This window comes from Hippopotamus amphibius, chromosome 3 (assembly GCF_030028045.1).
Source record: "Hippopotamus amphibius kiboko isolate mHipAmp2 chromosome 3, mHipAmp2.hap2, whole genome shotgun sequence".
Taxonomy (NCBI): domain Eukaryota; kingdom Metazoa; phylum Chordata; class Mammalia; order Artiodactyla; family Hippopotamidae; genus Hippopotamus; species Hippopotamus amphibius.
In genome coordinates this window covers 153,660,640-153,803,866 of record NC_080188.1, presented here as the reverse complement: position 1 = coordinate 153,803,866, position 143,227 = coordinate 153,660,640, and the positions used below count along the sequence as shown (strand labels likewise).

At 49.9% G+C, this 143,227-nt stretch overlaps 1 protein-coding gene across 6 annotated transcripts; it reads left to right on the top strand.

Moving 5' to 3' along the window:
• The first annotated feature begins 34,307 nt into the window (after positions 1-34,307).
• On the top strand, positions 34,308-96,214 carry LRRN2 (leucine rich repeat neuronal 2). Of its 6 annotated transcripts, none has more exons than XM_057729941.1 (3): positions 34,332-34,415; positions 86,347-86,480; positions 93,162-96,214. In XM_057729941.1, exon 3 carries the CDS (start codon positions 93,393-93,395, stop codon positions 95,529-95,531), a length of 2,139 nt encoding a protein of 712 aa, XP_057585924.1. In that variant the 5' UTR covers positions 34,332-34,415; positions 86,347-86,480; positions 93,162-93,392; the 3' UTR covers positions 95,532-96,214. The 6 variants fall into 6 exon arrangements, with proteins under 6 accessions (XP_057585923.1, XP_057585924.1, XP_057585921.1 ...); XM_057729938.1 differs by lacking the exon at positions 86,347-86,480 and adding an exon at positions 91,282-91,488 and having other exon boundaries at positions 34,337-34,415; XM_057729942.1 differs by lacking the exon at positions 86,347-86,480 and adding an exon at positions 89,718-89,790 and having other exon boundaries at positions 34,364-34,415.
• Positions 96,215-143,227: the final 47,013 nt, after the last annotated feature.

The window sequence follows — 143,227 nt, the reverse complement described above, 5'->3', positions numbered from 1 at the left end:
AGATAGATAGATAGATAGATAGATAGATAGATGATAGATGATAGATAGATAGATAGATAGATAGATAGATAGATAGATAGATAGATGATAGATACATAGATAGATGATAGACGATAGATAGATGATAGAGGATAGATAGATAGATAGATAGATAGATAGATAGATATAGATAGATGATAGACAGATACAGATGATAGATAGATAGAATGTGTTCTGATAGCTTTACCTTTCTCTGCACCTTTATATTTGGTTCCAGATCATAACTGATACCATGCACTCATGAGAGAGGCTAGAGCTACATTTTGGAAGCTCTCTCAGAATGGAAAAGACACCTGGGTTGATCACATAACCAAAAGATCTCTGCCCCTATTGAGGCCTGACCCACAGCCCTTGCAAAGAAGCAGAGAGGGGAAAAGGGTAGGGTACATGATATGTTGCACTTTACTAGCCCAAGACAGATGAATGTGTGAAGGGCGGCAAAGTCTCATTGGAACTGACTGGGATTTACAGGGAAGGCCAAGACTTGGGGCCAAAGGCCCACCCCAAGGATTAGCCAGTGACTCTCTAATGGGACCTGTGCAGTTGGAAGAAGGAACGATGTTCTTTGTTCTTGGCATCCCTGTGAGAAAAGGGCAGTTTCCTGCTCTGGGGAACCTGGAGCAAGTGCTCCATTTCAAACAGTTCACTCACCTGAGACTGAGGTGCTCTTGCTACTGGGTGTCTATATGCTCTAATTCTGGTTTTGGATATGTTCTGTAAAGATTTTGACAATGAAAATGTGTTTTTCTTTGTTAAAAAAAATTTATCATTGTGCTAGAAGTGGTATATCTGTAGGTATAGGTCCATCTCTGCCCACAGGTAGGGGTATTTGTCTTCAATTAAGAGATTGACACTGGGGTCTGTTGCCCAGAGCCCCCCAACCCTTAACCATTTCTAGGTGAAGGCAGAAAAATCCACAATTAGTCACTCCTCTAAAGACATTTCAGCTAAAGTAACAAACCATTCGGAATGTTCCCACTACAAAAATAAGTGGTAAATATTTTAATTTAGCAGGTAGAGTCTTAAAGGAAAAAGCAGTCTTTGGCTTGTCTTTGATTTCTCCCCCTTAGATTTGGCCAGAAAATGGATAATATGCATTGATCGGTTTCCAACCCCAATTCGGCAGAGCAGGAGCGCTGGTTCCTTTCCTGATCCCACTTCTCTCTTAGCTTTTTATGGAATTAAATGAGAAGCTATGGTCTGAGAGGTCCTGTGGCCTAAAACAGTTTGCACAAGCACTGCTTAAAAAGGCTGTCACATAGCTACAGATTCCATTGTCCACCAAAGACTGGAACCACACGCAGGTCCCAAAGGAAAGGAAATTCTGGAATGCTGCTGCTTCTCGTGTGCTTCACACCAGTTTCTTCACATTTTGGAACTCTGTTTCCTGCACAGTAGATAGACCAGGACTGCAGTCTTTCCCAGACTTAGCCTTCGGTGCTAACCATCCAGCAGTGAAGTGCCTATGGGGTTGTCCTATCCCAGAAGCCACTCAGGTGCTGAGAGTAACCACCACTGGGATGACTCAAGCTAAAAAAAGCCCGCCCACCACTCAGTGACATCTTTCTGCTTTCCCCTAGACTGGAACATTGATTAGGGAGTGCCTCAGACATGACATTTTTGCACTGTCCTTGAGATTAATTTGGCAGCAGGAGAGAGTAGACTATGTAACCAGATGTAAGAATTAATTTTTATGTTGAGGGAAAACATTTAAAAAGAAAGCATTATATAAAGAATTTTTTTTAAAGCTACATTAATGTTGCTTGAAACTTCTTTCCATTGGGCTTCAGTTCTCACAGCGGCACTTGGCCCCACTGGGCAGCAGGACCAGCCCCAAGCGATCGTGTTCTATTCTCTTTTTGTAATCTTGGAATATTTGTTGCTATAAATACAATCAAAAATGGCAGAAACTTGTTTGTTGGAAAAAAAAGAAAAAATGATAAATTAGATATTATCAAAATTTAAAACTTTTGTCCTACAAATTACACTGTTAGTAGAATACAAGCCACAGAGGGGAAGAAAATATTTGCTAATCACATTTTTGACAAACGACTTGTATTCAGAATATATAGAGAACCCTCAAAACTCAACAATAAGGAAGCAAACACTGGCTGAAAAATGGACATAAGATTACAACAAGCATTTCTCTAAAGAAGATGTAGGGATGACAAATCAGTATATGAAAAGATGTTCAATATCATTAGTCATTAGGGAAATGTTCAATTAAAACGACAATGAGATAGCACTACAAACCTGTTAGAATGCTGGGAAAAAAAATGTGTACCTGACAATATTACCAAGTGCTGATGAGTTTGTAGAACAGTAGGAACTCTCACACACATTGCCAGGGATACAGCCACTCGGGAAAACAGTGTGGCCGTTTCATATAAAGTTAAACATACACCTACCACATGACCCTACAATCCCACTTTTCTTGGCTTAAGAGAAATGGAAATATGTTCACACAAAAATCTGTACATGAATGTTTACAGCAGCTTTATTCAAAATCACCAAAAACTGGAACAACACAAATGTTCTTTAACCGGCAAATGGATAAACAAACTGTAGTACCTCCGTGGAGTGGAATACAACTTGACAATAAAAAAGGAACAAACTACCAGTGGATCAGTCTTAAACGTGCTTTGCTAAGTGCAAGAAGTCAGATTCAGAAGGCTACATATTATATGATTCCATTTAAATTACATTCTGGAAAAGGTATAATTTTAGGGGCAAAAAACAGATCAGTGGTTGCCAGGAGTTAGTGCTGGGGAGAGGGACTGATCATGAAGGGACCAGACCAGGGAATTTTTGGAGTGATGGAGTTGTTCTATCTATATCACGACTGTGGTGGTGGATACACAACTCTGTGCATTTGTCGAGACCTACTGCACTGTACACCACAAAAAGTGAATGCTATTGTATGCAAATTTAAAAAAAATAACCAGAATGTTGGGGGAACTCAAAATGGAATACACTAATAAACCAAACTGTGTATAAATGAACCATATACTTACACTGAAGGGGAGGGGAAAGAAAAGAACTAAACTAAGTAACTTTAGAAAACAGTTTTGGCTGCATATGATAAGAGAACAGAGAAAAAGGACTGTATAGAGTCAGGCAATCTGCTTCTCACAGGGCTCTGCATTAGCCCTTCTGCACCACATGTGTGTGAGTACTGGGGTTCAACAAACTACAGTCACTGCTGGTTATCCACAGCAGTTAGGGTCTATAAATCACTGTGGACACTGAATTAGCAAATCCTGAACCAGTGCTCCTGGGGAAATACAGGGTTAGCTTCCTGTGAGCTCCTGGTTACAACATCTTCGTCAGTCAATCAACACATAACTTTGTTTTATTTGTGTGGTTTTTTTAAATAAATTTATTTATTTATTTATTGGCTGTGTTGGGTCTTCATTGCTGCACACGGGCTTTCTCTAGTTGCGGCGAGCAGAGGCTACTCTTCATTGTGGTGTGTGGGCTCCTCACTGCGGTGGCTTCTCTTGTTGCGGAGCACAGGCTCTAGGCACGCAGGCTTCAGTAGTTGTGGCACACGGGCTCAATAGCTGTGGCTCACAGGCTCTAGAGCACAGGCTCAGTAGTTGTGGCGCACGGGCTTAGTTGCTCCTCGTTGTGTGGTATCTTCCCGGGGCAGGGACCAATCCCATGTCCCCTGCCACCTAAGAAGTCCCTATTTGTGTTTTTGATTAAAGATATCTTATTAGTGTGTATTGTTGATTCACTAACAACGAGCTTGTGGTCAACAGCACTAAGCTCACTCCTGAAGGAAGCTCATCTAACACCCGTGTTTTCCCCATCAGGCACTTCAGCACTGTGCTTGGGAACCATTTCAAACAGCAAAATCATCAACAAAAAGCACAAAAAGATGAGGGAAATGTGGCACTAAATAGACCATGAAAAGGGCACTTGTTTACAATAGGAGAGCTGAAGCAAGTAGGCAGAGGGTCACCTCATTTAACCTCAGCTGGGAACACATGCCTCTGGCAACTCAAATATTTCACCACTCTGCACACGTCTGTGAACGACCAACAAAGCGCTCTGCTGATTTGGGGTTGATGAATAAATGTTAGTAAGAGAATTTGCAAATAGTGAATCTGCAGCAACAGGGATTGACTGTATATTGTAGGTAATGAGAGCCAGATGAGGGGAACAAGATATCAACCCAAAGGTCTCCCTGAGGTTAGTTATGCCCCCAGAGTACCCTAGACTTTCTGGAGTTAAATTCAGAGAGTTCAAGATGGAAGTGAAACAGGAGGGAAGGGGGCAGGGCACAACCTTTGAAAGAATGACACAGTCTGAGGACATGACATAAACCGATTAAACCAAATGGGTCCAAGATGGCAGAGAGGTCGATGTCCACTAGACCTTGGGCCTCAGTATGTGCTCACTGTAACACATCAGCAAGCTAAATGACACACCCTCAGGCAGACCCTAAGGATCAAAAAGTGGGCAGTGGCCCAATTCCTGGAAATCCCCACCCCTTCCCCAAATAGCTGGAATACTCCTCCCACTCATTAGCCTATGAAATTACCCACCCCTGTAAAAACGGACAACCCCATCCCCTGGTGCCTTTCTCACCTTCTAAGATGGCCCACACCCTGTCTGTGGAGTGTGTTTCTCTCTAAATAAATCCACTTCTTACCTATCACTTTGTCTCTCTCACTGAATTCTTTCTGAGATGAGACATCAAGAACCTGAACTTCATTAAATCCTGGAACCAGGTGTGTGATCTCAGTTGGAAGAGTGTGGGTTCGGTTCCCAATCAGGGTTTTGGCCATGTTCAAGTCCTGGCCACGTGGGTTCAAGTCCCAATCTGAGGTGCATGGTTTCAGGAAGGCCCTGAGACCAAGTATCCACCACGCCTTCTATAGAAGAGAAAGCTGAGGTCTGGGGAAGGGACTTGTCCAGGTCACCGTGAGTTCTATCCTGACTCCATTTCCTGCAATGACACTCGGATGCCCCAGTCCCCATCTCTGGGATCTGAGGCCCTGAGAGGTTTGTAGGAGTTGGGGTGGAGGGGAATAGAATGCTTGAAATCTAGGCCTTGGTTTACCCCGACTGATCATGCTCTTTCACCACCAAGCTGCCAGGAAAAACTTCTAAATAGCCAGAGCCTCAGGCTCAGCCTCAGACCTCCCTTCCTTCCTTTCTATCCGCACTCACTCCTTAGGTGCTCTCATCCATTCTTATTACTCTAAGTACCATCTACGCATGCAAATTTATACCTCCAGCCCGGACCTCTTCTCCTGAACTCCAGACTCCAATTTCCCACTGCTTTCGCCACATCTCCACCTGGATGTTTAACAGGCATCTCAAACCTGATATCTATAAAACAGAACTTTTATTCCCTCCTCATTCTTTCCCAACCCAATAAACGGTAGACCCAATTGCTCAGGCTAAAATCTTGGGCATCCTCTTTGAATTCTTTCTCTCTTTTCTACATTCCATCTGACAACCAATTCAGTTGGCTTCAAGCACTTTCTACTCTGTCCTTGGCTACCTACCCTCTAGGCCCTCTGCCTGCTGCATTCACCTCCTGAACTGGGTTCCCTGCTTCTAGCCTTGCCGAGTACACTCTGACAAACAGCAAGTGGAATTGCCCTTATGGAAAATCTTGTCACACCATTGCTCTTCCCAAAACTCTCTCATGGCCTCTCTGTCACTCAGTAAAATCCAGGACCCATAGAGGATGCCCAAGGCCTGCGTGAGCTGCTATCTTCTCTTTGCCCACTCTCCCCTCCCACCCGGCTCCAGCCTCTTAGGCTCTCTGCTGTTCTGAACACCCAGGTGTGCTTCAGCAGGGCCTGTGCTCTTGCCGTCCCCTTTACCTGGGAAACTTCCAGAGAGCAGGTTTTCAGGTCTTCAACACTATCCTCTTGGATACAGACAAGCAGACCTGGGTTGAAAACCTTTGCTGGCTGGCGGGGTCAGGCCTGGAGTTCACTAGTTCTTCAGTCAGCCCTCTTCCTGTCCACGACCCACTAGTGATCCTCAATTCTTTACATGCTTTTTCCACTTAAAAGTTGGATTTTTATCTCCTCTCTCCACATTTGGAATGTGTCCCTAATCACTGGAGAATCTAACTGCCACTCCTTCTAAGTGAGTTCTCTGTCTCTATTATGCAAATGTGGCTATAATTGTGTCAGGCAGGTTTAGCTGCCGTTTTATGTTTCCTCCACCGTGTCTCCCCACCTCTACTCCCAACCCCTTTCAAGCTGGAGTTGCAGTTCCTTTATTTTTTACTGTGAAGGCCCCTGGGGTCCCCAGCTCCCCAACCACGGAAATCGCCTTGATTACCCACTCTGGAACCCAGGAGTCACAGCAGGTCTGCCTCAGGGCAAACAGAAGGAAAAATAAACAGCGTTTAGTGGAATTTATTTTATTTCTTTGGAGATGCAAATCAGAAGTTTCCAGATGAGCTCTGGGAGCGTCCGTGTGGGGCGGGAGGAACAGGCGCCTCTGCAGCCCCAGGGGCTGCACTGATTCTAAGCAGGGAGGGGGATAGGGGATGTGGGGCGTTGGGGGGTGGAGGCGTGGGAAGCAGCGCCAAACCCCAAACGGGTACATTTGCTATTTTGTCTTGTTGAAAGTTTCTGGGCCCTCTTGAGCAGAGGCTCTTGGGAAACTGGCCCATTTCAGCCTGGAAATTATCCATTTGTTCATAGCCTTGGCCATGGAATGTGCACTTCCCGGGTCCCTAGGAGGAGGCGAGTTCACTGCCCCTGGGATGGTCCAGGACCACTTCCGCAGCGGCCATCTCCTGGGGACCCCTGGCTTCCCCAAAGTCAGCAAAGCAGGAGGCAGGGAGGTTGTCTGAGGTTCCGTTTGTTCATGCATTCATGCACCAACAAACACACAGAGTGCCTACTATGTGCCCGGCAATATTCCAGGTGCAGGGAACATAGCAGTGAACGAATTAGACATGAGCTTCCAATCTCATGAAGGGAAATAGAAAACACACAACTGGGTGGCTGTATTATGACATGTGGAGGAATTAGAGCAGGTGGCAATGAGGGTGAAGAAGAAATTCCAGGATGGAGAGGCCAGAGTGAGGGGCCACGCAATTCGGAAAAGGTAGTCAGGAAAGAACTCTGATAAAGGGACATTTGAGCAGCACATGTTGCAAAAAGTGAGGCTAGAGGTCCAGGCCTGACTCCGCCGGCCACCCAGACCTTCTACTTGTCTGGACCCAGGGGTGAAAGTGTTGAAGATCTGCAGGCCTGCCTGTGGGGAGCTGGGGCCCTCTATCTCAACCAGCTGTGTGAACTCTGTGCACAACTGATTCCCAGTCATTCACCTAAGTGGGACCTAAAGGGCTACTTGGTGATTAAATGAGATACTGTGCAAGTGTTTGTGGAGTCTAAACCCACAGGCACTGTGTTAACTTAAAAGCACCTTCTCAGTGTGTGTCTTGCAGAAGCGGTGTTGCTTCCTGTAGGGCATAAGGTTGACCCCCTTCAGGAGGAGATAGCTTTTGAGTTGAGAAGGCAGTTAACCCAGGGGAGGGAGGGAGTTGGCAGCCTTGTGGTGACTGCAGAGGCAGAGCGACAGAGGAGCTGGAAGGGCTGAGGGTGTTTGAGAACGTGGTCTCGCCCTTTCTCTCCCCTGAGCCCCAGTTCTCACCTTCTCTCCTTAAGAAAACATAACCTCATAGGGGTCACCTGGAATGCAGTATGTGTGCATATACATAGAAATCATTCACAAATGTGGGTCCTTTATATTAGTAGTAACAGATAATTTGTGTTATACCACCCATTGCATGGACCATGATGTTCCTTGATGACAGGGACCAGATTTTTATTAGTTTTATTATCACTTTTAATTTCTGGCACTTTGGTGCGTTGTGGGTGATCAGGAAATGTTTCATGAATGACTAACCAATTTTGACACTCCCTTCCCCACTGCTGTGGCATCGGCCAAAGGCAGGGGACTCCTTGAAACCAGACAACTTACGTTTATAACTGGCATGACTCAGCAAAGGATTAAGGGACTTTGGGGATGTAATCCTCCATATGTGACTTCTGGGCAACGTTAAGATGTTGGAACCAATGTCCCAAGTTTCCAAGAAGAGAGTGAATTGCAAGGGACCTCTCTAAAAGAGAAGAGATTCATCTCATCCTCACCTCTTATGGACTCTGCAACATTAGAGCCTAACTGCTGTGATTAGAGAAGAATGAGTCAACAATTATTCTTCTTTCACGTGTGTGTATGTGTGTGTGTGTGTTTATTTAAGTTGTGACTGTGGAAGTATTTCTACAAGTCAAGTATTAGCTGAAGCTAAGAGTTTGTGTTCAGCTGGTTTCCGTGGTAACTCATAAGCTTCCTTTGCTTCCCCCTCTCCTCCTCCTCTGTTATGGGGATACTCCTTTTCTAAACAGGAGAGCCAAGATTAGTAAAAGAGAGGCCCTCATCCACCCGGCCTCAACTGCTCACAGATACCATAGCTGAGACGGTATTGCTGGAAACCCGAGGTGTCTGCCTGAGGGGCTCAGAGCGGGCGGAGGGACAGATGGGCTCCCTACTCCAAGGTTACCACTCCCCAGATTCTTGCTCAGGCCCCGCCCCACCCTGACAACTAGCTGGTGCTGTAGGCACAGCTGTGCCCAGGGACTTAATTACACCCTTGGGATTCTGTTCTCTCCCAGACCAGGTATTAGTTTTTTAAATAGAAGGACAGCAAAGTGTTCAGCGGAAGACCGGTGCTGAGAGAGGTAAGAGAAGGAGAATGACAGACAGACAGACCTTCTGCTATTTTGAACAAACAGTCCCCAGAGATTACTGGTGAAGGAATAGTCAGAAGATGAGGTCTCAGACTCAGAACAAATGTAGCCTTAGCCCAAATATTTCCCAGTTTGCAGGTTACCTATTTTATAATACAAGGCGTATGAACCCATCAAACCTTCCCCTTCCCCCTGAGATATACATATATAAAGAAGGTACCACCCTTTTTTCTTAATATTTTCTAATACAGTTAACTTATTAAAGCAAGGAGACGCATGCAAAGAATCAGACTTGAGGTTCTATTTAGACTAGATGACCATGTGCCAGGTACCACTCTCGCACCATCACATGTGTTAATCAACTCATTTCATCCCTACGAAAAGCCTTTGATATAGATGCCCTCATTTGATTGAGAGTCCTCATTTTACAGAGAAAGGGAGGCACAGAGAGGTTAAGTAAATTGTCCAAGTTCACACAGCAGACAAGTGGCAGAGCCAAGATTCAGATTCCAGGTCTGTGTTTATAACCTCTCTACTAATGTGGCCAAAAAAGAACTTAGAGAACATCGTGTTTAACCATCTCACTGGAGTAAGGAAGTGATTTACCCAAGGTCATACAGCTCGTGAGTAGCAGATGCCAAGGGCAAGTGCTCAGATAATTAAGCTACAGCTGCTCCCTCCCCTTCTGAAAAAAATCGACTGGGGCAAAGATTTCTCCCAGCCACCCCAGTTGCCTCCTACCCCAAGGTTCATAGCCCTTGCTCCTTCCTTTTGAAGTGCCCCCATCAGCCTTGCCTAGGTCTGCCCCTGGGTGAAGGGGAGGAGGCTCTGCCCAGCAGTGCCGCTGAGAGTGACAGCTCCGCCCACCACCCTGTCATCTCTGCCTCGCTCATCCCTGTCAGACGCCTCCCAGCTCCCAGCTGTCTGTCAGCAGCTGCTCGGGGATATAAATAGCCAGCCGTTGGCAGAGGCACCCTGGCAGGGATGGGTGGGGGAGGGGGAGGAGACAACGTGGGGGTGGTGACAGGTGGAAGAAACTCGGGGGTCTCCTTCGGGCTCTGAGCTGCTCGTCAGAAGGGCTGGTTGAGGCCTGACGGAAGAACAGGAACTCAGCAGGAGGCAGCCGAGCAGAGGCCTGGAGCAGCTCTTGTCGTATGTACGCACATCCCCCAGGTGCCTGGTACAAACTGCATGAGCCCGATTCTTCCCTCTGTCGCCTGACTCTTGAGGAAGTAGAAGGGGAACTCCTCTCCCCGCAAGATTTGTGGGGTGTAAGGAAGCTAATTTTGTAAAGAGAAGACAATTCTGGAGAGGAGAGAGCTCCTGAGGTCTGATGAAAGCCCAGAGTAAGGGCAGGAATAAGAAGCAAAAGGGAGATTTTGGCAAAATTGGGAGGACAAGAAAATAACTTAAAATTCAACTAACATTTATCAAGCCGCTACCATATGTTGGATGCTTCTGCACACATCACCTCATTGCATCGTCTCTCTAATCCCAGGAGTGGGCATTCTTTTTATTTTACAGATAAGGACCCTGGGGAGTGACAAGGAGAAGCAAGGAAACACAGGGCTGGCAGATCGTCGGGTGCAGTCCTCCCATTCTGCCGAGAAAACACGGGGAATTTAGTGACAAGCCTAAAGACACACAGCCCGGCTGGGGCAGGGCTGACTAGAAAGAGCTTGACAGCCCCTGGCAGCCAGGGCACCCGGTGCCCTCCTCCCTGGGCCGCACGTGGGGGATACAGAGTCGCGGGAGCTTAGGTAAAGCTAGCGAAGGAGTTCCTCGAGAGGAAGCATTTAACAGACCTATTTTATGGCTTGACAAAGCCTGCCCCTCTCATATCTTTTGATGTAGGATGGTCTCACGCTTCAGTGTACATCAGAATCATCTGCAGGAGGTTGAAACAGGATGCAGGGCCCCACCCCCGGAGTTTCTACATCAGTCAGTGTATGTTTATACCTTTTATTTTCTGTATCTTAAGATGTTTGGAAATCTTAAAAACCTTTCTGGCTGGGGAGAGAGACTGCCTCTCCCGGGCTAATCAATTCTTAGAGGTAGCAAAGGGCCCAGCTGGGAGTACATCTTCCTTTGATATGCAAACTAACCAATCCAGAGCCAAACTTCTTCCGTTTGGCTCGGACACCCCAGGAGGCAATGCTTTCTGCCTTAATCATTCCAAGGCCGGGTACCAGGCAGCTAGAGACACGCTATTGCTTGGAGCCCACCAGAATTATTCAAACGAGCCAGTTTGAAACTGTTTACCCTGCCCTGCCTTGCTTTTCCCACAGAAGCCCCAATAAAGGCCGTGGCCTATGCTCTCCCCTCCCTCCTGCCCCTTCTGCTTCCTGACGATGCTTCTTCATGGGGTGCTATGTGGCATGCTTCCTGTTTCTGGAAGCTGTGAGTATAATAAAACATGTTTTCCTGAACCTCGTCTGTGTCTCTCCTTGTGGCTGCACCTGACTGACCATCACATAAAAGAACACAGTACAATGGGTCTAGGGTGAGCCCAGAGAATGTGAATTTCCAACAAGTTTGCAGGTGATGTTGATGCTGCTGGCCCAGGGGCGCCACTTTGAGAAGGTGGGTGCCGACATAACTGGGGAGGGAAGAGACACATTTGCACAGGGCCCAGGAAGCTTCTTGGAAGGATCAAGTCGCTGATCTCAAATTCAGTAAGTAGTGATGGACTGAGCTGCTGCTGACGAAATGTTGGAGGAATTGGTAGTGGCAGACAGGACACCGAGACCTTATAATGCAGGAAGCAATGTTTATTGTACCGGTACAGGCCCAGTGGATTCACATCCAAAGACTGAGCCCCGAACCAAAGGAAAGCTTCTCCTTTTATAGACCAGTTCCCGCACTTTTGGGAGCCTATAGCTATGTTTATCTATGCAGAAGCAAGGTACAGGAGCCAGAGTGCAGACGTTAGTTTTCCCTTATCTCCTTGACCCAGATGTTTGTGCTGCCCATGGCAGGATCTTGTGAAAGAGGCCATATGTTATTTATTCCCTGGGGCTTTCATTTTCCTATGTTTGCCTTGTCCTTCCCAGTTTTTGTTATTGACCTGCCTCACTTAGACACCACTGGTGAGAATGGACATCCAGGTCTCCAAGGGAGAACTCATCCTGAGGAAAGAAGCGTCTAGACCGGGCTACACAGTATGGTCCTTGTACTGGCATTGGCATCCTGTGGGATGAGGTGCACATTGTCAGGCCCCATTGAAGACCCACTCAACCAGAATCTCTGAGGGTGTGGCCCAAAGTCTGTGCTTGAACAGGCTTTGCAGGAATGCTATTACTGTACAAAATAAAATTTGGGAAGCACTAGTCCAGACTGATCATCTGGCCTTAATGCTGGAGCTCAGGTTATTTTGGTGGCAGAGTGGCTGGTTCTGGCACAGCGTGTGACTGTGGCTAGCAAGTCTCCCCAGTCCAGCTACTTAGCTGGTGATGTTTGGGGACAGTGGCCGAGCACGTGAGTATATACTCATTTGCGATATGTCAGGGGCCCAAGAGTGGAACATCTCTGTGCTGGTCTGTGTGGGAACTTGATCAGCAAGGACATCAAGGCAGCAGTGGAAAAGCGCCACTGGACTGTGGGAGACCACTGTCGGAGCATTGTGTCGTGAGGCAGTGACGGTAGCGTGGACTGGTCAGGCCCTCCAATTATCTGCTCACCCATCCCTTCCCACTTCACAAGCCCTAGGACTTTTCTAACAATTACAAGGGGCAGGAGTTGCGGAGGTAGAAAGTGGCATCAAGAAACAGATACTGGACTTCCTGCTAAATTGGGCAGTTGGATGCTTAGAGGATTAACTTAAATACTAAAAAAATCAGTGGCCTGATTTTTACCCTAAGCCAATGAAGCATGTCACACCGGTTATCTTTTGATAAACTTCATATTTTATTTATGTCTCTAACAGAGACTGGTTACTGGTACTTGCAACTGAGAGTTCTTACTAATGGTAACCCGAGGGCAAGGTAAGGCAGGAAGTCATCTTAAGTGCAGTGTGCAGCCCAGCTTCTTTACCCTGCCCTGAAAGACTGCAGATCCACACAGCTGAAGATGATTCCGTGAGGTTTGCTGCAAGGGAGCGTCCAGGCCAGGAAAAATAAAGATGCCCCTGGGCAGTAGGGCTTTGCTAAGGCTGCTCCCTCAGCCTGGAAAGCCGTCCTTCACCCTACACAGATGACAAGTGCTTATGCCTGTTTCAGGACTTGGTTTGGGGACCTTTTCTCAGATTTTCCAGACCTGCCCTCTGATGGTATGATCATTGCTTCCCAGGCCCCCACTGGACACTATCTGTACTTCTATCAGAGCACAGACAAGCCTTTCTGCCAGACTGTACATCCCCAAAAGGCAAAGGTTACCTTGCCTTTCTCTTTAGGTTCAGCCCCTTGCAGGGCAAATGAGATAGTTACTACCCAGGTGGAGTTTATAATCGGGCACAATTTTTATAAAGTTATCAAATAAGGAATCAAACCCTGAATGATGACCCTTAAATGCCTGATATTTTCCCAATTAAACTGCCAAGACTTTAGCATCTCATCTGCTTAAGAAACACTCCTAACTGGGAAGATCCCAATTAAATGGGGGAATCCCGCTCCGGCCCCAGGGAACACCAATCTGGTAGGGGTAACACATCTCTTGCCCTCAGGAAGTTCCCAGTATGATGGGTAAATATATTAGTCATGACACTGTTGCCTGCCATTTATAGGTTCCTTTTCATGTGGTGGGAAAGGTGACCCCTAGAAGTCCAAGGCTAAATTGTCCTACAGTTCACAGTCTAAAGGAAGAGTCCCATATCTCACTGTTAGGTATCAGAGAAGGCCCTGTGTGGCCTGGCCAGGTGCCCATCCCTTGGTGGGTGAGGCAGGTTGAGGGGGCTGGGCTGGTTAGCCCCACAGAATGGGTTTGCTATAGGAGAGGGCTCTGCTACAGGGAGTGGAGGATGGACAGACAAAAACACTTCGCCTGGCTGCTGAGGAAGCTAGACACCTACTCACACCCAACCCTGAACGTGGAGGTGGACATGTACAGAAGAAGCAAGTGCAGATCAATACTCCAGAGTGTACTTAAATGCTGAGGGGGAGCCTGGCATTTGAGGTCAGATGGAGTTAAACAGGGAATGCTTATAGGAGAAGATGAATCTTGGCTGGGAATCAGAAGAAAGAGGGCAACAGGTCTTTAGGTCAAAGGTGGTAGAGGGGTCGTTTCAGATGCCTGAGGTCTGGAATGGGGTATATTGGGGTGCACTCTGAGGAAGGAGAAGAAAATTTCTCCGAGGATGTTGGAAACATGAGGCCCCAGCATTCCCACAAACCGCGTCCATGTCCTTTGCCCCCTGCTCCCCGTTACAACACAGCACATTCCCCCTCAGGGCTTGGGACCAGCTCTTGGGAATCTACAGTCTTGGAATGAATGAGGAGAAAAATGCATGGCTTTACTCCTTCCACAGGGAGAGATGGGGCAGGCAGGGATTTAAGTCCCATGGAAATTAGGAATAATGGTGGGGGAGGGGGAATTGGGGGAGAGAAACAGAGACAGAGAGGTTTTTAGCTTGTGAAAGGAGCAGAGTATGGGGTGGGAGCGAGAATAGGGGCAAGCCTCACTGTTGTCATGGCAACACAGACACATCCAACTGTGCCGTAAACAGCCCTGTGTGTGAGCCTTTTCCTGAGACAAAGCCCCAGGACAGAAAGGAACGGGAACAGCAGAGCCCAAGTGTGAGGATCACCCCCAAAGAGCCTGCACCTGTCACAGCTGGACACTGCCCGGGGCCAGGGGTGGGGGGCGGGGGGTGGGCAGGATCCTCTGCCTTCCTTTCAGAGGTCTCCTCTCCCCTTGGAACAGACAGAGGGAAGCCCCTCAGGCAAAGTGCCTTCATCTACATAAAGGGATCAAATGGTGTAGTTTGTGCACCTGGAATGGCGGGACTGTGGGGAGCAGAAGGGTCTCCCATCAGATGGGCACAGATGGTGGCACGGCTTGGCCCACACATGTCCCATGAAGCCCAAGGCTCACCACCAGGACCAGGGGTCTGGTGAGGCACGGCCCTGCTCTGTGCTCCCTGGGATGGGGCCTGGGCTCCGGGAGGCAGATCCCTTCGGTTGGTTGGAGGACAGGTGGCCTGGGAGGGATCTCTGCCAAATGCCAGGAAGCTGAGTTTCTCCTTGCTCCCTGGTCTCTCCCTCCCCTTTTATTTTCTTCCTCCCTGTCCTCTGTTTATCTTCTTTCAGCTCTCATTTTCTTTCCTGCTCCCCTCCTCTCTCCCCGCCCACCACGCTGCTGTTCCTCTTCCGCTTCCCCTCTCTGCTTTAGTCTGCCTCTTGTTCCCTTGGTCACACTCTTCTCTCTCCCCACCTGCCTTCTCTCTATTTAAATCGATACGAAGCCAGAGGAGTAGGTGGAAAAATACTGCGCTGGGGACAGCAGGGAGGAATGCTTTAGTGTCGGGCCTTTTTCTTCCTGCCACAGTAGAAACAAAGCAGAGATCCCGGGAGGCATTATCATGGGGATACAGGTCACCCACGCACCCCACCCCAACACCGCCCCTCCTGGGCTAAGTGGCAGGAGACCAAAACTCAGGGGAGGAGAGAGGGACCACATCCAGCTCCCTCTTCTGTGTCGCCATGCTGCAGCTAACTGTGATTCTAGACTCGTGGGGATCACATGAGGGACCCCACAGAAATCCTAGGTATTCTGCATTTGTAGTTTGGCCAAAGCCAAAGCCCCGTGTAGAGAGTTGTGTACTGGTGAACATGAGAGGAGGAGGAGGCCAGGTCTCTGCTGTGGGTGCTCCCACAGTGGCAGGAAACCCCACGCCAGGCCTCTGTGCTGGAAGGCCCTACAGCTGGGCCTGGGAGGGAGGTTGTGGGTCGGTCTGAACATCTGATGGGAACAGGTTGGTTGGGAAGACTTTCTCCAGAATTGAAACTAAAGGCCAGTTATGAGGAAGGTCCTTTGATTCCCATCCTGCTAAAATAGAAATACTTCTTAAGTTGTAAGCCCACCCAGTGAGATGCGGGCTGTTACTAATGGCCCGTAAACACATTTCCTGAAGCTTACAGATCCTTATCTTTGGGGGGCAACTACCCACCAAGGAGCTCCTGCCCCCCGCCTCCCCGACACTAGAGACCTATACTAGAATATACGATAGCCAAACGGTGTCCCAGGGTGTCACCCTGCCCCCCCATAGAAACTGTTGGCCCAAGAGACTCCCCCCCCAGATGGATCCAGACTTATATCCAGAGTCAGCTTTAAGTCTCCAGGGTCCTAGAGCATGCAATAAGGGTGGCGAGGAGTGGGGCTGTCGTGCAGAGAGCCTTTCACTCCTGGGGAATCCTGGGTACCCTGGGCAGCAGGGGTGCTCCAGCATCAGTCAACAGCATCTGGGGCCTGTGTATGTGTGTGTGTGTGTGTGTGTGTGTGTGTATGTGTGTGTGTGTAAAATGACTGGATCACATAAACCACATAGAAAGAGAAAAAGAGAAGGTCAGGATAGCAAGCACAGGTAGTGAGAGCATGGGCTTGGTAAGGCCTCACAGAGCACTTAGCATCTTTCTGGTATTCACCACAGTCTGTACCTGCTGATGATAACAGTTGTGGTTGTTCTAGAATTCTCGACATTCTAGAGAAGTTTGACTTTTCAGAGCTCTTTTTCATCTATTATCTCACTTGATCCTCAAAGCAATTTCACAGGGATCACTTTCCTAACTTACAAGATAAAAGCTGAACTCAGAGAGGTTAACTGACTTGTCTAAGGTCACACAGCTGATTAGATTTGATAAAGTACTTCCCAGATGTTTCCAGTGTGCATGCATGTGTGTGTGTGTTCATTTGTGTGTGTGTGTGAGAGAGAGAAATGTCTTATTTCTCAAAAAGAGAGGGTGCATTGCTTGGTAGCTCACTGCTCTAAAACACATCAGGTCTCACATTGGTCTAATACAGCCCATGAATTTGCCTCTCAGACCTCCTGGGCCAGGGTGGAATGTGTGGACAGCTGTCCTGCAAGAGAATAAGTAAAAAACTAAAATGCTTGGGAAAAAGAACCCCCGTAAGACTTGTGAACTGCATCTCAATGTCAGTTTATTTGCTTATGAGTGCGTGCGCGTGCCCACAAGTGCGCGCGCGCACACACACACGTATCGCCTGGGTGCACTCTCCCAGGGTGTCCTGGGTGTCCTCTCCCTGCCTATTGACTTCCTGCGGCCAGGCCTGCTTGAGAACATAATCCTCGATGCAGAAGAGGGAGCAGCCCTGTTTCTGCTCTCCAGACTCTCCTCATGTGGGCCGGCTCTACACACACAATGACTCGACACCGGCAAAGAAAACACATAAACAAATGCAGAGTTATAACCCAGCTGCAGGAGCTTTACACACCATGTCAGGAGGCGGACAGCATGAGAAAAGCGCAGACCTGCCTAGGGGCTGGGTCCAGGCAGCTGTGTTTGGGGTTCAGGAACTAACTCTAAGGGTGAGCTCTAGTTGGTACGTCAGTCCCGAGGCCCCTCTACAGACAGTCTGCACTGAGCAGTCAGGGGGCTGCTTAGACCGCCCCGCCCCCAGGCTCTGACCCAGGTATCTAGGCTCCCATTAGGTCTAGGGCAGCAAGGTAAAGCCGCAGGAGACCAGATGTCGTCCCTGCCAAGGGGTAGAGAGGAGGTCCTTCCCTAGAGGGCTGGGCCAGTGACCTCCTGCGGCCAGAGCAGCAGTCAGTGGCGGCTGCGTGTCCTGGTGGGGCGAAAAGCTGCACCGAGAGCCCATCCTCAGTTCTGTCGGGGGCTCCCTCTCCGCTAGAGTAACTGGCCTTCTGAACAGGCTGCGGGAGAGGCCACTGTGTGAAGGAGGACACGTAAAGGACACAGCAGGTCATTCTGAACTCCTGGAGGCTGGGCCTCCCTGCCTTCTTCGGGCAGCTTGTCCTCCCCATGGGCTTCATTTGAGATCTTCTGGAGGTTGATTTAAATCAAGCTTTACAAAAAAATTCCTACCTTGTATCCCTTGGTTTATGTTCCCTTGGCTCCAGTTTCCTGCTTGTAATTTGGACCGCAGTGAAAAGATATAAACATCTCTGTGTTTGAAGAGCCTCTGAGGAGCCACGGTGGCTCCCTGGCCCTTCTGTGATCTGGGAAAGCACTGGGGGTGACAGACACCAGCCCCACCTCCCGCCTTGCCCAGGGCCGGGGGTGCTGGGAGAGATGGGGTCCTGCCCTGCTTGGGGAGCGCCAGGAGATAGGAGGAGGAGAGCTCCCTGCTCTCCTGCACCACAGCTGTTTCTGCAGTTTACAGCCGGGCACCTAATTTATAAGCTGTTTTTACTGCTGTTGTCAAACAGCCACAAACCAAAGAAATAAGTAGCCAGAGGAACAATGTCTCCCCTCTGCCTGGGCACTCCCAGTCTCTCTGCTGTGTCAGGGCCTCGGTCTGAAAGGCTGGGGAGCTGAGGTGCTCTGTGACAGACCCTCCAAAATGAACCCCCACTCCAGGCCCCCGTGAGGAGGGAGACTTATTCAAGGGAGCTGGTAGGAAACACATTGAAAGCTGGCTCCCTGGGTTGGACATCTCAGTGGAAAGCTCCCAGCCCCTGCAGACAAATGAGGACGAGCCCAAACCTTGCAGCCTCCTGGCTGAGCATAACTGGACTGCCCTGCAGCCCTTTTCCCCCGGTGCTGCTGGGCAGAGAAGTGCCAAAGATGATGTGTGGCAGAAGGAAGGCAGTGATGACATTGTCACCTGGGGCTCTATGCTGCCTAGGGACAGCCCAGCCATTGTTCTGCCCACCCCCAGCCCTCAGCGTCCATAAGTGACAGCACTCGATTATGGGCACTGTGCCCTCGTGGGGAATGGTGTCTTCTACAAAATGGTACCTTAGACTGCTTTGGTACCACATCTGGGCTGGGACCATAGTGAGCAGGTGACCGGTACATACAGGGATTGAACAGTGTGATTCTGGGAGGGGAAGGGGTGAGAGCACGTGAAAGAGGCAGCAGGCAGACATGAGGATGCTATGTGAGGAGGGACCACCCGGGAAGGAGCCGGGAGCACTCCAGACACTCCCGCTGGACCCTGGGGAGGAGGGCCAGGGAGCTGGCCGTGTCTGATAGCCGCTCTTCTGTGGGGGGTCAAACACAGGATGTGTTTGGTGAGATGTTGAGGCCCCAGCCGGTCTCCCCTGCAAAGAGAAGTGTCCAAGGCCTGGCCTCCTTTCCGTAATCCTGCTGGAGGAGCAGAGAAGGATAGTGTCACCCAGCTGAGTATTGAAAACTGAGGTTCCCGGCTAGAAAAGAGGACACAGCTAGCTATTCAAATCATGTAAATGTGGGTAGGTCGTGGTTACTCCATTGCTGAATGCCGCGTGCTGTGGCTCGGCGCAGCCACAGCTCTGAGTCAAGACCACCCTCCATCTACAGCCACCCAAACCACGAGCTTTCCCTAGACCTGCTGGCCTAAGCAGCTCCCCTGCCCGCATCCTTTGGCCCAGACCCAGACAGAGGTTGGATCGGAGCCCCTCCTCCTTCTCCCTCCCGCCCAGGCCAGGCTCCCTCTGCTGATGGCAGCTGCGCTGGGTTCCGCCGCTGCCCTCACCACAGTCCTTCACTCTTGACCAGCACCGTTCCCCTACCTTCCTTCCCACCTCCCACAGCCCCAGTTGCTCTACTTTCCATTCAGCAACCTGTGTGGGCCTTCTCTGAGTAAGGAGAATGAGAGACTCTGGGGAAGGAACCCAGAGGGCTACCTCATCCCTCTCCTTGAGGGGCTCACAGTAGAGCAGAAAATCCTGGCACGGTAGCAGGAGGGATGTCACAGACCATCTTGCCGGACCGCCTCATTGTGAGGAAACTGGGAATGCTTTAGCGACTTGATCAATGTCGCGTCACAGAGCAAATTGGTGGCAGAGCAAGGGCTACACCTTTGTGCTCTCTTCAGAATTATATCGTAATATGTGTGAATTTAGTATCAGACAGACCTGGGCCTGACTCCTCGTTCTGCCCTTTCCTAGTTGTGTGACCTTTGAAAAGTTATCCGAAGCGCCTGAATCTTAGTTTCTTCCTATTTAAAACGGGGGGACCAATGCCTTGCTTACAGGGTTCTCATAACTATTGGGGTGAGAGGATGCAAAGTGCAGGGCAATAGAATGAACTCAGCAGATGGTAGTGCACGGAAGGGAAGCAGTGGAAGAAGCAGAACAGTCACAGCAGCGAAGGGGACTGTGTCAGGGACTCCTTGTGTACTTTTTCCCATCAAGCCTCCAGAGTAAACACTTTTACTTTTCCAGACAGTTGAAGAAAATGAGACTCCAAGAGAGAAAGTAACCTGCCCAAGGTGAGCCAGCTAGCAGGTAGGGAGAAGCACCACTGGGGTCCAACCTGCAGTCCTGCCTGTGGCTCTCCCGGTCCCTGTGCCTCGTATACAATTCCTCTGACTCCCAACCTATGAACATTTATTCAGCCCCAGAGGTTTACGAAACACTCTGGTGATGCAGAGCAGAATAAGGTGACATCTCTGCCCTCTAAGAACGTATGGTCTGGGGAGAAAGGACATAAATATAAAAAGATAACGGAGAGTCCAAGTCAATGCCAAATAAGTCCCATGTGAATCCTAACCCTGGAGGCATCACAGTGGATTGGAGTAACCATGGAAGGCTTCACGGAGGAGGTAGGGGCTCCAGATGGGCCCCGGAGGAGGGGAACGTTCAAGATAAATGGAAAGGTGGAAAGGTGCAAATGGAATGAGCAAAGGCCCGGAGGCAGGATTCGTCTCAGCATGAAGAGGGGATATTGAGCCCTGAGTCTACCTGTCACCTGTCCACTCATTCATTCATCCCTTTGCTCAGCCATTTGTTCAGCAGATATTTCTTTTTTACTAAAATGTAGTTGATTTACGATGTTGTGTTAATTGCTGCTACATAGCAAAGAGACTCAGTTATGGCTTGTCACAGGATATTGAATGTAGTTCCCTGTGCTGTACCGTCGGACCTTGTTGTTTATGCATTCTGTATATACTAACCCCAAAGTCCCAATCCTTCCCTCCCCTCCCCCTTTCCCCTTGGCAACCACAAGTCTGTTCTCTATGTCTGTGAGTCTGTTTCTGTTTTGTAGATAGGTTCATTTGGGTCATATTTTAGATTTCTCAAATAAGTGGTATCATATGGTATTTGTCTTTCTCTTTCTGACTTACTTCACTTAGTATGATAATTTCTAGGTCCATCCATGTTGCTGCAAATAGCACTATTTCATTCTTTTTAATGGCTCAGTGATATTCCATTGTATATATGTGCCACAACTTCTTTATCCATTCATCTGTCAATGGACAGTTAGGTTGCTTCCATGTCCTGGCTATTGTAAATAGTGCTGCTATGAACATTGGGGTCCATGTATCTTTTTGAATTATAGTTTTGTCTGGATATATGCAGACTCCAATATATGCAGGAGTGGAATTGCTGGGTCATATGGCAACTCTATTTTTAGTTTTTTGAGGAATCTCCATACTGTTTCCCATTGTGGCTGCACCAGCTTACATTCCCACCAACAGCATAGGAGGGTTCCCTTTTCTCCACATCCTCTCCAGTACAACAAATATTTCTTGAGCGCCTACTGTTTGCCAAGCATTGTGCTAAACCTTGGGGGTAGAGAAATGAACAAGGTGTGGATGCTGTTCTCAAATAACCCAGTCTAGTTGGCAAGATCGACATTGCAATGTGAAAATAGTCAGGTATACGAGTTTGAGTGCTAGGCACCCAGAGGAGGGGCCCTCCATCCCTGTTTCTAGAGGAAGTAGTGTCTAAGCTGAAACATGAGGGACACAAATATAGAATGATTTAAAGAACATTCATACGCACTATTAGTATAATCAGCATTGTCAAAATAACTTACATTTATTGAGCCCTCACTAAGTACCAGGGACTAGATTGAGTACTCTACATATATTCTCTTCCAATACTCATGACATCCCTGTGAGATAGATGTGATTCATTACCCCTATTTAGAGATGAAGAAACGCAGGCTAGGAGTTTTTACAAGACTTGCCCAAAGCAACGTGGCCAGGAAGTGGCAGAGTCAGGTTTCAAACTAGGTCCGATGGGCCTTAACCTTTATGTCCCTAACCATGTACCATACTAGAGGTCAGGAAGAAGTATGCTTGGATCCCGTGGCATGCATGTTTGCACACATGTGTGCATATGTGTGTGTGCATGGGTATTGGTTGGGAAGGGTGTTTGTTTAGCCCATTGGAGGATGTTTTCCAGTCTGCCCACAGAACTCCCCAGCATCACTCTGCCTGCCCACACCTCTAAGCTCAGCTTTCCTGCTCCTGGACTGAGCTGACCCTTCAATGTAAACCTGGCGCTCCAAAAGTCCAGATCACCGAAGAGCAAAGCAGCTCTTCCTTTTTCTGAGCTTTCCCCATCCCTTCATCCCCTTCTCAAGAACTGGCCCAGGAAAAGTAGGGGATGGAGACACAGAACCACAGAGCTGACTCTGAGTTTTTGCCAGAGCAGCCCAGGTGAAGTCCCACATCTGTTGTCACCAAACTCCCCCAATTAACAAAGCAGAACTATCAGCCAGAAATAAATTTATGAAACTCATTCTCCAAAAGAGGCAGCATGGAGTCCCACCATGGGCTGTAGACCAGCTCTGCCATTAACTGCTGCAAGGTCTCAGGGTCTTCACCCACAAAATGAGGGGCTTTGTCCAGGCAAGCCTAGGCAGGAGACAGGAAGGGGGTGACATGCACTCCTGGATGATTGTCTACCTTGCTGGGAGCCCCACAAGATCTGGATGCAAAAGATGAGGGTGGGCCTAGATGAGCAGTAAGGAGATGGCATGTGATCGAAGCAGGACAAGCCTGTGTCTTTCCCTCCCAGAGACATAGGGCAGGGAGAGAGAGCAGAGCTCCTTGGTTAAATGAATCAAGTCTTAGGATGGCTCTTTCAGGCCTCCTACCCTGGGCCCGCCCTGGGCAAGCTGCACTCTGTATCCCATGCCAATGGCAGGGTGGAGCCTCAGAAAACCAGGAACAAACCATGGGTTCAGAGAATGCAGACTTGGCCCCAAAATAAAGCAACAGCAGCAGAAGGTCCTCTGGTAATGGAATTCAGGATCCTCCTTAAACTTGAAGGTGAAGCTGATTAGGCTTAGAATAATCAAATAAATAAAATCTGTTTATACTCCTACTTCACAGGAGTACTGTATTCCACTTTGAATACAATAGCCCAATAGGCTGGAAATACATAGACCTCCCAAACCAGATTATGATCATTCCGGGGAAAATGGATTCATTGTAGGTTAGAAAGAGAACTAAAGTATTTAACTACATTCCTAATATTTAAGAATGCCGGGAGAATCTGGTCCTTCCAAACCTGTGCTGCACATCATGCCAGAGATCAAAGGCAGACCAGGGGCTGACAAACAGTGGTAACAAAGGGTAGAGGTTTTTTTTTTAAAACGAAAAACAAAAACATAGGAATTGAACAGACCTTATTTGGATTTCACCAATTTTACATGCACTCGTGTGTGTGTGTGTATGCACGTTTGTATAATTCTATGCAATTTTATCACATGTGTAGATCCACATAACTAGCACCACAGTCAAGATGCGGAATTGCTTCATTCACACAGATTCTTCGTGTTGCCCTTTTTACGGTCACATCATACCCCTCTTCTCCTCTTAAACCACCCCTCCTCCTCATACCCTGGCAACAACTAATCGGTTCTCTACCTGTACAATTTTGTCATTCTGAGAATGTCATATAAACAAAATCATGCAGCATGTGACCTTTTGAAATTGGCTTTTTTCACTCAACACAATGCCCTGAAAGCCATCCACATTGTTGTGTGTATCACTAGTTCATTCCTTTCTGTTGCTGAATCATATTCTGTGATGTGGATGTACCAGATTGTCTAACCATTCACCCATTGAATGACATTTTGGCCATTTCCACTCTGGGGCTATTACAAATAAAACTGCTATGAACATTCATGTACAAGATTTTATGTGAACATAAGTTCTCATTTCTTTGGGACACATGTCTGGGCAGATGACTGCAGGATCATACGGTAAGTATATGCTTCGTTCTTAAGAAATGGCAACTGGAGCAAATAAACAGGCACATCTGGGAAGTGCAAGCACCTTCAGTGCGTGGTCAGAGGTGTCCGCAAGGCCAGGCCGGGCCAAGTTGGGAAAGGAACTGATACTTATCACCTTACAGAGACTGAGACGGCAGCTGACACAGAGGGAAATGTCCAAAAGCAATTGGAAGGAAGAGCTATCTGGACTCCAAAGCTATTCCAAGCAATCTAGAGAGAACTCAGAAACAAATTTTAAACAGCAAAGTAATACTGGCCTTCAACAAACCCCTAAACATGCTAGAAAGATGGAAGTGCCCAGAATAAATTTCAGGCCATAATCGTGTCTTGGTAAATCAGAGCCCTGCTCATAAAGAGCACAATCAGAAGATGAGAAGCTGCATCGTGGTCCAGTCCCAACCATTCTCCTGGCTCTGCCTCCCTTCAGCAGAGGGGCCTGCCAGGTGGAAGGCACCAGACCATTCAGTCCCTCCCTCCACAGACATTCGTTGAGGGCCCACTGTGTGCCCAGCACTGTGCTAGGCTTCTGATTCAACCAAAAGAAACCGGTAGGTGGTCACCATCTGGAGAGAATGTTGAGGGCTGTCCCAAGGTACCTTAAGAAAATTAGCATCTCCACCAGCTAGAACTTCTTAACAGAGGGCAGACTACAGGACATGTGGAGAAGGCAGGGAGTTGGGGGCCTTAGGGACAATGGCTAACTCTTATTGAGTACTTTGTCACCGCCAGGCGCCAGCACTGTGCCAAGCACTTGATAACACAAATAGTCCCTGGCTTATGATGGTTTGACAACGATTTTTTGACTTTACGATGGTGCAAAAGCGATACACATTCAGCAGAAACCGTTATTCAGATTTTGAATTTCGATCTTTTTCTGGGCTAGTGATAAGCAGTGTGGTACTCTCTCATGATGCTGGCTAGCGGCAGTGAGCAGCAGCTCCCAGTCAGGCACCGGATCACAAGGGTAAACTACCCGTACATTTACAACCATTCCTTAGCCAGGCAAGCATCCTGTATTTCACTTCCAGTACAGTTACAATCAATGACATGAACTATTTAACACTTGATTATAAAACAGGCTTTGTGTTAGATGATTTTCCCAACAGTAGGTTAAAGTTAAGTGTTCTGAGCACATTTAAGATAGGCTAGGCTAAGCTGCGCTGTTCGGTAGGTTATGTTAAATGCATTTTTGACTTTAGATATTTTCAACATATGATGGGTTTATGGGGCTGTAACCCCACTGTAAGTCAAGGAAGATCTGGAGTTTAATAGTGTGAGATTCATGCAATATATACTTAATGAATTTCCTACTATGTGCCCAAATGACCGAAGAAGATACTGATTTCATGAGATGGGGGGAGCAATTTGGACAAGAGAAAAAAGTGTCCTTGAATAGTCCTAGCCTGGCATGGCTGATGCTTTTCTGTTTATTCTGTGCTGGATACTAGGCCAATGATTCAGTAATTCTCCAATGGAGAGGGGTGGGGAAGTTTGATCTCCAATTTGGGAGATTGAAAAAGTGTATTCAAAATGATACTATAATTCTGTGTTTTGAAAATTAAAATTATTTTATTTTTATAATGAAATTTAGAGGAAGTAAGGCTTGATAAAACGATCTTAGCTAGTGCAGATCCACAGAAAAACGATAATTCTCAAAGAGGGCAAAGTTCTGAGGCGAGATGCTGCAGAATCTCTGAAGGTGTGTGTGCTATTTTTATGTTCATCACAAAGAGAACTTGAATAAAAAGAAAAAAAATGTATTAGTGGGTTATCATATTCACCCTGCCCCTGCCCACTTTCTCAAATAGACCCTCTTCCAATCAAAGTCAGAAAGCACGAGTTTGGACCACCAACGGGGGCCTTCGATGCCTCCTGTCCCATCTTTCTTTCACTGACACTGTCCCCTTCCTCCAAGAAGCCCTTTGAGGATGTGAAGTTGTTCCCCTTTTCTCTGAAGGTTCTACAAAGAAAAAAGTACCTCACATTTTGGAAACTAACTGGAACTGGCCCTGGCTGAAAAATCCCCTCTATTTGTGAACTTGTCAGAGGGTCCGTCTGGGTGGTAAGGGTCCTGCCGCCTCAGCATTCCCTTTGGCAAATCTGGTAGTAGGAGGACAGGAAGGCTGGGTAGTGGGAGATCATGGGGTCTCCATCCTGAAGCACCCACTAAACAGCATCTGGCAGCCCCTAGAATGTTCTAAACCTCAATCAGTGGAAAAGGAGCAAGATCAGCTTCTTCTCTTTGTCCTTAAGAAAAAAAGATACATTCCAGATAATTTCACCGTGATGAAAGAGGAAGAACCGCTGAAGTAGCAAAGGAAATAAATTAACGCCATCTCAGCTAAAATCACACACAATTAAAACCTGGATCTGAATGTACTTTTCTGTGCAAAGAGAGCATCTTGAAAATGACATGCATTAGTCATCCACTCCAGCCACCCTACTCAGTGTGTGGGGAGATCATCTCTGACACTTCAGGCGGGAAGGGAAGGAGAGGGGCTAGGTGCCCGACTTGGGGCCTCAGTTTTCTGTTCTGCCATCCAGAGTCGGAAAGTTCCACTCCTCTGTGATGGGGACGGGGGCGTCCAGGTGAGCCAGGTGCAATATCTTCCAGAGGCCTTTTCACCCATCTTCCTTTTCAGGGTGGGACTCATCCAGCAGAGACAGGGGCCTGGGGTCTGTGAAGGGATGTCGACCATTAGTCATTCCTGCAGGAGTACACAGAAGTGGCCCCAGGTGATGGGCTCTCTGCTGGGGTCCTGGCCTTCAAGGAATCCAGCATTTTAGTTACCCCCTCAGGTCCTGCCTTCAGGCAGATCAGCCTCCCTCAGCTCAGTAACAGATGGCACGAATTTACATCCTCAGCTCTCTTTTTCCCCAACTTTTCTCCTCTTTCCTCTCCTTATAATTTTTCTTCTCCCAGAAAAGAACCCCCCCAGAAAAGATGAGTTTATCGTGCCTGAAGAAAAGAAGACAGAAAAGACTTCACAAAGCCAAAGACCCCAGCGTTCCCACATACCGAGGCTGGTGACCAGTGACAGGCTGTTCTTCATCCCCCCGAGGTTAAAACAGGAAGAAATGTGGTTTGTGGCAGGAGGAGCAAAAAGGATAAAACATAAGCATGAGGTTTCTGACTGAAGATTTTAATCCCTTTGACAAGTGGCTCTCGGGGACTGTGGGATGTCTTCCACAAGAGGCAGGGGAGTTGTAGGGGGGAAAAAAAGCAAAGAACAACAAAAAAACCCAGTGAACTTCAACCAGAGGACATGGGGCTGAGGTGGGTTTGAGCTTCTTCCCAGCTGGAGACTAGTCACTGTGGAGCTCATAAGGACCAGGTGAGACCACACGCTGACCGCTCCCTACCCAGAATCAAGAGCTTAGAGTCAATTTTATTCAAGTTGCTTATCATGCAGGACAATGCCTTGGGACAGGAGAATGGACCAAGCTGACCTCTGCCTGAAGAAGCATTTCATCTAGGAATAGGACAGTGCCCAGGCCATGCCTTCCTCAGCCCCGTTTGGTTCTGTCCATTTTGAGGCTTAAGTGTCAAGACTTGGGGCCCAGGATGCTTGCCCTAGCCTGCTCAGCAGGGCTGACTAGGGTGAGGAACGCTGCCTAGAGCTGAAATTTAAGGAGGTGTCCACTCTCAGCGTCCTGCAAGTGCAAGGTCAGCACCCGAGAGCGAATGCTGCCTTAAATCTTGCTCCCTAGACAGCTAGCTTGCCGTGTTCTAGTTCTAGCTTTGCTGTTCAGCCCTCTGCCTTTGCAGTTCAATGTGTTTCTGGATGGGGAGCATATAATAGTCTTTGATGAAGCTACAATCCCAGGGGGGTCATCTGGACTCATTAGTTTTTACCGATTCACTTCTCCCTAAACCTGTGGAGGTGAGATGGAAAGGACAAAGTCAGACAGAGCTGAAATCACCCAATCAATAACACTGTTTGATCCAGGGAACAACTCAGACACCTACCCCTGTCTGAGCACTCTAGGGTAGAGACTACCACCCAAGGGACTAGGGGCTGAGAGGGGCAGGGGGATATGTGGGACGATCGTGTCCTATGCACGGAGAGCATATAAGAAGTCTGCCATGAGCAAGGTCCTTTGCTGGGCAATCTGGGAAAATAGTGATGAATGATACAGTTCCTTGGGGGAGCTAATAATTTAAGTAAGAAGGAGGGATACCCAGATAAAATAACTTTTCAAAGTGCAAATGACTGCAAATAAACATAAAGTGGCATAAACAAGACTATTTCTGCAGAAGGGAAACAGTGGAGTGATTAGAATCGGGAGTGAATGGGCGAAAGCTTCCTGGAAGGAGCTGAATTTTCTCCATGGTTTATACATAGTGTTTCTCAAAGTGTGGTCCTCAGAATCACTTAAAGAACTGGCCAAAATTGCAGTTCGGGAGCCCCACTTCAGATCCATGGGTGGGATCCTGAAAAGTGCATTTAAATCAGTTCCGCAGGTGGTTCTTTTGCACGCACAGTTTGAGTTCAGAAAGCAAAAATAGACCCAGGCGCTGACTGCTGGGACAGACCTTAGGAATGATCTCTAGAGAGCCCTGTGAGCACTAAGATCTATGCTGGAATTAATTCAAATATTGGAAGTAAGGCCATAAAGACTTCCTTCTGTGAGAGAAAATAAGAAAGAAAATATAGGGGTCAGAGACAGTGCAAAGAGAAAAGAGCAGGATTAGGATACATGGAGTCCCAGTTTCTTTGCCCTGTCAACCATTTCCGAAATAAAACATTCAGAAATGAGCAGTCTGATTGGAAAAGAAGAAAATCACAGAAGTAATGCCATATAAAAAGGCTGGATTTGAGTAAATACTTTATTCTTAACATGGGTGATACCTCGCAAGTATCTTATTTGAAGACTTTGGGAATAAATAGCCAAGGTTTGATAGAGACCACTGGTAAGAAATACATTGGACCCCACGACATAGTACACACATAAGATTTCATGAAACTGGAGCAAAAGTATTAATGAAATATGTTCTATCCTATTCTACTTCATTTTTTCAAAGTTCTTATTGTAACTCCCTAATGGGTCTCTGCCTGCAGTTCGAAAAACACTGAAGTAGATGGGAGGTGGAAGATGGGTTACAGTGAGGTGGGTCAAGGGTCAAATGAAAAGGTCCTTGAGGGTCCCTGACACTGACCTCTCAGGAAGCCTAACCATTCTCCTCTCCTGCCTTCAAGTGTCTCCTCAAAAATTTCCTCTTCCAGAAAGCCATCCCAGATCACCCTCATCCAACTTCATGTATTCGAAGCCCTCTCAAATGTTCCCTGTTGCTGATGTGCATGTAAGTAGCCCTTCAGGTGTCTTAAGAGCAATGCACTTCAGAGCTGGCCAGGTGTACCCACAAATGATGCTGCCTGGTTGGGCTGTTTTCAGATATGCCATGGGGCACAAAGCACCCGTCCCCCAGCTTCAGACCTCTGAGAGGCTCCCTCTTGCCTAAACAGGTTCTATATGGAGGGAAGGGGGAGTCTCGCTAGTCCTCTCCATGGCCCCCTCCTTCCCCCACAAGAGCATTTCTCTCAGGAATCTGTTGAATACATTAAATTAAACAGAATGGGATTTGGTTACCATGTTGCCCAGTTTACCTGTTTTATATACTTAAATTCAATTTAACAAATACAGAATGCAGGTGTATCATTTACAGTTGATTAAATACGGTGTTTACGGTGTTTATACTTATTCCTATAAAAAGTTGGGCACCGGGACCTTGGTGAGGATTGTAATTTCCATTATCACATTGTTTCTGGGCAAAAACAGATTCAACCTACAGCATTTTACCTGCAGTGCCTTTTCCAGGAACATAACCCAAGACAAATTTGAGGACTCCCTGCAGATCCACACAGCTCTGCTGTCTGCAGTGTCCTCCTGCCTTTCTGGTTCTCTGTGCTCCAGGCATGTTTGTGGATCCTGGGAGCTCCCTGATGGCGGGGGCCAGGGAAGAACCAGGTTTTGTGGGGCCCTCTTAAGAAAAAGAACAAATACAAAATTAGGTCCAATGGTGATATTTCTTTAGAACTAGAGAGATCACAACAATTTATGCAAGCCTTGGAAATTCAGATCACTTTCTTATGACACCTCTTCATTCAGTTCACCAGAAATGCTTGCATGAAAATGCTTCCTGTTTGCAAACCAGCTTTCTCTCCCCTCATCCCCTCGCGTGAACAACCGTAAGTTTAAGCTTCATCAGCATCACCGTGAACCTGCCTCTGGCAGGGACCCTGTGTTCTCCTTTCACTGTTGTTCCCCAATATCCAGAACACAGGGCTCTGTGCTCGCTGAGCCCAGGCGGGAGAGATGAGAGAGTGATGGGCACCTCAGGCCAGTGTGTCTCAAAGCAGGGTGCATCCAGCCACTTGAATCAGAATCACCTAGAGAACTGGTCAAACGGTAGGTTCCAAGAACTAGAGGATCTGACTCTGGGGTAGGACCTGTGAGTCTGCATTGGTACACACGCTCTAGATGGTGCTTAAGCCTGAGGACCACTGCTCTGGGGCCGTTCTCTCTACCTAGTTGGGTCATTGGTGGGACAACAGTCCTCAGTGACTCCAAAGGCCTCATCCAGGACCTCCTGAAATGGGGGCTGGGCAGAGGCTGCATTCAGAAGTGGGGGATGCATTGAAGGAGGTGACACCACACCCCCAGCCTCCCTTCTCCAACTTGGCTTACTGCCAGGCTCCAGGAGAAGCCCTCCTGTCCTCACTGTCCCCTCACCACACAAACAGCGTGCTTCTAGCTCAGTGTCTGACCCCTACATTAAAAAGCCAAGTGGAGTTGAGCCGAGGATCATTTGTAGCGGTGTGTAATCCCAGCATCCTTCTCTCAAGACACTCCTGTGCCACAGAGGCCCAGGCTTCCTGGCAGTAAGTTACACATGGCTAAGCCTAGAGATTAAACTTGGAGGGCAAAAGGTTGGTAACACGGCCATTAAATCCTCTGCGTAATTACCTAAGAGCTTCCAAAGAACTGAACTGAGTACCCATCTTTCCCCAGGAATGTATGTGGCTCAGAATGGCAGCCATGGGAGATGAGTTGAGAGAGAGAGAGACTAGCATTTACTGAGATGTGCTATGTGTCAGACACCATGCTCGTTGCCAGACATGTAACCCCTGTTGCATCTGACAACAATTCTATCGGTCTGAATGACTGCCCTTATTGCCACCCTCATCTTAAAAAGGTGGTGCAGGGTAGCGGTTCATTGCTTGGACTCTACCATCAGATTGCCCTGAGTTCAGATCTCAGCTCTGTTATGTACCAGTTACATAACGTTAAACCTCTTTTGTCCTATCTCCAGAATCCTAGGGTTGGTGGAATTTTCAATGAGCCGATGCTTAAACATGCTTAGCATCATACCTTACATGTAGTAGGTGTTCAAGAAGTATTAACTGCTATTACTTGAATTAATATTTTTTCATAGAAAAGAATTGGGGGACTTCCCTTTTGGTCCAGTGGTTGAGAATCTGCCTTCCAACGTAGGGGACGTGGGTTTGACCCCTGGCCGGGGAGCTAAGATCCCACATGCAACTCAGCCCGTGCACCACAACTAGAGAGAAGCCCGCGCACCACAGAGAAAGATCCTGAGTGCTACAGCTAAGACCCAACGCAGCCAAAAATAAATACATAAATAAATAAATATTATTAAAAAAGAAAAGAACTGGAACATAGAGAAGGTAAGCACTTTTCCTGAGGAAATACAGAGTAAGTGATGCAGACAGTCTCAGACCTCGGGCTCTAAAACCTATGCTCAATCCCATTGGATTGTAAGAAATTTGGAGTCAGCTCAAGAGAAGTTTCCCCCTTCACTGGCTACAAATGATAAAATTCCCTTATCCCTCATCTAGTATGTGTCTTACAGGGTCTGCCACTTAGGAACCAGCCAACTGGCAAATGTTACTCGCTTTTACTCCATTTATTCTTCAGTAATCAGTTACTGAGCATCTGCTGTAAGGCACTAGTCTTGACTCAGTGCTGTGTGGGACAGTCTTAGTCCTCCAGAAGTTTTACCATCTTGGTTGGGAGCTAAGACACACTATGCGGTATGCATAGATGTTGGGGTGCTGGGGCGCTGGAGTATCGCTGAGCTGGTAAAGGACTGGTAACATTTCCTCCTTTTCATGATCAGTCTGAATATACTGACATTGTCCCACAGGAGGGTGAATTGACGAGAGACCCCAACACTCAAGCTCAAAAGCTTAGACTCAGGTTTTGACCCCTTTCACTCAATGAGTCAGTGTCAAGGTTCTACCAAGTCTTCCTTACAAAGGGTTATTGCATTTACCCTCCAGTCTCACCGCTCCCCTCCCCTTCGTTCCTACAACAGGCTCCTCACTAGCCTCCCATCTTCCAGCCTCTTTCATGCCAAATCACTCGTGCACTGGGCCACAGCTAAACTGCTCAGCCTGAAAATTCAGACTCTTCATCAGCTACATCCACTCTGCAGACCCAATATGGGGTTATAGCAAGGGCACTGTGGTTCCAAGAAAAGGGTTGAAATTCTGCCTGTAGATCTTAAACTCTCTGAGTCTTCATTCTTCTGTCTGTTAAATGGGGGTAAGAGTCAACTCAGAGGATAAAATGAGAGAGATGTGTGAAAAGGCCTGGCATCCAATAGTAGCTCCATAAATTCCCTCCCTTGCCCCCTACCCCCCAGGCAATCTATTCTGCTCTGCTGGTATCCACTTTCCTGAATTTGCTGGTCCCTGTTTTCTCTGCCATTTCCTCCTATCCTTCCATCCCCAGATGGAGCTTCAAGATCAGCTTGAAGCTCAACTCCTCCATAAAAGCTTTCATGAATAACCCTAACCTATAACAGCCTTTTCTTTCTGTATTTCTATGGCACTTCCTTTGCCTTGAAATGTTAAAATTTGTTTCATATAAGTTCCAACTTGTCCCTCTAAGCTCCTTGAGGCCATTATGCCCCACAGCAGGGGTGGAGGGTGGGAGCATGGGAGTGGTTTAGGAGGTACAATGGGAACTTAATATGTGCTTATTGAATACATGAAGGTGAGAACCCCCACTGTGCACATAGAACACACAGCCGATTTGATGAAAAGCCTCCAGGCACGGAATTACCACTGGCTGTGCCCTTGGAGGAGACAGAGCCAGAAAGCTCTGTCCCTGTTCTCTCTGAAGCTCAGCTCACAGGAAGCACTGAGCTCAAGCCCTGGATGAAGGAAGGCAGACCAGATGCCACTCCTGGCAGGACTCCCCATCCCTTGGCTCTACCCCACCTACTCCCCTATGGTTGCTTCTGCAGGCTCTGGTCAGAACCAGAACCAGTACGGTGTGGCCTGTCACGGACTTGAGCTTGTCACATCCATTTTGAGTGGTCCAGGTTAAAGGCCCCACTATGGCATGAGCCTCAAGTAGTTGGCTCCAGCAGGAGATGCTCTCTCCTAAGCTCCAACCAGTGGCGGTGACCCAGCCTTTCTAAGCCACCAGGTAGCAGCCCAGCACCCACCTTCAGCATCCTGCTCTCCTTTCCCAGGGTTCACAACGTCCAGCCTGCAGGAGGGACATCTCCCTGAGTGGACTTGCCAGTTCCTGCCTAACACCTATGGAGACTGAGATCTTTGTTAAGGGCCAGGATGGAGTCTTCCAGAAAGCCAGAGCTGCCCAGCTGAGGGGGCAATGCTGGAACTGCATGAGAACTGGCGGGGGTGGGATGGATATCCTACCCCATTCTTTAGGATGAGCGGCGCCTGTGCCCGTGGACAAATTCTAACCTACTCTGTATTCTTTAGTCCGCTGTTGGCTTGGAGAGGATGGCACCACACAAAGCAAAAACGCTATGCGTATGAGTTGCACCTGTGCTCTAAAGGCTGCTGAATTTCCCCTCTGTCCTCCTGGCCTTTGCAAGGGAGTAAGAGGCAATATCAGAAGAGCGGTCCTCCTTCCCCGCTCACATCTACCCGCTGTGCCCCCTTCCTCTTTCAGACAAACCTTGCGTGTAAAGGCACAAGAACACCACGGCCCGAGACGCTCAAGCCTTCGCATCTGGCCCCACCCAAGCCCTCCCTCCGGGGTGTGTGCGCGTTAGGGAAAGGGGCCTCTGGCCACTCAGGAGTTAAAACGGCAGCGGGACTGGAGGGGGGCGCGCGGGGGTGGCGTGGCAGGCAGGCGGGGAGGAGGCGAGCGGAGTGGGCTGGGGAGGTTGGGAGAGCGGCGGAGCAGCGAGCGAGAAGCCAGGGGGAGGGGCGGGCAGAGGGGCGCGGGGCGCCGCGGGGGCCTGCTCGCCGCACTTGCGAACGGGCGGCGCGCGGAAGAAGCGCCCCACCTCGGGCGCCAGCCTCCCGCCGGGCGCGCGGGCCCGACGCAGGTGGAAGGCGGTTGCTCCGCCGGCGCCTCCCTCCGGCTCTGCCCCGGGACCACTCCCAGGAAAACTCCGCGGCGAGGAGGCGCGCGCGCGACCCCGCCCCGGGCTGCGAGGGCGGCGCGCGCGGAGGGAGCGGCGGGCCGGCCTCCCCGAGCGGAGCCCCGGCCGGAGCCGGCGGCGCGCGGCGGCGCGGGAGGCGGACGGCGGCCCGGGGTGAGTGTGCGGCTGGCGGGCTGGGGGCCGCGGGGCCGGGCGGCGCTGGGGGAGGGGCGGGCTTCCGCCGCGACGCCCGCGGGGAGGCGGCCGCGAGGTGAGAGGGAAGGAGGGCTGGAGACGCGAAAGGAGGCCGCCGACGGCGCGGGCTGCACCGAGGAGGGGGCGTCCGGGCCTGAATCCGCCCGGGGAGGCCCGAACCGCCCCCAAACTGTTGCTGGGCAGAGCCCGGCCCCGAGATGTCGGGGAGCCGCGAGGTGGCCGAGAGGTTAGGGAGGGCGTGACAGGGGCGGACTCGCCGGGGGAAGCGCTCCAGAGCCCGGGGACGTCCTCTTCCTTGGAGCACGGGTGTCCAGGGTGGCCTTGGTGTCTGTCCGAAGTATCTGGAAGCCGGAGCCGGGCTCCTCCCGGGCGGCAGGGGTCTGTGCGCAGCCTGGGCCGGGACGTTCGGGGTGGGGGATGGGTGGGCCTGGGGCTCAGCCTGCGGGCCCGCGAGTGGAAGGCCGGCGCGGGCCCAGCGCGGCACCCAGCCCACGGGAGGGGCTGGCCAGCCACAGGTGGCGCGTCTGGTCTGCGGGCGGAGGGCGGCGCAGGCTCTGGCTGCCCAGCCAGCGGGGAGCCGCCGGTGGGGGGACACTGAGCCCCATTTGTTGCCGAGCTGAGACGCTGAAGAGGTGCGGGAGACCTGGAGGCTGCGGGTGGGCCCTGGGGGTGTTGCTGTGCTCCCCCTGTGTCCCCGTCCTTCCTCCCCCATCAAACGAACAGGAAGGAAAATGTCAGCTGGGCTTTGTGCTCTGTTCTTCAAGCTGCCGCAGCTCCCATCTGTTGGAGCCAACGCAGCTTCTAATTGGGCAACTGGCAGGGTCGGGAGGGGGTGGGCTGGGCGCAGCGCTCAGTTGCCGGAGATGCACCGGTCGGGCCCTCTACTTGAAGACCCCAGAAGGTGGGGTGGTAGAGAAGACAGACACCCCAGGTCCGGGGAGTAGAGGTGGCTCCCTGCCAGCTTGGTGATCATCCTGGGGAGATCTGGGTCTTTCCATGCACCCTGGCAGACGGCAGTCTCCCTCTTCCCCGCCAGCTTGCCATGGGCTCTGGCCCATGCCTTCTTCCTGAATGAGAAGGCAGGGATCCCCTCCCACTGCCCATTCCTCCTTAAAGGTCCCTCCAACAAAAAAGCACTGGGCATGGGGTGGGCAGGGCTGTGTACAAGGCTCTGAGGCCCCCTTGCCTGTGGGCCCTGCTGTTATTAGGAAAAAGTCACATGTGGGTGGCCTGACCCACTTTCCTGGCTGGCCAGGTGCCCTTATGGGGAGAAGACAGAAAGAGAACGCAGCTAGGGGTCTGAGCCTTCTAGACCCGCTTCCTTCCCCTGGGCTGGCTCATACTGAGTCTTCTCCTTCCCATGGGGGAGAGGGCAGGGAGCGTCCCTCTCGACCTGGGATCAGACCTCATTATTTGGAAAGAATGGAACTAAAGGCCTCAGGTTTCAGGGATTGAGATCTACTCAAGGTCTGGCAGACCCCTGGCATCTAGAAGCACCCCCACATGTACAGCCTACCCCTGCACAGCCCAGCCCAAAGGAGGCACTGAGTGGCAGGAGAACTCAGAGGTCTGCTAAGATGAATTCTACCCAGGCCGAAACAGCAGGTTTCCTCTATAACTCTTCACCATTCCTCCCCACTCCCCGTTCTTTATTTCCTGTGCCTCCCTCCCCCCCCTTCTCCTTCACTCCCCCCTCAAGCATCTCTTCCTCTCCCTTTCCCCTCACACTGCTCTCCCTCTTCTCTCACCCTCTTCCTCTCCCCAGACTTCTCCCTCCCTCCCTTCCAGGTCTGTTTCCACCTTTGCCCTTTGTCTTCTGTAACCTGCCACTTCAACCTCAAGCCAGGTGTGTGCACTCGGCTCCTGGCTCCTGAGCATCCTCAGGGTGGGAACACATGCACTGTTAGCTTTGCTGCACCCCTTTTGCGGAGGAGGGGCCTGGCTGGAGGGCCTGGCAGCCTCCTTCCCCCTGCATGACTCCTGCCCCTCCTACCCGCTTGCTTGCTTGCTTTCTCTTTCTTTTTTTCTTCCTTTCTTTCCTTTATTTCAAAGGAGAAAGAAAATCTACTGCTCTTTTTTTAAAATATTCATTCAGCAATTTATTGAGCACTTACTCTGTCCTTAGCACTATTTTAGGAACTGAGGATACAGCAGTTAAACAAACCTTTATATCTCAGGGCAGAACCATAGTTGTATCTGGACTTCCCAGCGGATTCAGTCTTTGCCCACCAGGCTCTTTCAAAGACCCATTGCTTGTGGGGTTGGTGGGAGGAGAGGTGTGAACAATCGTAGTAAATTGTCACCTTTATCATACTGGATGACCTCTACCATGACAGGCCCATCTTCCTGCAATAAACCAAATACTGCAAAGCTTACAGACCCAGGGTCATCCTGTCCTTAAGACATTTCTGATCTTAAAGGATGGACCAGTTCACATCATACTGTTTATCTGGGAGGGCTGAGTAGAAGGCCAGTGCCTTAGATTGAGAAGGGAGAAAGAAACATTTCTTATTGAATACCTACTAAGCACCCGTCTGTCAGCAGCTTTACAAAAATTATCTCATTCAATCCTCCTCATAACTTCTAAGTTCTAGATTGTCATCTGCTTTATAACTGAGGAAATTGAGGACCAGAGAGGATAAACCACTCGTCCCAGGTCACAGAGATCTCCATTTTGAAATCACTGATTATCTGCAGTTCACTCAACCCCTATGTCTGTGACATCTGGTAACTTATACAGTTATCTGAAGGTTCCATTGTAACCCAGCTTTTCAGGAACATGCCTTGTCTCCCCAGAATATTAAAATATATAAGGATTTGCTGAATGGTTGCATGGATAAGCTTTCTCAAGGGATCAGGGAAGCCTGGAGGAGTTGGGAGAGGAGGCAGGGAGGGCAGTGGATCTTCTTGGTCCCCCACAGGTCTGTAGGCAGGCTGTCTCTCTCTCCACACACACACTCACTCACAGCATTTAAGTAGAGTTGTTGGGAAATTGCTGTTTCCATTCAGGGTCAATGTGTAGGAGCTTGGTCCGTGGCCAGTCTAATGAGTCAGTGTCATTGATGTTCTCAAGCTCCTTGGGCAAGTCTGAATTGTAGAAAAGCTCCAAGGCAAAGAGTGGGGATGGGAGGCTTTCAAGCCTGCAAGAACTACAGGGGAGGACAGGGACAATGGATGGAGGCTGCATGGGACAGGAAAGGGGGAGAGTGACCTAGGAACAGACAAAGGCAAGAGATAAACAGAAACAAACACCAGAAGTCAGGACACGTGCACAAAAAGACACAGTGGGCAGGGGAGACAGCAGTGTGTGGTGGGATTGCTGAGAGAGAGTGAATAAGGATGCCTTTATCTGATACTTTCCGGAGGGCCTTGGTCTCTCTGTCCTGCAGCTCAGAGGCTGGAACATTCACCACATTAGCCTTATGCAGGCGTGTGCTTAGTCAGCCTATCTTTTCTAAGCACCTACTGTATGTTCAGCCCGGTGCTAGAGACAGACACAAATCAGGTGTTGCCCCTGCCTTCCAGGAGTTCACACAGGTTCTAGAGCCACATAGCTGGGGCTCAAATCCAGGCCCCACCACTTCTAGCTGGGTGACACTGGGCAGGTTATCAAACGTCTCTGTGTCTTGGTTTCTTCATGTATGAATGGGATAATAATAGTACCTACTTCATAGAGTTGTTGTGATGATTAAATGAGTTAATACACCTGCTGAGTTTAGAACAGTGCCTGGCATAGTAAGTGCCAGATAAATATTATTATTAAGTAGGGGAGTCAGTCTTAATAATGAAACAAGTGCTATAGTACAGGGATAAGCAGATAAAGAGGTGACTATCTCTGTCTGCATCGGGATAAGCAGATAAAGAGGTGACTGTCTGCATCAAAGGACATAATAATGGGGCAAGGCATGAAAAGGAGTCTACCAGGCAGAGGTGGTAGGCCGGGAAACCCTGGGGCCCAGGAATGGTGTGTGGTTTCCTGGGGCTGTGTTGTGTGTGTACTGCCTTCTCTGGGTACCAGGAGCACCCTGGACACATCCCACCTCAGCCTCTTTGTTTCCAGTGCTCGGAGCTGAGCTTCCAGTGGGGCTGGCAGGTCGCCCGGAACATCCCCACACTCTCCAGCCTAAAACATTTGGCCTTTGGGCAGGGGACCTGGTACATCTCTGCTGGGATTGGTCTCATGACTGTGGCCTTCTAAATGTTCTAAGCCATCATCAAGTAGCCTCTGCTCCACACCCAGAGCTGCCATGGCCCTTGTCCTCTGGCTTCTTTTGCTTCTGCAAACCCAGGAGACACCTTGGCCTGAGGAGTTTCTCTCTGTACATTTCTTCCACCCACACCTTGCTGGCTGCTGAGCATTTGATGGACGTGAAGTGAGTTCCAAGGTGAAGAGCAGGCAGATGGTTCCTGGGGCACTGTTATTCAGCGTCTACCTCGCATGTTGTAATGGCACTAATTATAGCAGCTGGCATTTATTGAGCACTTACTGTGTGCCAGGCACTGTGCTGCGTGCTTTACCTACATTTTCCCATGAAGTGCTCAAAAAATACCCCATTAGCTAGGTCCTCGTATTATCTCTAATTTAAACACGAGGAAACTGAGACTCAGAGAGGTTCAGTAACTTGCTCAAGAACATGTAGCTAGAAAAAACTGAGGGAGGACTTACCCTTCTTTCTGACTGGAGAACTCCTGCTCCTTAATGCCCCCAGAATCCAGTGTCCCTTGGGCCTGGAGGGTGCTGGGGGCATCCTGCCCATTCTCCCCACTCCCTACAGTAAGAAGCTCCCCAAGTCCTGTCCAAGCCAGGGGCTACCTGTCCCCCTTTAGGGACCTTCAGAGAGAATCTCCCTTCTTTTTCCTCTCACAGGTCACAGCTCCTGGAGAACCAACATTGTTTCCTTCTGCCTCAGTTAAGTGCCTTGGGGGCCACATGGAGCCAGTGGCCTCAGAGAAGCTGGACCCTAAGAGTCAGTCCCCAGGGCCACAGTAGTGGGAACCAATGCGAAGGTGACTTCTGGGAGATGTCTTCTCCCAGTGACATGTCCCAGTGACTTCCGGAAGAGCAGGGTGCAGACCCCAGGTGAGGGGGAGGGAGGTAGGGAAGGCTTGGGATAGTGCTGTCAGTGGGGTATCTCTAACAGGGGAGGCTCCTGTGTCTTGGGAAGAGCAAGTAGAATTGTTCCTACCTACAAACATCTCACAGGCAGATCCTTCAGGAGCAAACACGTGGAAGAAGGGGCAGCGATTGTTAGGCAGCCAGCATGGGTCCCCCAGGAAAAGCAGGTCTGTCTTCCCTCATTCTACTGGGGGGTTGGGCAGGTGGGGAGAAAAGGGGCGCGGAGAGAAGAAAGGCAGGGAAGATCGTGTTCCTTTGCAGAGTGTTCTCAGAATGAGCATCAGAGGCAGGCGATGAAAGTGTCTGTCTGGGGCCTGGGAGGGCAGGGCTGGTCATGCCTAGGAGATGAAGCAACCACAGAGGGCTGGCTGGTGGGCAGGCTGGGAACCTAAAAGCTGTGCATGTGGAGGGGAGGGGCTTGACACTTTACCCCGCCTGGCAGTCACCCTGAACCCCTCACTCTACTTCTTGGACAGACCTCCCAATGGGATGAAGGTCATAGGGGCTCACACAGCTCCAGACCTCCAGACCTCAGAAAGTGCTTCTCTAGAGTTGGCCCAGTGGTGAAATGGTAGAATCCCACATCTGGAGGAGACCTAGAGAATTTCCTGTCTATTACCCATCTCTGAGCACACCTGTGCCTTGGCCATCTCAGACCCAGGGTGGGCTGGGCTTTCTTCATTCAGCAAGCATTTGTGAAGCATCTGTGCCAGGCACTGGGGGTATAGGTAACAGTGAGCAACCAGAGATCTCTGCTTTTACAGAGCTTATACTTTATTGTCTGGGGATACGATAAATAAATAGTACAGTTGACCCTTGAACAACACAGGTTTGAACTGTGTGATTTTTGTTTGTTTGTTTGTTTATTTTCCAATAGTAAGTACTACAGCACTACACAATCTATGCTTGGTTGAATCTAGATATGGAGGAACCACAAATATAGAGGGTCATCTATAAATTGTATGCAGACTTTCAACTGTGCATGGAAAGGGTGGGTGCCCCAAACCCCTGCACTGAGTGTCAACAGTGTATTACAGTGTGACAAGTGCTAAAAAGAAAAATAAAGCCAGGAAGGGGGCTAGGAGAGCACTGTTAGGAAGAGGAGACATTGTAGCTTTCTGCAGGGGCCCTCTGGGAGAAGATGACATGTGAGTAAAGATGAAGTGGAGGCAGATGGTAAGGGCACGCCTGGCAGAGGAAGCTGCGAGTGCAAGGGCTCAGAGGCAGGAGGCCAGAACTTGGAGAGCCCTGGAGCTGGGGTGAGGCGTTTGTTTCCTGAGAGTGAGATGATCCTTTGCAGGGTTTAGGGCAGGGGGTGATATGATCCGACCTTTTAAAACCCCAGGGTCTGGGCCATCCGTTTCTGTGTTTTACTAGGTGGCTGGTCAGGAAGTTCTCCAGACGTTGAAGCTAATTTAGTCCATCAGTACTAACCCAGCGAGTCCTCTCATGAGGGACATTGCCTCTTAGGCTGGGGGCGGGGGCGGTAATAAAAAGAAGCAGAAGACACAGTCTTTACTGGTAGGAAACCTACCAGTCAGCTGGAAAGGCAAAACTTATACTCACAAGAAATAAGGAGGGAATAATACCAGACAGTATTTAAAACCAAGTGCTAAACTGTGTGATTTAGACTATAAATGTTATCAGAACTGTGAGCTCTGTGTGGGAGTATATAGGGAACGCGTCCCTGAGGAGGTGCAGCTGATTTGGGCCTTGAAAACGGTGGGGTTTGGATCTGCAGAGGGAGGATTCTCAGGAGGGGAACTGGTGGGGGTGGGGGGGAGGGAGGAAGGGTGGTCAGGCCAGGGAGCAAGGCAGCAGGTGTGAAAGCTGCCCAGGGCAGGCATTTTGCCTCTGGGGCAGCCCCTTCCCTTCCCCAACACCTGGGTTTCTCGTGTCTCCTTCATTCTCTCAGGAAACAGGAGAGCAGCCTTTTAGAGCAGGGGTCCCCAACCCCCAGGATCTAATGCCTGATGATGTGAGGTGGTCCACGCTGATGTCATAATAATAGAAATAAAGTGCACAATAAGTGTAATGCGCTTGAATCATCCCGAAACCGTTTCCCCCAGCCCCCGCCCCGGTCTGTGGAAAAATTGTCTTCCACGAAAATGGTCCCTGGTGCCAGAAAGGTTGGGGCGCGCTGCCTTAGAAAATGGAAACCGTTGGCCAGTGCTGTTGGCCTCCCTTGCAGAGCCAGGTGATCTCTGTCCCTCGAAGCCCTCTTGCTCTTCTCAGGTTCCATTTCCAGCTCGCAAGTTGTTTTCACAGATCTGTTCTCTTCTGATCTGGTGCCATCCACCAGTCCACCCTCAGCCCCGTGATAGTCTGGGGCCCAGTTCTCTGGAATTCCTTTTAGCTCTGTTTTTCTACCCTGTCTGCAGCCCGGCTCCTCTTCTCCCTTCCTCTCACTGCCTGGGCTCCTCTTTGGTAGGTTACTTCTAGAACATGCCAGTTAGTTTCACGTATCGCGAAATGGAAATGAAATTCTGCCCACATGAGCCTCCATCCCCCATGAGGGGTGAATTTGTCTTTCCCCTGGAGAGGGGCCGCCTGGGGCCTGGGGGTTGGGCTCTTTTCTGGACTGTGGAGAGAGACTGCCCTGGGGTGGAGTGGGAGCACTGGTGGAGCCCTCCCAGCCCTCAGCCAGAGAGCTGCAGCCGAGAGTCACAAGGGCGACGCTTCTGCTGGACGGTCTGCTCTCCCTCCTCTGGGCCCCTAGCAGCCTGAGGAAGGAGGGCCCCCAGCTCTGTCCCCGAGGCCTCTCAGCACAGCCACGTCCACCGTGCAGGCCTGAGCCTGGGGCTTGCCCGCAATCCGGAGGAGCTGGAATCAGAGCTGGTTAGAGCCCCTCTTGTAGCCACATGCCCTTGGGCGGTTTCCTTAACTTCTCTGAGCCTCAGTTTCCTCATCTGTACATCTGGGTGAATAGCACCCACTTCATAGGGTGGTTAATGATAAGAGCTAAGTTGCTGAGTGCTTATGATGTGCCAAACGCTTTACTGCATTTATCTCACTTAATCCACATAACACTGTGAAGTAGATGTTATTTTCCCCCATTTTGCCATTGAGGAAACTAAAGGTGAGAAACATTAAGTAACTTGCCCGAGGCCACACACAGCCCGCAAGTGGCAGAGCCAGAATTCAGCCCCAAATCTTGCTGACTCAAGAGCTCTGGTTCTCAACCTCCTCCCCCCTCCCCCTCCCCACCCCGGCATTAAATGAGCTAATCTGTGTGAAGTGCCTGCTACAAAGTAGAGGCTCAATAAAAGTTAGTTCCTTTTCTCCTCAGGCTCCCCAGGGCCACACCTCCGAAGAATAGCTTTGCCCTCCTGCATCACATTTCTTCTCCAGGATCCCTTGAGACATACGATAGAAGTAGGAACGGGAATGAGGTGTCGGTTTATACCAAGGGGGAAAAAAAGGCTGAGAGAGGGTAATTTGCATAAAATCATAAAACACCACAGCTGTGGTTAATACCCAGGGCACCCTTCTCATTAGAGAAAGTGGGGTTATTCAGCCCCACTGGGTCCCAGGCGGTTGGCAGAGACTGTCTTGCAGAGGTGGGAACAGAGGTTGTGCCGTGTTGGGGGGAGGATGTGAGGCCACCGTCTCCCCCAGGGGCAAGTGCTGATCACTGTAGGCCTAGAAATGTGCTAGCAGGAAGATTCTAAAACATGTGCCTTCTGAACGTGGGTACTGTTTCTAGAGTTTATTACAAATAATGTGGGGGCTCCTCTGGATGGATTTAAGAGGGGACAGTGTTGAAGGTCACCGTGTGGGAAGAAGGGCTGCTGTCTCAACTTTTGACTCTCAAATCAGTACACCTCCTGCACCAGGTGCAGTGCCAAGGGACGGGGGTGGTGGGGTGGGGGAGCAAAGGAAAACAAGGACACGGCCTCAGGGATCACCCAGTCTGATGGGGGAGGCTCGTTCACGTGCGTGCATGGACACTTGCGCACGCACAGCTCCATCTGACCTTACCTGGACATGAAAACAAGAACAGGTGACTGCATGGTAATCTGAATAGATGGGTACAGAGGGAAGGAAGGGAAAGAATTGAGACTGGTGGGTTCTCCCAAACAGCCCTCATGCTTTCCTCCCTGGAGATCTCTATTTTGGTGGACACAGAGACCCGTCTCTGTACACCGTGCCAGGACAGCCTCAGCCTGCCAGCGTTCACACCCGATGGGCAGGCCCCAGACTTCCTCTGAATTTCCTTGTGAGGATCCTCCAGGGAGAAGAGGAGGAGTCCAGGTCATAGCATTTAAAACTGATGGCAACGGAGAGTACTCTGGTTATGTGGCTTTCAAACATTTCTAGAAATTGATCCATGTTTCAAAACAAAGCTATATGTATTTTAGGCAGAATAATGGCTTCCCAAAGATGCTCATTTGCTAATCCCTAGAACTTGTAGATTTGTTATGTTACACGGCAAAGGGAAATAAGGTTGCAAATCAGCTGACCTTAAAATAAAGAGGTTATCCTGGATTATCCAGCTGGGCCCAGTGTAATCACAAGAGTCCTTTAAATGTGGAAGAGGGAGGCAGAAGTCAGTGTCAGGGTGATGAGAGGTGAGAAAGACTTAACTGGCCGTTGCTGGCTTTGAAGATGGAAGGGGCCATGAGCCAAGGAATGCAGCAGCCTCAGGAAGCTGGAAAAGGCAGAGAAACAAGTTCTCCCCTAGAGCCTCCACAGAGGAACACACACCTGCTGACACCTTGATTTTAGCCCAGTGAGACCCATTTTGGACTTCTGACCTTTCAAACTGTAGGTAGTAAATTTATGTTGCTTTAAGCCATTAAATTTGCTGTAATGTGTTACCTTAACAACAGGAAATTACTCCAGGCTGCTGAAGTTGGAGCAAAGCCAGGGGACCAGAACCCCACTACTCGGCCTCCTCCTGACCCATGACCCTGGAGGAATCACTTTCAGAACTCGGAGGCTCTGAAAAGCCAGTTTGATGAAATACACTGTGTCTGAAACACAATCTGGTTATTTTCCCCGTGAGGGCCCAGAGAGACGTGGCTCTGTCAGAGGTCACACTGAACTGGTGGACTCAGTCCAGGGCCTGCTCCTGTCCTGTCAGAGAACTCGGGCGGTTATCTGCGTTGGTTCTCTGTCCACGCATCCACTTGCAGCAAATGGATGTGTGTGCTCTTGCCTACAAAAAGCTGGGCACGATGCTGAGCACTGCGCAGAAGCATAACTGAGTTGCAAGTTCAGGAAGATGGGAGAGAGTGGTTGAGTGCTGGTCTTGCCTTGAGCCCTTCACTGACGGGCTTCTTCCTCCAGACACAGGTCAGCAGCTCAGGTTGCTCAGGGCTGTCAGCCTTCCTCTCCCCGGGGCTGGCCCCCAGGTGGGCTTTGTCACAGCCACCTCCTCTGGGCAGAGATGCAGTTCTGTGTAGGGAGGGGGCTTGGCCCATTGGCCCAGCTGCACCTGCCCTCGTGCCGCGCACGAGGCCTTGGGGGAGCGGGGAGCAGAGGCAGCAGAGTCTGGTTGCCCCGCCTGAAATCAGCACCCCACTAGTGCCTTATCGCCCCTCTGCCAGCTGTTTTGGCCTCCCCAGCTCTCCCCACAGAACACCTGAGCCACGGGCCGGCCCCCAGGGCTGCCAGCTCCTGGTGTCGGTCTCCATGGCAACCCCACATTTGCTGTTCTGGTTTCTAATGACTTATTGGCATGTGTGGTAATTTGCAGAGCTTGGCAGTCAGAGCTAGGGGAGCTAGTGAGGAGGGGAGGTGGGGCAGTGAGGGGCGCTTGGCAGTGAGGAGGAGGTTCAGGTTTGGGATGGTGAGAGAGGCACACTTTGTTTCCGGCCCCACCCTTCCTATTCCCTGCTGATTAATATCTGCAGTAAAGGAGCTGCTTCAGGCCGAGGGCCTCCCCTCTCTGAGGGGCATCAGCTCTCTCCAGGCCCCTGAGATGGAGACAGATGGACAGACAGATGTAGAGCACAGCTGCTCACCTGTCAGGCAGCGGTGGGCAGGTGTGGGGGACTGACAGCCATGTTCATCCGTGCAGGTCAGACCACTCGTGTTTTCTGACATCTTGCCTGCTCCCTGGGCCCTGAGAACAAGGGTCCCTCCTGGGCCCAGTAGTCACTCCACCTTGTGGGGAGGGGACGGGGTGGTGTATCCACAGGACAGGTCTTTGCCTCGTCTTGGTCTCTCACACGCTCAGAGAACCAAGCCAGGCGGCACTGAGTGAAATGCCAGATTGCGTAGGCAGTGGGTGAACTAACCAAGCAATCAAAGGGAGAGAGATGAGCGAGGGCCTGACCTTCCCCACTTCTCTTCAGCAAAGCTTATCCAACCTCAAAACCACTTCCCCGGGGCAAGGCAGCGGCGAGCCTCGCCTGTGTGCCATGCAGTCTTCCACACTTCTCTGCCTCCTCCTTCACTTCTGTCTCTATCCTAGTCTCTGTTTAGGCAGAGGGGGAGCCTGGTGTGCTGAAAACAGCACCATCTTTAAAGTTAGATACATCTGAGTTAGAATCCTGGGGCCGCTGTCTACCACTTCTACGACCTTGGACATGTCTCTTAACCTCTCTTTGAGGCTCAGTTTGCTTATCTGTAGAATGGGATTAGCATACCCATTTCACAGGGTTGTGGAAATGAAACCAGCGCACACTCCAATACTTGGCATATAGTAGGCACTAATAAATATTAAAGAATTTAAGAAGTAATCTTTTATCTACTCCAATAAATAGGAGCAATGTGATCAATAGTTTAAAAAAATTCTGGTGGGCTTGGTAAGTTTTTCTTTTTTAAGTATTTGAGAATAGTATTCATTTATTTGGTAAATATTTACTGAGTATCTACTGTGTATAGAGTACTGGGCCAGGTGCTGGTCTTTCTTAATATTTTATGATTAGGGTGCAGTTGGGGTGCCTGTGCATTCTCTAAGCATATAGCATCTGACAGGAAGTGGAGGGGGACGCCAAGGAGGGCTAGTGGCAGAGAGAGAGGGTGAACCAAGGTCAACCATGTAGTGGATCTTCCATGGATCTCTGAGAAGTGGCTGGCCCCAAGACAAAGGTCTGCATTGGGAAGCCTCTGTCTGGGTCATGTGCAATGAGATATTCTGCCCGACTCCTCAGAAATGGTGAGTCTGTTTTTAGAACTGCAAAGTGGATGAAGTGTTCCTCTACTTTCATAAGCTGCTGCTGAGGCTTGAGGGGGCTGCCAGTGATCACCAAGCCACCAGACAGAAGAGGAACAGCTGCACCTGCCCCTCACCTGGGCAGCTGAGCAGATCACAGCTCGCTCAGCTGGTGCTGGGAGGGAGGTGAGGAGAGTAAGAGGGAGTTGGGAACTTGGCTTCTGTCTCTGCCAGCAGATGGACTTCTGCCTGCAGCAGGAGTCTGTCTGTTCTTCTATCAGCCTCCCCACAGCCTCTTCCAAGATGGAGCGCCAGAGATGCGCAAACAGAACGTCAGAGACGGCTGGGGCCCTGGAGAGTGTCTGGCCCACGCTTCCCCACCCTCTCGTTCACAGTGTAGCACACAGACACAACGATAATGGCTCAGGGACTCTGACCCAGGAGCTAAGGGGATCAGTGTCTCAGCACACCTGTAACCCATCTGTGTCTCCCTAACATCGATGGGGGAACTTTAGCTTAGCCAATTCCCCCAACCTGTTTTTATTGATGCAAAATCTGAGGCCCAGGGAGAGGAAAGGACTTGCCCAAGGTCACATAGCATGTAGGTGTCATCAGGACTAGATATACATTTCCCAGCTTCTGACCCTGTGCCATGTCTGTTACCTCTTCTCAAGACTCCTTCCACTTTCTTTTCTGCCCTTCCACTCTGGAGAACATACTTAAGGTGCAAAGGAATGTAATTTCTCCAAGAGATCTGATTCATTTCCGGAGTCTCGTAAAAATGAAGCTGCATCTCCTCCTCCCCCTTATCATCACCAGCCACCCTCTTGTTCAGTGAAGCCTTTGGCATCTGCCCATTGATATCCTTCCCTTTCCAAGTCTGTCCATTGTTCTGCGTGAGATCAGTGACTAGGTGGGTAACTCATTCTACCCCTAGACCCATCAGCCCCTTCACGAGCTTCCCTGCCTCAGCCGCTCATTCCCAGGGTCACAGCCTAGATCTTGCCATCACCTGGAAGTCACCTAATGGAGCATCCTGCTTTCTGTTCACCATCTCCTGCTCCCCAGCTTGTTATCTCAGACTCCCACACAGCCTTATTTTTTTTTTTTTAATAAATTTATTTATTTATTGGCTGTGTTGGGTCTTCATTGCTGCACACAGGCTTTCTCTAGTTGCTGTGAGCGGGGGCTATTCTTCATTGTGGTGTGTGGGCTCCTCATTGTACTGGCTTCTCTTGTTGTGGAGCACAAGCTCTAGGCGCGTGGGCTTCAATAGCTGCGGCACATGGGCTCGGTAGTTGTGGCTCACAGGCTCTAGAGCACAGGCTCAATAGTTGTGGCACACGGGCTTAGTTGCTCCATGACATGTGGAATCTTTCCAGAGCAGGGCTCGAACCCATGTCCCCTGCATTGGCAGGCGGATTCTTAACCACTGCGCCGCCTAGGAAGTCCCCACACAGCCATTTTTAACCTCATTGAGACCTTTGGTCCATTGGGACCTGTGTTCTAGATCCTTTGGTCCATTGCCACCTCTACTTTCTTGCCATCCATGACCTTCCTCTGCCTTCCCTTCTCTGAGTCCAGATAAATTCCATGTTCCATCACTTCAAGAACTCCCCTGCCAATATCCTAAACTCTCCTGCCCCCCTGTCTTTTTATTGCCCCAGTCTGGCACAATCCCAGTTCCAGATTAGTCACTCTATCTGCTGCTTTCTGCCTGCATCCAGACAAGAAACCTGCTAGAGAAAGACAAAATGAGGCAGGTGGGGACCTCTAAAAACTCACCATCAGCAACCCAACTTATCCTTCAAAAGTGCCTGGTGTTCCTACCGCATTCCTGTGGTTATCTCCCTCCTGACTTTCCACAGTGACTGTTTCACACCTCCCTCCCCAAAACTCTACCTACGCCCTCACTCTCAGCTGAGGACCTCACCTCCTACTTCACAGAGAAATAGAAGCCATCAGGAGAACACTCAACTCGTTTCACCAAACCCTCAAACCCACCTGCCTCTGCATCAGCCCTCTCCTCCTTGCCTCCTGACTGAGCAAAGGAGGCCGCATTTCCATTGCAGCCCAGTTCTTCCTCCACCGATGTTCTAGATCCTGATCTCTGGTCTCCTGAGGAACATCCTTCCCACCATGCTCAAGCTTCTCCCATCTTCAACAAAAACAACAACAAAAACCTTCCTCAACGCTACCGCCTGCCACCATCTTATCTCCTTTCTCCGTAGGGGCCAAATTTCTTGAAAGAGCTAGCTCCACTAGCTCTCTTCGTTTCTGCACCTCCCACTCCTTCCTCTGCCCCACTTCAGTCTAGCCTCCTCCCCCAATGCTCTACTGAAACAGCTTTCCGTATCACTAAGTGCAGGGAAGAGTTTTTAGTTCTCAGAAGCATTTTTCACTCCTTTCTGACACTTCTTTTCCCTTGGCTTCTCTGACCCCATATTCGTGGCTTTTCTGGTTATTCCAAGTCTTCTTTGCTGACTCATCCTTCCCTTCTCTATCTTTAAATATTGACATTGCTTATGGTCTGGTTCAAGGTATTCTCTTCTGACTAGATAGCTATCCCTAAGCCATCTCATGAAAGGCTTCTATTATCAGCCACGTGCAGGTGACACCCAAAAGTGCATCTCTAGCCTGCATCTTTCCCTCTGAGCTCCATGTCCTTATGTCCACCTGCCTAGCTGACTAAGTTGGATGTCTCAAGGAATCTCAGGCTTGGCATATCTAAAGACAGAGTCATGATTGTCCTAAATCTCCCACTGCCTCTCCACGCCCTGCCTGATCCCGCTCCAGCATTACCTGGTTTTGGATGGTACCACCTCAAGCCAGTTCTGTGTAGTGGGAGTCACTGTCAGCTCTTTCCCTTATCCCCTTATAACCAGTCCATGCCCAGGTCCTGTCTCATCTCTGGAATAGCACCCATGTCCAGCCACTCCTTCCCATCTGCACAGCCTCCACTTCAGGCTGCCCTTACCTCTCGCCTGGGCCACTGGAATTCCCTTCTAATTCGCGTGCCTACATCTGCCCTTGCCAAATAGCTGCTAGCACGATCTTTTAAGGACACAGATCTGATCTGGTCACAGTGTCCCATACTCTCAAAACTCTTCATTGACTCCCCTACCACCCTCATACTCTACCCTCTGCACGTTGGCTTCTTACCATTCTTTGCTAAACTCTTTGCCTCATGGTTTTCACACATGCTGTTCCCTAGTCCTTAATCACTCTTCCCATTCCATATTTCTCCCTCAATTCTAGTTAGCTTTCAGATCTCAACTTAAATAATCCTTTTTTTTTTTATTTAATTTTTTTTAATTTTGGCTGTGCTGGGTCCTCATGACCCACCGGCTCTTCACTGAGGCACGCGGCCTCCAGAGCGTGCAAACTCAGTAGTTGGCAGCATGCAAGCTTAGGCGCCCCACAGAATGTGGGATCTTAGTTCCCCAATCAGGAGTCGAACCTGTGTCCTCTGCACTGAAAGGCGGATTCTTAGCCACTGGACCAGCAGGGAAGTCCTTCAAATAACCCTTCTTTAAAAAAGCTTTCTCAGGGTACCTCCAGAATTTTATCAGGCCCCTGTTAAACACTCTCATAATGCCCTATATGCTTCCTTCATAACACACATCATGACGGCTAATTATATAATTGGGTGCTTATTAGATAAATGTCTGTCTCTGCCACTAGACTGTGACCCCCATGAGGGTGGAGACACTGTTTAGTTCACTTTTGTAACAGTGGCACAGATGAGGCATTCAAAAAATACTTGGCGAAGGAATTAATTAGTGAAAGGTCTTTCAATACAAACAGGATCTCATGGAAAAATCTGAAGGGAAAAGCCACCCCCCCCCCCAAGTGTGGCATTGGTAGACCAGATGACCGCTGCCTTGCCTATGTTCTGCTGTAGAAGGAGGCAGGGTTGTTTCTCCTCTTTCTTTTCCTTTCCCTTCACTGTCCTTCTCCAGCTAAAGACTGCCCAGCTTCAAAGGAGATTTACTCTAATTTTCCAGCCAGAGATGTAGACTCCTCTTCACCAATAGTTCTTTCAGGAACAAGAGCAATAATCTTTCACAGCCTACAAAGTGCTTTCACATATATCATGGTTTTTTTTTTTTTTTTAATGTCCTTTGAGCCACCCTTATGAGGAAGCTGGCGTGTGTGTCATGATCACTTGTTTCACAGTGGGGGAAACTACTGCTCAGAAAGGTTTAGTGACTTGCTTGCAGCCATGGGGCTGGTCAACGAAGAGTTAAGCTGGAACCTGGTGCTAGTGGCCCCAGTTCTGTGCTCCCTGCACCTCTGCATATACATGCTTGTAGAGAAGAGGCCGCCTCAAGTTCTCAGTTATCCACGGTAGTGGAAGGAGAAGTGGTACACAAAACAAAACAAAAACCAAACCAAAACAAACAAACAACCAAAAAAACCCTACATGGGGTGGGAAGGAGGAGATGGGTTGGAGTGTGATGTGCAGTTTGGTTTGTGTAGATTTACCTCCTGTACAGTTAAGTGGGCTCTGCAGAGCCTGCGCTGGGCCTCTCACTTTTCTCAGATACTTAGAGTCCCTCAGTCAGTGCCGGAACACAGTGACAGATGAGGCTCTCTGGGTCCCAGGAGCAGGAGTGCCGGGAGAATCCAGAGGAAAGAACGAGGGTGGTTGAGGCAGGTGCGGGACAGGGGCCCCTCCCCCTCCTGAGGGAGAATGCCTGGGCCCTTGAGGCATACACGGTCTCCCTGGTTTGGCTTTTGCCTACTTTGCAGCCTCTTCCGCTACCACTCTCTGCCTTCTAAATGCCCAAGTAAAATCAACCACCTCTTGGCCTTCCTATGCTGCTCCACACCTATAACTTTTGCTCAACTGTTCCTTCTGCCTGGGTGCCCTTCACACAGTCCTCACCTGCTTGACTCTCCCTGTGCTTCAACACTCAGCTCAGGTGACATCTTTCCAGGGAAACCTTCTCCAAAGCCCAGCCACCTCCCCTCGTGTACGGAGCGCACTCAGCATGCTGTATTAAACATCTCTTCTCTGCGTCTTCCTATCCTGCTGGATTGGAAGCTCCTTGAGAACACAGACGGAGACTTACTCACAGCCATGCTCCCAGCGCCTGGCAGGTAGTCCCAACAACAACAACAACATGTCACAAAGGCTTGCTGTGTGCTAGATGCTATGTGAAGTGCCTTATATTAATTCATTGAACCTTAAAAATAACCTTATCCTCTAGGAACTATATACCTATTTTTAGAAAAGCTTTTTGTTTCAAAATAAGTATAGATTCACTGGCAGTGCAAAGAAATGTACAGAGAAGTCCTGAGTACCCTTCATCCAGCCTCCCCCAATGTTAACATCTTATGAAGCTATAGATCAATATCAAAACCAGGAAACCAACCTTGATAAAATTCATAGAGCTCATCCAGATCTCATCTGTGTGTGTGTGGCTTTGTGTAGCACCACCACAATCAAGATATTTAACTGCACCATCACAAGGCTCCCTGGTACTAACCTTCATAGCTACACACCCCCATCCCTAACGCCTGGCAACCTCTAATCTGTCCTCCATCTCTATGATTGTGTTATTTCACAAATGTATAAATGGGATCATACAGTCTGTATCTTTTGCCACTGGCTTCTTTTCCATCAGCATCGTTTCCTTGAGGTTTATTCAAGTTGTTCCCTATATCAGTACTTTGTTCCCCTTTGTTGCTGACTAACAGTCCCTGATAGGGACGTGCTGCAGTTTTATCTGCTTGCCCACTGAAGTACGTTTGCATTTCTCTGTTTTCAAGTGAGAAAACTAACTTGCCCAGGATCACACAGCTAGTAAGTGGCATTGAATAAGTGTTAACTAATAGGCACCTAATAGATGTTTGTTGTACTCAGCTCAACTGACGGTACTTCATGCTCTTCTCTTAGTGCCCAGCCTAGTGTTTTACACACAGTTAGGTGCTCAGTAATGTTTGCCAGTGAGGATGTGGATGAAATAGCATCTGTGTTTACATAGGTAGCAGTCATGTCTATCTTATCGCTGTGCCTAGACGTTCACAAGAGGGAAATACATCCCTCTCAATATCTTACATAACTGCACTTTCAATTTTACTTGGAATATCAGAAAGGGAAAATTGGGGCAGTAACTGTGATCACATACGCCCTCTGAGCTGCTGCAGGCAGGCTGTGCCGGTGCAGGCTGCACAGACCATGGGTTGGGTCCTGAAAGTGCCCGTCCTAAGCCAAGAAGGCCACCAGCGTGTTTTTGCCTGTAGAAGAGGAGCTGAGTTATTGCCACTCGGCAGGGGCCTCAGGAGGTTTAATTAAGGAGGATTTGTGGAGCAGTTGGAATCCTCAGCCTCAGGTGTGGAGCCAAGTGCGATTAAGTGATTGGAAAGGCCCCGCAAGCTAACAAGTCTCGATGCCAGGCACAGCGCCCAGGGGACGGGCTTGCTTCTTAAGCCCCTGTGCCATCTCTCTGGAGAGGTGAGGTGGCAAGAGAGCCAGTCCCAGCCCCCAGGGGTACAGTGAGGACAAGTGGGGCCTCCAGGGTGGGACTTTCATGGAGGGGGTCAGGAAACATGTCCCGTGGCCTCAAAGGGAACCTCTGAGTCTAGTCAAGACCTTCCCAAGGGCCATGTGTCAGAGGGACAGACAAGAAGGGTGAGACCGTGGACCCTGCCCTCAAGGAACTGCCAGTGGTGTTGACCCAGCCTCAAAGCAATTAATTAAACACCAAACTAAATGGTACAGGCCCTAAAGCCATGGCAGTTGGTGGAAAAGAGAGACCATGTTTGCCGGAGAAGGTGTCCTAGAGGAGGTATGACTCGGCTGGACACTGAAGAACAGGCTTGGGAACTGCCTCTCGATGGTGGTACATCCTTGACTCCGGGGCTCAGGGAGGAAACACTAGAGGAAAGCAAATATGGATCTGGTGTGAAGTTCACAGAGGTTTAAACCAAAACCGCAGAGTAATTTTGACCTTTCTGCAGACCATTTGGGACAATGTCCTCAGACCCCTGGGAATGCATAACCACTCTGTCATCAGGGCCACTTCAAAGGAAGAGTTGACTCATCTCCCTAAAGAGAGCGGAGTGATGGGTGGGGAAACAGAATGGGTTGTTGGGGAGATGAGCTTGTTAGGAGGTGTGGCCAATACTGGTGTAGAGGGTGTGGCGTGTCTTATTTAGGACCAGTGTTCTAAGGACTCAAGTTGAGGTTTGATAGCTTAGGGACTGAGTGGAGAGAAAAGATTACAGCGCTTGATGATCACTGTGGTGGTGCTGCCAGTGAGACAAGAGAGTACTGGGGAGGCAGCCAAGGAAGAGAGGGGATGAGCCTGCAAAGGAAGAGAGGGGATGAGCCTGCAGGAGAGGCTGGTCCCAGAGGGAGGGTGAGCACAGGAGAGCACAGAAGACAGGGAGAGAGTTCCGAGAACGAGGGGCTTCTGGCTGTGCTGGATGATTCCATCAAGAGCTCTTGGAGGCTGAAAGCGAAGAAAATGCTGCTGGATTGAGAAGAGCTGTGAGATTGAAAAGCAGCTCACAGGTGGCTAAGCAAGAAGGCTCTGTGTTTAGGGGGCTGGACCAGACAAAAGCAGCACTTTTATTGTTGGTTTTAAAGGTGGAGAGAAAGTGAGGGGCTGTGTTTCCTGAGGAGGTGGGAAGGGATGAGTTTGGTTTTTAAAAGGAGAAAACCTCTTTCCTTAAGACAGAGGGAAGGAAGAGAGGACAGGCAGCCGGGCAGAGGTGTGGGGAGGGAGGCACAGTGCTGGAGGGCACAGGAGGTCATGCCTGCCCATCCCATCAGCCCCACGAGTCGGCAAGGTCACCTGTCCAGAGGACAGGGTGCAGACAGGGGCACAGTGAGGAGCAGGTCTAGGAAAGGGCTTTGCAGAGTATGCCAGGGCAGCAGCAAGAGAGGAGTAAAAGGATTGCAGCAGAGAGGGTGGTGAGGCTGGAATTGTGGGTCTATTATATAGCTGGTCTGTAGGCTCTATTTTCTTCCTGCAATGCTTTGGGAGGAGAGGAATGGGGCAGGGCAGGGAGAATTGCTAATCTTCTAATTGAGACAGGGACAGCACTGACCTCAGTAACCTTTGCCTCACTTCCTCGGGCCTGGGCCCCCAGGAGGCCCAGCCTTCTGCAGACACCCTCCCAGCCTAGCTTCCTCCTGTGAACAGCCCAGCCAGGAGCTCCCTTCACCTGGCCTTGCCATCTGGGGAGCTCTCCCCTTCTCAAAGCTTGAGGCCATTTTTTCCTTGTCCTGACTTATCAATGAATATGGTTCTAAAAGAGTCCCATTTGCCTTCACTGCTCTCTGTGCAATGTTTTCATTTTTCTCCCCTCCTCGATCTTGCAACAGCAGCTTAATAGCCTGCGAGAGGGTCAGACTGGGAAGATGAATGCCGGTCTGTGGGGGACTGCGTCCTGCTTCTCCATTAGGGAGGTGATGGAAGGTGGGAAGTAGAGGATGGATAATCCAAGGAAACACCAACAGACACAACAAGCACCTTGCAGGATAATCCAAACAGCGTTTCCACTTGTGCTTGAAGTGTGCTGTGATGACTTGAGTGCGCTGATTTGCTGGTCTAATTAGGTCTGATTTGGAGAGCACTGGTTGCATTGCCTAGAGGTGAGGCGGCAGCGAGGAGAAACCAGGATGGGCAAAGAATGATAGCTGGGGAGAAGCCACCCAGTGAATACCCCCCAAGTGCATGCACACACAGGATGGAGGGCCCGTGATGCCTGCCCCTATGTGAAGACTGGGCACATCAGAGCAGTCCAGATACTGCAAGTCACCCCAGAACACAGTACTCCTCGCGTGTTGTGTTTTGACCCCCGATGGCCAGGTTAACCAGGGAGAATGCCTGGGAAAACCCCCGTGGGTGGAGTCAGGGCAGGTGTCCAGGATGACACATCCCTGTGCCTACCTGCACCTCGCTGACGTGCCCCCAGTCCTCGAGCTGATGCCTCCGGACCCTCTTTGCCAGAGGAACTTCGGAGACTCCCAAGGCTGCCGCCCTGCCCTCCCACCCCACCAGCAGGGTGGCTAATGTGTCTTGTGCACCTGTGGCATCAGTTCATGGTCCAAGTGCAGGATGGAGTGGAGGGCCCCTAAGGCAAAGAGTATGAATGAGATTGAAGGAGTATCCCAAAAGGCCTCTGGAAATGATCTATTTGAGGAAACATGGGTTCTAGTCTCAGTTCCAGCCTCAGTGTCCTGTATCATCTTGAATTCTCTGGCCCTCCATTTCTCTGGTAGGCCATTTTTCCATCTCAGTTCCTAAAGGAATTTAGTAAGACCAGTCATTATGAAACCAAGCTGTGCTCTCAGCAGTGGTGTCCCCAGATGCTCTGAGACTTATGACAGGGCTGGGCCGTGTCTCAGTGTCCAGACAAGGGACTATGGCAAACTTAAAGCAGTATGACTTGTGCTTAAGGCTCAGTTCCTGACTACTTACCAACTATTTGATCTTGGGCAGGTTCTTGTTGTGCAGCTCAATTTTTCATCCATAAATTGGGACTTATACTTGCCTGACACAAGGTATTTGTGAAAAATCAAAGAAGTTAATGTGTGAGAAAGCATTTTGCGAATTCTTAAATGTCTGACCACCATTGGAGGTTGAGAGGGAGAGGTAGCAGGAAATATGGAAAGGTTGTTGGGCTTGAGTCATGTGGACCCGAGTTCAAATTCCAACTGTTTGTAAGTCTGCGGCCTTGGACAAGCTGGTGAATGTCTCTTAGTCTTGGTGTCATCATCTGTAAAGTGGACATGAGTAAACCAGTCAGGGTATCATGAGGACCAGGTGATGTGGTGTTTAGAGAGGGTCTGGCGTGTGGTAGATGCTCCCCAAAGGTCGCTCCCTTCCCTTTCCTCACACCCTCCCAGGCCTTCAAATCAAGGACAGCTCAGAAGGCATAACTTGCGCTCATTGCCAGACTCACCTCCTGCCCTGTGTCTGTCTGTGGAAATGCCACATTGTCTGCACCCTCCCCAGGGTCTCCTCTTCAGCTATCTGTCTCAGTCTTGGGTGTCTTCTTCCTGTCCAACTGCAGGTGCTTGCTGAGGCGTCAGACACCGTCTCTGGTCCCTGTGGAGTCATTAGGCCATTCTGTGGAACTCCATCTCTGCTGGGGACCCGCTTTCCCCACCACTGCATCTCCATGACGTTGCCTGGCTATCCCGGGGCAGGGTGCCCAGGGGACAGGAGTGCTGGAGAGGGCTCCTTGCTCAGAGTAATGCCCTCCCTTGATGAGGGGGCCCCCTCCCTGTCCTGATTTTAGTTAGCGCAGAGCTGCCCCTCATTTCCCACCGCCACCTCCGTCTGACAGGGCGTCCTGTATGCTGCAGCACGGCCAACCCCTAACCCTTCCTGCCAAGGGTGTCTGGGAGCCCTTAACCACCCAGCTGCCCCTCGTGGCTCCCAGCAGGACGACGCTTAGGTCCTTTGACTGGACAGACATCCAAGCCCCATGTGGTCTTGTCTGGTCTGTGGACCGTTGTCTCAGAATCACTCTTGGTGGGCAGGGGGATGTGAACAGTGCAGATTCCCAGACAGGACTCCAGTGTCCAGAAATCTGCATTTTTTATATTAATTTTTATTGCAGTATAGTTGCTTTACAATGTGAGTTTCTACTGTACAGCAAAGTGAATCAGCTATACGCATATGTATATCCCCTCTTTTTTGGATTTACTTCCCACTTAGGTCACCACAGAGCACTGAGTAGAGTTCCCTGTGCTATACAGTAGCTTCTCATCAGTTATCTATTTTATACGTCGTATCAGTAGTGTATATATGTCAATTCCAATCTCCCAATTCATCCTACCCACCCCTCTTTTCCCCTTGGTATCCATTTGTTTGTTCTCTGCATCTGTGTCTCTATTTCTGCTTTGCAAATAAGATCGTCTATATCATTTTTCTAGATTCCACATATATGCGTTAATATATGATATTTGTTTTTCTCTTTTTTTTAAATAAATTTATTTATTTTTGGCTTCATTGGGTCTTCATTGCTGCGTGCAGGCTTTCTCTAGTTGCAGCGAGTGGGGGCTACCTGTCCTTGCAGTGCATGGGCTTCTCATTGCAGTGGCTTCTCTTGTTGTGGAGCAGGGCTGCAGGCTTCCGTAGTTGTGGCTCACAGGCTCTAGAGCACAGGCTCGGTAGTTGTGCCGCATGGGTTTAGTTGCTCTGAGGCATGTGGGATCTTCCAGGACCAGAGACTGAACCCATGTCCCCAGCATTGGCAGGCAGATTCTTAACCACTGCACCACCAGGGAAGTGCCTGTTTTTCTCTTTCTGACTTACTTCACTCTGTATTGACAGTCTAGGTCCATCCACGTCTCTACAAATGACCCCACTTCATTCCTTTTTATGGCTGAGTAATATTCCATTGTATATATGTGCCACATCTTCTTTATCCCTTCCTCTGTTGGTGGACACTTAGGTTGCTTCCATGTCCTGACTATTGTAAATAGTGCTGCAGTGAACATTGGGGTGCATGTGTCTTTTTGAATTATGGTTTCCTCTGGGTATATGCCCAGGGGTGGGATCAGAAATCTACATTTTAAATGAGTTCCCATGTGATTCTTAAGCATAGTAAAGTTAGAAAACCATTGGCGTGACTTTTTTTTTCTCATTTTTATTGATGCAGAACTCACACAGTGAAGCACAGATCATAAGTGGGCAACTTGATGAATTTGTGTACAGGGTGTACCCCCCCCCAATGTTACCATAGCCCATATCAAGATGTAGAACATGTCAGGCCTCCCAGAAGGCTCCCTCACGCCCCTGACTCTATTCAGAGTTCTGGCAACATCCTTTAGTTTTGCCAGCGTTTGAATTTCATGTATCTGACTACTTAGCTTCTTTCACTCAACGTTATGCCTATGCTGCCTACTTTTAAAGGCCCAAACAACTTGTCTTCCATTCCCTGCACTTTACTGTCTCCCTCAAGATAGGTAGGTAAATAGGAACAAAGCAAAAAGGGAAAACACAGATTTTTCCAGGTCCTAACCCTAACCCTCCTCATCGCAGTTTCCTCCCTATCCCCTACCCCCCACCCGCCACCCCCCACCCCCGGGCTTTGGAGAAATCACGTCTGGTCACCGTCCTTCAGGCACTAGTGCTTCTCGAGGCTCAGGACCCAGCGCCGTGCCGCTGTGGAGGACCTGGGCCTGTTCCCCTGCCCGTCTCTCTGTCACAGCTGCGGGGGACTTGCATTTGTTGTGTGGGGATTGCCAGAGTCCAGGCACATTCCAGACGAAATTGGCCAATTTAAGCTACAAATGAAAAGACAAATGAGATGGAAATTGCACAGAACAAGCCTACTCCTCATCAGTAGGTATCAGTTCTGACACGCGGAGCTCTGCAGCCTGTTCAGGCCTTTCCCTGCAGCTGAGGTCAGCAGGGCTCTCCCGGCACTGGGAACACTAGCTCCTTCATGCCCAGCCCGGCAGAGGGGCGGCCCAAGAGGCTTTGAGAGGAAGCCAGCCAGGGTGTGAGAGAGTGTGTGTTTGTGTGTGTGTGTGATGGGGGGTGGGTGCGTACAGGTAGAGAACACAAAGCAGATACAGAAACAGGGCAATACAGAAAGAAGATTCCATCATCCCAAAAAGAAAAAAAAATATTTTGAAACATTTACTATGTGCCTGGCCCCATGCTAGGTGTTCATACTGTAAAGATAGAGAAAATCTGCCCTTAAGGGACTTCCAGCCCAGGGGACGAAAAGAGAGAAAGTGTGATGATGGGGACAGTGACAGAAAAGGCAAGAAGATACATCTGGGAAAGGGAGCCAAGGCGCTGGAAGGGAGAAGCAGGGATGGGCAGGAGACCTGGAGTTCAGCTCACCCAGCTGGGACACAGGAGCGAGAGCCCTACGGCCAGCCAGAGTATATACTGGAGCTGTAGGTGCAAAGCAGGGAGGAAAGAACTGGGAGGAGGAGGAGCTGGGCCTGCCTGTCCCCTTGGACCAGGAAGGGGCAGCTGTGAGGACAACCTGGAAAGGGAGCATTCACAAATGGCTTTACAAACATCAATTAATTGGTTCTTGGTAAAGTGTCAAGGAGTAGGACTGACAGGGAGTGAGCTCACCAATCTAGTTTATGGGGAGAACTAAGAAGCAGAATATTTGGATGATGGTTTACTTGCTCTTATGTGAAGAGGAGTCAAAGACCCAGGAGTTCTCAGTCCCTGGGTCTCTGTCGTACTCATTTTCTGAGCTGAAGGAGTTGCAGAGAGGCAGGAAATGCAAATTTCTTTTCATGTGGATGCAAGCTAAATACAACTTTTGTAGTAATGGTAATAATAGCAAACACTTATAAAGCACTAATCAGGAGCCAGGCTATTCTAAGCACTTCACTGTGTTAATTCCTTTGCATAGTAAATGTGCTGGGGAGGGGGGTAGTTCAAAGCCAAAGACAAGTGACTTTTTAAAACTATCCCTCTCCTTCCTTCTTCCTCACTCTGAAAGTTGAGAACTGTTGGCCACTGAAAGAACTCTGGGCCAATTCTCCCTCACTTGGGTGAGCCTGAAGCAGAAGTCCTGGGGGGCTGGAGTTGGGAGCAGTTCCAGGAGTATTTGAATGATTCCAGATCTTGGTGGGTCAGACAGGCTCACCCTCTACCTCATTCTCTGAGCTGAAGCGCTTCAAGCCAGGCCCCATGCTAGGTGCTCAGGAAGAGAGGAGACCCAGGAGACATCTTGAAGGGTGTAGCTGGTCATTAGGGTGAGTGTGGCCAACTCACAACAGACAGGGACTTCTCTCTGTCTGTTACCAGAGCCAGAATCCGTGTGCATCCCACCACTGTGGATGTCTCTAAGCCTGACTGTCACCAGGGAACTAGTTTCCATAGTGACAGAGATACACTAGACCCTTGACATTCTCAAGGGAGACATCATAGCCCGTTGTGAATCCGTGGATTAGAGACTACTCTATAATTTCCCCCATAACATGTAGTAAAGTATGGCTGAAAAATGTAATGAGGATGGCTAGTGAGGACCAAGTCATCTAACTCTCAGCTTGCCAGGAGATTTCCCTGAATCAACTCACAGCCTGCAAGTCAGCACTGTGCACTATTTCGTGTCAGATCAGGGTTGGTTGTTGCAGTGGAAACCACTTTGCGATAAACTTGGGAATGCCAAGTGTCTGCTGCTTTTGCTGCTTTTCAAATGACAGAAAGCAAAGAGGGGCTGCGATTGAACGTGGTAGACTGAACACACTGTCTCTCTCTGCTGCCACACATAAACAAGAGTAAAGGAGAAGAGGTGCAAGCCCACAAGGGCAAGGGAGAAGAGACCAGAGTGAATCAGTGAAGTCTGTGCAGCTTTGGAAGTTGAGAAGCTAACTAACTTGGCTTGATAGAGAAAGTAAAATCTAGAGATCCCCAGTGAAGCCGATGAGAAATGGACAGACTCCTGCCATTGAACCATACATAGGCTCAGAAATCAGTGACATCTGAGGATAGGGTATGGAGTAGGGCCAAAAATAGGAGACTGATTCCTCTCCCCTTTTCACCACTGAACTATCCCTGCTTTACCCTAGAAGCATCCTGGAGAGAACTTTATTCTCCAGAGGGACTGAACCCAAGAAACGCTGGCTTGGGAACATGGATACAAAGTATGAGTGGAGATGAGGCAGTATGTTGAAAAATGAGGATTTGCCGAATGTTTGCAAGCCCCTTGCCCTTTTCCTCCTGTTGGCTCTAGGAATTCTGATGGCTGGGCGAATAGGGACATTTGGGGGACTCCACTGCAGCCTCCCATGGCAAGACCCACACGTGCCCACAGAACTTCCAGTCACCTTCTAAATGCCTCACTCATAAATACGAGCCATCAGCCAAGCACCACTAGATTTTTAAGGAAGGCGTCCAATATAAAAAAGCATTAGTTGAAATAAACAGAAAACAAATTGAAGAGAGTAAATATATGCAGGGAGCAAAAGCAGATGTAAACACCACCACCATCACAATTGATATCCTCAGAGAAATAAGAGAAGATTTTATCCCCACAGAACAAAGGACCTTTTAAAAAAATTGAGATATCGGGAATTCCCTGGCAGTCCAGTGGTTAGGACTCAGCGCGTTCACTGCTGGGGTGCAGGTTCAATTCCTGATCAGGGAATTAAGATCCGGCAAGCTGCACAGTGTAGTCAGAAAAGCAAAAAAATGGAGATATAACTCACATACCATAAAATTCACTCTTTAAAAATGAACAATTTAGTGGGTTTTAGTATATTCACAAGGTTGTGCAACCATCATCACTATGGAATTCTAGAATGTTCTCAACATCCCAAAAAGAAACCCCTTACCCATAACCAGTCACTCTTCATTCTTTCTCCACAGCCCATGGCAACCACTAATCTATTCTCTGCCTCTATACATTTACCTATTCTGGACATTTCCTAAGTGGAATCCTACAATATGTGGCCCTTGTGTCTTCATCATTTGGCATCCATCATTTAGCATAATGTCTTCAAGATTCACCCATGTTGCAGCGTTATCAGTACTTCATCCCTTTTTATGGCTGGATAATATTGCATGTATGGATATTTCACATTTTATTTATCCATTTATCACTTGAACATTTGGGTGATTCGCAGACAGTGAAAATGTAGAGAACAAGAATGAACTCTTAGAAATTTAAAATATATTCCATTTCCTGAAATGAAAATGATTACATACTGTCCAGATCGCAAAGACCCATTAGGTGCCCATCACAATTAATGGCAAAAGTCCCTCACAAAGACACATTTTAAAATTTCAAAATGTTGGGGATAATGTGAAGATTCTACAAGTATCTGAAAGAAAAAGACAGGCTTTAGGATAACAGCAGACTTCTCAGTAGAACCCTGGCAGCAAGTAGATAATGGAAAAATTCCTCCAAACATATGAGGGAAGGTTTTTTTGATTTGAAATTATATTTTCAGGCAATCTATCGATTAATTATGGAGATTAAATTGAGGCATTTTCATACATGCAAATTTTCAGGAAACACATCTTTTTCAAAAGTAACCTGATGGTGTGCTCCACCAAAATGAGAAAGATGACATAAAACCCAGGCAGAGGGACAAACAGTAAGAATATTTACTACCATAGGAAGAAGCCTGAAAGGACATGCACCAAAATGTTAATAGCAGTTAGTTAGAATTGGGAGGTAGGAGAGCTTCCCTGGTTGCTCAGTGGTTAAGAATCCACCTGCCAATGCAGGGGACACGGGTTCGAGCCCTGGTCTGGAACGATCCCACGTGCTGCAGAGCAACTAAGCCCACGTGCCGCAACTACTGAGCCTGCACTCTAGAGCCCTCGAGCCACAACTATTGAGCCCACCCACCACAACTACTGAAGCCCTCATGCCTAGAGCCCGTGCTCCGCAACAAGAGAAGCCACCACGATGAGAAGCCCGCACACTGCAATGAAGAGTAGCCAAGGACTTTTATCTTGCAGATTAGATTCAGAAGCTGAGTTCCAGTGAGTGCCCTTGCACAAGACCTTTCCTGCTCTAGGACTCAGTTTCTTCCATTGAAAAGCAAGGAATCAAAATGAGGTGGCTGAGGTGAGCTCTGACCATCTGAGGCTCTTACAACATACATCCCAGGAGGCAGAGGACCAACTCACCTTGCTCAGGTGTGGAGGCTGCCTAAGGCACACACCCCCATGTGAGGGTAGAGGGTGGGGGGAAGGCTCCACCTCCCAGCCAGCTCTTTGCATCTGTGGAAGCAGCTTCTGAAATGGATATGGTGCTGGACAGTTTGGGGCCACCTCTCTCCCCCAGGAGGCAGACACTGGCTGGGGACAGCAAGTGTGGACCCAGCCACCTACATCAGATTCGCCTGCTTGGAAGTGAGTTCAATCTGTAGGTTTCTGGGCTCCACCCCTGGACCTGCAGAATCAGGGACCAGAGGAGTGGGATGGATATTTGCATGTGAACGAGCACTCCAGCTGATTCTTGGGTGCACTCTGCTTTGAGAAATGTTGGATTCAGGGGACTGGTATTCAGGATGGGAGGTTCAGTGCTCATAATTGAAATAGGTACTATTTATCCAGTACCTACTCCATGTGGGGCACTTTTTGACATCTCTAATCTTTACAACAGCCATCCTGCAAAGTAAGTATTATTACTCTAATTGTACAGGAGAGAAACCTGAGACCCAGAACAATTAACTTGCCAGACATCACACAGCTAACAAGACAAAGAGCCAACATTTTAGCTGGGGTCCTTCTTTGCTCTCCCACTACACAACTCTGGCTCCTAGCTTAGGCCAACAGCTGCTGCTTGCATGCCTCCAGTGTGTGGAGGTGACCTGCTGCACTGGGAGGGCATGGGTTTGTGTAAAGGCGGGGCTGACATGGGGGGAGGTGGAGGGTGTGAGGAGCCCCCCCACCCATCTCTGCTTTTCCCTTTCCCTCTACTTCTCAGGCTTTCTTCAGGCTCCCAGGCACGTTTTGACAGGGCCACGAAGCCATCCATGGCCTCTGTCTTCCCTTCTTCCCAGCCTCCTATTGTCTCACTAATTAAAGACGTCTCAAATAACTCCCCCTGCGGTGAGCCGCTGGCGCTGCGCCAGCATCCCGCTGGGGAAAGCAGCAGCAGGCACCTGGCACCAAGGAGACACCTGGGCACTGGCAGAGGCCACCTGGGGAAGGAGGCAGAGCAGCGGAGAGAGGAAGTAGCCCAGGATCAAAAAGGCAGTGGTAATTAAGCCCTGCAGCTGGGAGGAGAGGGTTTTGGAAGGAGCCAATTCCCCACCTCTGGGCAGGCCCACACCTTAGTTAGAACTGCTCAGTCCCCATTCTGAGCGAGAGTCCCCACGGCTCCGTCACCTGCTCCTGTATTTGACAGCACTTCCCCCAAGATGCTTTTAGTGGCAACTCACCTCAGCCTTTGCCCTGCTGTCCTGTCTGCCTTACAGTGACCATTTGGTTTGCTCGGTACTGAGAGTTTTTTGAGATTCAGTACTTTAGAGTTAAAGCTGGGAAATGGGGATAAATTGGTCCTTGTATTCTGCCTCTTCCTCCTCATTCAGGTCTCAGTCCACAGGTCCCTCCTCAGAGAGGTCTTCCCAGCCACGCAGGGTACAGTAGCACCAAGTCACTATTCCTATCACTCTGTTTCGTTCCTGAATTTATTTTCTATTGCTGCTATAATAAATCACCACAAATTTAGCAGCTTAAAACAACACACATTTGTTGTCTCGGCTCTGTAGGTCAGAAGTCCATCTGGGCTGGCTCTCCTGGTTTTTCTGCTCCAGGTTTCATAAGGCCAAATTCAAGGTGTCATCCGGGCTGGATGCTTCATCTGGAGGCTCTAGGAGAATCCACTTCTGAGCTCATGCAGGTGACAGGTGGACACCAGTTCTTGCGGTTGTAGGACTGAGGTCCCTGCTTCCTTGCTGGCCTGGAGGCCTCTCTTCAGTTCCTGCGTGTAGCCCCTACATCTCAGAACCAGCAACAGGACGCCAAATCCTTGCATGCTTGGACTCCCTCTCTGCTTCCAGCTGGACAAAGTTCTCTGCGTTTAAGGACTTGGGTGATTAGATGTGCCCCACCCAGATCATCCGGGACACTCCCCCTTAAAGTCCACAACCTCAGTTACATCTGCATTGTCCCTTTTGCTCTGTGAGGTAACAGATTCAACAGATTCAGCTGATTCCAGGGATTAGTGTGTGAAGGTCATTAGAGGACCATTCTGCTTACCCTGTTCCTTCAGAACCCTTGTCACTATCGGGTGTTTTATTTACATATTTATTCTCCATTTATTGTCTGTCCCTCTCCTCCCCATTTAAGCTCCACAAGAGAGGGGGTGGCATCAGTGTTGTTCATTGCAGTGGCCCTAGCCCTTTTTAGTGCTTGGCACACAGTAGGCTGTTTGTGTTTGTTGAGTGAATGTTATAGTGACTATTGGATGCTCCGTGGAAAAGGCAACTTCTGGCAAATCCAAAGAGGCTTCTTAGAGCCCACCCCTCAGCAGGCAGATGGCAGGTTAGGCAGGGAGACACCTGCGGCTACAGTGCCCCCTCCTGGCAGCTGGGCTGGAAGCCCCTAGCACTGCTGGCTTCTGACCCGCTGCACCTTCTGCACAGCTGCCTCCCCAGCCCAGCCTCTCTGCCAGTGTTCCCCTTTCCTGCTACCCAGGACCTCCAGACCCTCAGTCTGTCCCTGCCTTTAGGATCCCAAAGGGCAGAAGCCTGAGGGTAGGTGGCTGCCCTGAGGGGTGGTGAAGAGGTGGAGGGCCAGGAGGAGGCAGGCACTGCTTGCCTCAGCTGGGTTCACAGCCAATCCACCTGGGACTTCAAACAATTAATTTCCCCGATCTGCAAAACGATTGGCTTCGGAGGGAAAACAATTAGCCCACTGCAAATTGTAATTGTCATCTCCCTCCTGATTTTAATTTGGACTAATGAGGGCTAAGTGATTCCGGCTCCCTCCCCCTCCCGTGGCCCTGGGCCCTCACCTGCCAGCGGGCATTTAACCCTTGGCTACCTACCTTGCACCAGAGACTAAGGGACATTTGGGGGCTGGTGCAGGCCGAGGTTGGGCTGAGCAGGTGCTGGCAGGAGGGAGAAAGGAAGAGAGAGTGTGTTGGGCCCACAGGGGAGCTGCCTGTTTACAAGGCTCCTAGGCAATCAAAGTTTTATTGAATGGAATAGACTACTGGCTCACTCCTCTGTCACAGCCAGTTACCTCTGGCTGCACAGTCCCAGGGGAGCCAGCTTCCAGGAGCAGCTGCCTCCCTTGGGCCAGGGCGCCTCTGCCTGGCCTTGCTCTTCCCCACCCGCTCAGCGCTGCCCTGTGGGGAAGCTGTGATTCTCTGCAGCTGGGAGCGGATCCAGTGCCCCCCACCTGCTAGTCATGGGCTCGGCATGAGTGACTCTGCATCATTTAGTTCAACCCTGCTTCTACTAAGCAAACTAAGGCCTAGAGAAGAAAGGGACCTGGTCACGGCCACACAGGGGTCTGGCCTCAGGAGGAACACGCAGCCCATCATGCTCCTTACTGTTTACTCTCCTCTCCTTGGGTGCTTCTTTGCTCTCTTGCGCATAGCTTGCCCCCAGCACAATGCCTGGCATCCTCCCACATGCAGGAAATGAGGTGCATGCACAGTCCAGAGTCTGCCAAGCCCCTCCCTCCGCTTAGCCTCACACATTAGACTGGTTTTGTTTTTTTGTTTTGGGGGGTTTTTTGGCTGTGTTGGGTCTCCGTTGCTGTACGCAGGCTTTCTCCAGTTGTGGTGCGCGGTCTAAGTAGTTGTGGCTTGCGGGCTGTGGAGCACAGGCTCAACAGCTGTGGCGCACGGGCCCAGTTGCTCCGCGGCATGTGGGATCTTCCTGGACCGGGGCTTGATCCCGTGTGCCCTGCATTGGCAGGCGGGTTGCTAACCACTGCGCCACCAGGCACGTCCCATTAGGCTGGTTTCATTCATTCATCCACACATTCATCCACTCATGCAGCCATCACTGCTGCTGTGTGCTGGCAACCACGCTAGGTGCTGGGCTGCAAAGACAAGCAAGACCCATCCCTGTCCTCAAGGACCTCACGGCCTCGTGGGTCTCCAGTAGATCGCTCTTCACTGAGACCCGACCCTAATCCTGTGCGGCAGCAGGTGAGGGAACAGACACTGGCTCCTGGCCCCCCGCCTCGGCCGTGGAGCGACCCTGAGCTCACCTGCGTCATAGAGTTGCTGCTGCCTGAGGCGTTCGTTTGGAATCAGGAACTTGGAGTCCTCACCCTGGCTTTGCCGCGGGCTCTCTCTCAAATCCTTCTTCCTAAAGCCAGGGCCTTGGGCTCTGGTGCCTCCACCGCCACCTTTGGTTGCTCTGGCAGGAGCTCCCCCTACTCCACGCTGGCGGAGGCAGCAGGGCTGGCGGAAGGCTCTGGGTCTGGTGAAGGGCAGCCTGGGTCGGGGCAGCCACCGCCAGCCAGCAGCCTGAGTCCATGAGCCTCCCGCTCCTCACAGGTAAAGCAGGACGGATGGTACGAGGCCTGCAGGTGGAGGTTTGCGCGTCGGCAGGCAGGCACGGGGTGCCTTCCGTGACCCCTGGAACAAAGCCTGCGGTGCCACACGAGGGGGTCTGGTGTGCCCTGGTGGGTGCCCCCGCATCCGAGTGTCATCCTTCAGTTCGGTGGAGCGCCCACTGGAGGCTCGTGGGGAGGTGGAAAGCATGTGGAACTGGGGATCAGGAGGGGCAGGGATTTCCTCGTGGAGCCTCAGCTCCCGGGCGCCTGGTCGTGGCCTCTCCCAGGCTTCCACTGTGACAGGTGGGTCAGCCGCTGAGATTTATCCCCCAGGGAGGGCGGCCTTGGGAGAGGCCACGGCTCCATGTGGGTTCCACCCAGGCCCCTCTGTCACCGCCCCTGAGGGAGACACCGGGCCGCCCCTCTCCAGCATTCTCTTTGCATTTTCCCCATTGTCTGTCCCCCACACCCAGCCCCAGCCCTGTGTTGTTTCCTCGCTCTCCTCTTGGCTTTCGCTGGGCCACCTGCCTGAGTTCCTCCTCTTCCTCCCCCCTCCCGTGTCTGCCTCCACCAGCTGCCAGATCTCCCTCCTCAGCCTGATCTGAGGGAAAGGCATGGGAAGGTTGGGTCCACAGCCTCAGGACCCCTTCCCCTTGGAGATCACTTAGAGCTCTTCACCATAGGCCTGTCTCTTGTCACTAAAGAAGAGAAACCGGATGCTCCAGTGTCACTGGCTCCTTATCGCAGGACATTCCTACCACAGCCGCTGCTGCAGCGTGACCCACTTCCCCCGGTGCCTGGGAACTGTCTTTGACATACAGGGCAGCGTGGATGCGAGAAGAGGGGTGCAGGGACCCTAGCCTTCCCTTCCTCTCACGATGCATACCTGGTCCTTCACTTTCTGCTCAAACATCTCCCGCTCACTGTTCATGGGGTGGACAGAAATGCAGCCCACTCTGGGCTAGGGGTAGGGAGGCTTCTCCCCTGCCCAGAAGTCATCACACTGACCCTCCCTGGGATCCCCGTCAGTGCTTACCAAAGACCACCTCCAGAGTGTGTTAAGCCTGCAGGTTCCTGGGTCTCACCTCCAGAGAATCTGATTCCAGAAGTCTGGGTGGATTCCAGGAATCTGCAGGATTAATAAGCACCCTGGATGGTTGTTCTGAACCTAATTCTGGTTTAAGGGACCCATGGACCACCGTCTGTGAAAGGCTGCTTGATCTGGATGTGGCAAGAAGAGCTCTGTCCCCTGCTGTTCAAGACCTTGGCGTTCAGGGTCAGAGAGAGAAACCATCTGCCCCTAGCCGGACTTGGTCAGAGGCCTGGAGCACTGGCTAAGCCTAGGTCTTCAGGTGGCTGTCAGCACCCTCTTCCTGCCTTGGTCCCTCTGGTAATCCTGATCTTCATCCCTACCCCTGCACTGGCCTGGGGAGGTTGGAGCCTCAGGAGAGGAGAGGGGCTGGTTGTGAGCAGCAGCTGGGAGCCCGGACCAACTCTGTAGGAAGGATATTTACTTCCCCAAGGATTAGGCCATGCTGTGATGCTCCTGGGGAAAGATTTTAAGACCTCCCCCACCTTCTTTAGACACACTTTACGAGCAAAGGACTTTGAATTCCTCACTTGGGCTCTCTCGGCTGGTCGCAGCCCCGGACTTCACACACCGGTGGCGTGGGGGCTTCAGCAGAGCCCAGAGGGAAGTGGTGTCTGCCATAAGGTGCAAGCACATCAGGTCACCCTAGGAGGTCAGGAGCATCACTATTGCACCTCCTCCCTTTGGCCCGCTACTGTTGCTTGCCCCTCACAAAGACTCAGGTGAGAAGACAGGTGCACCGAGGTTGGGTAATTCATACTGTGGGTCACAGAGCTTTGGGGAGCTCTCAGAAGTCATCTGCCCTAATCCCTTCATTTTACACGTGAGAAAACCAAGATGCCGAGGGGTGACAGTTTCCCAGATGCTCACAGAGAGCCAGTGGAAAAGTTAAGCATGCAGCTAATTAGTGATGAGGCTGAGAGAGCATTCAGTCCTGGCTCCCAGGATGGAAGGGGGAGCCTTGAGTGAGTGGTGGAGGTGGGATTTGAACCTACATCATCTGATCCACAGTCTATGCGGTGCTGTTCAATAGAAATATAACGCAATCCACATTTTAATATATGGAGTAGCCACATTAAAAAAGTAAAAAGAAACAGGTGAAGTTAATAACGCTATTTAACCCAATATATCACCCCAAATTATCATTTCAAAATGATGCACAAAACAAATTTATTGGTGAGATATTATGCATTCTTTTTGCACGTTAAATCTGTACAGGCTGGCATACATTTATGTGTACAGCACTTCTCAGTTTGGACCGGCCACATACAGGGCTGCCAGGTGGGACAGTGCAGGCCTGTGTTGTTGCTGCCGCCGCTCCTTTCTGCTGAGTCACAGAGTGACTCGGCATAGAAATCAGAGCCATCTCCCTGGCCTCTGCCGCCCCTGACTTCCTGCTGTTGCGGCGCGGTCCTCCTCTTCCTTTGGGCTCTTTAAGGATCATGCTCTTCTTCCCTCTCACCTGCCCATCTTCCAGTGCACCTCTCTCACTCCCTCTCTCTCCTTAGCTCTCTCCCCGAGGGCTTGTTGTGAGACAAGAAAACTTTAAACAGGTGAGACAAAGGTGACAAATGTTCTTCATTTACATTCAGGCTCTATCTGGCTTTTCTGGCCCTGTTGAATGGCACCTCTATCAAAACATCTCATTTGGAAATGTTAGTGTGGCTTTTGATAAGTCATCAGTCACCGTGATGGCAACTGACAGACGAGGAACCATGTGGTGGTATCTAATACACTGTGGAACGGCTTTTTTGCAGTTGCGTAGTATTTTATTTATTCAACAGGGCATGAAATCTCCCTTGAAGGAAAGAAACTATTAACCCTGCCACACCAGGCTCCTCAAGGCCTTCTTTTCCCCATAACTTTCCAGACTCTTTTTTGCCTTCTGGCTCCTTTTCTAACTGGAGTCAGAATCTTGCGGTCACCACAGGCTCCCTGGCACCTCCTCTCCCACCCCAGCAGGAGGCAAGCCAGCCGCCCGCCTGGCACCCGTACAGGAGCTGTAAAAGCTGCTCGGCTGCTGCAGGGCCCCGGCTCTGAGTCCAGGTGCTGGGATTGCCCGTGAAGCTCACCTGGACCTGAAACAGGTCCCGTGTGCAAGGAAAGAGGGCTTTCTTCACAGCCACTGTTCCCTGCTGGGTGTGACTGCTGGTCCTCCCTCCTTGCCACCTCTCTCCTTCCTGCCCTCCGCCAGTGCCTGCAGAGTCCCGAGGGGACGGTGCTGCTCCCCAGCTGCGCACTAGCCCGGGCGCTTACCATCTTGATTTTCCTCTCAGTTTCAACGGAAACAAGAGTAGATCTTTGAAGAGCACTAAAAATTTAAGAAAAACAATAACACACATGCAAAAACAAAAACAGAAACAGAAAAAAATCCCCAGAAAGCCTAGAAATCCCAAGATTTTCCAGATCACATTTTTCTGATCAAAAATAAAGGTACTTAAGTCTCTGAGATGGGCTAGTTTGGTCCAAGCAGCTTGTCCCCGGCTCCTTCCCCTCATTGCGTCCTTGTGTTTGGAGTCCCCTCTTTTCTCACGGTGGAGGGCTTCGTCCCCCTTCCCGCACTTCCTCCCCCACCCTTTTGGGGTTGAGACTTTGGCCAAGGAGTGCAAGTAACCAAACATGGCGGGATAGAAGCAGGGTGGGCTGAAGGCCCCTGGGTCGTTCATCCCTGTGAGCGGTTCTCCACCGGTACCTGCAGACAGGGACGTCTGCTCAGAGGCTTGTCTTGTGAACCTGAATCCCAGTGTGGAATCCTCTGACCCGCATCCAGACACATGGGAGGAAAGGCTGTCCAGACCTTCCTCCATCCCTTCTGTCTTTGTCGTTGGTGAAGGAGAGATACCACACACACGTGCACATGTACACACAGTCTTTCACTGGGAGCCTTTCCCCATTCCTCTTCCCTCTGGGTGCTGTGTTACGATTTGTGCAGAAGACAGCATCTTGTGAAGAGAAGAGCTCCCACTCTAGAGCTGGACAAACCTGGCTCCGGTTTCAGCTCTTTGCAGCTTCTTGCCTGGCTCAGGGCCAGTGTCACCTCTGAGCCTCGGTGTCCTCACCTGTGACATGAGTCGGGGACACAGCCTCACAGAGCTCGCCCTAACGTTGCCAGTGCTCACAATGGTTAATTCTCCTCCTTCTCCCCTTCCCGTCCTCCTCCTTCCTGGTGCAGGTGCAAGGTAGAGAAGGTTCTGGGGTGACTGGCAGAAGCCCTCTGCCCTGGCCCTGTGGCTTGAAATAGACAAGTACAGAATCCAAATGGGATGAGCACGTCAGCCTTCTAATTATCACCTGGTGCTCATCTAGTCTCGACACAGGGGTAGGCCTGCCCCCTTTACAGGAAGCCTCCTGTTAAGGGCAACCTCGCTGCGAGCCATGGGCAATCACACCGTTTGTTCTTTTACCCCAGCTGGCGTTTGTTGAGCACTGACCACGGGCCAGCCCCTGTGTGAGGCACAGGGGAAGCCAGGGTGGAGCAGGCCCAGCCCCTGCCCTGGAGAAACTCGGGCTAGGGAGGCAGCCGCTCCATGGCTCCTGCTAAACGAGGGGAGGTGCTGGGGGAGCAAGAGGAGGGATTGCAACAAAGGAGGTGATGATTAAGCCGGCACTGGAGGATAATTAAGAGCTCCCCAAGCAGAGAATGGAAGGACATTCCAGAACAAGTTCAAAGGCCTGCAAGCACAAAAGAGAACAGACAGTTCCTATACAGCTCAGGAAAAGAGAAGAGGAGGGGAGGCCCTGGAGAGGTGGGTGGGGATGGATGGGGGGTGGAGCTGCTGCTAGAGTGGCCAAGGGGTCTGCCCTTTGGTCAAGGAGAGCCAGTGGGCTCCCTCATCACAAGGAGAGATGGAGAGGAGAGACTGCCCAATACAGATGGAAAGCCCAGATGGCAATTCCAGGCGATGTCAGGAAGGAACACTGAACGGAGGAGAAGGGGCCCCCAGCGACCCCTGAAGGATTGGGAGATTCAGGTCAGTGTGGGCAGAAGTGGCTTCTGACTGCCACTCACATGTTACCAAGAAGCCATTCTCCCCTGGCGCCCCTTTTCTCTATTTCAGTAGTGCAGCAGGAGGGTGTAGGTGCGCATGTCCCTACCCATGCCTGCCGGGAAAAAGAACTCATTTATTGAGCTCCTGCTTTGTGCCAGCACTATGCCAGATTCTTTGTCAGTGTTACCTCACTGAATCCTCGAAATAACCCTGTGAGGTGTTATTCCCATTTTACAGATACAGGAACGGACACTCCGAGAGGTTAAGTACTTTGTTCAAGGTCACACAGCTAGTTAGAAGCAGAAGTAGGATTTGAATTCAAGTCTTGCCTATTCTAAAGGCTTTGTTCTCTCCACTCTGCTGTGTAGAGCATTTGTTTCCCAGCTTCCTGAACCAGATCTCCTTCTAGCCCCTGGGGTTCTGGAGGGATGTATATGACATTGATGCTGCCTTCATCATTAGAAGGCTGTCACTGGGGTGACAGAGAACAGCAGATATGGAACTTGTCACAGTGGGAAAAATGAGGTGACGAGGAAGGCACTTCATCACTGCAGCTAGGTTAGAGGCGGCCACAGCTCCACCTGGCAAAAGACTCCCTGTCATAGTTCTGCTTCAGCTGTGTCCCCAAACTCATCCTAGCCCCTCTCTTCAAGCAGGTGGGACCCAGGTCTCAAAATCCACTGCTGGTTTCTGAAAGATGAAGAGACCCTTATGGAAAGGGGCCAACCCATCATCTTTAGAACTGACCAAGGAATGGCGCAGTGCTCCTTAGCATTTGGGGTCATAGATCCCACTGAAGATCTGACGCAAGCTAAGGACCTTCTCTCCAGAAAAACACACCCGTATGCTCACACTCACACATGCACGCACACACACACAATTTGAGGTATTTTCCAGGCTCTTCAGTCCATCTGTGGACTCAAGAGATTAAGTAGGCTTTCTCTCTGGAGATGCTGGGGGAATATGTTTATGGTAAACACAGTTGCTAACTGTGTTTACCCTTCTGACCCTTTCCTCGTCCTGCAGCTCCTGGAGGAAACAAAGGAAATGTAACTCAGATCCAGTAATTGCTTTTCAAGAGTATCTTTGGAGAGGTTGAAGCCCACAGGCCACATGGGAGCTTTGGCTTCTCTGTATTTAAATTGCTTAAAGTCCTTCATGTCAGGGCGTGAGAGACATGATCATCCAGGGGTGGGCTGCCTGGACGGCCAGGAGTGGGCTCTGTGTCTAAAAATCTGTCGGAATGCTGGCTCCTGGAACACTGGGAGCTCCTCCTTGCACTGAATTCACTGGAAAATGCTTTAGAGGAGAAAGTCCACTGCTGCAAGGCCCTGAGGTCCTCCTCCTTCTCCCCCTCGGCCACCTCTGGAAGTTCCTGTCTCTCCCTGGTGGAAAGCACGTGTGCTCTTAACAGAGCTGCCTAATCACTTGTTTAAACTAGACATTTGGTGCATAATGACTCCTGGCTGGGACCAGAAAAAGCCATCAGCCATCCTCTGCAGGGACCAGACCTGCCAGAGGTGCTTCCATTGGCTGGAGAATGAGGGGGCCGTCCTCCCTAAGGCAGTGCCCACTGTGTGGGGGAGCCCAGAGATGGAGGAGCTTTTTAGGGTTGGACAAAGACAGCTGACACCTCGCTCCCTTCTTACCTGCTCTCCTACTCCTGGGCATAGGATGATCACAGAGTGTGATGGAGTGAGAAGGTAGGGAGGCAGAGCGCCTGGGGTCATTTCCCAGCTCTGCTAGCGGCACTCAAAGGGCAGTTTCTGGGGCAAGTCTCCTGTTGCACCTAACTTGCCACCCAGCTGGAGGAGACAGAAAATCTGGCAATACCTAAGGCTTCCTGGGCTCTGGGGTATGGCTAGAAAGCCGGCAGATTTGCTATTTGCCCAGAGTTTTGAGATCTGGGGAGAGAGATGCTGGAGAAATACATGCTACAGCTGTGTTAATTATTATTATTTTTGTCATTATTAGAGAGGAGAATATTCCCCTGTTAACTCCCTGGGAAAATGACTGAAAATGAGCTGGCACCACCCAGGCTGTGAGCCCAGGAGAGCCCGCGGCGGCAAAATACAGCCTCCAGATGTGCTCCCCTCCTCGCTGGTGCACCTGGCCAGGCACTTGCACCTCTCCCCGCCCCCCCCCCCCCACACACACACACGCACATGCACACATGTGCAGCCCAAGCTGCTCCAGCAGAGGGAGGGTACTTAGCCCCTGGAGCACTTGTTCTTATCTCAGTGGAAGAAAACTGGCCAGGCTATAGCAGAGCCATGTGAGAGTTGGGGGGAAGACCGCTGCTTTTGTTGTTCTGGAGATTTCTGTTGATAAGCACTTCTGCACATGGCCACCCACAGGCTCCCTCCCAGCCTGGCAGTTGGTGTGGTGCAGAGTGAGGGCTCAGCCTCACGTGTGCTGGACCTGCATGGTGCTCCTACGTGTACTAGCTCTGGGACCTGGGCGAGTTGCTTAACCCCTCTGAGCCTCCATTTCCCCTTCAGTAAACACGACTACCACTCTCAGAGGGCTGTTATCTCGGTTAGATAAGAAATAAGCTTTGTGAAAGGCCCGGTACAGAGTACGCATTCAATGAATTTTACCTACTGAAATTCAAGCAGATATTCTTATCCCCATTTTACAAGTGAGAAGCACCTGGCGCCAGGTGAGATTGTCCCATCACTGGTAAGTGGAGGAGCTGGGATGAGGATGCTGCTGTTTCCCGGGAGATTTACATGGTGACAGTGTGGACCTGGGCATCCATCGTGTTGGCCCCTTGGCCTCCCACTGCTGCCAGCGCTGTCCTCCGTGGCCTGCCCGCACACATGGCCACTCCTCTGGGGACTTCTCAAAGGGGTCACCTGGACAGCACCGGCAGCTGTGGCTCAGACTCTGCCAGGTGGCAGCGAGGGAGTAGGGATGGGTAGAGGAGACCCCAGAGACAGATGGAAGCATCGGGGCCTGGTCTGGGCAGGGAGAGGATGGTGATGGATGAAGGGCAAAGTGGGGGAGGGGCAAGAAGAAGCGTTAAGAGGGGAGGGTTAAGAAAAGAGGCGGAGGCTGAGGGAAGACACAGGCCCCACAACCAGCTCTTGAGGAGCCCTGTGGCCAGACTCCTCTGGCTCCATTTGCTGAGACTCCTGAAAGCACCTTCCAGGAGGAGCTTCCTGTCAGGTAATAATAAAACATCCTTAAGCTTGGTGGCAAATCCAGCTATTAAATTTACTTTTCAAATATAATGTGATTGTGAATTTATGGTACATGAATTATATCTCAAAGCTGTTTGTATGTAATTATGCAATAATTATATGTACATGTACGTACATATATACACACATACATATGTATAAGTTTATATAAAGTGGGGCTGTTAAGAACACTCGTTCTTGCCCCTTCCTGGTCATATGAGCTTGGGCAGGAGGCTTAACTTCTTTTAGCCTCAGTTCCCTCATCTAAGGATTAAAAGAGTGATGAGTGGCAAGTCCCTGGCAGAGAAAAAGCCCTTAATGAAATTAGCTAATTGTTTTGCACCGGTCTTAGCTGGACAAGGTGTGTGCCGTTGCCCCTAGTTCAGGATTGAGGAAACTGAGCCCGAGAGGACTGTCTACAGGTCTGAAGCGCAGGCACCAGGTGGAGCTCGGTGAGTGTTTGCAGAGTGAAAGGCGTTTCGCCCCTTCCTGGCACAGCTCTGGGCACCTGAGGAGGCTGAGGAGGAAGACCCTGGTGCCCAGGAGCCGACTGGATCCCAGGGGACGTCGGGCCTCCCCAGAGCCGCCGGGGCTGAGCTGGATTCTCCCAGCCTTGCTCACACAGGAGGGACTCCCACAAGTGAGGAGCTGAGGGGGCTGCCCGGGGAGGGCGGCCTGAGGGTGAGGTTCTTGGCAGGCACGTGGGCCCCAAACACCCTTCCCCAGCCCGGGGCAGGAGCCTGGGCGGGCTCCCACTTGGGGCAGATGAGTTGAAACGCAGTTTCTTGGAAAGTCATTCCTTTTTTATTTCAATCTGTCTCACGAAGGAAGTTCTTCCCCGCATCTAGCCGCAGCGTCCTGTGGTCTTTCATCTGGTTTCCTGACCTCTGGTCCTTAGAGGAGTTGGACTTGGCTTCAGGTCCCAGCCAGATGCTGTGCCTGAGGTGGCCGGGAAGACAGGCTGGACCCCCTGAAGGCTGCAAGACTCAGTACCTGGTGTGACCTTTCCTGAGGCACATTCACACATTCTAGGTGTGGTGGGTTAGGAGGTTAGGGTCCTTGGAGAATCCCTAGTCCCACCCCAGCTTCACCCTAGAATTATTTTCCTAGCTGGACGCCTGGAGTGGCACTCATTCCGAAGACTGAGACAGGAAAAAAATCACCAGCCTTAAGAGGTCACTGGGAGCACTGCTGTGAACCTTGGCCTCTGCAGTTAGCCTGTCTGGGCTTGCTTCTCTGCTATATGCTATTTACAAGATCATGGGCAAGCTTCGTAACATCTGTAAGCCTCACTTTCCTTATCTATAGAATGGGAATGTCAGCAGTGCCTACTCCAAGAGTGTGGGGGGCTTCAGTGAGATCCTGCATGGGAAGCACTGAGCTTGGTGCCATGTGGATACTGAAGCTCGGGTTGCAGGCCTGGCCCTGAGATAACGCGCTGAGAGCGCCTGTGAACTGAAATACACGTGCGGGGTCAGTGCTGGCGATCGTGCCGCCCAGATTGCTGCCAGCGTCTCATGCCAGACGCTCAGGCTGGGGGGAGCGGGCAGTCACAGTTGGGGTCCCCCTGTGTTCAGTGAATGCACTCATGAAGCAGAAGGGAGGCCAGAAAAAAGCAAAGAAGAGAAAAGAAACCCCAGCAAATTCTCCTCTGTCCTCCCCCAGCTCTGCAGCTCCTGGGGGAACTGAGCTGCATAATACAATGGGATTTAATAAAATGCCTTTAACTCATAAAGTTTGTCTGCTGCCAGCTCCTTAATTAAATTGCCTAGTGCTGCTTTGCGATGGCAGCACAAACTCCCGTGTTTAGAGAACACGGTGTTGCCATGGCACTCCCTCGGCAGGGCAGGGCGAGCCGGCTGTGGGGGAGCATACAGATGAGGCGTGGGGCCTGGCCCCTGCCCGCAGTGTCCGCCACACACACACACACACGCACACACACACGTTCTGCAGTAGACTGGTCTGGTTTTCCTGGGAAAGGATTTAATCCTTGCTAAGCATGCTGAGCCGAGGCTTTAGAAAGGGGAGCCCCGGGGGCGTGTGAGCAGAGCAGAGCTGGCCAACTGGTATGGCAGTGGGTCCCGGGCCCAGCCCTGGGCACTCAGGGCAGCCCTGCAAGGCCCGGGCAGCCCTGCAAGGCCCAGGCAGCCAGGTGTCTCCCCAGCCACCTGCTCCTGCCAGCAGCCGCCTCCATTTCCCCCTGTGCACCGTCCAAATACACTTGCCTATGTGTGCTGGGACCCAAGAAGGGTCAGGAATCACTGGACGAGAGTCTGATTGGTTTGATGAGAAAGGGGCTATATTTTTTCCACACATGGAGGATGGAGGAAAGAAACTCAGTTGCTTATGGATTTTCCCTTTAGATGCAGTGCTTCTCAGTCCTAGCTTCACAGTAAAACCAGTTGGATGTTTCCCCCGATATTTTGTTGTGAAAAATTTCAAATATACAGCAAAGTTGGAGGGATTTTACAGTGAGCAATCTGCTACCTAGATTCTACCATTAACCTCTTAACAAGACTTGCTTTATCACATCTCTTTCCATCAATCCTTCTTATTTTTGGTGCATTTCAAAGTAAATTGCAGACATTAGTACACTTTTCCCTAAATACTTTAACAACTATGGAGTTCAACTGTATTTTACAGTTTTGTTTCTCTTTTGATGTAAAATTTACATACAAAGAAATTTTGCAGACTTTTAATTCCATGCCTGCATTGTACACCCAGAGATTGATTTAACTGGTCTGGAGTGGGATGTAGCCATCAGTATATTTTAAAAGATCCCCATATGAATCTGTATGCAGCTGAAGCTGAAAACAGAGACAACGGGAGGCAAAGGATTGTAATTTTTAATCCCCCCCAAGGAGAATGTGGAGCTCTGGTGGGCCTGTCCCCTGCTTACCCCCCAGCCCCACTCCCCTTCCCCCAGTGCTCTCTGTGTGTGCATCGCATGTCTATGTTCATGCTTCTGTTTGGGTGGATCTCTGTGTACATGTGAATCCACCCATTCTCATGTTAGCCTTAGAGGGTCTCATCATCTATATGTCCCCGTGGCAAAATCCATATCTGTTGCAGATATTGAACAAGTCACAGAGATGAAGCCAAACAAATGTTCTTATGATGATCAGGGTACTTAAAATGACCAGAACTGTGGCAATGATGGAGGGATAAGGATGCTAGTGGAGGGTGTTCAAAGTGATGTGTGGTGATGGCGGTGAGCCAGGGGGTCCTAGTGATCACAGCTGAGGACAGTGACGACAGTGGGGTGATGGTATTGATAGAGATGGTGTGCTGCAGGTGGGGTGACCCACGTGCTGGTAAATCTCGGGTGACAGCATCGTGGTGGTGGTGATCATGTTGAAGCTGCCGATGTTTCCCTTTCTGTGAGGGTGGTGTGCAAACAGATGCCCATTCGCCACACATACCCGTCTGGGAAGAATGTTGGTTGTCATATGGCAGGAAGGTTGGTCACCCCTCTGAGAACCCGCATTGCTGCAAGATGCAGCTCCTTCCAAAATTCTGAGAGGCCACCTGAGAACCTTATCCCCCTGGAGCCCTGGAAGAGGCCATGACAGAGCGGCAGCAGCCCCATGCTCAGCCATCCTGTTCCGTTGCACTTTAACAAGACACAGCTCCAGCATTAAGTACGAGTGGATCATTAGGAACGTTTATTTAAGATGAACAGCTCTGAGCCAGCCGGACTTGGGATGCCAGCCATCCCATGATCGATAGAGATTTTATTTGCTGCCTGCGTGACTTCCTGTTCCTTTCATGCCTGGTAAGCTTGAGGGGGGAGAGGAAAAGTGCTCTGGTTCCTCTCTTAACCAAGGCAGTAGGGGACAAAGGGATGCAAAGCCCCAGCACTCGTCTCTCACCACAGTACTTAGCTGGCACCCCTCTGCATTGTCCTGGGCTACTAGGATGAGAATGAGGTTGGGATGCTAAGATGTACTACTTTAAATTTATTTATTTTATTGGCTGTGTTGGGTCTTTTTTGCTGTGTGTGGGCTTTCTTTTTAGTTGCAATAGTGGGGGTCACTCTTTGCTGTGGTGCGCAGGCTCCTCATTGCCGTGGCTTCTCTTGTTGCAGAGCACAGGCTCTAGGCACGTGGGCTTCAGTAGTTGCAGTACATGGGCTCAATAGTTGTGGCTCACGGGCTCTAAAGCTCAGGCTCAATAGTTGTGGCGCACCAGCTTAGTTGCTTCGCAGCATGTGGGACCTTCCTGGAGCAGGGATCAAACCTGTGTCCCCTGCATTGGCAGGCAGATTCTCAACCACTGCGCCACCTAGGAAGCCCTAAGATGTGCTACTTTAAATGTGTGTGTGTGTGTGTGTGTGTGTGTGTATGCACAGAAATTGATGCTGAAAATACTTTAAAATAATGCTGTCCAACCCTTTCATTTTAGAGATGGGAAAACTAGGGCCAAGTGGGCAACAAATAAAATCCCTGTTGAGACCAACAATAAAAATACCCTTCATGTATATAATATCTCTGTTGAGGCAAAGACACCTCACACCTGTGATCTGATTGGATTTTTAGACTAGCCCTGCGAGCTGGCAAGGAACTTCCTGCCCATCTGACAGATAGCTCCCGAGTTGTTCCCAGATTCTTTGCGCTAGCAGTGAGCCTAGGTGATATTTGTGGAGCACTCACAGATCATAGCATATTTCACATTCACGTTTTCATTAGAGCTGCACCAGATCTCTGGATGGAAAAGATGGAAGGCACTAGTCTCATCCCCATTTTGCAGAGGTGAAAACTGAGGCTCATGGAGGTTAAGCTTTTTGCCAAGCTTGCATAGTTAGTGGTAGAGTGGGAACCAGAATTCAGGATCCCAGTATGAGTTTACTTGGGCTGCTGTATCAAAGTACTACAAACTGGACTGGATGGCTTAAACAACAGAAACTTAATTGTCTCAGGTTCTGGAGGCTAGAAGTCTGAAGTCAGTGTGTCAGCAGGGCAGCAGGACCGGGCCGTGGTCTTTCTGAAGCCTGTAGGGGAGACTCCTTCCTTGCCTCTCCCAGGCTCTGGTGCTGGCTTCGACTCACAGCTGCAGCCCTTCAATCGCTATCTCCATCACCATATTGAATTCTCTCTGTCTCTGTGTCTGTGTCCAAATTTCCCTCCTTATAAGAACACCAGCCATTGGGTTAGGGTCCATGTAACCCAGTATGACCTCATCTTTACTTAATTACATCTGCAAAGACCCTGCTTCCAAATTAAGTTTACATTCACAGGTTCTGGGAGTAGGACTTCACTGTATCTTTTGGCGGGGGTGGGACACAAATCAATCTGTAACGGTCCCTGGCCTAAGCCAGTGGCCTTGCACAATGCTGTTTGAATCTTGTGCTCCATCCCATCCATTTTCTCCTCCTCATCTTCTACTACCAAGGACGAGATGCTCCCCTGTGCTGCGATGCAGAAAGTGGGGCTGGCTGGGAGCACTTTTCATCTTCCGCTCTTCCCAAATGATTACAAGCTACTAAGGTGGAATCATGAAATATAGGCAGGTTTTTTGTCTTTTTTATTCCCAGACAGTAAAAATCATTAAGGCTTGCTCTTAATTAGTTTCATTTCGAAGCTTCTAAATATTGATTTAACCTACACTCCTTTGTACTTGCTGCAGTCAATGAATTATGCCTGTTATTGATCATGGGATGGAAACGTTTCCATCCACTGGGCTCTGGGCCCTGGAAGGCCCTGAAGGCACTGGTCTCCCAGTAGGGGTGTGGGGCTCAGAAGGCATTGACGGGCTTGGAGGAAAGAAGTTCCTGCCAGATTGAAAAGGGCCTTCCCTTAAAGAAGGGCTGTTCAGCTTAGGCTGGGAGCCAGTTTCTTTCTCTTGAGTTGGCCCAGGCTCAAGGGAATCTGAATAAAGAGAAGTCAGCTGGAAATCTCCCATTCCATTCTGGGCCCGAAGAGAGCTGGGCAGTGGGAGCTGGAGGAGGGTGACGTGAGGTTGGGGTTTAGAGTGTGGGTTTTGGCAGCAGCTAGACCTTCTTTGAGTCCTGGCTTTACCAGCTGGATATTTTTAGGCAAGGTACCTATTCTCCACATCTGTGCAATGGGGCTAGTAATCTCCATATCTTACTGGGGTTTTGAGTGCAACCACTCATTCAGAGCCCAGCCCAAGGCCTGGCGCACAGGCTGTCCTCAGTCAACGGCTACCATTATTAACACTGCCGTCCCACTGGCAAAGTAAGTCTGGACTTGGAAGCACACGGTATCTTTTAGCCCTGGCTCCATTACTTGTTTGCTGTATGATCTTGGGCAAGTCACTTAATATCCTTTCCATTAAAATGGGGGTCATGGCATCTATGACCTTGCAAGGCTATTGTGAGGATCACATGGGATCGTGGAGATGGGAGGATTTAAATTGTAAGATACATCCAGTCATAATAGATATTATTATTGATGGCTGCAGTAGTCGCAGCCTTGGCTGCCCTCTGCCTGCAGTATCGTGTCCAGACTGGCTCCAGCCTGCTGCTCCAGCCTCTTCACATCACCCACACTCCTGGGAACTAAGGGGGACCACTCAGTTTTTTGAGTTCACATCATCATTTTTATCCCCTGGACGTCTGCTCCGGGTGTCCCCGGTATGTATAGAATGTCTTCCCCCATCTGTGCATCTGCGGACCTACTGATTTAGGCAACACTTCCCTGGGAGATTTTTTTTTTAAGCCACTTTATTGTAGTACATTGCATTCCATCAAATCTCCCCGTTTTTAGTGTATAATTCATGACTTTTAGAAATTTCCTCGGAATTTTTGCCCAGCTTCCCTCATGAGGCAGAACTGCGTTCTCTCCTCCAGACTATGCCCCGGTTGCCCTTGGTACGTCCTTCTGTGACAACTCTCATCATACTTTAGTAGCGTGGTTTTGTGTTTGATGCGTGGCTCCCGCCTGCCCTCCCCATGACCTCGTATCCCTCTCCCCTCACGGCGCCCGCATACAGTCAGGGCTCTATTCGTGCTCATTGGGTAGAGAGTTCCCTTGTGGCCGGGACAGAGAAGCTGAGAGGGGTCTGGAATATTCAACGCTTATCTATCAGGAGAACGATAAGATGTTCATCATACACATAGTTGTAACTGAGCGTTCCTAGCTGGCCCTGTCCTTGTTTACAGAATGCTAACCTCATGTGAAGGGGCCTTGGAGATTATCTAGCCCGGCGATTCTCCAGCATAGGCATGCATCACATTCACCTGGAGGGTTTGCTCAAACACAGGTAACTAGGCGCCACCCTCTGAGTTCCTGATTCTGGAGGTTCTGGGGTGGGCCTGAGAATCTGCATGTCTGACAGGTTTCCAGGTGATGTGGAAGCTGCTGGTCCAGGGACCTCAGCTTTAGAACTACTGCTCTAGCCCAGCCCCCTCACTTCACAGATGAGAAGCCCAAGGCCTTGAGAGCTAAGAGGACACATTCCAAGGTCTGTCCCAGGCCAGGACTAGCACCCAGCCCATGTCCTCTATCACCAGTCCCCATGCCCTGACTGCTTCCCGCCCTGACTTCAGGGAAGCTGGATGGGGGCACAGAAGGTCGGACAGGGCTTGTGACAGATGCTCTCCACAGGCCTGACCGTGAGCTGGGGGCGGGGGGTGATGGGGAGGGCTGCTGAGGGAGAGGCTAGCGGGACTGAGGAAGGGTGCAGGAGAGGGGGAGGGCAATGGGAGGAGGAGCAAGTGAAGGCATGGGCAGGGCGGGCCTAGAGGAGGTGATGAGGACTGACAGGCCATTCTTACTGCAGTCAGGGGTGGAAAGAAACCCACCGTGGGGCTTCAGCTGCAGCCATTTATCTCGCAGGCCTGCCTGAGACAGCTGACAGAGAGAGGAGGCAGTGAGCCCCACCGAGACCAAGGCTCCTTCTGCCGCGTGATTTATCTCTGAGCTTCATCTGGCAAACCTGCTGATGAAACGAGTCTCCTTTTCTCTCCGCCTCATCAATTTTCATTCTGATTTCATTTTCTTTTTCCGTTAGAAGAGCTTTGGCCTTTCTCCTTGTTTAACTAATCTGTTCCCCCATTTGCTCTGCCTCTTTCTCCTCAGCCACCCAGGCCCCAAACCCTCTCCCCAGGCATCCCTCCCACCGCACCCCCGTGTGTACCTTGGTGCTTCTCTCACTATTAGTTCTGGACCCATGAGTCACAGAGTTGCCCTCGAGGGGCTCACAGCCTGAGAGAGGCGTTGAGCATCACAGTGGATGTGGGTTCTTCGAGGATGGGAGAAGGAGCAAGGGATTGATGAGTTAGGGGGTGGGTGGTGGTCAGGGAAGACTTCAGAGAGGGGCAGTGTGAACTGAGACTTCAGAGATGGGAAGGAATTCCCAAGATACCCAAGTGGCGACAGGGACCTCTGGGCAAGGCCTCTGCATGTGCAAAGGCACGAGGGCAGGAAAGAGCATTGCTTGCATCTCTCTGAAGTCTTCCTCCTCCTTTGGCCGCACCTAGCTCCCAGGGACCCACTGTGTCTGAAGGGCTGCAGGAGGGAGCCTTTCAAGAATGCTGCAGGGTGTGCCCAGCACCCCCAGCTAATTCTAGGATGGGCAGGGAAATTGTAGGGAGAGAGGCGGGAGAGGTTCATGGACAGCAGCTGGGCTTGGCCCCTCTGGCTCGTGGCTGTGGCCAGTATGGGATGTCCCTGGGCTGTCGTCAAGCTGGGACATTTAGAGCTCTGCGAGGAGGGGGCCTCTCGACCCTTTCAAGGAGCACCTGGGCAAACAGAGGCGCTAGCTACTCACCTAAGCCAGGAAGAGTGAGCTGTTTGTTGGGTGAGAGTGTGTCAGACATTGGTAATCTATAAATGAACGAAGTTCTAGAGCCTTCTAGAATCCCGGAGACTAGAAACAGGACCCTGGTTGGAGGCCCCAGGGAGTGCCTAGAGTTGACCCAGGAGAAGGCATCTCAGTCAGGAAGGAGTGTCAGCCTGAGATAGAAGGTTCCTAGGAGAGGCTGCCTGTGTTAGAGGCCACATGACCATGGACAGGCCATCTGGTGCGGGCCTGATACACAGGTGACCTGGAAGCCAGGGACTGTTCCGCAGACAAACTGAGGTAGATGAAAAGGGAAGAGGGCTCCACTGAGCACCAGGTGCTTAGCAGGCATCACTCTTGCAGATTTCCCCACGGAGGTAGGCTCTCTCCCCACGTTACAGAGGAGGAATCTGAGTAAGGATGCTCAAGGTCATACAGCCAGCACCAGGATTTAGGTGCAGAGCCGACTCCAAAGCCCTCCTTTGAAGCTAAGCTCTCAGAGAGTCCATGGGATTTCCAGAGGGGACGCCTGAGGGGGCTCCCAGGCGGGGAGGATCATCGTAGGATGGAATCCAGAGGCAGAAAGTCGAGTCAGAAGTGCCTTCTCCACCTAGGGAAGGACTAAAGTGGCCGCACAGTGGCCAGAGCCAGGGCAGGGGAGCCAGGGTGTGTGCCTACAGAAGGTGCGCTCTGGGCCTCCTTCACGAGGCTGGGAAGGAGGCAGAAGGGGTCTGAGGCCCGACTCGGGTCCACCTGGTCTTCAGAAGCTGTGAAGCAACCAGCCCACTTCTGTTCTCGTGCCCTGCTCTTCCTTGCCTTTCTTTCTCTCCTTCTGCAGATATTCTCTGAGCTCCTACTGTGTGCCAGACTGTTGGAGGAACTGACAACTTGGAGCACAGTTCTTCCCCTGAGGGTCTCACAATCTAGAGGGAGAGACAGACAGACAAGTAAACAGCCAGTGTATGATGGAGGGATGCTGAGGCACCATGGGAGCCCAGGAGAGGCATGGAGGGGTCAGAGAGGGTTTCCTGAGGACGGATAGACAGTCAGCAGTAGGCTGGCAGCATGTGGCAGTGGGGATCAGCCTGGCGCTGCTTTCCGGGCCCCAGCAGAGCTGGCCCCACTCCCCTGCAGCCTCTTTGGTACAATGCAACCAGACAAAAATGACTTTGTGTGCTACCTACTGGCGCCCTCCACTCCTAAGTAAGAAATAACGAGGCAGGCTCCCTTCCAGGCAGTAAATTTCCAACATCCTCTGCCCAGGGCCAGTCCAGAGACCTGGGAATGTAGATATTTCTTCCTTAGAACAAGTCCCTTCACTCCCAGGCCAGGAAAGGGTTTTTACTGGAACACTGACTCCTCTCACTCCAGAGGGGAGGGGAGGGCAAGGGTAGACAAGAGAAACCTCATCCTTTCCCCCGCAGGAGGTGCCTCCCATTCTCCTCCCTGCTCTCCTCCAGTCTCCCCAGCATCCTCCACTCTTGGAAGTCAGCTTCTGGCACCAGAATCATGGAAATAGAAAGGGCTGGTGTATGAGACCCAGCTGTGTTCACACTTGGGTTCTTCCACATTCTGGCTGTGGAACCTGGGTCTGATGCCTTGGCTCAGGGCTGTTGGGAGGATGGGATGAGGTATCTAAAGTGGCCAGCAAATAGAGATCCTGCACATAGAAGGCACTGGGGGACGTCGCATCTTCCGTCTGACACTTTGATTTATGTCATCCTTCCAGCTGCATCAACTAGAGTTGAAGGGACTCACCTCACTCAAAGAGAGAGGCTCTGCAGACTCATCGTTTTCAAGCTTTTATAGCTGCGACTCAAGGGCAAAAATGCATGATTTTGCATCATATCCATCTGTACCCAAGTATGTCTGTATAAAATGGGGAAATTTTCTCAAAACAATGCTTAGTCTAGCTGCATACAATGAACTCTATTTTCTATTTCATTTTTTAGTGAATATTGTTATCCACTTTAAACTTCTCATGACCCACTATGGGGTTGCGATTCATGGTTCATGGCCATAGAACACCTCCCACCCTTACCGGGAAAGTCTGCACTGCACTAGGCTCTGAGAAGACAAAAATCAATAAAAACCATCCTTTCCTCCAGGAGCTCACAGCCTGGTTGAGAACGCAGGCTCACAGAATGACAATAAGGAAGGTGCTGTTACAGTGGAGGTCTGTTCAGAGTCTCGGGGACAGTGGGGGGTGTAAACACCCTTCTAGGAGGGACTCTGGGAACATGTCACAGAGGAGGTGACATTTGGGATGGGTTTTATGGCTGGAGAGGAGTTTGATAGCTGAAGTTGGGGAGAGGTTTTGCTGGTCGAGTGAGAGGCCCAAGGAGGAGAAGGAAATAGCAAGTCTAGTTTAGGAGGAGCATAAAGTGTCTGGGAACAAGACGAGGGTGAGGAGGAGACCCCAAAAGAGGCTACTGTGAGAGTCCAGACAAGAAATGAAAAGGGAAGCTGAGTGTGAGCACTGTGGCAGGTGCGTGTGTGGTGGGAGAGCGACGAGTCACGATGGCAGAGATCTCCAGTCTTGGCGATGCCACCCGAGCAGGTTTGCTGGGAGGTGTTGGGCTTGGGACAAGTTGAGGACGAGGAGCCTCTGAAACGGGCAAGTGGAGAGGTCTGGGGCAGTTCGAAGTGAATCTGGGTCTCTCCTTCCTGGTCACTCCCCATTTGTCCTCTTGCCTGGTGCCCCCGATTCTGTAATCAGAATATCTAGGGGTCTGGCAACAGAAAGAGGCCAGCAGTGCTGCCCCAGGAGGTGGCCAAGACCCAGCAGGGCTTTGGGGAGGGGCTGGCAGGGGTGCGTGGGGCCAGGAGGTCATCCTGCCATCTTCTTGCCTCAAGGCAACATGGCACTCACAGGCCCAAGTCATAAGCATTCCAACCAGAGAGGGGATCCTGAGGCAAAGAGCAATTTCTAGATATGGGAATTGTGAAACAGGAAAGAGGAATAAGAGGAATCAGCCTCCCTTCCTGGAGATCGCTGATTAAGTGTGAGACCCTGAGAAGCTGTAGCCACTATGAAGCAGGAGGATGAATTAAGTGAATTTCAAGTCTGAGGTTCTGGAGTTCCTAAAGCCAGAGTCAACTTTTCCCAAAGACCCTGGTTCCAAGTTGCAATGGAGAAGGCAGGGGAATTCTGGCTTTAAAAGATGAAGCTGATTGATGGTGATAGAAGTCAGGACAGTGGTTAATTTGGTGGCGGCTGGACATTGGGAAGGGCCACATAGGGACCTTGGGAGAGCTGCAAATATTTATATCTTGCACTAGGTGGTGGTTGTACTGGTATCTACTAATGTAGAAATTCATCAAGCTGCACACTTGGGATTCATGCCATTTATGTACTCTCCTGTACGTAAGTTATACCTCAATAATAGAAAGACAAAGTTTACTATAAAAGGTAGGAGATGAGAAGTAGGGGCTAAGATGGGAGGAGAGGCAACAGTGAAGGGGCAGTGAAAGCAACCAACAGGCACGTCATAGACCTTGCACCTGGCTCCTCACAGCAGTTCCTCATTTCCCAGCTTGGGTCATCTAACTGTGCCCAAGGTCACACAGTGAGCACCAGAGCCAGACTCACACTCTGATCGCAGAGCCCAGGCTCCTTCCGCTCCACCACTCCTCCTTTGCATAAGTTATTTATGGAATTCAGACTCTGGAAGACTAGATACATGCAGAGGTCTCCTGCAGCTCTGAGGTCCTGGTTGTTGGTGATTAAATGAGAAGTGGGAGTGAGGGGCCATGCTCACCTCCCGGGAGGAGTCGGAGGCCAGGTGTACTGATGGAGCGCTGGCCTCCCCCACCTCTGCATCCCCCAACCCAGCGCTTATCTGCTGGTGAGGAGGCTGGAGTTTATCAACGCTACACTCAATTATGCTGCCCATCTGTCTCCGCAGCTCTGGGGGACCTGGCACTGAAGCGGCAGCGAAGGCCAGGCGATCGATCACTGCCGCTGCTCCTCCCTCCAGAGGGCTCCCAGCGCAGGGGGGCTGGGCGGAGGCTGTGGGGTGGGGGTGGGGTGGGGGGGAGGGAGAGGCTCTGCATCCACCAGCCATCTGCAGGAGCAACGCTGTCAGTGCTGGCAGGAGCCCGGGACTGTGCTGGGGGCGGGGCCCGAGAGAGAGAAAAGGGAGAAGAGCAGCTCCGGCTCCTGATAGCAGCTTCTCCAAAATTTGTCATTGAGTGCTTTGCCAAGGGTCCGAGTTTAATGGGGAGTGTACGGGATCAATTCCATACTTTCTGCTAAATCCAGAGGCGCTGCCCGGAGGAGGTGGGTTCGTTGGAGCTTGCAGAGCCAGCCCTTCCAAGAGAAGCTTTGCTTCTGGAGTGGGCAACCCCCTTTCCCCTGTCACTGAAGGCCATGGCTCCAGGGGTCCCCACACAAAGAGCAGCCCCGAGCCCGCAACCCGAAGGCAGGCTGAGATCTGTGTGCAGCCTGCTGGCTCTGTCTGTGTGTGGTTCCAGGCCCAGGCACACACACAGAGGAACAGGGTCTTCCCCATGGGTCCCCCAAGGAAGTCACTCTAGCCAGAGATCAAGGAATGGTGTCTGAGGGGGCCCCTCAGGTAGCCATGGGGGAGGAGGAGCAGAGGACCCGTGTCACCTCTGAAGGGACTGGCACCTGCAGCGGGCATTCTGGGCCACCAGCCCTGCACTCTGCTCCTGTAAGGCAGGCATTGATCTGCCAGGCAGTGAACCTTGGCTGGGCTGGGGGGGCAGGTTATGGACTCAAAGACCAGGTTTGAATTCTGACCCCTCCATGTCCGAAGCCATACAACCCCTGACGTGTCAGTTAACCTCTCGGTGCTTCAGTTGCTTCCCTTGAAAAATGAGCCTAAATGATCCCTTCTCTGCCTGCACACAGGGTGGATGGGAGAGTTGCACACTTGACTGTTTGTATCTACTCACCAGCACCCCCTGCACGCACAGTCCTACACTTGGTGCCACGGGGACACAGAGAGCATGCACGACACAGCCCCTGCCGCAAAGAGCTTGAGATCCAGTGGGGAAACCGTACGCGTGGTGATAGTCTGAACACCCGCTCACCCCAGGAGATTATAGATAAAAGACAATTAGCTTTCTCTGCAGCTCCTGGCGGAAATTGCTAATGAAGCCTGTGTGAGTGGGCCATGTGCAAGACAGCCCTGAGTAGGGATGGCAGGTGAGTGGGCAGCTCTGAGTTGGATCCTGGAAGGGGCTGTGTGCTCAGCAGTGAGGGGGAGGACTTGCCTGGGCCTTTGCCAAGCCTTGGGACCAGAGGTGCATGCGAACATGAGTCATCCAGGCACTGCCCCTCCCTGGTTGCCGAGCCCCAGCCCTGGGCCCCTGGCTGAGGGGCTGGAGCTCTGGCTCACCCCCAGCCCAGCCACCACAGGGGCAAGGAGGAGGATGAGCCTGGAGTGGAGGGAAAGGCGCATCTCTGGATCCTTTCCAGAGATGGAGGAAAGGGAGGAACAAAAAAAGGAAAGTCCTTTGTTTTCGTGCTTTTTTGAGGGTTTTTTGCCTGTATTGGGTCTTTGCTGCAATGTGCAGGCTTCTCAGTGCAGTGGCTTCTTTTGCTGCAGAGCGCGGGCTCTAGGCATGCAGGCTTCAGTAGTTGCAGCACGCGGTCTCAGTGGTTGTGGGAATGCAGACCTTACAGCACACAGGCTTCAGTAGTTGCCGCATGGGCTTCGTTGCTCCACAGCATGTGGGATCGAACCCGTGTGCCCTGCATTGGCAGGCAGATTCTTAGCCACGGTGCCACCAGGGAAGTCCCTCTCTGGACGTTTTTAATGAACTTTTAAATGGCTTCTCGATCCCCTCCATACAGTTGGGCATCCATGGGACAAAGGTGCGAGGACAGAGGTGCTAGAGGAGGAGCCTGGGGCTCCGGCAGGGTCTGAAGGTCCCCTCTACCCACTGCAGCCTTCTCTCCCCTTGCAAACTGCCTTGGGCTCTCCTAAACATTTTGATCCTGCCTGAGTGGCACTCTAAAAGGTGTGACATTTTATCTAGTTCTGCTCATAGCTCCCCACCCCAGCTGGGGGTGACACTGGGCCCACCGTGGACAAGCTTACTAGGTGCTTGTTGAGTCCTGGGATCCAACTTCTATCTCCCCTAAGAAGTCCCATAGCTGGGGAGCCTCCCAACCCTGGGAGATGAAGGAGAACTAAGACTTATTGAGCTCTCCATGTGTGCCACACCCAGCTCCTTTAATCCTAAGGACAAGCTCATTTTACATATGAGGAACAGACGCTCAGAGCAGTCACATTTTCCCAGGGTACTCTGGTAGGAAGTGGTAAGTAATGGTAAGATCCCTTTGCTGGTGGGTTCTACTCTCCTGGGTCAGGCCTGAGCAGGAGGCAGGGGCCTCTGGTGTGTACGTGTGGCAGGACCACAGTCCTAGTTCCACGACAGGGCCGTGCCAGGACTCAGCTTGTCCCTGCTGCCTCTCCACCCGCAGAGCACACTGCAGAGTCCCCACGCCCTTCCTGACCACCACTCACTGGCCTGGGTGGCTGAGGACCCCAGGCTCCCCTCTGCACGTGGATACGGATGTACATGTCTGTGCACGTGTGTTTGTTTGCCCTGAGCTTTATGTGTCAGTGTACACACACCCCCACTCAAAACCTCTGTGCATTTTAAGTCATGTTGTTTCTCCCACCTTCAGAAATAGCTGCAGAGGAAGGTGGGAAGTAGTCAAATGTAAACAGGCGTGCTGCTCCCCTGCTCAAGGGAGGCCTCCGACTGCTCCCCCTCCCTGGCCTCAGCATCCTGGAAGTGGGATGAGGTGGGCAAAGAGCCCCTCTGGCCCGCTGAGAGACACCTGCCTGGGAGGTGGTGTGGGACACCGCTCCCGGCTCCCTGCAGCTCCCTGGTAAGGAGTCATCTCCTCGGGGGGACAGGAATGGGCACCCAGCCTGCTGCTTCAGCAGCCAGCACAGCTCAGGGTGTCCAGGGTAGGGCCGGGCCACCTCCGGGGCAGAGACCTCTGGATTCCTACCTCCTGCCATTTACCAGCTGTGTGGCTTGAGCCAGGTTCTTTAACCTCTTCCAAACCTCAGTTTCTTCATCTGCAAACTGGAGGTATTAATGCTTATCTTGTAGACTCCTTATGGGGGTTAAATGAAATAAGACATGCACAGTCTTTAAAAGGTCCTGGCAAATAGCAGGCGTTCTATAACTATGCGCTCCCCTGACGTCTGCGGCTGGAAAACGACCCAGTCAGACCTCCACTCAGGAGTCAGACCAGGCCCAGGGACCCCCTTTGGTTCCCCTGTCTTGGTTCTAGGCCAAGGGTGAACTTGCGTCCAGGGCAAAGATTCCTAGCCATGGATTCTTCTAGAGAATGCAGATTGATTGCCCGTACCTGGGAAGGAGGAACAGCAATGGCTTGGATTCTAGATTGGGGTGGGGGTAGAGACCCAAGCCCCTGGAGGAAGAGGCCCTGGGGCCACAGAGATTGACTTATACGACCAGCCCTCACTGGGCACCTGCCCTGGGCTACGAGCATGGTGATGAGCAACACAGGTCCCCAGCTGGGGAGGCGTTTCCACACGACGTGATCAGGGCTGTGACAGAAGAAAGCACGGGGTACTGTAAGAGCACAGGGCAGGCCCCTTAGCCATCTGCGGGGGGAGGAGGGGTTAGAAGCAGCTTTCCATAGGTGGTGACTGACCTTAAAGTTGAGTCTTGAAGAACAGGTAGGAGTTGCCCGGGAGACAGTGAGGAGGAAACAGGAGGGGGTGGGTGTCAGGGTAAATTTGACCCGAGAGGTTGGTCGCAGTGAGTCAGTGGGATGGCGGAAGCCAGGAGAATTGGCTGAGGCCAGATCACACGTGGTCTTACCTGCAGGACTGAGGTGCTGAAACCCAGGCTTCTTAAGCCCACCACCTCTTCCTGGCAGTTTGGCCAGGCTGTTGGGAAAGGGAAAGCCCCTGCTTCCAGGTAGAGAAGTTGGCAAAAGCCAAAGCTGTCCGCCATCTCTGGAGAGCCTAAGCAGACCCCAGGCGGCCACCCCTCTTCCCCAGCCTATCTATGTGTGGGGTCAGGCTCTGCTGCCTTTCCACTTTCAAAGTCCTGGCAGCGCACCCTGAAATTCAGAAGCCACATTTGTTTCTACCACCCTCTACCCACACCACTCAGAGGGATGTCTGAAAACTATTGCTTTATTTCCCATTTACTCAGTGAACCAAGGAGGGAGTGAGGAGAGATGTGAGGAAGGTTGGAGAGTCTACTCCACATCTCTCTGGGCTCAGATGAGAACAATTCCAGCCATCCCCTCTCCATACACACACACACCTTCCGTGAGTTATCCTGGAAGCTTCCAAGGCTCAGTCTCTCGCTCCTTCCCTGAAGACTCCCCCAGCAGATCGAAGAAAAGGATAACAAAGCCTAAGGACTGTAGGACAGAACCCCGGAGCCCTGGCTCTGATCTCGTCCACCCCTCTCAGCTCCTTTGGCCTCTTGAGTCAAACAGGGGAGACACGGGAGGAGGGAGTAGATTCTGCTTCTCTGCAGTCTCCGTAACTCTGCATCCTCTTCCTCCAGGGCTGCCCCAATGGGGCGTGACAGTGAGCAGACCGAGCACCAGTGGATAAGGATGGAGAGCCACACCCAGGAGGGCGGCAAGTGATGCCCACCCATCCCCGCATAGAATGAATGCCGAGGGAGGGTGGTTCCCGGGGCCCTGGAAGGGCTGCTGACCCTCAGCCTGCAAACCGCTGAGCACAAGCACTCCAGACTCTTCCTGTGGGTGGTCCCCGGCCCTGCAGCTCCACCATGAGGCTCCTCGTGGCCCCCCTCTTGCTAGCTTGGGTGGCTGGTGCCACTGCCGCTGTGCCCGTGGTACCTTGGCGCGTGCCCTGCCCGCCTCGGTGTGCCTGCCAGATCCGGCCCTGGTATACACCCCGATCGTCCTACCGCGAGGCCACCACCGTGGACTGCAATGACCTATTCCTGACAGCTGTGCCCCCAGCGCTGCCTGCAGGCACGCAGACCCTGCTGCTACAGAGCAACGGCATCATCCGCGTGGACCAGAGTGAGCTCGGCTACCTGGCCAACCTCACAGAACTGGACCTGTCCCAGAACAGCTTTTCGGACACCCGAGACTGTGATTTCCATGCCCTCCCCCAGCTGCTGAGCCTGCATCTGGAGGAGAACCAGCTGACCCGGCTGGAGGACCACAGCTTTGCTGGGCTAGCCAGCCTGCAGGAGCTCTATCTCAACCACAACCAGCTCTACCGCATCGCCCCAAGGGCCTTCGCCGGCCTTAGCAACCTGCTGCGGCTGCACCTCAACTCCAACCTGCTGAGGGCCGTCGACAGCCGCTGGTTCGAGATGCTGCCTAGCCTGGAGATCCTCATGATTGGTGGCAACAAAGTGGATGCCATCTTGGACATGAACTTCCGGCCCCTGGCCAGCCTGCGCAGCCTGGTGCTCGCAGGCATGAACCTGCGGGAGATCTCTGACTATGCGCTGGAGGGGCTCCAAAGCCTGGAGAGCCTCTCCTTCTATGACAACCGGCTGGCCCGGGTACCCCGGCGGGCGCTGGAGCAGGTGCCTGGGCTCAAGTTCCTAGACCTGAACAAGAACCCGCTCCAGCGGGTGGGGCCTGGGGACTTTGCCAACATGTTGCACCTCAAGGAACTGGGGCTGAACAACATGGAGGAGCTGGTGTCCATTGACAAGTTTGCCCTGGTCAACCTCCCCGAGCTGACCAAGCTGGACATCACCAACAACCCCCGGCTGTCCTTCATCCACCCCCGCGCCTTCCACCACCTGCCCCAGATGGAGACCCTCATGCTCAACAACAATGCTCTCAGTGCCTTGCACCAGCAGACAGTGGAGTCCCTGCCCAATCTGCAGGAGGTGGGTCTCCATGGCAACCCCATCCGCTGTGACTGTGTCATCCGCTGGGCCAATGCCACGGGCACCCATGTCCGTTTCATCGAGCCTCAGTCCACCCTGTGTGCCGAGCCGCCAGACCTCCAGCGCCGCCCGGTCCGCGAGGTGCCCTTCCGGGAGATGACGGACCACTGCCTGCCGCTCATCTCCCCCCGCAGCTTCCCCCCGAGCCTCCAGGTGGCCAGCGGAGAGAGCCTGGTGCTGCACTGCCGGGCACTGGCTGAGCCAGAACCCGAGATCTACTGGGTCACTCCAGCTGGGGTTCGACTGACAGCTGCCCAGTCAGGCAGGAAGTACAGGGTGTACCCCGAGGGGACCCTGGAGCTGCGGAAGGTGACAACAGAAGAGGCAGGACTGTACACCTGTGTGGCCCAGAACCTGGTAGGGGCTGACACTAAAACGGTTAGTGTGGTTGTTGGCCGGGCTCCCCTGCAGCCAGGCAGAGGCAAGGGATGGGGGCTGGAGCTTCGGGTGCAGGAGACCCACCCCTATCACATCCTGCTGTCTTGGATCTCCCCACCCAACACAGTCTCCACCAATCTCACCTGGTCCAGCGCCTCCGCCCTCCAGGGCCACAGGGCCACGGCTCTGGCCCGCCTGCCACGGGGTACCCACAGCTACAACATCACCCGCCTCCTTCAGGCCACGGAGTACTGGGCCTGCCTGCAAGTGGCCTTTGCTGATGCCCACACCCAGTTGGCATGTGTATGGGCCAGGACTAAAGAGGCCGCTCCGTGTCACAGAGGCTTAGGGGACCGACCTGGGCTCATAGCCATCCTGGCTCTCGCTGTCCTCCTGTTGGCAGCTGGGCTGGCAGCCCACCTTGGCACTGGCCAGCCCAGGCAGGGAGTGGGTGGGCGGCCTCTCCTCCCAGCCTGGGCTTTCTGGGGCTGGAGCACCCCCTCAGCCCGGGTGGTGTCTGCACCCCTCGTCCTGCACTGGAATCCAGGGAGGAAGCTGCCCAGGTCTTCAGAAGGAGAGACACTGTCCCCACCATTGTCACAAAATTCCTGAAGCTCAGCCTGTTCTCATCAGTAGAGAAATAACTAGGACTACTTTTTACCAAAAGGGAAGCAATCTGGGCCAGATACCCTGCCAGGAAAGTGATGTGGACCCACGTGCTTGAGGCCTGGCAGCTGCCGCAAGACAGCCAGCTTTGTGGCCCCAGGGGGTGCTCCTGCAGCCTCCAGAAGCTGCCTTTACCTTCGGGGGGCCCCTCCGCTGCCATTCTGAGGAGCATCTCCAAGAAACAGGAAGGACTGCAGCGAAAGGCGCCCACCTCCCCAGTTGTCTACGTGCCCAGAGGCTCCTGGGCCTCTGCCTGGATGTCCCCTGCCTGTGTCCCCAGGCCCTTGGCCCACAGGATGCGCCCCCCTCCTCTTCTCTGTCTCTGTACAGTCTCAGTTGCTTGCTCTTTCCCCTCCTGGGCAAGGGCTGAAGGAGGCGTCTCCTCCCCACCTCAGGGGACTACTCCCAAAGTGGGCCCCCAGCTGGATCAGAAGGACGTGGGGGAGAGGGATGCCCAGGAACACCTCTTCTCAGCAGCCGTCCTCGGCACTCTGATGTGGACTTTCTATCGGCAATTTTGTACCTTCGTGGAGAAATGTGTCCCCTCCCCCCAACCCCATTCACTCTTTTCTCCTGTTTTGTAAAAAATAAAAATAAATAAGAATAACAATAATGAGGGGAGGGGAAGGAAACAAAAGAAAAATAATCCTTTGAATACTGAGTACAACTAAAGAGCTCTCTGCTCTGAATCTCTTCAAAGCCTGAGGGTGACAGAGAGAGGAACTGGGGTGGGAGAGGAGAGAGAAGAGAGAGAGGAATGTGGTGCGAGAGGGCACAGTTTTTCCGTTTAGGTTTGAATTCTGACCTGCCAGGTGCCTCTGGGCCTGCTCCCCAGAGAGCCTGGAGATCTGGGGAAGAGGGACAAAGAGCAGGAGAGGCTGACAAAAGAGGAAAGAAGCACAGGAGACAAGAAAAGTGTGGGAGAGAAAAATGGAGGAAAACCCAGAGATGGAGAGAGCAGAAATTTCCATCACCAAACATTGTCACCCCTTCTCTTTCTGTGATAACCAACTAACGTGCCAGTGCATAGGAAGCACTTCCCAGCCTATTTCTAATTAAACAAACCCAAGAGGCAGAGTCATGCAGAGAAAGGCAAATCATCAAGACAGCAAGAACTTTGGCTCACTGGGGCAGGAGGGGGTTGCTGGGTGATGGAGGATTTGGGGAGTAGAGGGCTGTGGGACAAGGAAATTGCTGCATTTATCTTTCCGGTCATTTCAGTATAATTTGCAATGAGCCTGGTTTGCTTTTGCAGGATTTTTTTTTAATGGATTGACTTTTCAGGACCAAATGTGAAGAGAAACATCTGTTGGAAAAGCAGAAGAGCCAAGGGGAGGGGGATGCTCTGGCCAGCCAAGGGGCAGTTCCAGAGCAAGAGGCCACTGGCCACAGCACTTGTTTCTGAGACGGGTCTCGAGACCAAAAAGAAGCAACATGTGAAGCTGAGGACTCCTGCGCCACAGACACATGTAGCAGACTTGTAGGAAGCGGGCTCTAAGTCACCCTCGAGGTTGCAAATGTAGATACAGGTGGAAGCCAGACCAGTAGACAGAGCATCAGGCCCCATGGAGCCTAGAAAGAGGACACTCATCCCAAGCCAGAGGATCGTGCTCCTCTCGCAGTGAGCAGGGTTCTCTGAAGACCTTCAGCAAACAGCCAGTTTAGAAGCCTTTTCCTCTTGCGCAGGAGGGTTCTCATGTAGAGAACGCCTGCATCAGAATCATCTGAGGGCTGGCTAAACACAGACAGCAGTCCTACAGCAGAGTTTCTGATCTACATCTGGGTGGGATCTGAGAATTTGCATTTCAAACAAGTTTTCAGGTGATGCTGATGCTCCTGGTCTGGGGACCACACTTGGAGAACCGCGAAGCTCCAGCCTGCAGTGGCTACAATGTTTTGCTTCCTCTGCTCCAGGTCCCATCTTTTTTACAGACATGAGTATAGGTTTATGGCCCAGTGAGAGAGTTGGGGAGGGGCTGGAGGATGGTCCCTCGGCTCCTCCCCGCTCTACTGCTGGGCTACTCAGCCCCTTTTCGAAATGACAGCCCACTGCCCTGAGTCAGCAGGCGCCATCCACTGTGCTCTTTAGGGCGGGGAGCTGGGAAAGCTTTGGGACCATCGTAGCCAAGTTCCGGGTAGCCGTGCCAACAAACTGGGGCTGGCCTGTGGGATCCAGCCTATTCGCCATCGGTGAGGGTTCATCTGCTGTGATCTAGAAGCTCTGTGGGGAAGAGGCAGGGCAGGGCCTGTGCTGATCACAGAAAACTGAAGTCAGAAACAATGCCTCTCCCATCTAGGATGAAGGGCCTTTCTTGATGGGCCCACATGGAAGGAGAATCCTGGTGCTGGTCCCTTAAATAAGCACCCAGAGCCCTGTAAAGCCTGTGAGTCCTGCAATTCTCTCCCATCAGCACCTCCTCTGCTACCCCAGAACTCCCCTAAGACTTCAGGTTCCTCACAGGAACCCCAAAAGTGACCCCGGCACACCTTAGACCCTGCAAGCATGAATACTTATAAAGGTACTTAGGGTTGGAGGATACAAAGGCTGGCTGGAAGGTGAAAGACAGCTCTGCTGCCTTCCTTTTCCGAAGACCCCTCAGTTATAGGCAGGAAGCCCTGAGGGAACCGTGGAAGCTGTGAGCCCTGAGGAAAAGGGGTGTAGCTCTGGCCCCCAGTCTCCATGTCCTCAGGGACTCCCCATGTTGAGTCCTTGAAAATGACACCCTTCTTCTGTGGGGGAAAGGAAGGTATGGTGATTTAGCCCGTCTCTCAACTGAATTCCCTGGCCCTGAGCTGGTGGCTGCCCCAGAGAAGTTAGGTGAGATGGGGCGAGGATGGGAGTGAGTGGCCTCTTTTCTCCTGGAAAGAAAGCTGACACTGCAGGGCCACAGCCAGTTGGGGAGTGGGGAGGAATAGGCACTTTGGGGTTGCTGTGTCCTGGAACAGCTAGAAACTGAGCAAATGAGAGCAAGCAGCCTGTCCCCTGGTACAGAGCTTGGCTCGTGGCTCAGGTGTGTTGCAGCCAGGTGGGAGGACAGTGGGCCCATGGTCTGCATGTCTGTTAACATGGCCAAAGTGGCACACGAAGTCTCAGCTTTCAGCCGAGACTGAGAGATGTCAACTAAACGTGCTGGGTTTAAAACAAACAAAACAGCAATTTAGCCTGGTCTCTTCTGGACGTTTAAGATAGCTTTTTTTAAAACCCTAAATAGAAAGCAGTACTTGTCATTGTTTGAATTTTAAGTTGTTACATAGGGCCTATCATTTCCATCTATTGCAATGATTTCAAAACCCAGCTCAGTTGTGGGTGGTATGAGCTGCCCCTGGCTAGAGCACGCCACTGCAGGATCCTATCCTGCCTTCTCTGCCCTCATCTGCAGCCCAGAGGGATGTGGAGCAGACTCGGGCCAGGATGTGGTTCTGTGGGTCACCTAAGCAGCCTTCCCACCAGCCCAACACGGGCCCATCAATCAACACGTCTGAGGTGGCCGCTCACCCAGGTGTCAATACAAACCACTTAAATACACCCTCTTACAGCCCACAGTCTCCCAGGAGGCAGACTTTACGGGAGGCTCTGCCAGTAGGGGGAGAGAGTGAGTGTGAGGCGGTCCTGGGAGCTCTCAGGCTGGTCCCTGTACCACAGAAGTCAATGAGGTTGGCTGATCTAGTGTAGGGTGACCAACTGGGACTCTCCTGGTCTCAGCACTGAAAGTCCCTTTTTCAGGGACTCTCTCAGTGCTGGGAAAACCAGGATGATTGGTCACCCTGGTCTTGTGACCTCTTTCTAAGTGCACCAGCCACTTTCCTTCCTCCCATTCTCCTTTCTGCCTCCCAGTCAACAAATATTTAATGAACATGGCTATGCAGTTGGCACAGTTCTAGGAACTGGGGATGCAGGTAAAAATCTCTGAGCCCATGAACCTTGCATTTTAGTGAGGAAAGGAAGCTGATCAACAGGACAAATAAGAATATATATAGCGTGTTGGGTGGTAGTGAGTACTATGGAGAAAAACATAAGGCAGGGAAGAGGATGAGTTGGCGGCGGTTTACATAGTGGGATTCAGGAAAGGTCTTGTTGAGAAGCTGACATTTGAGCAATGCTTTGGGGGAGAGAACCAACCAGTTATCTGGGGGAAGAGTGGTCCAGACAGAGAGGAAAGTAAGGGAGAACACCAAGAGCAAGGAGACTGTGACCGGAGCAAGGGGGAGGAGGGCAGGGAGAGGACCTGTGAGACCTGAGAGCAGAGAGGTAGCCGGGCGATCGTGCTGGGCGTCGTAGGCCGCTGGAAGGACTCGGACTTTTCCCTCCAGGAGGGGAGACCCTGGAGGGTCCTGAGCAGACGTGGCGTGATTTGACTCAGGCGGCTCCCACCTGGTTGCTAGACTGAGAATAGAGCATGGGCGTGTGGGGTGGCCGAGGGCAGGAGCAGACAGGCCAGTTAGGAGACCACTGCAGTAATCATCTCAGTTTAACCATCGCTTCTGGAACTTCGCTGGGGATGACCACTAAGTGCTTCTCTCTTTCCTAAATCTATCCTTTCCCCTATTTTTGAAAATCAAGGCCTATTTACTCCTCCGCAGGTTCCTGACCCCTCCTCACTCTCCCCGTGGTTCTTCAACGCAGCTGAGATCAAGTCTCCTCCATCACGTCTGCTAGTTCTGTCAGTGCCCGCCTCATAACAGAGACCGCAACTTACGTAAGGTAGTGAGGGATCATCTTCACTGGCCCTGAATTCCATCTTAATAGTGTGTGTCGTTCGAGCAGTCGGTCATCCCAAGGGAGGAACAGCCGTGGCAGGAGGAGTCCTTATCCTGCGCTTTCCCTGACCACACATTGGCTGTTCCGGGCCTGACGTCTACCTTCCTTCTTGATGGTTTTACCAAAAGAACCCTTGTGTGTGCCTCATAAGTTTCACACATGTCAGATCAACCCGGCCTTAGCCTTCCCGGTACAGTTGTTACCTATTTGGGCTATCCATTTACAGCTGTCCTTTGATTAAGAGCATCTCCTTGTATTTTTTATAGAATGGGAATGATGGCTAAAGTCGAGCATTGACTACGTGCTAGCCACTCTAGTAGGGATTCCAAAGGCACCGCTTCACTTCAGTCGCAGCTACCTTACAAAATGGGTACAATTATCCTTATTTTACAAATTTAGATATCAGAGCTCAGAAAGGCTAAAGGACTTATCCAAGGTCACACAGCTAGTAGGCAGCAGAGTCAGGATTCAAACGCTATCTGATTCCAAAAGCTCTGTCTTAACGGCTGCTCTACTGTATTCAAATTTATACACTTTAAAAGTATGTTAATAGTTTTCGAGAACATGAGAACTTCTAAAATCTTTGTGCAGATTTTAGAGCGCTCTCTCTGCAGCCATATTTATTTTTAGATGCTGACCTCTTTTTTTTTTTTTTAATCTCAGAATAATTTGTGGCTTTATTGACAGGGCTTCAGTTTTAAAACCTCTTGAACTATATTCTCTTGAGAATCACAGCTTATAATTCTTTTCTCTGAATTTTTGGAACATGCTTTTTAGAAGCCTGGGTGTCTGATTTTGCCCCCTCCTCCTTTCCTTCCTTAGATACTGTGAACTCTAAAAGTCCACAGCGGCTTCCTCTGGAGGCTCTGATCTCTCCTCACCAACTGGTTCTTTTTTGTTGATCAGAATTGCATCCAGAGCAGCTTTTGCCCACGGGCTTCCTTTTCCTCTAAGCTCAGACGTCGGCTGGCCAAGTCAGGAGCTCATCGGAGGCTCAACATTGAGCCGAGCAATGCACCAAGCAGGTATCTAGGTGGCAGGAGTGCTGTCACCGCTTCCTCTGGCCTCTGTGCCCATTTTATAGCATCAGTTAGAAAACACGGTCCCCATGGCCTCCTTCTGACCCAGTGGCCCGTATCATTCTCATACCACAGTGCCCTCCTGAGCCATTCTCCTTTCATCTTCGTGCAAAAGCTGGGTCTGTTTCTTGTGACCTTCCATTGCTACAGCTGTGAATCAGTATCCCCACCCTCCACCTCCGCTTCCAAATCTTTGTGCCCCTCCATGTTCCCTTTCCTGCAGTCCCCAGCCAGGGAACCCAGAGCTCCCCTCTGCCTTGTTTGTAGAGATTTCCAGTCGCCATAGTCCCCACCCCTACTGTGCACAAGAAGAGACTTGGTTGCCTTGCTCATGGATGTCTTCGAGCGTGAAGAGCCAGTGCTGGAAATGGAAGCTCCCTTGGCAACAAGAGAACACAAGTAGGTTGAGGATGTGCTAAGGCGCCATTCCTCATTCCTTCATTGCTACCCTCGGGAACCAAAAAGGATCAGACTATCAGCTTGTGAGGAGGAAAGAAACAACCCAGGCTCAACCTACATGATAAGAATAAGGTACAGCACATCGTGGCACATTGCTAAGCTCATTGATACTTACTTTCTCTCTTGCTCTTAGTAATAACTCAATGAGTTACACTGCATAGATATGATTATTTTTCCCATTTTACATGCAAGGAGACCGGGGCTTGGAAAATCTGAATAACATACCCAAGGTCACACAACCAATAAAGGTAGAACTGGAATCTGAACCCAGGTCTTCTAATTCTGAATTCCCAAGCTCTGCTCACCTACCCACACCATGTTCTACGTCAAAACCAAGGAGTGAGTGGCGTGCACTCCCCTTGGAGTGGGGGGAGTGGGTGTGAAGCTGGCTGGAAATAACCAGGTACTGACTACAGAGGATAGAGAGGAGATGGGATCACTTGTACTGACAAGGATCACAGAAGCTGGGTGGGCAGGAGCAAGAGCCCACAGGTGGACTCCAGGACTGTGGGGCTGGAGCTGGTTCAGGCAGAGGAGCCACGGCTGAGAAGGGTGAGCGGCGGCAGTGCCTGGCTCCAGGGCTCAGAGGCCACTGCTTGGTGAAGTCCTGCCTCTCGCAGATGAAGCCAGCCTCACAGAGTCATCTGATTTAGGCCCCTGCCTTTTAATGACCTCAATATCATAATCTCCGTCAATTTCACAGTGAGAGGAGGAGGGGAACCACGATCCCGACCTCTTCGCTCAGGGCAGGGCTGGACTAGGGCCCTGCTGTACAGCCAGTCATTCAAAGATGGACTTGGAGAGTCTGTGGGCCACTGAACGGCTGGCACATTTTTCTGTGTGTATGCATACATGACATTTTTCTGGAGAGAGGGCACCTTGGATTTAATAAGACTCTAAAATGGGTCCAATATCCAGAAAGATCAAGAATGACTGCATTAGAGGGTACTAGAGTCCCACTCGCAGCTGTAGGACTCCAGACTATAGTTTGGAGTTGCCAAGGGAAACAGTGCCACCCACAACAATTTGCGGGTCTGTCAGGGAGGATTAGATTGATGGACATCCATCATCTCTGCACCTAAATGGATTCAGATTTACTTATATAGACATTTCCTCTAAAATAAGGAAGGTGAAGTGAAGTCTTGGTGTTTTCATTTGCAATGCAGGGTCTCCTATGTCTGCCCCTAACCTTCCATCAAAGCTTCAATCTTTCAGCCCACCAAAACCTACAAGCTCCCTAGAACTTTGCTGCACCTCTCACATCAGCCCCATGGGTCCCCCAGCCCTGAGAGCCACATGAGAGCTCACAGCCACTTAACAACATCCGTCTGACAAGCATGTGCCCAGGGAGAGCAAAGGATTCACCCAAGTGCCTTGGGAAACCCAGGCTCAAGCCGTCTCTTTAATCTTGAGTAGATTAGAATCATCCATCCTGTTCTAGTTCTCTTTTACTCCCCTTCCCCAATTCTTCAACTTCTCTGACCCCTACGCACACACATGAGCTGTGTGCACACGTTCATGTCCATGTGTTTGCACAAACACACACAATTTTGTAAATGTCATTTGCAGATCTGTTCCAGTCCCCATTCTGCACACCATCTGCCAGAAGCTATTTTAGGCACCTAATAAAACTGTTTTAGAATGAATCCTGGGATGTTCTGCCCTTTGCATCCCCAGGGCAAGAGCAATTGGGCTCCAGATGGAGCTATGCGTTGGCACCAAGCGAAGAGAAGGAGAAAGAATCAACCCAGGACCAGCAAGAGATCCCAGTCTCCTTCCCACAAGCAGTGTGGTGTGTCCATACAGAGACATACACCTGGATTTAAATCCCTGCAGTGATCTTCACTATCCCTGAGACCTTGGGCTATTGACCACACCTGTCTGCCTCATCTGTGAATGAGGGCTGCTAGTACTTCCATAGTTCTCAGCCTGGAGCACACGTCAGAATCACCTGGAGGGCAGTCAAAACACAGATTTCTGGGCTCAGCCTGGAATCTGGAGTGAGGCTTGCCAATTTGCATTTCTAACATGAGCTCCCAAGAGGGTGCCGCTGGTCCAGGACCACTCTCTGAGAGGCAATGACCTAACTCCGGAGTTCTTGTGAGGATTAAATGAGAAAATAGATGTAAATCACCTGGCACTTAGTAAGGTAGTGGTTCTCAACCTTGACTGTGCATTAGAATCACTGGGGAGCTTTGCAAACTCAGTGCCCAGCAACCGCAGACCAATTAAATCGGAGCCTCTAGAGATGAGATTCAGACTTCACTACTTTTTTAAAAAAGCTTCCCCGGTGACTTACATGTATAGTCAAGGTTGAGAGGCACTGTAGCAGGAGCTCAATACATTTAAAACACCCTGTATGAGCTGCCCAAATGCCCCTCTTTCCAGGACCTCTAATCTTTCCTTAGGGCCCCATGGCCCACTCTGGTTTTCCTGGGAAAGACTGTGGGGAAACTTAAGCTTGGCTTTGGCTGCTAGAGTGGCCAGGTGCTGAGCACCATTTGGAAGATGAGAACTGGTTCATTCATTTCAACCTATCCAGTCATTCATTCATTCACTAACCATCAGCCAAGCTGCTGTGACTGTGTTTATCAGGAGCTCGGGGGACGCAGGGATGAAAAGAATCCAGTCCTGTCCACTGGAGTCTGTGCCATAGCATAAAAGGTGTAGAATAATTGCCTCTCAGGTTCGGAAGCGTCCTCTAGCCTCCCCTCCCACCCACCATAGGCATTCTCTCCACAACTGCCCCATCGTCTCATCCCAGCTTTAATACTTGAAGTGACAGAGAACACATTACCTCACGAGGGGGCCCATCCAGTTTAACAATTCTACGTTTTAAAAAGTTTTTCCTTAGACGGAACTGAAACCACAGCCCTGTGACTCCCACTCATTAGCTCTAAACTCTGGAAGAAACTCACCCCAGGCTTCCCGTCCCACATGCGGGCTCAGCTGCGTAGAGACGCCTTCCACAGTCGGGGGAAATCACAGCTGCAAACTAAGCGTATGTTCCTAATTACCACCAGTGTCAGAAGGGCTTCTTGTTAACTGAGCACTAACTCTCAGCTCTCTCAGGGTGTGCCGGGACACAGAAGTCTGCATAACACAAAAATGCTTACTAATGAGCCAACCACACTCTAACCTTAACCCCTCACCCAATTTTGTCCTTTCCCGTTTAACTGCAGTCTCAGCCTGACCCAACACGTGTGTCAAAGGTCTTTGTCAGTCTCTGTAGGCTGTAGGCGGTTACCACCACACAAAACAAAGAAGATACAAGTCAATTGCAAAGTGAAATTGCATATCTTGTCTCCCAAAATGCAGATTTTAATGATGTTGACCAAATCAATGTTAGAGAAGTATTTAAATCACCCACAAGCCATTGAAAAAATAAGGCTTCAGGGCTTCCTAGGTGGCGCAGTGGTTGAGGATCCTCCTGCCAATGCAAGGGACACGGGTTCGATCCCTGCTCCAGGAAGATCCCATATGCTGTGGAGCAACTAAGCCCGTGCACCACAACTGTCGAGCCTGTACTTTAGAGCCCGTGAGCCACAATTATTGAGCCATGTGCCACAACTACTAAAGCCCACGTGCCTAGAGCCTGTGTTCCACAACAAGAGAAGCCACAGTAATGAGGAGCCCATGCACCACAACAAAGAGTAGCCCCCACTCACTGCAACTAGAGAAAGCCCATGTGCAGCAACAAAGACCCAACACAGCCAATAAATTAATTAATTAATTTTTAAAAAATAAGGCTTCATTTCAGCACTATTTACAATAGCCAGGACATGGAAGCAACCTAAATGCCCACCAACAGATGAATGGATAAAGAAGATGTGGTACATATATACAATGGAATATTACTCAGCCATAAAAAGGAATGAAACAGTTATTTGTAGTGAGGTGGATGGACCTAGAGTCTGTTGGCAAAGTAAGCCAGAAAGAGAAAAACAAATACCGTATGCTAACTCATATATATGGAATCTAAAAAAATGGTACCAGTGAACCCAGTGACAGGGCAAGAATAAAGATACAGATGTAGAGAACGGACTTGAGGACATAGGGCAGGGAGGGGCGAAAGGGAAGCTGGAACAAAGTGAGAGAGTAGCACTGACATATATACACTACCAAATGTAAAATAGATAGCTAGTGTGAAGCTGCTGCATAACACAGGGAGATCAACTCGATGATGGGTGATACTTAGAGGGCTGGGATTGGGAGGGTGGGAAGGAGTTGTGAGAGGGAGGGGATATGGGGATATATGTACAAATACAGCTGATGCACTTTGTTGTACAGCAGAAACTGGCACAACAGTGTAGAGCAATTATATTCCAATAAAGACCTTAAAAAAAAAGGAAAGGAAAGGAAAAATAAGGCTGAAGTGAAGAGACCAATTAACAACTGAAGAAGAGAAAATCAACACACAGATCATACACAGTAGTCACTGCAAAAGTAAGTGATTTGGATACCCCCAAATTAAGAGAGGCCCCTGGGAAATGCATGAAGCACTGTAATATTGTTATAAAACAAAGACCCTCTTTAAGATCCTGCTGCAAAAGTCAAATGAGAAATGAAGTGTGTTTCCCTCCAGGAATCTATCATTTAGTTAAAGAGTCAAGTCTTAGCTAATAAGAGTTTCTATATTATGCCAATAACACAAGACAGTGATGATCACAGCCGGATTGAGGGGAACACAGATTCTGAGTTCAGGAGAGGAGAACCAGCAAAGACTGGAAAAGCCAGTGAGGGCTTTCCAAGAAAAGCCTTGTTTTTCAAGAAAGACATGCACACACCACCCATCTTCTTTCCTGACTCCTCTGTGGATACTCACCACATCCTAGTCAAGAGGCCCCAAAGCTTAGGAAAGCCAAGTACATCTAACCTACCCAGCACACTGCAGTATTGATGGTCAAGATCCCAGGAACATAAACATGCAATGGACCGCACCAAATGGCAGAGGAAGGCCGAGGGCTGGCGGAACCCCTGAGGTGGAGAAGAAAACACTTGATCCCCTGGGTGACCTCAGTTCAGCCCATCTGAGTGTACTGCCAGCGGGTCCATGCCTGGGACCCTAGTAGGTGTGGCTGCTTTAGCCCAAGGGGGCATGAGGAAGGCAACAGCACCCCTGAGCAAAGGGGAAATCAGTGGCAGCCTTCCCCTCCATGATGCTTTTTCCCCATACGTGTGAAAAGGGCTCCCTGTTCATCATCGCATCCATTCCCAGCCTCCAGCTGGACTTCAGCTACAGTCTTCTGGAGAGACAGAGCAGGCAGGAGAAACAGGGAGGAAGAGGCACCTCTAGATGAGTGTGGAACCAAGGCAATTTCATGTGTCCCACCTCTCAGCGCCCCCTCTATTTTTACGGAGAAGAAACAAGCTAAGACTAACATCAAGGGGAAAGTAAATTGAAAATATGTGCTCAGAAAAGAGACAGTGTTTGGGGGCGGGGGGAAGGGTGTTTGTGTGTGTGTGTGTGTGGTACATTAGGAGAAACAGCAACTGTGAACTTGGCCATTTGGGTACCAGCTAAATGCTCAGTACTTCTCCTGCTGCCCCTACAGCCGCCTCTTGTCCTCACCAATCCCAGGAGGGCAAGGGGACGCCTAGGAATTGTGTCCTTACCTGGGGCTGCTCAGGGGAGGAGAGTCAGAATCTGGGTGGGGCTTGCACTTCCTATGCCCTCAGAAAGGGGGCGCTGCTGATACGACCCCCCCCCCACCCCCTTGCCCCTGCTTTACTTTTTTTTTTAGTTTAAATCATCTGATTTTTAAAATTTTCATTTTAAATTGTGGTTTAAAACACACAACATAAAACGTAGCATTGTAACCAATTCCGAGTGTACAGCTCAGAGGTGTTCAAGGTTGTAGACTGTTGTACAATCACCTCCACAACTTTCTCATCTTGCACAATGGAAACTCTATCCCCTTTAAGCAATGACTCCCCATTTCCCCCTCCCTACAGGCCCTGGAAACCACTGTTCTACTTTCTGTTTCTATGCATTTGGCTGTTCTAGATACCGCAACAATACAGTCTTTTGTGACTGGTTTACTTCACTCAGCATGATGTCCTCAATGCTCACCCATGTGTAGCGTGTGTCAGAACTTCCTTCCCTTTGAAGGCTGGATAATATTCCATTGTACGTGTACACCACATTCTGTTTATCCCTTCATCCGCTGACGGACACTTGAGTTGCTTCCACCTCTTGGTTAGTGGGAATAATGCCGCTGTGAACATCGTGTGAAAATACCTCTTTGAGATCCTGCTTCCAATTCTTTTCTCTATATACCCCGAAATGGGATTACTGGATCATATGGCATTCTGTTTTTAATTTTTTTGAGGAAGTGCTGTGCTGTTTTTCACAGCAGCTGCACCATTTTACATTCCCACCAACAGCACAGGAGGCTTCCAATGTCTCCACCCTGATTTCCTCTTCAGGAGTCACTGAGAATGAGGGGCTTCCCAGAATCTCTGGACTTGAAATGAGAATCCAATACCTCAGAATGCCTGCCGTCCTGCCCTTCCCAGGCTTCTCCTCGGAGGTCTCGTGGTCATCCCTCAGCCCCGGAGGCGTCCTGCCTTCCAGCGGGCCAAGGAGGAACAAAGGAAAAGTCTTCCAAGGTAGCGAGTGAAGCAAACGCCCAAGAACAATGGTGCTCAAGTAACAGGAGGCCTCAGCCGTGGGACAGCTGTGGGTGCCGACGAGAGTGGGCTGCCACTCTGAGCTGGCTGCACAGGCTAATCAAGCCCAGCGCAAGGGGGTGACTGGGGAGAGGCTGGCTGGGGACCCCTTCATTGTCAATGAACGTGGACGTCCAGGCCACGGTCAACTCTCCCCTGAACCACTATGACAGCCTGCAACCTGGCCTTCCTGCCTCCCACCTTTTTGGGGGGTGGGGCGAGGGGAGGGAGAGGGAATCAGCAGACACAGGGCTCCTTTGAAAATTCAAATCCGGTCCTCTCACTCCCCTACTTAAAATGTTTCATGTCTCTTACTGCCCTCAGACTAAACTCCCTGACACATAATCACAGCCCTTCGTGACCCAGCCCTGCCTGACTCTCGGTACATCTGCGGTGTCATTCCCTCCCACTCTGAGATTCAGCCACACAAATGCATTCCAATTGCTAGAACATGCCACACTCACTGTCTCTGTTGGGCCTTTGTACACAGTGTTCTCTCAGCTTGAAACAGTCTCCCCTACAACACCCCCCTCCCTCCCTTCATCTAACTAATTCCAGGCATCCTTTGGGTCTCAGCCTACATGTCGCTTCCTCCAGGAAGCCTCCCATGGCCTCCCGGATACTGAGTATTACCACGGGGGTCATCACAGGACTCTGCCACTGGTGTGTTCCCTGGTGACTCGCCCATGTTCCTAAGACAGTAGGTTCTGTGAGCAGAGTCTTGTTCATATTTTATCCCAGCACCTAGAGCACAGCCTGGCTCAGGATAGGTGCTCATTACAAGTTTTTGATGCGTGAATGAATGTGAGTAAAGGCATGAAGGCTTGAATGGTGAGACTGATGAGACATGGAGGCGCAGGGAGCTGGCAGATTTCTACATTCCTTCTACCCACCTTTTAACTTCTTTCTTGTCTTCTGGCTTTTAGTGTCCCCCAAAGTTATGGGGAAATGAGAACAGGCCAGAAAGAGGGCAGGGACCATGCAAATGAAGCACAGACCCTGGAGTTCCTTGGGAAGCTGTTGCAAAGCTCTGATTATCAGGATATTTGAATCTCTCTGGCTGCCCCCTACCCTGTGATACTGAATAATGAAGCCTTTATGGTTTCTTCCACCCTCCCTGGCTTCCCAGCTTCTGCCCAGTGATCGCATCCTGCCCCTTTCCAGTCTCCCCCCATTGCTAGGAGACTGCTGTGATCTATGGCCATTTGCCCAGGGAGCCAGCCTGGCTGAGGGGCCCAAGGCCTCAGGCACAAAAGTGATGCATCTCTTGGAGCTGGGCTCTAACTGGCCATTCCCCATGCAGTATGGAGATTTAGCAAGACGAAAGTCTCCCCTGCAGCATCCTGAATCTCCTCCCTGTAGGGGATAAACACCAAGTCCCAGACCTGGGAACGTTCAGAAGGGAAGAGCAGTGATTCAAGGGAGAGGAGCGCAGAAGGGGGTCCACCCCACGTCCGTGTTCTCCCCCAGACCCCCAGAGCTGCCATCCTGGAAACACTAGTACATGCCACTGTCCCTATCACAGGGCCCACACCATTTCTGCTCTCCAGTGCCATCCTCTCGTGTCGCTGGGGGGCTCAGGTGAAATGCGGCCCTTCATTCGTCACACAGCTAGCCAAGGGCAATGTCAGGACAGAAGTCCAAGACGCCCATCCTCGCTCACCAGCGGCGCTGTGCTGCGTGAGGGCGCGCAGAGCCCACACCGCCGTTCCTCAGACTCCCGGGCACCCTTGGCTCCCCGACCCCTGCCCATTTCAGGACTCGGGAGGGTAAGATAGTGTCCAAGACCTCTCGCCCTCATTCTCTTCCGTGCATCACAAGCCACAGTACATCTTAATTAGCAGGAAATCTGAGGCGATTAGTACGGGGTCCCCTGCAAGAAGCACATTAACGGAGAGCAGCAACCATCCCCACACAGGCAGGGGCCTCAGAGCACCCCGCCTGGGCTCCCAGGAAGCTGCTGCCGGCCGTTGCCTGCAGCCTTGGCACAGGTTACCAGAACCGGGCTTTGGGCCCTCCTAGGTTCCACGCAAATGCAGCCTCCTTGGTTATCTCTTTGCACTGGGGGCCGGAGGGATGGGGGGACGGTACGAAGGCCATCTCATGGGCAGATCTCAGCTCAGCCTGGAAGGGGGTTTTTCCAGTGAAATGAGATTCAGTTACATCCAAAGTAAGATAGGAAAGGCCCAGATAGGTGAGGTTAGGACAGGCACTCAACAGCTGTTCTAGAAGATTACTCTGCTACATCACACACAAACACATGCATGTACACACACACACACACACACACCCCAGCCCCACTCCAGAAGAGAGTGCTGCTAGGTATCACGTCACAAACCAGGAGCAGCCAGCTCACATGCCACCTCTCCTGCCTCCCTCTCTGCCCAGTATTTAGATCCAGAGACCAGAATCACAGATGACTCAGGCCAGACCCAGGGGGGCTTGCAGTTCTTGCCCTCTCATAATGATTCCTGCTCAGAGCTAAGCTCCACAATAATTCAGCCATGCAGGCTAGAGCAGTGGAAGAATTTCTCTTGCCGAGAAAGCTAATGCGAGGTGAAATGGCATTAATAACCGTATAGTGTCTAGACAGGAGGCAATGGTCCGGAAACTCTCTGCCCTGGTCAGGCCTCTCCTTGCTCGGCCTGAGAGCCACATGCAAAGGGCATTGGTAAACTTGGGCCCCCTTCAGCAAGGACTCCAGAAAGCAGGGTGGGGGTCTAGAGGGAAGCCTTTCCCTCTTGCAGCCTGGGAGAGCCATCCTCAGATGGCTGAAGGTGGAAGCGAATGGTACTCAGAAGGTTCAGGAAGGACACTCAGAACAGTGCTTGCGAGTTACAGGGAGGTAGGTTTCCACTCAAAGGAAGAAAAATTTTTAACAGTCAAAGCTGGCTCATGATAGCACAGTCATCTCATGAGGTGGTGAGAACTTGGTCACAACGTATACTCAAACAGTACAGCATCGTGTTTAGGAGTGTAAGCTACAGAGTCAGATACGCCTGGCTTCAAGTCCTGACTGTCATTTACTAACTGTGTGACTTTGAGGAAGTTACTTGAAACTGTTTGTTCCTTGGTACATAAGCATAATAATTACCTCCTCACATTGTGAGGCATATATGAGGTTAGTGCATATAAAGCAGAGCACCTCACAGCAGTAAGCACTTGATAAATTTTAGCTAGAGCTATTCTTATCTATAATAACAAGCAAAAACTAGGTGGCTACCGGTTGGGGAATGCCAACAAAGACTCTCAGAATGGTTGGGATGGGAGTAGATAATCTCTGAGATCCCTTCCAACTCGAAGGATATACAGATACACTTGTTCATTTTTTCTTTTCTTTTTTCTCATTCAACAGATGAAACTACCCTGTGACAGAAACTATGCTAGACCCTGAATAGACAAAGAATCAGAGGCTGCCGCGTACCCTTCCTTCCCTCTGAGGGTCCTTTAATCATTTCTCGCCTTGAAGCCCTCCCCAGCTATCAGAATGGTGAGATGTTGGTGTGCAACACACACACACACACCCCACCACCCCCACACGGCCTTGCCCTCACCAACATGACAGACACTGAGCCCTGCCCAAGCATGGATGTTTCTACACTCGGCTTTTCGTTCCTGTAGCTAGCTCTGGCCCATATGCCACCTCACGGGCTGTCTCTGGACCCTCCTGATGACCCAGCCGTGGCAGTAAGATCTCTGCCACAAACTGGTTCACCAGATACCTATTCCTTGGGTAAACAAGCAAACAACCAAGCGCTGCAGACCTCTCCCATCACAAAAGGGACGCTGGTTAGCGGGGACCCTCATTCTACGAAGAATAAGTATTTGTTCCAGGAGAACAAGCCGTAGCTGCTCCATGGGTCAGGACTTACATTATATCTTAATTAGAAAGACATCTGAGACAATTATCTGAATTAACCAACCTGGTCTAAAACAGCTGACAGGTCCCCCTGAATTATACTACAAGTCAGGAGCTCAGGGTTGGTTCCTGCTTTTGGAATGCTGGACATTTCACAATGACAGTGGCCAGCTTGGTTTTGGTGAGATGATGTGGCTGAGCTATGCCAAGCCCTCAGCCCGGCCACTGTAGCCACTCTGTTCACAAGTCCACTGAGCAAACCCTGGGGGTGCTGAGGGAGAATCCCAGCTAACATCCACAAAGTGGACCCTCCTGTCCACCTGAATACCGGTAGGAGTTTGGTCAAATCCACACAGAACACACGTAGTTTCATATTCTGTGCCTATTCTAAGAGGCCTGTCCACACATCTTTCTTCTAAACTTCCTTCTCACCAATTCTTGACTCTCATCCCTTCCAAGTTTGTGACGATCTGGCCAAACCATGAGTTTGATCTAAAGCGAAGCTCCTTCAGGTACTCAGCTGCGTGCTGATCAGCAGGCACACAGGAGGCATCTCCGCGCGGCTGGGGGAAGAATAAACCCAGAGGCTTCAAGGGAACAGTGCTCAGCACTCACGCAAGCTGGAAATGGTGCTGGTCCCTACAGGCCAGACCGGAAAAGCCCATGATGCACGAGCACTGGAGAGAGTACGTAAAAGTGTCTTGCTCCAGCATCTAGAGTGTGATTTCTCAGCTTTCTCAGTTGACATTTTCGGCTGCATTGCTTTATTGTATAATAAAGCAACATGTAACATTGTGCTTTATTGTACAATAATTCTAAACATTGTATACCTTATAACAGAGCTTCAAAATACATGAAGCAAAAACTAATAGAACTTTAAGGAGAAACTGACAAACCCACAATTAGTCAGAGATTTTCAGACACCCTCTTAATAACTGATAGAACAAATCGCCAGAAAATTAGCAAAGGTATAGAAGATTTGAACAACCCTATCAACCAGCTTGGCCTAATCCACAATTACAGAACACTCCACCCAACCATAGCCAAGTACAGGCCATTTCAAGTAAACAGGAATCTGTTATCAAGAGAGCTTATCTTCTTATGGACATGAAGTGGGGAAAGCGGGGAGGGTTGGGGGGGAATGAACTGGGAGATTGGGATACCAAATTGTACACTCTAAATATATGCAGTTTATTGTATGTTAACTGTATCTCAATAAAAATTCTTAAAAAAAAAGAGAGAGAGAGCTTATCTTCTGGGCCATGAATAAAACATTTAAAAGGATTTAAATCATACCAAGTAGGTTCTCTGACCTCAACAGAAATAAATTAGAAATCAATACAGAAAGATACCTAGAAAATCCATAAGTACTTGGGAACTAAATAACACACCTCTAAATAATCCATGTGTCAAAGAAAAGAAAACTAGGAAGTATTTTGAATTGAATGAAAATAAAAACACAACACATCAACATCATTGTCTTCAGGATATTGGGACTTACACGATTTTTATTATTAATCATAACAACTAAAACTGGTTGAGCCGTTACCATCATGTGCCAGGCATATGTAAGACCTTCACATATATTATCTCACTTAATCCCTATAAAAAAGTCATATTAATAGGGTACTATTATTATTCCCATTTTATACATGAAGAAACAAAATCTTAGAGAAACTAAAAATAATCATTGGGGTGCTGCTAAAGTAGCGCCGGGGGAAATTTATAGCACTAAACACATAGCTTAGAAAAGAAGAAATGTGGGAGACTGCCCGAGCAGTCCAGTTGTTAAGACTCCATGCTTCTGCTGCAAGGGGCGCAGGTTCCATCCCTGGTAGGGGAATGAAGACCCCACATGCCACACAATACGGCCTAAAATATAAAAAAATTAAAAACTCAGAATGAAAAAAAAAAAGAAAGGTTTTAAATCCATTCTCCAAGCTTATTTCTAGCACATGACCCGCGTGTATCTGCCCCACAAGAGTAAGTGCTCTGAGGACTGGATACATATCGTATCCATCCTTAGTCAACCGACCCTAACACAGCTTCTGGTCCACCACGGGCCTCCAGAAACATGACTTGACCAAAATTCCCCGCTAGCTTGTCTCCCTGTCACAGGAGCTAGGAGAATGCCTCTGGACCTGGGCCTTCTATTCTATTCCATCTGGAATAAACAAAATTCTGGCCCCATAACATGGCCCAGGGAGCATCTGAGGACTGGCAGTGGGCCCATTCCCAAGCTCAGTCTGTGAGGGAAGACACAGTCAGCCACCCTGACCCTTGAAAATCCACCTCGAGTTCTTTCCCACTACAGGGCGTTTGCACCTGCCGCTCCCTCTCCCCCCAGCTCTTTCTATGTCTGGCTCTTTCTCGCCATTCTGGTCTCAGTTCGTATCCGTATCCTCAGAAGGGCCTTCTGTGCCTGTTACCTGTAACCCCTTCTTTTAGTATCATGGCTGGGATTTTGTTTTGGATAACCACCCCTCCCCCAGTGGATCCCGTCCTGGTGATGCTCTCAGTCAAGGTGCCCTGGTCTCTGCCAGCCAAAGAGTTGAGGATCTTCCGTCCCTAGTCTGTGACTCCTGAGCCAAGTGTCACAACAACAGAACACTGTCAGGGGGCCTTTCTGCCAACGGCTCCCCCCTGAAGAGACTTCTGTTGGTGCCACAAAACAACCCTGGTTCCTATGCCCTCCCTTGTTCTTTCTCTCTTTTATTCTTTCCCGTGATCCTGTGAACTACTCTTATCCGTCCAGAAATTTCCTTTTCCTGAGTCAGCCTCTACTGCCTGCAGTAACCCTGGTACTAGTGTCCCATCCTCAGTCATTGCCTCTTTATTCTTCTTATAGCATTCTTCAAATCCACAGCGATTTTTTTCAAATGTGTTGGTATGTTTGCTGTCTGTTTCCACCACTGGAATGTAAGCTGTGTGTCCGGAGGAGGCTTTTTTGTCTTGCACCCTGCTGCCCCCCAGCACCTAGCCAGAGGCGGAGGCTGGCGTAGGCAGGGGCTCCAGAGGAAGGCAGGGCCCCACGGTGGCCTGTGTCTCACTGCTAGGCCCACTGGCTGCACCACCAGCTCCGGGCTGTGTGAAAGGGGGAAGGAGAGAGTTCCTCACTCATGGGAAATGGGTGAGTGAGCTCCCACCTTTGCTTCGAGATTCCAACACCAGATCTCTCCTCCCCTCCCCCTTTGAGCTCTACCAATCCTTGGTAAATCTCTAGCAGTGTCTTCTAAATCTTTAATTACAAGAAAATTGCAACCCAACCCGTGAACACATGAACAGTGTTGATAAATATTTAAAATTGCTACAGCAGCAGATCTGAAGGGATTAAGAAAAGATATATTGGAGTGACAGTTATTAAACACTAAATCCCAGTAAATGTTACTGAGCAGATAAATAATGCAAACTCCAGACAGCCCCTCTGTTGCTGACAAGACAGGAGAGACATCTACTCGGGGACATGGCTTCGGGGGAGGGGGGGAGGGGCCCTCCCTGCCTGTGGCAGGGGTGTCAAGGGAGGGGATGGCATGGACTTAGCTCCCTGCCCCCTGGAGGTGTGCCCTGCCTCACACTTCCTCAGTGCCACTGTGTCCATGGAGGGACGTGGTGCATGGTGGCTGGAAGGACAGAGAGAGTGAATAGTTTCTAGGATGGTTGCCTCTCAAGCTGCCCAGCCCTGACTCTTCCTGAGGCTCTGGAACTGGATCATTTGCACTGCCACCACCACATAACCCTTCAGAAGGAAGGAAGCCTGCAGCCCTTCATTCATGCAATTCTCTCCCCAACCACTGGTTCACCATTTACCTACCCACCCACTACTCCCTAAGAGACGCATTCGTTTTTTTCATACATTCACTCGTTGATGCATTCTCTCACACATTGATTCAGTTACTCACGCATACGCTAATTTACTTATTACTCACTCACTGGTCAAACATTTATTGAGCACTTGCTATAGCTGGGGAGACCCGGAGCTGAGTAAGACCCAGCCATTGCCCTCAAGATCTGAGAGCCTACTGGGGGCAGGGGATGGTGACCTGAAAGATAAAAATATGGCAATATTGAAGACTCTTGGCAGATTCCAGACCTGCAGTTTGACTATTCAGTAAACAACCACAAATGTCTGTGACTCTCAGAGATGTGCACTGTTGTTGAGATACAGATTTGAATTACACATGCACTGAGGCTGGTGTGGGAATGAAGAAGTTACCCAAAATGGTCTGGAGAAGCCAGCAGGGAAGGCTTCCAGTAGGAGGTGATGTTTGGACACCATCTATACGTCAAGCAATTTGGTGGATGGCTTTTTTACTCATCATAACAATCCTCCAGCCCATCTTAAAGATTAGAAAATCAGAGAACAGTTTGTCCAAGGTCACAATGGTAGTGACAGAAGAGAATAAGAACCAGAGACTGCCCCAATGCACTTTCTACTACACTCACTGCTTTCCGGGGTGGCCAGCCAGCCACCCATCTACAGTGAAGAAGACTGAGAAAATCTTCTCCCGCTAAGAACAACGAGACAAGGTTATTTTGTTTATTTATTTGAGATGTAATTTACATTCATTAAATGCACAAATCCAAGTGTACAGGTCAATAAGCTTAGACAAATGTATACAACCATGTAGCCAATATCTAAATCAAGATATAAAATATTCCCAACATCCCAGAAAGTTCCTACCAGCAGCAACCACTGTTCTATCACCATAAATTGGTTTTGCCAGGTCTTGAGCTTCACATAAATGGACTTAAATGTATAAATGGCTTCTTTCCCTTAACATAATGAGAACATTTTAAAAGGGATTTTTCAAAGAAGTTAAGGGAACCCCTCAGAAATGTCCGACACAATGAAGTGACATGTTACCAAGTTTTGACTGAACCGTAGAAAAGGCTAGATTGGTTGGCATTGCCCAGACCTCTCAAAATCTCTAATTCCATTTGCTTGCCTCAATCTTCTAGGGGGTGGGTATTAACCCCAGAAGTTCAAGGGTCAGGCCCCCAACATTCTGGGTCTGGGGAGGCTCTGACCTTCCTGGGCCTGTCTTCTTACCTGCTGTCAAGGTGTAAGCACCTGGGACACACTTGGGCTGTATTGGCCATCTGCTCCCCTTCTGCCCTGGGTCTCAGGAGTCACCCCAGTCCCTAGGTAAGAGGGGCTTATTCCTATCCAACCTCCAGAATCCTCTCCCACATTTTAGGCTGACCTGTACTTGCCTGGCCACAACTTCCTTGTATCTCCAGAAAGCGGGAAACCAGACTGTTTCAGGAATTCCCACCCTCTCCCCGGGGGTTCTGGGTGCCATCTTGGTTCTGGCCTTCTAGGTGCCAAGCAGCCTCTACAGTGGACTCCATCTTCTCATGGGGCTTCTGGCTTCACATCAGCTTCTCTGTGAGTTGGAACCTGCTCTGTGCCTCTCGTCACTGTCAAAGATGTGTTCTCTTTCTGGAGGCCCACCAAGTCCCTGTTTGCCATGTGAACAGTGCATCTCTTAAAGAGTAGGGACCACAGAAATGGCTTGACTCATGGAAAAAACAAGTCAGCTCGGGGAACCAGCCCTGTCGATTGTGGGTATGACATCCAGATGTTCCCCAGGGAGGAGCAGAACATTCCCCAAGGCTGCTCAATTATATTTTCACCATCTGGGAAAATTACTTTTATACATGACAACTGGATAGCAAAATTTTCTGACACAGAGTGACTGGGGAAGGCAGGGGAGAGTGTGTGGGGTTGGGGGGATGGATTCCCCAAGTGTCCGCTACTACAGAGACCCCAGATGTGGTCAGGACTGGGTCAGATGAGGAATGGGGGCAATGACCTTGGGGCCCCTTGGATGCTCCACTGTATTCCCCTAAAAAGGGCTGTGGCTGAGCCAGAGCTGCTGGGGATGACTGATTGAATCTATTTAATTGATGTCCTAGACATCTCAGCAGTAATTATCTCCAGCTTAGGAGAGGCAGCTCAGGACTAATGCGCCCTATGGCAGCCTTCCAACAGCCCCTCGCAGAGAACTCAGGCTTTGTCCCCGCCAATTATGTGCCTGCGTTGCTCATCCCAGAAGGAAGGAGGGGCTGGGACAGAATAGCGTCTCTCTTCCAGAGTCCGTTCATCAGTCAGTCAACAGCCATTAAGCAGCCCTTCAGAGGCAAGTGCCTATTTCATTCACTCTGATCTTTAACCACCTGCTCTCTCATACTGTTTTCTAGTTGTCTTCTTTGCTTTCTCTCTGAAGTACTCATTCATTCAACAAAGATGACTTTGGAGCCAGATTTTCTGGGTGTGACCCCAGCTCTTCCACTCACCAGTTCTGTGATCTTGGGCAAACTGTACCTTGGAATCAATTACTCACTCATGGAGTTATTGCAGAGAGCAGATGAGTTAAACATGTAACCTGCTTTGGAGGGTTTCTGGCACATAGCACTGTAGATGTATTTGCTATTAAAATAATAATTGTTGCTATATTCAAAGCATAGCACTGGCTCTGGAGATAAACAGTGGCCAACAGAGAAATTCCACCAGCCCTCGTGGATCTTAGCAAGGAGCCGCATCTTATGATAGTGACACGTGAAAGGAAGTAGAAGTACAGGGGCTGAGAGAGATGTAATGGGGGTGGGGGGCACCTGAGCTGAGCTCCCTGCCGAGGAAGCCACATTGGGGTGACTTCCAGAGGACAGTGGGAGTGGCTGGACAAACAGCTGGGGGAGAAGGGAGCTACAAATGAGGCCTAAGGTGGGGAGGAGTGTGTAAGGCAGTGAAAGGGCTATGTGAATGGAGTTCTCAAAGAGCAGGGCCAGGAGGAGACGAAGAACCTGGGGGAGTGTGGGCCATGTAAAATTAGAGTCAACACCAAAGTTGTGAATCACAAAAGAAGTAATTGATAAGCTGGACTTCACTAAAAATAAAAACTTCTGCCCTGTGAAAGACAGATCAAGAGAATAAGACAAGCCACAAAGTGGAAGAAACCATTTGCAAAAGATACATCTGGTAACGGACTGTTCTCCAAAATATACAAGGAACTCTTGGGACTTCCATGGTGGTCCAGTGGTAAACAATCCGCCTTCCAATGCAGGGGACACCGGGTCAATCCCTGGTCAGGGAACTAAGATCCCACATGCCAAGGGGTGACTAAGCCCTTGTGCCACAACTACTGAGTTCACATGCCTCAACTAGAGAGACCACGCACCCTGGAGCCTGTGTGCCACAACTAAAGAGAAGCCCACACACCACAACAAAGAGCCCATGTACCAAAACTAAGACCCATTGCAGCCAAAAAATAAATAAATAAAAAATAAACAAAACACACAAAGAACACTTAAAACTCAACAATAAGAAAATAAAAGATAGGCAAAAGATCTGAATAGACACCTAAGCAAAGAAGATACACAGATGGCAAATAAGCACATTAAAAGATACTCTAGGGAATTCCCTGGCAGTCCAATGGTTAAGACTCCACGCTTCCACTGCAGGGAACACAGGTTCAATCCCTAGTTGGGGAATTAAAATCCTGCATGCGGTGCTGTGCAGCCAAATAAATAAATAAATAAACAAATAATTTTTTTAAAAAGATACTCTATGTCATATGTCATCAGGAAAACGCTAATTAAAACAATGAAATACCACTACACATTAGAATGGAAAAAATCCAAAATACTGATAACACCAAATGCTGGCAAGTATGTGAAGCAATAGGAACTCTTATTCATTGCCGGTAGGAATGCAAAATGGTATAGTTGCTTTGGAAGATGGTTTGGCAGTTTCTTACAAAACTAAATTTATTCTTACCATGTGATCCAGCAATCGCACCTACTTGGTACCCAAAGGAGTTAAAAACTTATATTTACACAGAAATTTGAACCTGGAGGTGTATAGCAGCTTTATTCATAATTGCCAAAACTTAGAAGCAAACAAGATGTCCTTCCATAGGTGAATGGATAAATCGTGGTCCATCCAGACACTGGGATACTAATCAGTGCTTTAAAAAAGAGCTATCAAGACATGAAAAGGTATGGAGGAAACTCAGATCCACATAAGTAAGTGATAGAAGCCAATCTGAAAAGGCTGCATACTGCATGTTTACAACTATATGACATTTTAGAAAAGGAAAAACCATGAAACAGTGAAAAGATCAGAGCTCGCCGGCAGTTAGTGGGGAGGAGGGGATGAAGGTGTGGAGCACAGAGGATGCGGGGGTCAGTGAGACTCCTCTGTGTGACATCACAATGGTGGATACATATCATTGTACATTTGTCTCAACCCATAGAATGTACAACACCAAGAGGGAAGGAACCCTCATGTAAACCACGAACTCTGGATGATTAAGATGTATCAGTTAAATTCCTCAATTGTAACAAATTACTACTCTGCTCAGAGATGTTGATAATGGGGAGGCTGTGCATATGTGTGGGTAGGGGGGATTCAGAAAGTCTGTACTTTCTGTTCAATTTTGCTATGAACCTAAAATTGCTATAAAAATGAAGTCTATTAAAAAAGAAAAAGAAGAAAAAAGTCAACTAAAGCAGAAACAGTGGAGAGGGAGAGGGAAACAAATTAAATATGAGAATGATGAACTGGGGTTATAGGAGAAGAGGCTTGAGGGTGACTCCCTTGCTTAGCCCCAGGCCCTGGAGGTTCAGTGAGGGTCTACTGGGGGAAGAGCTGGCCTGGGAGTGTGTTGCAATCATTTCTGCCTTAGACATGCTGGTTTTGGGAAGCATGTGAAACACCCAGGCAGGGGTATCCAGCAGGCACTGAAACGTATGGCTCTGAAAACAACAAGGTCCTACTGTATAGCACAGAGACCTATACTCAGTATTCTATGATAAACTATAATGGAAAAGAATATTTTTTTAAAAGGGTGTATATATGTGTATAACTGAATCACTTTGCTGTACAGCAGAAATTAACACATTGTAAATCAACTATACTTCAATAAAAAAGATTTTTTTTAATTAAAAAATTTATGGCTCTGGGCTTCCTAGGTGGCGCAGTGGTTAAGAATCCGCCTGCCAATGCAGGGGAAATGGGTTCGATCCCTGCTCCAGGTAGATCCCACGTGCGGCGGAGCAACTAAGCCTGTGCGCCACAGCTATTGAGCCTGCGCTTTAAAGCCCGTGAGCCACAACGACTGAGCCCACGTATTGCAACTACTGAAGCCCACGCACCTAGAGCCCATGCTCCGCAACAAGAGAAGTCACAGCAATGAGGAGCCTGCGTACCACAATGAAGAGTAGCTCCCACTCACTGCAACTAAAGAAAGCCCGTGCACAGCAAAAAAAAGACCCACACAGCCAATAAAATTAATTAATTAATTAATTAATTTTAAAAAGTTTATGGCTCTAAAGTTCAGAGATGAGGAAGGCATACACATATAAAAGATGGTTTAAGTCAGGAGAGTGGAGAGATTGCCCAGGACAACATGAAAAGTTAGAAAAACAGGAGGCCTGGTTTCTGCAGAAGTTTCACATGGCCCTTCTTATGCACCCCAGCCACACCCTAAACCCCAAAATTGTGCCTTATTACCAGTCCGCATCAAAGCGCAGGCAGCCGGGGCTGCCCCGTCTTTAGAAAAGAAAACTGGTCAGACTTGAGGGCCCAAAGTTTAGGCGGAGTGGGTTTGGCAGACTGAGAGTGGGGAAGGAGGAGGAGAGATGCTTGAGCGACAAGGGAAATGTGACCTTAGCTGGGAGGGAGGGGAGGAGAACAAACAGGAAGGGAAAGAGGTGGTTGAGGGGAAGGAAAGGATGGGCTAAGGTGAGAAGGAAGGAAAGGCAAGGCCAAACCGACACAGCATAAATAGCTTTTTTTTTTAATCTCCTGGAAGCTAGCACTTACCTGTAGTGGGAAAGGGAGCTTCCTAACAAATATATGAATGCAGGTATGAGTGTAAGTGTAGGCATGACTGTGGATAGCGATGGACACAGAAGTGGATGTGGATGCAGACGTAAACGGAGATGGAGATGCGAGATGCTGTATGTACGAATCCTGAGAAGGAAAAGGGAAATAGGGAAAAGGGCTAAAAATAAGCAAACCGCCCTCACAAATGTTTTCATTTCCTGTGTGCCTTCCCTGTCTGTATACGTGTGTGCATAAGATTCTACCTCCTTGCAATCTTAATGAAGACAGAATTCTATCTTCTGCTCCCCCTCCCTGGCGTACACGCACCTGAGAGGCAGGCCCCTCTGTGGTCGTTTGCTTTGGCCACATGTTTTAGACTCTAACTCATTATAGTCGATTACCAGCTGAGGGAAGCAAAACTGTGCCTCACCCAGCAAAGTTCTGGACCTCAGAAAGCAAATTCCTCACTAGACACCTCCTCTTAGCAAGTCAAGTCCCCTCCCTCTCCTAACAGCCCCACCCCACCCCCCCCCTCACCCCAACCTGGGCCCATCCTTCCTCCTCTGAGTGCCTCACTGTCCCTCCCAGGCTGCAGTCACTATTCCTCCCCAGCACTGCAGTGTCTCCCCCAGCCCTAGGTCCCTCCATCCGAGGCAGCTGGCAGGTATTTCCACAGCCAACGTTTCCCTGGCAATCCCTGCTCCTCCTTCCTGCTCTGAGCTGCTGGGGAAGCAAAGGGCCAGCGACTCTACAAGGGTCTCACCCAAGCACTTTCACAATGTCACACACAATCTGTGTGGTATCAGTGTTACTGACTGCATGTCCTCTACCTGACCATTGCCTAGGTTTGGAAATGTCAGGCAACTACTCTTTTTTAAAAAAGGAGGGTTTTTCTGCTTGAAAGCGTTCCCTGTGAGCCTGAGAGATGAGGAGGCGCGCACTTCTCCCCACCCCTGGCAGTTATGTCCTAGAACTCTCTGCTCTGCGGAGAGCCTGAGACAGTGGGGTTCACCCGTGTCCTGCCTCATCTGACCTATTTCCCTGTGGCCCCAGGGGAAGCGCTGGAGAGGGTCCCAATCCCAGGGACACTGGACCCCTATCGCGGGATTTGCCACGTCACTTTGTAGCATGCCTCGGGAGCCTCCCTCCTCTGCTCACCACGAGGACCCTAAGGGCCGGTCATGTTCTCCTCATCTCCCTGCCCAGCCCTCGTCTCGGTGCCTGGCACATGGTGATGTGAGTACACAGAGCAAACACCAAGGGAGCACTTGCTCTCTGCCAGGCACAGTGCCTGACATGCCCTTGTAAGCCTCTAGTGTGCCCATTTTACTGATGGTGAGACTGAAGCCCAGAGAGGTGAATTAGCGTGCCCATAGTTATATGGGTAAGAGAGACCCAACTCATTTTCAGGCTCCCGAGTTTCTAGGTGAAACTCCCCTGCAACATTCATACAGCAGGAGAAAGCCAGAGCCAGCTTCAGGTCTGAGGCAGGGGATGGCTCAGCAGAGTAATAGGTGGCCTCAAAGGATTTAGCATTTCCCCAGAGGTGTAGTAATAATTACAGATGCCTTTATTACAATATGACTTGCACTGCTTTTGCATAAACCTTTGGTTTTTTTTAATTTTTGGCTGCATTGGATCTTCATTGCTGCGTGGGCTTTCTCTAGTTGTGGTGAGTGGGGGCTACTCTTCGTTGTGATGCGTGGGCTTCTCATTGCAGTGGCTTCTCTTGTTGCAGAGCACAGGCTCTGGGCATGCAGGCTTCAGTAGTTGCAGCAGGCAGGCTCAGTAGTTGTGGTGCACGGGCTGGGTTGCTCCGCGGCATGTGGGATCTTCCCGGCCTAGGGCTCGAACCCATGTCCCCTGCATTGGCAGGCAGATTCTTAACAACTGTGCCACCTGGGAAGCCTCTGCATAAGCTTTTGACATTTCCTATCAAATGTCTTTTTAGGTGCTGTGAGGAAAGCAGGGCACAGGTGTCCTTTCTATTTCTGTAAAGAACCCAAAGCCCCGAGAGAGGTGACTTATCCAAGGTCACAGCACGGTGAAAGCAGGAATGGTGTCCATGAGCTGGAAAGGCTTTCAGGATAGGATGGAGCTCGTCTTTACTCAGGGAGGAAGCTCTTCCTTCTGCCATTTTCCAGTGGTTCGAGGTACCCGAGGGTGATGTCTCTATGCTTAGCGCTTGGGTCTCAGGCCCGGTGCTGCCCGTGTACCAGCCTGCTGCCTTCTTGGAGGCAGAGACTAAATCGCCAGCACTCAGGATGGCGCCAGGTTGGCACAGGCCTCCTCTGCCTCAGTGGCTGCACACTGCAAAGCAGACTTTAGGAAGGAGGACCAGCAGTTACTTCCCACCTAAAACACCATTATGGACTTGCAAACACCAGACTCTAAAGTGAACCTGCCTGAGTAACTTTGTCAGTTGGTCATCGAGAAACTGGCCCCGACACCCAGAATGTGGCTGAAACCAGAGCCTGGGTGGCATAGCAGCCTTACCGCCATGCCTGTCCAGGCTGAGCTGGGAGGGGGCACTAATAGAGACGGACAGTCCCTGCCCTCTCAGGAAAGTGTGCAGTTGGGATGTCTGTGCAGTTGTGCATGTGCACACTTGGGGAACCCCTGCCAGATGTAGGGGACTCCTAGAGGGAGTCCAGCAGCCCAGCAGCTCCTTTTCTAGAAACTGCACATCCACATGGTTAGAGCAAGACTCCCAGGGCCATGTGCCTTTCCCCCCAGCCCCCACTTCCAGCCACACAAGTGGACCAGCAGTGGAAGCCCATCTGAGTTGGGCCAATCAGAATTCTTCCCTGACGAATGGAGATCAACTCGATGATGGATGATGCCTTAGAGGGCCGGGACAGGGAGGGTCGGGGGGAGTCGAGGGAGAGAGGGAAAATGGGGATATGTGTATAAATACAGCTGATTGACTTTGGTGTACCTCAAAAACTGGTACAAGAGTATAAAGCAATTATATTCCAATAAAAAAAAAAAAGAATTCTTCCCTGAGAATTTGGATTTAAAACCGAGAGATACCAGCAAGGTCTGGCTTTCACATAAACAAGAGGGATGTAAACTTCAGAAATGGTGCTGGCCATTTCCCTCCATGTAGGCAAGGATGCAGGGGAAGCCAGTATGCAGCAAGAGAAAAGAATGAGTCAGACCTGAAGAGGGAAGGCCCAGTAGTATACCCTTGGATTCCGTGATACTCGAAAATTCTTCTAACAAAGTCACCATTTTTGCTTAGAGTTGGTTTCTGCTACTTGCACTCAATAAAGAGTTAATACAGTACAACACAGTTTTTCTCAACCAGGGGTGGTTTTGTTCCTCAGGGGACACTGGCAATATCTGGAGACATTTTTGCTATCATAACTGTAGCTACACATTCTGCAACGCACAGGACAGCTACCGTAACAGTGCTTCCCAGTACAAACGTCAATAGTACCAAGGCGGAGAAACCCCGGTGTGACTGAATGTACCTTGTATGTCGAAGGCAAGGGCATCACCATACAAAAATAAGTTCTATGTCTCAGTTCTTCATTGAGCAAAGATTATTTTATATTAAATGATAATATTCTGGTGGTGATAATTCTCAAGCCTTGAGAGTGAGAGAGGTGTGAGTTAGTGCAACGTCTCTGAAGAATCACTTAGTGATATGTATATCAAGGTCTTTAAAATGTTCACTCTTAGATCCAATAATTGACTTTGTAGAATTTATTTATGGTAGAAAATCTTAATTCAGAGATGTACACAAAGATCAATGTGGAAGGATGTACATAGCAGCTTTATAATGGTGAAAAATGGAAACAACTTAGTATCCAAACATTGCATATTGGTTACATAAATTATGATACATTCATATCACAGAATAATATGTGTAGCACTGAAAATTATGTGTGTAACGATTATTTAATAACAGGGAAATGCTCATTATGTTAACTGAAAAACAAGAATATAAAAATTTTGAAACATATACAAGCACAGAAAAAAGGCCACAGGGAAATATATCAAAACATTAATCATGGCTATATCTAGAGAGTAGGATCACAGCTAGGTTTTGTTTTCTTAGTTTTAAGAAGAATTTTCCAATTTTTCTACAATGAAAAGTATTACTTTCACAATTAGGAAAAATTAATACTAAAAATGAATCCTAAAGTCAGAATTGAGGACAGTGTGGATTTATTCATTTATCCAAAAATAAACGTATACATCAAGAACCTTCCATGTACCAGATATCGTGAAAGAAGACAAGGCCCCTGCCCTCCTTGGGTTTCTAGTTGAGAAGGGGAAACACTTTGGAGTTTCCAACCACTCAAATTCGCTCTCATAGAAATTCTTTGAAAAGATTTCATTACTAATAGTTAAATATCTACCATTTATTGAGAGTGTGTTGTAGAAGTACTAGATGCTTTACAATTTGTATCTCATGATCTCTGCACAAGACCCCAGAGAAGTATGGTCAAGTCTTGGTCAAGGTCACATGGCTGTTGGCAGTGGCCAGGATTCAAACCAGACCTATGCTGTGAACAAATTACCTGTCTACTCTGCTTCCTGCCTCAGTAACTGAGCATTTGTGAGCCTGAACCATGTGAAGTGGCAAACGGGGGTCACCAAGGAAGTTTTTAGAAAGGGACATGCAGGGGGCACAGTAGGCCACAGACCAGGCATGGGGCTAAAGGGCCAAGGGTGGGTGGCCCTGTCACAGCGGTACTTGGAGCATCCCATGGGAAGGAAGGATGAGAGCAACAGAAGGTCTCCCACTTCCTTGGTGATGGAGAAGCCCAGGGCAGGTGGGTATGGAGGGACTGCGAAGTCCCAGCAGTGAAGCTGCCAGCTTGGGATCACCAGGTTACCTCTGCGAACTGAATTAACAAGAGTGGATGCCTGGAGTGGAGCAACTTGGGCAGGTTGTGCCCAGGATGGAGGGAACAGTGTCTGCACTTCCAACAGCTGGCTGACCGGATAAAACGCTCCCCTCAAAGCCTAGGTCGCTGCGGTTGGTGGGGACATCCTGGCCCCTTCAGTGGCAGAGGCAGAAGCTTGTCGGTGGAGAAATACCAGGCAGCCTGAACTGATTTCTACTCACAATCTGGTTCTTTGCTTCGGTTCAGATATTTTGTCCTGAGAGGCAAAGAAACTTCCAGGAAAAAGCCCCAGGGTAGGAGCCCAGAAGCATGAGTTTGAATCCCTGGAGGACCTCCTGTCACAGGACCGGACGGTGTCACGTAACCCCCTGAGTGCCCACGTCCTCAGCTGCAGACAGGGAATCACAGAGCCCTCCCCGCCCCTCCAGGAGAAGTCCCTTCTCTCAGGGCCTCAGCTTCCCCTGCCACACAGCGGAGGCGATCACAGCACCTCCTCCGCAGTAACACACACGCCCACAGTAACACACACGCCCGCCCTGAGCAAAAGCCTGGCGCAGAGGGAGTTTGCTGCTGCTGCTGTGTTTAGACTAATTTGAGATAATAGATGTGGAAGTACTTTGAGAAACACAAAGCACTCCATGTTCAAATGAAAGGTGTTATTTCTATTCTTCCTTCTTCCCACCTGGGTCCTCAAAACGCCCCTCCCCACACCAGGCAGCTGCCACACTGACCTGTGTAATCACCCCAAAACCTACCTCGGCTCCCCCCTCCCCCGCCCCATGTTCTCCCTAGTCTGACCACATTTTCACCTGGCTGACTCTGAACCCCTTCACCTGGCTGACTCTGAACACGCTTCACCTGGCTGGCTAGCTCCTGCCTGGCCTGCAAAGCCCTGCTCTGCTTCCTCTGCCCTGGAAGACTTCCCTGAACCCCCTGACTGGGCTGGGGGCTCCTCCTCTGAGCTTCACCAGCATCTTGCTGACGTCTCGCTGCAAATGCTGCAATTTTCTGTTTTCCCCTTCTGTTTCATTTTGTCTTTTTTTTAGTGTCTTGCCCTCACCAGTTTCCCTCCCCTCCCCCCCGCCCCTCCCCCCCCCCCCGACTCCCCCCCTCCGCCATTCTGAGCTCCCAGCCCACAGACAGTCCAATGTGTCTTTGCATCCCTGGAAGCTGATGAAGCCCGGGCATGTGAGTATAGCCCCAGCAAATGTATATGGATTTGAATGAATGGGTAAATAAGGTAATGTATGTGAAATCACTTGTGACAGTCTTAAGAATGATTGTTTTTTGAGACTTCCCTGGTGGCATAGTGGTTAAGACTCTGTGCTCCCAATGCAGGGGGCCCAGGTCTGATCCCTGGTCAGGGAACTAGATCCCACATGCCTGCCACCATTAAGGAGCCTGTGAGCCACAACTAAGGAGCCCACCTGTTGCAACTAAGACCCAGTGCAACCAAATAAAAATAAATTTTTTTTTAAAAGACAGTATAATATTAAAAAGAAAAGAATGTTTATCTTATCTTGCATAGTTCATTCCACAAATATTCATTGACCAGCTGCTACTCTTGGCAAGGCCTCTACTAGGTACCTTCAGCAATGCATATAAGTCCCTGCCCTCAAGCAGTTTGCAGGGGAATGTGGGAGAAGCCCTAATGTAACTTTATTCGTACAAACTACAATAGCATAAACATATTAGCATAAAGATGTGCTATGAAAAAGGTCCAGGCAACAAGTAGAAACACTGAGAGGAACAGTTCTGTGGAGCGGGGGGGGGGGGGGGGGGGGGGGGGGGGGGGGGCGGCTTCGGGAAGGCTTTCTTAAGGAGGGCGTGGCTTGAATTCTGTCTTCAAAGAGCAGAGCCTCGGCAAAGCCTGCAGCCAGGACCAAGCCCTCCCCCAGCCCAGGCCCATTCAGTCTCACAGCCCTGCCCTGCCTCCCTGAGGGCGGCCAGCCCCCTCAGCTCCCCGAAGCAGCCATCCCTGGACCATGGGAGCCCTTGCCTGAGGCCTCTGCAGGGGCCCCTCTGGCCAAGGCCTCAAGGCCAGCAGAGGCAGAACATGGTGGAATAAGGTTTTGGAGACACCAAACCCCGGAATGCCACTCACCTCTCTGTGGCCTGACATGTTGACCTTATCCAAGGCTCAATTTCCTCGTGCATAAAATGAGGACAGCAATTGTTGTTTGTTTGTTTTTAATATTTACTTTTATTTACTTATTTGGCTGCGGCCGGGTCTTCGCTGCAGCATGCGGGATCTAGTTCACTGCCCAGGGATCCAACCCGGGCCCCCTGCATTGGGAGCATGGAGTCTTAACCACCTGACCACCAGGGAAGTCCCAAGGACAACAATTGTAATTGGTGAGATGGTGACACAAATGAAATAATACATACAAAGAACGTGGAACATTTAAAAAATCTCTCAGTAAATATAACCTCTTTTTACCTCTAGGGTGCATCAAGCTGCAGTGCTTCGCAGCCAGGATGGGTCTCTGGGCCTAAGGGGTGCGTTACCCAGACATCTCACAGGCCCCAGCCCTCCCTCTCATCTTCAGCCTTTTCCTGGAATCCCAGGAAAACGATGCAGGTTAGTAAAGCTCAGCCCTCCTAAACTTTATAGGTACATTTAAGAATCTCTCCCATCAGCTGGGTCAAGAATTAGCCTGTAAATAAATTGTAGATGTCTGAAAAGAGAGAATGGTCCCATTTGAGCCTTTGACCCTGTGAAGCACAAGAGGGTAGGTATAATTATTCCAGATGAGGAAACCAGTTCTGGAGAGGGGAAATGACTTGGCCAAGGTCACACAGGGAGTTAGCAGCAGAATCTGGAACAAATCTACTCCTGCCTCTACCACATGGAGTTACTATCTAACAGACTTGATGCCAGGGCTGAAGACCCCAGTGATCAGAAATCACACCTAGAGCCACCCTACCTAATGCAGGGATTGGTTAGGTTTGGGGAGATACTTCTGGGAGCTGTTCAGAAATGTCCAAAACCCTCAGCAAATAGATGTATCTCTTAGCTCTGCAACTTAAAGCCCTGAGACCTTGAGTACATCCCTTTCCTTCTCCTTGGTTCCCCCCTTCCTCCTGGTAGAATGAGGAATTTTCCTTGAAGGCTCCCAGAAGCCTTGTCCCCTGACTCTCAGGGGCTCCCAGGCACTCAGCAGAGGGGGTATGAGGCCAAATCTCCAGCCTGGACCTCATTGTCTTTCTCAGGACACAGGCCTTAGGGATCTCTGACCTTTTATCCTGCTTCCTGCCCCACCCCCTCCCGTCTGCCTCCTGCTTCCCAAATGGATCTGTCCCCTGTCCCCTGGTTGTCAGTGCTGCAGCTGGCTGGCGAGGAGGGAAGGAAGAGGCCAAATTCATTCCTGTATCTACCAAGTAGGTAGATACCCCCACCCACCTACTTGCTCTGCAACTGTATTATCTCCAGTCACCCCTCTCCTCCCTGCACTCCATGCCCCAACTGCAGGAGCCTAACAGATTCCAAAGTCAACGGCTCTTGCATCTGGACCCTTTGCTGGGGACATGCGAGCCCTCTGACCTGCGCATCTCAGGGAGAAGACAGCTTGGACCTCTGCTTACTGGATCTCCTCTCTGTTCCATTTGTCCCTGTATACACGCTTGGGAGGAGCAGTCACAAGTCACCTTGCCTGATGCATTAAAGATGATGCAGAAGCCCAGGAAGGTTCAATGGCTTGCTCAAGTTCACGGCAGGAGGAGGAAACCACTCATTCAGTGTCTCGTAGGCACTTGGCCAAGACACCAGGTTTCCCCTGTCCCCACCCCAACCCCTCCACAGCCTCACCCAGTATGGTGGTTGGGTGGATATGGGGGAAGGGAACTCTGTCTTCTCAGTTTGCTGTGTGGACTCAGGAAGAACTCAAATTTCAAAACTGGGAATGAGGAGTAGCGAAGGGGGGGAAAGATAGATCAAAGACCACACCCCCTAAAGAAAGGAGGCTTCTGACCCACTGATCCACTCCCCCGGCCCCCTGCCGGCTCCCAGTGCCTGGCACAGCACCCGCTCCTACTGAATCTTTAATTAAAAGAACCAGACTTACGTGTCAAGCTACATACTTAATCTGTACCAGAGTCCGCCCCTCCTGGAGGGCTGAGACAGATCAAAGTTCCCTCTGTGGAGCACTCATTCTCCAGGGGAGCCGAAAGCAAAAAAAGATTTGGAAAATCAAAAAAAAAATAGATGAGGAAAGAGAGGAGAGCTGGGAGTTGGGGGAGCATTTGAGGAATGCTGGCCGAGGAGGGCACAGAGCTCCAGGCCACGCTTGTTCCTTGTGTCTCTCCTCGGCCTCAGTGACAAGACGATTGGTGTCCTCAGCTCCAGGTCATTGCAGTGAGGCCCCTGCCTCCGTGCATCTGACCCAAATGAAGATTCCTCCTATGACTTCCTTCCATCTCTGTTCCCGCTAGCTTACAACCCTCCCTGACTTACAACCCACCTTCTCTTTCAGGCTTCCAAGACTTTGCAACTGCTGCTTCGTCTGCCTGGAGTTGAGTTCCTGTCACCTGCAATCAAAAGAGTCTAACATAAGAGAATGCTCCCCTGGGGGGTGGGGGGAGGAGCAGGGGGCAGCATGGATAGTTGTTAAGTGTGTGGACTTTGGAGGGAAATTGCTAGATTCAAATCCGTGTGCCACCATTGGCTCCCTGTGTGGCCCAGGGCAAGTTATTTAACTTCCCCGTGCCTCAGTTTACTTATCTGTCAAATTGGGTTACAGCAGTACCTAACACACAGAGTTGTTGTTAATGACTTAATATCTGTAAATATCTGATTAGAAGGGTGCACCATGTAAGCACAGGCCGTTATCACTGCTATGACCACATCCCACTGGACGGACTGGCAAGGGCTCCATTCCAAAGCAGGTATGTAAGTTCCTCATTCAGCCAGATAGGCCATGCCTGGTTCTGTAACCCGGGGGCATCCCCTTGTGCATTGTCCTCCAAGGCCATGTCTAAGAGTGGGAGGATTGGACCATCAATGGGGGAGGGATTAAGTGGGAGAGGAGTGTGGAGGGAGAGAAAGGGGAGAGTTGGGGAAAGAGGAAGTATGCACATGGGACATCTCAGAAGTCCTTGTCCTCCAAGTGGTACCAGCAAAGGGCTGCGGGCTCTGCAGAGGGCAGGACAGAGCTCTGGTCTCAGCACTCCTTGCAGGGAGACCTCTAGCCCTCTGAATGTGGCTTCCTATCCCTACAGCAGCTGGCTTCCTCCTGAAAAGTTGTAAGTCAAATACACCTCGCCATCAGAAGATTAATTTCTCTTCAAAGCTCCCATTTGGTCTATTGGAGGAATTCACATTCCTCCAACTCTCACAACTTTACTGTGTCTCACAAGAACTCAGACTCCTGGCCTTACTTTGCAAATAGAGCATTTGTCCCCCATCCTTTACCTTACAAATTGCTTACAAATTTGCTCCTCAAATTGAGCAAAAACATTTTAATCTATCTGCCTCATATAGAAAGGTAGGGAGGCAGGTGGGGGATGGGGTAGGGTGGAGGAATAGTTAAATAAATTCTGCTGCAACATGAAAGAAGAAACAGCATAAAGCACTTTTAATGTGTTGCTCTTCCCAGTGAACTACCACAAACAATTCCTCTCTCCTCTCTGGTACTCAGTAAATATCTGTTGAATGAATGACTGTTAACAGCATATGATTCTGTCTTTCCTGCTCAAAGTTATAAAGTCCATGCAATCAAGCCAGCATTAAACCTAATGTAAATGCAGTTTTTGTTTTGGGACCCCAAAACAAAAGGCCAAGGTGAAGAAAATATTTGTTGAAAAGAAGTGAGAATGGGGACTTCCCTTGTGGTTGAGAATCGGCCTCTGCCAATGCGGGGGACTCGAGTTCCATCCCTGGTCTGGGAACGAAGTCCGTGCACCACAACTACTGAGCCTGCGCTCTAGAGCCCACGAACCCCAACTATTGCTCCCATGTACCACAGCTACTGAAGCCCATGCACCTAGAGCCCGTGCTCTGCAACAAGAGAAGCCACCACAATGAGAAGCCCACGCACCGCGAAGAGTAGCACCCACTCGCTGCAACCAGACAAAGCCTGTGTGCAGCAATGAAGACCCAATAGAGCCAATTAATTAATAAGTTAATTAAAAGAAAAGAAGTGAGAATGTTCATTCACTGTCTGTGTTTGGTAGAGGGAGGGTCTGCCTGGCTTGGTATTGGGGACTGCAGGGTGGCCTCCCCCGGCCTCCAAATGCAGTTCTCTGGTTTCCAGACAAACCAAGGTTAGGTTACCCATCCTATGTGGGACCCCACAGGCAGCTCCAGTGAATGACCACATGTGGGACCTCATTGCTTTCCTGCTGAGCACAAAAGTGTGCAGGAAAGAAGGGGCGACTCAGGCAGGACAGGTTCTGGCCTCCGCTGGGCCCTGCCTTTCTCATCACAGATGTTTCAGGCTCTCCCTAGTGCTGTGCCTGGTCTGTCTGTCCTTGGCTCCACAGGGGAATTGCACACAGATTCTGGTTATTACTTGTACATGGAGCATGCTAGGAGGTTCTAGGGACAATAATTTCTGAGTAAATTACCTAAGTGCAGAAGGGTCTACCGCGGGAGCTCGGGCAGCACAGAGCAGGAACAGGAAGTGGGAATAAGTGATTTGCACATTAATCACAAAGCAATCAGTGGATGACAAGGGGCCCTGGAGCCACTGGGTCTGTTCAGCTGGACTCGATAGAGGGAAAGGTCATGTTTGCCCCATCCGTCACCAAGACATCCACTTACCTGGCTTCCATGTGCCCGGGCCGCCTGTATTCTGGCTCAGCAGAGATGCCGCACTGACCTAGCTCCTTGTCCTTGATCCTCTGGGCCAGCCCAGCATCCGCGTGCCCTGCCACACCCGGCTCAGCCCACAGGGTCTCCTTGGCCTGCACAGTGCAGAGGAGGGCGTGGCTTTAGCCAGTTAACCTTTACGAAGCCATTTTGGGGTTTGGCCCTCCTCAGCTCCTGAGGTCTGCATCCTCCTCTTCTTACACCTTGTATCTTCCTGGCTGTCACATGCCAGGGAGAGAGTGCACAGTGCCCACCATTCTCCCACCAGCTCAGCTGATCCTCCCCAGCTTCCTCCTTCTCCTGTCAGCTCCATCCCCACCCCTCAGTCTTGAGGAGCACAGAGGACCCTGCTGGAGGGAGCTCCATTCCTACCTCACCCCTCTCCTCTCTGGCTGTGCCCTAAGCTCTCAGTCAAAACCTATTCCCAGGTTCAGATCAGTTTGTTACTGACACTATTTTCATGACAAGTGTGTTACGCCTTAAAGGGCATTTCCATTTTAACGGGAGCACTGTCTGCCCAGATGTCACACTTGGCAGTGGATCTCAGCAGTAGTGAGGGGGTTGGGGGAGGAAAGAGTCTTGACTAGAAGGGCTGGTTCATGGCTCAGATCTACAGCTCTGGATTCAGACCCTGGATTTCCATCTGGCACAACAGCTTCCTAGATGCTCAGCCTTGGGCCAGTCATTTAACCTCTTCTAGTTCCTCACCAATAACAGGGGTAAACATACCCGCCTCACAGATCGAGGAGAAGATTTAATAAGTATATATTTTGAGAACCTGGTACACGGTTGAAACTATTTTCCTTTGCATGGTAAGGCTGGTGCTTCTGGCATTGGTGAGAAGGTGAGGGGAGGGGAATCAAAGTGTCCTCTGCAGCTGACTGCCAGCAGGGCAGGTTATTTTAAAGGCACTTGGCCCCATATATCTATAGCACAGCACCCCTCTGGATCTTTGCCATTACAGCCATTCTTCAGGGTAAGCATTAATGTTCCCCTAGGGTCCTCTTTTGAAATGAGAAAATCCTTGGGAAGTCAAAGTCACTAATACTGTAATGTGAGAAGTTTAATCAAATGATTTTTTAATTTTGTTTGAGAAAACACAGGGTGCCCTGCAGCTCAGAATCCAGAAGAAGCAAGGATTGTCCCAGCTATGGAAGTCACAAAACGCACCAGGCCCTGAGCCAGGCCCTCGCTCACCCATGACCTCCTTCCACCTTCAAGAGAACTCTTAGAGGTAGTTATGGTGAAATGGTAATTTTTTTAAGGGTAACATCAAGACCCTTGTACAAATATAAAATTAACACATGTCAATGATATCATTTAACTCATCAATTAATGAGGGATCTAGTAAGATGTTACAACAGCTCAAAAGAGAATACAAAGAGCAGATATATATAAGCCATCAAGAACGCTGCAATTAATGTACTTAATAGACACAACACTGGACAATATCCACAGGGCAGTAATCAACTGCATCTCCACTGGATACAATCTGCATTTTTATTGGCAAAATCATTTGCACTATGATCAGTTTTCTCCAATTTACAGAGGGGTGAAATAGCTCAAAGACAATGAAAGGCAAAGATAATCCAAAGGGAAACTAGACAGGACACAATAATAATCTTTTTTGCCCATTTCAAAGTCTTTCACAACTTTTCCTAACGTGATGACTATTCTCCTTTCATGACAAAGCAGAAACGACAGAGACGGGGCACAGAAAGTGGAAAGGGAAAAGCTATCCAGTGCCAGCCCCATCGGAGTGCTGAGGACGTCCATGACAAAGATGTCACATCTGGGAGGAAATTAGGAAAATAAGAATGAGATCACTTTCTCCACAAAACTATAAGGTTTTCTTCAAAGGACTGTCCTTTATTAGAGATTATCTCCCCTGCACATTTGTCCACTAAAATGTCCTTTCCTTTATGAAAGGATGGTGGTAACACATGGCAGCAGTAGTTGTTCTTTTTTTTAATGTACTTACTTGTTTGATGAAATAGAACCTGGCAACCCTATGTAAGTCCCCATCTTAAAAAAGTATATGTCATTTTTATTGTTGTGTTTTGTTATTTTTAATTCCATTCATCTGTGATAGCCAAAAGGCTGGAAATGCTGATCCTGTTCACAATTCTGAAATTTTGTGCTGTAGGTAAATTCCTTCAAGGATGATTCTTGAGCAATACTACCGAGGTTCCCTAGCCCATCAGAGTTCTCCTTGTAGTGGAGGATGGGAAGTTGATTTGCACAGGACATCCAGATATGAGGCTGAATAGAGAAAGGAGAAGAAAGTGATGACCAATGATCTGACTCCCAGGGATGCTAGAGGGAGGCTGAGATGGAGTAGAGCCAGAAAGTCACCTTCCCTGGTGCTGGCCTCAGCACTCTTTCTGTGCATTGTGCTGCAGGCCTGTCAACAGCCTTTACCTACACCATCCTCTCTGTCTGTAGCAGAGAAGTTTCTGAGGCTCAGTAAAACCTGGCCTATGCTGGATGTGGTCCAGGAAGGATAGGAAATGGGGCTTGGAATCACCTCCCTTCTGAGAGCCCACTCTAGGGCCCATGGTAGAGGGATGTAAGCAAAGTCAGGAAGGAGAGGGGTTACAGACTTCCGAAGCCAACGACTGACTAGACCTGGAGGATTGAAACAGAGCTTTCCTGGCGTGTTAGATATTAATATTTGCAACCTGGTTTTCAACTCCTCCACATCAGGAGCTTTGTTGACAAAGCCCTGCTGCCTCCCCCACATTTGCCTGCCCCACTGCTACAAGGTCGGAAACAGCAGAGGCACAGCTTTTAAAGGCACAGTGCTGCCTGCCAGAGAGCAAGCCCTAGTGGCCCCTCCCCAAGTTCAGAGAGAGCAGGCGCTGGAGTCTGGGGTTTCATTCCCATCATGGCCCAGGGGGGAAGGTGGGTTGAGTCCGATACAGGATCCGCGGGCACCAGCATTCTGTGTGTCAGCACTGCTCTTCCGAGTGCCTCTTTCTGCTGGACTCATGGCAGAGAAAGAGAGCAGAGGGAAGGAGATAGTTCCCGATGGTTTTCTTAAAAAGTGCATTTAAACTTAAGCCTATAGTGCAACTGAATAGCTGGATTGGAAAATTGGTTGTTTAGCTCTGCAGTTGGTGTCAGGGCCCACTGGCTGAGAGAGAATAAAAGCTGCTTGAGTTTGTAAACTGCCAGTGCTGTGAACCAAGGCAAAAGGCCTCTAGGGAGCAGGGACTCAATGACCTCTTTTCCCCATTTCCATATATCAGAGGGAATGACGGCACTGAGCTAAGGAAACACTGCCAGGGCCCTGACAGGTAGTGGCCAGGCTCTAGAATTTCCCTGTTCCCAGCTCTGCCTTTAAGGAATCACAGCCCCAGAATTCCAGAATCTCAGATCCAGAGAGGATAGGAGATTGCACAGGAACGCCCGCTTTGGCTCCTCGGACCCCAGGGAATGCTCACAACTCCTCTGCCCCAGTGTTTGCCAGCTGAGATGGATAGTAAATTGCTTCTTGTATGGGATGAAACCCACCTCCCTTCCACCTTTCCTTAAATAGGAATGGCTCTTCAGGTGACCTGACCCACATGTCACAGACGACCCAAATTTACCTGCAGGCATTTTTTTTCTTGGCCTAACTAATGCTTAAAACTCTTTTTTTTTTTTAAATCCAACATTTACTCCAGCCCCAGCGCTCCCCGTTGTCCCCTGGCCCAGCCGCTTTCCTTGTCTGTGAGACCTGGCTGCTCTCCAGAAGTACGAGTTTGTGAGGCCAGACCTTGTCCAAGCACCGGGTTTCAGCAGTAACCATATATGAAGAGCCTCCTTGGTCTTGTGTTCATTCCCTTCCTTTATAATTTAGCCTCTTCCCTTCCAGAGCTATGCTCACCCCAAGAATTTCCTTCTTCTTGTCCTGCTCTTATCTCCATCTTGTGACCTGTATTAATATAAAACCAACCAAACTAGCAGAGCAATTCTGTTTACTGTTCCTTTTCCTGTGCGCGTGCATTTAAGTCAGTGGCTCCAATCAGCAGGAGTACCACCTTTACCCTACCTTCTGGGATCTGGGGAAACTAGGGGTATTATCATAATGACTGGGGCAGTTAATGCCCGGGGGCCAGAGATGCTAAGTATCCTGCTGTGCAAGGGATAGTCCCATTAAAAAAAACAAAACGAAAAAAACCACTAACCCTCATGGAGAAACACTGATTTAAATGGAACTGGCTTAACTTTTTCCGATATCTTTTATTTAACTTCTTTCTCTATGTATCTTTAAAATGGAGATAGCATTTCATTCACAGAATACTACATTTCTTTCATAGGATTGTTGTGAAGATTACACAAGTTAAAACAAAGCAAAAGCTTGACACATCTGAGCACATGATAAACGTTAGTGGTGATGGCTGATTTAAAAAATTAAATGGTGAGACAAGAGCTGGTGTGTCTGCCCATGGATCTGGAGTTGTCCTGCTAGAATAGCTAGTCTGCCATTAACTAACCATGTAATTCTGACATGGCATTTCCCCTTTCCAAACAATGAGGGGCTGCACTAGACTTTTGGAGACCTGTTCTTCTCAAATATTCTATGGTCCTGTGTTACTAAGATGAATGACATCCACTTTTGATTTTCTTTCAGGCTTTCCTTGTCCGGGCCAGCACTCCCAGGAACAATGTTGAAAGCTGACTTGAGGCTATATTTCCTCCTACATCAGATTAAAGGACAAAGAAGACAGGTAAAGAAGAAACAGGGTGTATGGGACAGAAACACACTGGATATCATTTCTTCCCTGAAGTCTGTGATATTTTGAGGGAGGCTGTGGTGGCTGGCCTCAGCTTTTTCCAGTTGTCTCTCTTCCTCAAATGGAGAAAGAGCTTTCTCCCCAGAACACATCCTCTTGTGACGGGTACCTGCCGATCACTAGACTTTCACCACAAAGGGATTCAGGGAAGCAGCTTCAGAGGCTCAGCAGTGAGGCAGAGAAATAGATCCCCCCACACTCCCTTCCTGCCTGCTAGAGGGAAGGCTGACCATGATCGGAGGCAAGAAGGGAGCAGCTGTACATCAAAGGGAAAAAACAGCAGTTCAGCTCATTTGAATAAACCAGGAAGAAAGGACCTGCAATAGCTTATTATTGAGAGAATAATCCCTAACTAGGCGACAGAGAGTCTGAGGAGATGGAGAATGGAATGTAGAAATGGACAAAACAAAAAACGGAAATATAATCCTCTTTGTGCCTGTGACGGAGTTAGAGTACCACTTACTCCAAACTCCAGATTTCCCTTCTGGATATTCGAGCAATCTTACAAATGATTCCTCCAAGCACCAGGAAGAATATTCAAATAAAGACTTGAACCTAGGGAGTTATCCTCAGGCAGATTCAACTATGCTGTTTTTTGCCGTTGTTGTTTTTCTTTAAGAACTTTTATTGAGATACAATTGACATACAATAAACCGCATATATTTAGCGTACAATTTGACATTTTTTTTCTTATTAGTAATGTATATACAGCAATCCCAATCTCCCAATTCACCCCCTCCCGCCTCCCCACTTTCCCCACTTGGTGTCCATATGTTTGTTCTCTACATCTGTGTCTCTATGTCTGCCTTGCAAACTGGTTGATTTGTACTATTTTTCTATATTCTGCATATATGCGTTAATATGAGATATTTCCAACTATGCTGTTTTAATAGCAAAGGGACTTTCCTCTTAGATTTTATAGATTGCTGGGGCCCTCTGGTGGAAGATAAAGGTTACATCTGCTGGTTAGAAGCCACAGATTTGTTTGGTCACTCATCTTTGAGGAAGCTGCAACCCCCAGCTCTGAGGTGAGCAAGAAGAGGAAATATCAGGTGCTAAGTACCTCACAGGCATTACTTCATTTGTCCCTCAGCGCTCTGGTTTCCAGATCAGGGAGCTGAGGCTCAGAGACATTAAGTGAACTGCCTGAGGTCACTTGCCAAGTAGCTAACTGGCAATTCTAATTCAGTGCCAAGGATTCCAGAAATCCTGAGGGTCAGGAGTGTTTTAAATACAGACCACACGTACACACACACACACACACACACACACACACGAAGAACACAGATGCAGTTATCCCAAAATGTGTCCCATATTTAGGTAACAACTTTATCCAGTTTTAAGCAGTGTACTTTGCTGGAGTTTGAATTAATGTTTTTCAATGTAGGGCACCAGAAGTTTCATGTTTCTTTAGATTGATTTGAATATATGGCTTATTTTGCACTTTTTCTTTTAAAGGTTACTGATGGAGGGAAAAGAGCTGCAGAGGGAGAGGAGGCAAGGTGGGGCTGCCCGGACCAAATGTAAAGTAAGGGTCTTGAAGAAAATGCTCTTTAAGGACACGTTAACCTAGAAGATTTTTTTTTGCACACCTTGCCCTAAACCTGAAATGAGTGCTCACGCATTTCTTTTCTCCACCCCTGAAAGGTTTCCTGTGTGTGTGTGTGTGTGGCAGAAATATTTTAGTATCTAACTGAAATCTGAGTCTTCTAGGACAAAGCAAAAATCCATTCTTTTATATATATATATAAATTTATTTATTTATTGGTTGTGTTGGGTCTTCGTTGCTGCACGCGGGCTTTCTCTAGTTGTGGCAGGCAGGGGCTACTTTTTGTTGTGGTGCGCAGGCTTCCCATTGTGGCTTCTCTTGCGGAGCATGGGCTCTAGGTGCAACAGCTTCAGTAGTTGTGGCACATCGGCTAAGTAATTGTGGCTCAGGGCCTCTAGAGTGCAGGTTCAGTAGTTGTGACACGCGGGCTTAGTTGCTGCGTGGTATGTGGGATCTTCCTGGATCAGGGCTCCATCCCATGTCCCCTGCATTGGCAGGTGGATTCTTAACCACTGTGCCATCAGGTTAGTCCCCCCAAATCCATTCTTACCCTCATGACCTTGCCCCCAACAATTTCCCACTGCTCCTCTACCTCCGCAAACTTCCTATTATAATTATCGACTACAGGCAGTGTTTCTCAGAACGTGGTTCCGAGACCAGCAACGCAGCATCACCTGGGAACCTGATAGAAATGCATGTGCTTGGGCCCATCCATACATACTGGTCAGAACCTCTGGAATGAGGCCTAGCAATCTGCTGGCAAAGCCCTCCAGGTGATTCGGATGCTTGCTAAGGTTTGAGAGCTACTGCTCCAGAACAGGGTTCTTAACCTAGGGTCCACAGAGAGTGTTAGGGGATCTAAAAGTTCCTCGAGTTTGCATATTAAATGTTACCTATGTGTTTACCCTTTCTCTGGAGAGAGGATCCAGAGCAGCCACCTCTTGACCCCAAACAAGTTAGGAACTACTTATGACTCCATAATTCTGTTTCATGGTAAACATTCTCCTGCTTGTACCCACAGACTCTTCTCTTTCCTCCACTTCTTTACCTTAAAAGATAACTATCTTTCCTGCCAAAGACTCTTTTGTTTTTTTTTAATAAATTTATTTACTTACTTATTTATTTATTTAATTGGCTGTTATGGGTCTTCGTTGCTGCACATGGGCTTTCTCTAGTTGCAGCGAGTGGCGGCTACTCTTCATTGTGGTGCATAGGCTTCTCATTGCGGTGGCCTTTTTTTTTTTTTAATTTTATCCTATTTTACTGAATTGCTAATTTTGTGTTAGAAGAACATTTCCAAAAGTAAACAATTATGAGTTACATGCATTTTCTTTTTATTTATTTCTTTTATTTTTTACAATAAACTGTATATATTTAGAGTGTACAATTTGGTATCCCAATCTCCCAATTCATTCCTCCCCCCAACCCTCCCCGCTTCCCCCACTTGGTGTCCATATGTTTGTTCTCTACATCTGTATCTCTATTTCTGCCTTGCAAACCGGTTGATTTGTACCATTTTTCTATAGTCCACATATATGTGTTAATATACGATATTTGTTTTTCTCTTTCTGACTCACTTCACTCTGTATGACAGTCTCTAGGTCCATCCATGTCTCTACAAATGTCCCAGTTTCATTGCTTTTCACAGAGGAGTAATATTCCATTGTATGTACGTACCATATCTTCTTTATCCATTCATCTGTTGATGGACATTTAGGTTGCTTCCATGTCCTGGCTATTGTAAATAGTGCTGCAATGAACATTGGAGTGCATGTGTCTTTTTGAATGATGGTGTTCTCTGGGTATATGCCCAGTAGTGGGATTGCTGGGTCATATGGTAGTTCTATTTTTAGTTTTGCAAGGACCCTCCATATTGTTCTCCATAGTGGCTGTATCAATTTACATTCCCACCAGCAATGCAAGAGCGTTCCCTTTTCTCCACATCCTCTCCAGCATTTACTGTTTGTAGATTTTCTGATGATGCCCATTCTGACCGGTGTGAGGTGATACCTCATTGTAGTTTTGATTTGCATTTCTCTAATAATTAGTGATGTTGAGCAGCTTTTCATGTGCCTCTTGGCCATCTGTATGTCTTCTTTGGAGAAATGCCTATTTAGGTCTTCTGCCCATGTTTTGATTGGGTTGTTTGTTTTTTTGATATTGAGCTGGATAAACTATATATTTTGGAGATTAATCCTTTGTCTGTTGATTCATTTGCAAATATTTTCTCCCATTCTGAGGGTTGTCTTTTCGTCTTGCTTATAGTTTCTTTCGCTGTGCAGAAGCTTTGAAGTTTCATTAGGTCCCACTTATTTATTTTTGTTTTTTATTTCCATTATTCTAGGGGGTGGATCAAAAAAGATCTTGCTGTTATTTACATTGAAGAGTGTTCTTCCTATGTTTTCCTCTAGGAGTTTTATAGTGTCTGGCCTTACATGTAGGTCTTTTATCCATTTTGAGTTTATTTTTGTGTATGGTGTTAGGGAGTGTTCTAATTTCATTCTTTTACATGTAGCTGTCCAGTTTTCCCAGCACTACTTATTGAAGAGGCTGCCTTTTCTCCATTGTATATCCTTGCCTCCTTTGTCATAGATTAGTTGACCATAGTTTATCTCTGGGCTTTCTATCCTGTTCCATTGATCTATATTTCTGTTTTTGTGCCAGTACCATACTGTCTTGGTCACTGTAGCCCTGTATTATAGCCTGAAGTCAGGAAGCCTGATTCCACTGACTCCATCTTTCCTTCTCAAGATTGCTTTGGCTATTCGGGGTCTTTCGTGTTTCTATATAAATCGTAAAATTTCTTGTTCTAGTTCTGTAAAAAATGCCATTGGTAATTTGATCGGGAGTGCATTGAATCTGTACATTGCTTCGGTAATATAGTCATTTTCACAATGTTGATTCTTCCAATCCAAGAACATGGTATGTCCCTCTACCAGTTTGTGTCATCTTTGATTTCTTTCATTAGTGTCTTGTAGTTTT

Excerpts from the sequence above, each read along its gene's own strand:
- LRRN2 (XM_057729940.1), top strand. The coding sequence starts at position 93,393 with ATGAGGCTCCTCGTGGCCCCCCTCTTGCTAGCTTGGGTGGCTGGTGCC.